This window comes from Sphaerodactylus townsendi, linkage group LG05, assembly GCF_021028975.2.
Source record: "Sphaerodactylus townsendi isolate TG3544 linkage group LG05, MPM_Stown_v2.3, whole genome shotgun sequence".
In the NCBI taxonomy this organism is placed as follows: Eukaryota; Metazoa; Chordata; class Lepidosauria; order Squamata; family Sphaerodactylidae; genus Sphaerodactylus; species Sphaerodactylus townsendi.
In genome coordinates this window covers 114,922,176-115,066,354 of record NC_059429.1, presented here as the reverse complement: position 1 = coordinate 115,066,354, position 144,179 = coordinate 114,922,176, and the positions used below count along the sequence as shown (strand labels likewise).

The 144,179-nt window shown below is 44.6% G+C and overlaps 1 non-coding gene across 1 annotated transcript; it reads left to right on the top strand.

Moving 5' to 3' along the window:
- The first annotated feature begins 126,647 nt into the window (after positions 1-126,647).
- On the top strand, positions 126,648-126,832 carry LOC125434052. Its single transcript, XR_007244703.1, has one exon. It is a non-coding gene; the product is annotated as a U2 spliceosomal RNA (small nuclear RNA).
- Positions 126,833-144,179: the final 17,347 nt, after the last annotated feature.

Genomic DNA, 144,179 nt, shown 5'->3' with positions numbered 1-144,179 from the left:
GTGCGAGAATCGCTCCATGAGCTATTCATCTGTTTATAGCAGCTGACAGCCACGGCTGTTCGCTCAGCCACGGCTGTGCTCCACTGTAAAACAAAAGAATCGCTCATTGAGCGATTCTTGTATAACCTGCTCTGAGGCCACTGGGGTGGGTTAGGGGCGTGCGGAGAAATTGCCTTTATCGCTTTAATTCTATTCTGTTTGAGCTAAAAGTTACACCCCAGCTGAAAGTATTTTCTTATTATTAGGACTTTAACAACCTTCCTTAAACATTACACCTGGTGGTAACAATGTTTTTACACTATGCTATCTTTGCAAATTGGTGTGAGAGTTTGATGGGTTCGTTTATGCTAACTCAGCAATAATTTTGTATAATTGCTCTCAATGCTCTCACTCTAGATCTACCTTTCTTTTCATTCTGTTTCTATTGCCTGTTACTCTGTACTGCCTGGGCGTATCTTTGTTTTTTTGTATGTTATCATAGTTGTTTTGAATAACTTAAACTCTGCCAGACCAGCTTGGTTCGCAATATTTTCTGTTTTGATCTCTGCTTACAGTTTCATGCCATGCTACCGTTGTTTTACTGTGTTATTTTAACCTTTGAGTATTCCTTCCTATTATTTTGTTTATTGAGAAGGTGCGGCTCTCAATAAACCCCAAAAATATTTTATTTAAAATTTCTGCCACTGAGTTTTTGTTGTGCATTTCAAAATCCTGACCCACGTTTTGAGAAGTGGTAGGTCGCCACTTTCTCTACAGGGTGGTTTAGAGTCATTTGCAGGGCGGGAACTATGCAAAGTTCCCACCCAAAACAGTGTTTATACTACCCCCACCCCGGCTTTATTGACCAGTGCAGAGTGGGCCATGGAGCCATGGGGAATCAAGCCTGGTTCTCCAGATTAGAATCTATGAGTCTTAACCACTACACCATACTACTCTTAACCACTACACCATACTGGCTCTGTATATATAGCCACAAATTTGCTTACTCCCACAATTGCTAAAACCACACATTTGCTTGCTCCCTAAGCTGGACACTTTAAAAGAATCTGGACTTTTGGAGTTTGGTCCCTGATTCTTTAGCAGTACAGAGCCAAGTATAAGAAATGCAGGATTAGGATCTGAGCAGCTTGTGATATTCCGATCCAGGCTTCTGTCCAGTGATGTCAAGGACAACAGCACAAGAACTGGATTTAAGTCCGCAAGCTCTTTGAAGACCATCAAATATCTAATGAAGGGAGCTCTGACTCTCAAAAGCTTATATCCTGGAAATTCTATTGGTCTTCTAGATGCTACTGGACTCAGATCTTGTTTTTCTACTGTCGACCAATATAGCTATCCACCTGACCCCATAAAGCATAAGAAGTGAAGGGTATTTCACGTTAGTAAGGAGCTGGAATTCACAGGCAAGTCCCCGAGCAAATGCAAAATTCCACTGATTCAGCTCTTTAGCCAAACCTTAGGGAGCCCCTTGCCAGAGTCCTCAGTGCAGATGTCTTCAGCAATAAATTGTTAGCACTTCTCAGGGACAAAGAAATACATCTTTGATGAAAAAGAGCAAAACTACCCAGCTGATTTTAAGTGAGGAAGTGAAGGCATTTGCAGCTCTGTCAAAAACCACACAGGGAATTTTAGACAAGAAGAGTGGAATTACCCCAAGCAAAACATCGTTTTTGAAACAGGCTTTTTTGGATAAAAAATGAGCCATCCAAATCACTTTTATTGTGCCCTCTCATCTGATGAACATTGTTCTTGATCTGGGTGCCAGGGTACATTCATGGCTGGTGACAGGAGTATTAGCATGTCATAAGCTGAGATGCTCAGAAGTTTGGGCAGATCTTTGAAGTCAACGCCATTGCCAGCCAGATTTAATGCATAATTTTATAAACATCTATCATGTCTCCCTTTAGCTGTCTCTTTTCTAAGCTGAAAAGTCCCAGACTCTCCAGCCGTTCATTGCAGGGAAAGTGCTCCAACCCGCCCCCCCTCATCTTGCTGGTTCTCTTCTGTTCTTGTTCTAACTCTGTGATATTCTTTTTGAGATACGGTGACTAGAACGACACACAGTATTCTAAATGAGGCCACACCATGGATCTTTACAGTGGCATTTTAACATCAGCTGTGTTATTTTCAAATCCTTTCCTCATAATCCCCAACACAGTGTTTGCCTTTTTCAACCTTGCAATACACTAAGTTGACACTTTCACTGAGCTATCTACTATGACCCCAATTTTTCTCCCCTTTCAGTCTAAGCAAGTTCACACCCCATTAGCCTATACTTGAACTTGGGACTTTTTGTCCCAGTGTGCATTCCTTTAGACTTACCAACACTGAACTTCATCTGCCACATTGTGATCTGCTCACTAGGTTTGTGGAGATCCTCCTGGAGACCTATACAGTCATCCTTGGTTTTCTCCATCCTGAATATTTTCTGTCATCTGAAAACCTGATTACTACACCATTGATTACTGAAAACCTGATTACTACACCTAGATCAAGATAATACATAAACAAATTAAATAGTACACATCCCAATAATGATCCTTGTGGGATGCCACTGCTTACTATCCATTTATTCTTACTTTTCACGTCATAAGATGAGAACTTGGCAGATCTTTGAAGCCAACACCATTGCCAGTCAAGTTTAATTCATAATTTTGTAAATCTCTTTCATTTCTCCCCTTAGTTGTCTCTTTTCTAAGCTGAAAACCAAAACCATCACCAAAGCAAAAGCGAACACCAAAGCAAGAAAAAACAACAACAATTGAAGCTTCTCCATCGTCCTCCCATCTTTCTTTAGCAATCTCTTAATTCTTTGGTCATCCAAACGAACAACTGTTTCTCTGGCTAGTTTCCTGCTCCAGATACATTTAAAGACATTCATTGTCTGGAAGCTTCTAGGAAACTGCTTCTCAAATTTACATGACTAATTATTGACTTACATTTCTTTAATAAGAGCTTGTTGTCCTCTCTGTTCAATTCACTGGGACGCACCTTCCACTTTTTAAAAGAAGTCTCTTTACTTTTTGTTGCTTCCTTGACTTGTGTTGTTAACATGCAGACTCTCTTTTAGACTTGGCAGTTCCTTTCCTAACTTGGGAAATGCATTGCATCTGGGCTTAATGTGATTTGAAATATCTTCCAAGCATCCTCTAGGGCTGATGTTCTTTATCTGTGAGGTGTGCTCCCCCACCCCCTCAGGAAGATATAGACAGACTCCAGGGAAAGTGTGAATTGCCTCTCAACTATAAAATGTTTTATCCATATTTTACGTACACAAAATTCACAAAATTTATTTCCATAAAGCTGCTTCATTGCTTGATTTGCATTCAGTATGCATTTTTAGTCTACTTCAGAGCCTAAATTTTAAATTCTGAATGAAAAAAAGTTTGCATTTTGAGGCCCTAAAAATGCAAACTCATCCTGTCTAAAGTTTAGGCCAGATTTGTGGGAGGTGTGGGTCATAAGATATCTCCCAGGGAAGGTGTGACAGCCACTGATCTAGGGATTTAACTCCCTTGTGTTTTCCTTTCAGTTTCCTTTTAACTACCCTTCTTATTTTTGTAAAGCCCCTCCTTTTGAAACTACAGTTTTGGACTTTAGGGGTAACTTTCCTCTGACATGCATGTGGAATATAATAGCACTGTCATCACTGTTTCCAACTGGGCTGGCACCAGATCTTGAGCCCTGATTAGAATTAAGTCCAAGATCACTACCTCTCTTGTTGTCTCTGTGGCCAACTGCTCAGTGTGCAGTCATTTATGATGTCTAGGACTCGCATTTCTACAGAATGCCTTGAGCATGTTTATCCAGTCAATGTGAGGGTAGCTGAAGTCTGCCAGTATCATAACATTTTCTGCTTTAGCCATCTTCCTAATTTCCTTCTATGTATTTTTAAATCACATTTTTTACTCACCCCAATTGACCCTCTGTCTCTCCCTACCTTGAAAAATTACTCTCTGCCCTTTCTGGAGTATAACACACTTCTCCACATTTATCTCAGCTGAACTGCTTGCTTGCATGGGAGTCAAGCTTCCATGCCAGATCTTCCCAATGGTGGTGTTTGATGTGTGACTCAACAGCCACTAATAGATACTGGGTTCTGTTGTCATAAAACACATGCCAAAGGAGTAAGAAGAAGAAGAAGAAGAAGAAGAAGAAGAAGAGTTTGGATTTATATCCCCCCTTTCTGTCCTGTAGGAGACTCAAAGGGGCTTACAATCTCCTTGCCCTTCCCCCCTCACAACAAACACCCTGTGAGGTGGGTGGGGCTGAGAGAGCTCAGAAGAGCTGTGACTAGCCCAAGGTCGCCCAACTGGCGTGTGTGGGAGTGTACAGGCTAATCTGAATTCCCCAGATAAGCCTCCACAGCTCAGGTGGCAGAGCTGGGAATCAAACCCGGTTCCTCCAGATTAGATACATGAGCTCTTAACCTTCTACGCCACTGCTGCTCCTCAATCATGGTGAAAAGAGCCATCGTTATGATGACACTGTAGGGTTTTCAAGGCAAGAGACGAACAGAGGTGGTTTGCCATTTCCTGCCTCTCTGTAGCAACCCTGGACTTCCTTGGTGGTCCTCCATCCAAGTTCTAACTATGGCCCATTATACTTAACTTCTGAGATCTGATGAGATCACATCAGGATAACCTGGGCCATCCAAATCAGGACAAGCACATAACATTATTTTTCCCTCTCTTTTATTTAAGTTTATGATGTTTTTAATGCAAGTTTATGACTGTTTATCAGTGTGCTTTCTGATCTGCCTGTAGAAGTTGGAGGTAATAGCTAGGGATGAGGGAGCAGATGCAAGAAAGCAGTCTGTAATTGCGTGCCTGCCACTGACTTTGCCTGCTTAACCATTGACTCTCACGATCGCTACTCACAAACCTAATATGAGCTGAACTGATGGGTAAGTGAGCGTCCCTGGTTGCAAGGAATCAATTAATAATTAAAGGGCTTCTATAAACCCAACATATCCACCCATGGAGGAGGCCTCCCACTGCATCTCTGCATGACTCTGTGGTGTTTTTGCACGGTTATCTGATCATCCTAGCTATGCGCACACTATGTTATCCTGCTTAACTAACTGTCCATACATGGTTCTGCAGAAATTAATTAAATTAGCATTCCATTCGCCGCACTTCTTATGTGAGGGAAACAACGGGCCTTCAGACTGCTGTGCCAGAAACGGCTGGATATTGAGATCTGCATTATTTTTCTCCTATTTGAAATGGTAGAGTGTTAGTTTATGGGGCTCCTGCTTGCTATTCTTACCATTTTAAATCTCCACGAATCTGCAGTGTTTTTATGCTTGCCAGGTTCGACATCAGTCGTTAATGGAAGAGATAGTATGTGACAGTAGTTAAGGGCTGCAGACTCTAATCTGGAGAACCGGGTTTGATTCCCCACTCCTCCACAGGAAGTCTTCTGGGAGACACAGTTCTCATAGGTGATTTTTAGCCCTAACAGAGGCTGACAGCAAACCTCCCAATGCAGCTCCACTGGCATGAATTGTGCTGGTGGAGGCTCGGGGACCATTCGCATGCTATCGTGTGAGCGACCCTGACTTTCCCCCCAGCCAGAGAGGAAGCCACCTCTTGGTCGACCCCCTCCACTGATCTTCCTGTCCAGCGTTGCTCTGGAGGGCTGCAGGGACCCGCCCACGCTGCCCTCCAATCTCGGGCTGCATGGGCAGGGCTGCGAAGGTCAGTGGAGGCGACGGGAAAAGCGGCGGTGTCTCGCCAGTGTGGTTTGCACTGCACCGGTGGGAAGCCACCGCTTTGCAAAAACCTCACTCAACGAGTGAGGTTTAAAGCGGCTGCTTCATGACACTCCGGGGCGGCCAGGACAGTGCTGCTGCAATGCGATGTGGGAACAGCACACCAGGGACGGCATTTTTGCTGTCCCTGGGGCACTGTATTCCGCTGGTGCGGAAAGGGCCTTGCTCTGAAAATGCTACAGAGTCTGCATAAATCAGCTGTAACTTGAATGCTTAATGCACACACCCACACACACAATTCTTTCTGGTAGATTTCTAAGAACTTCTCGTCAGAAGAGACATTGTGTAGGGCTGGGGTGCCTGATGTTTTACCTCACGTCTTGTTATATTGTAGCTTTTACACTGAGTTGAGGAATTCCACAATTAGCCCCCTCTTATGCAAATTTCATGGTTATTTTTAATTTTTATTTATTTATATTTATATCCCGCCCTCCCCTGAGGGGCTCAGGGAAGCAAACGACAGTATTTAAAACAATATAAAACCACATAATCGATTGAACAATACAGAGATGAATGGTTGATTTTATACCTTTCATCTGATTGGCATCTTTACATTATGATCGTAAATAATTTTATTTAAGTTTACGACTGTTTAGCAGTCTGCTTTCTGATCTGTATTGATGTGCTAATTGGCTTTGCAGTATTTTAGATTGTTCGGTGTTTGCAGAAGTCGGGCTTCAGGCAGCCTGGGAGGGCAGAGCCCCACCCGCTGCGTCCCTGGAAGCCGGCTCCTGCTCTTCCCAGGTAGGCCGGGAGGGGGCGTGGTGCTGCAGCAGGTGGTTCAGGTGCACGCCATTTTGTCACATAGGGGGTATCTGGTGCCCCCCATGTGACCGAAAGGCATGCGCCTGGGGACATGGGTGTCCCCATGTCCCTAGGGTGGTATGCCCCTGGTTGTCTCTGTAGCCATTGCATTGATGGCTATGTCTCCGTCAAATGAAACAAGAGAACCGGATCCGTGACTTCTGCAGGAACACAGTGGGTGGACATTTGAAGCTCGACAACTAGAATCTGAAGACACATGGAGGGAAAGGCAGGAACAGTTCCTGTTGGGGATGTTCATTTCCCATCACACTGCAATCAGGTGCCTAAGGTTTGGCAGACAACTACCAAGTTGTCTCTTCCACTTGCCAAGGTTAGACTGTAAGCTCCTAATAACACTAAATTACCACCCAATCAACTCTCCTGCTTTCTAAAATGGCACATAGCCTTAAGCAGCAACAGAAACAGGGATGGAGAGTACAGGCACCAGCTAGCTGAAGTTACCTTGAAGCACTGACATGTGCATGCTAATGAATTTCCAGTTATGCTCAGTTAAAATTGCCATTGGAGGGAGGCACAACTCCAAGAGGAAAGGAGCCACGGGGCAGTTGCATGGCAGGAAGGAAATAGAAGGAAAAGAAAATAATGGGATTTTATTTTTGGCATGAGAATGAGTGGTTGTGTTCAGGCACAATCATTCAGGTTAGGCAGGAACTAGAAAATCTTTCCTCAACTGTGTTCTTGAGTCCCGACTTGCAACTCAAGTCTCATTAATTGCCAGGGTTTTCCTGGCAGAGATTCCAGAGCGCTCCAAGTATATACTGTGCTCATATCCAAGGAGTATCTGGGAAGCCACCAGTGCTTAATCAAGCAAGGAGTATCTGGGAAGCCACCAGTGCTTAATCAAGCAAGGCTGAAAATCTTGAGCTCTGATTGGTCTACACATGAACACACAAATCTGCACATGGCCACATAAAACTGTCTTGTAGTGAATCAGACCATGGGTCGGTATTGCATTGGTATCAACTCTCCAGGGCCTCAGGGACAGGTCTGTCCCATTACCTAAGATGTGTTTCATTTATGACTGGAAATGCCACGAACTACATTTAAAGCAGAAGCTCTACCACTGAGATACAGCCCCACCATGAGAGCGCTAAGGACTGTTTCACAATAAATGTCTGCTTTTATCTGCATGGGCTATTTCACTATCATTATGCTACTGCAATAATTCACAACTGAATTGTCTTGGCCACTCAGGAATACCCAGTTAAGAACGACTGCTACTGTGCAATGCAAAATCCAATGGTGTAATGATACCACCACCTTCAATAGAGCCACACACTGGTTGATTGGCAAAAGAAAGTGATAAGTGAGGGTTAAAATTGCACTAGCTCAGATCCAAACTTGCCCTTCTGCAGGCCCTTCAATTGATTTCCCCTTCCAGCTTTAGCTACATTCAGGGCTCACTGGATCCAAGCCATTGTGTTTGAGGTGGATGTAAGAGTTCTGTGTGATGCCGTGTGTGGGATGGCCAAGTCATATCCAAATCATCAATAGCAGAGATGGGATCCAGCCGGTTCTCACAGGTTCCCAAGAGTAGGTTACTAATTATTTGTGTGTGCCGAGAGGGGGTTACTAATTGGAGATTTTGCCATGTGATTTTTGCCTTAGTTACGCCCCTCCTCCACTCCTCAGCAGTAGCGCGCAGAACTTGAAGCAGTCTGGCAGGAAGTGCACCGGTGTGCGTGGCAGCCTGCACCTGCGTGCATTCGTTTCCCGCCCAAGGACCGGCACAGTGGCTGCATCCTTGCCACAGCCCAGCCCAGCAATGCTCCGCCCCCGGAATGCCCGGCCATGCCCCCATCGTGCTCCGCCCAGCCCCATTGGCTCTACACCACTGTTTGAATCCCTCCACCATGGGAACCTGTTACTAAAATTTTTGGATTCCACCACTGATCAATAGATATCACAGTAATTAGACAGTGAAAATACATAGGTCTAAGTTTTTGGCAAGAAAAACATGAAGCCAAGTGGAACTGGATTTTGTCCAAGCTTGAATGAGACACCTCCTGGGAGGAGTTTCACAGAAGAAAGTGGTATGCAAAAATCAGCCCTAAAATGGGTTCAAACAGATTAACTAACGTTGATGTTTTAGTATTACAACCTTGCCTATCAGTCATTAATCTAACACTAACTTGAAGCAAAATTCAAGAGCAGCTGAGTACACCTGTGTACTTTTCTGGTTGGAAAAGGTACCCAGGATTGGAGTCTGCAGAGCCAACGTCCTCGGCCAACCTTCAGCTAATGGAGGCAGGGAGAATCCATTCACCAGCACACAACACGTTGGGTGCAAACAGAAGGTGAAACTGACCAGAGAGCAAAACGGTTGGGCTTGAAAAATAAGATTCCTCCTGAGCTCTGCATTCCGCACAGCCAGGCAGGGAAAGTTTTGCAGGTGCCTTAAGGAAAAAAGGTGCACTTCTAAGGATTTTCAAAAAAGGATGCCTTGGACTGAAATAAGGTGTCCTGAGGACATCCTGAGAAAAAAGTTGCGCAGTTTAACTTCATTGAAATTGTTATTCCAGCAGTCTTGTGCTCTCTCTGTCTCTTTTGTTTCCCCCCCTACTCTTATGACTCATGCACCCACAAAATATAAACAGGACACTGTTGCTTGGATGACTTCTGCATTTTCTTTGTTTAGCAAAGGCAAATCATCCCATGGCCTTCACTTTCTGGAGGGGTGGTTTCTTCTCTTCCTTCCCTCCGTAAGAATGTGAAATGTGGCTAGAAGCTCTACACTTTGGGTTGGATCAAACCAGGTTATCTGCCAGTGGGAAAGGGTGGCAGAGAGTCCCCTCTGACAGCACAAAAAGGCTATTCTTGGGATCTGGGAACTGTATGGTAAAATATATGTTGGACAGGGGATGTAGTAATGGGAGAAATGGAGTGAGATGGAGCAAAAGAAGCTGGCTGGATCCAACTCATTGTGTGACAGCCCAGGTCCCCAAGTATTCTACTGGTGATTGTCATGGTAAACCAATGCAGAGTGAAGGGTAGGCTTGTGGTCTCAACATTCTGGGACCTGTAATGGTTGTATGCTGAGATGGTGTGATTGGCTGCAAATTCCCTAGTTGTATTTCTACCTTGGAGCAGGCTTGCCACGTCCCCCCTTTTAGCCTCTGACCTCTGGTGCTGCTCTATGGGTAACTTGGAGAAAAGAATAGCAAAAATTGGCATTCTGTCATGATGTCACAAACCTGGAAAAGATATCATTTTGTCAGCATGATGCTCTAGGATTATTGGGAAACTCTGTGGTAAAATCATAGAGTTTCTGATGAATCCTAGAACATCATGCTGACTTGATGTTGCCACCTCCAGGTTAAGCTCAGAAGTGACATCATGTCATTGTTGTAATGCCACCCCCTGCGCTCCCTCCCTCCCTCCAGTCTGCTGTCGGGCGCAAGGAATCAGCTGGCAAGTCTATTATAATGATACACATCTCCTTTCAAAGTTGTGCTGTTATATAGGCTAGAAGTGCCTGACCTCAGAGATCTTTTAAATTTGGGGCCTAGGCAGCTGCCTTTGTCAGAACAGAAAGGTAGCATGCTGTCAAACAATAAACTGTTGAACTGTTACTTTTAGAAGGAAAGTCTATCTTTGTTTATTGCTTATTACATTGAAACTAGGGCTGTGTGCAATTGTTTCCGGTATTTTTTGCATTCAGCTTTAAAAGACCTGGACATTTTCTTTAAAAAGCCAAGAAAAGACAACCCCCCATGTTGGCTTTTCTGGCTTTTTTTGAATTTTGGGGGGTCTTCTAAAGCTAAACTTGAAAAATTTCAAGCTGCAGATCTGAATGCAGGGATCCCCTGAGTGAACCCCCCTGCATTCAGCAATGGTGCTTTTCCTACTGCCTCCAAAGCCCAAGCAGACTTCAGAGGTGGCAGGGAAGAGCTGAGGGCAGGGATTGACTGAGCCAACCCCTGCATTCAGCTTTTTTGGCTTTCCTGCCACCTTTGAAACTCTCTTGGGCTTCAGAGGCAGCAAGGGAGAGCTGGGCAACCTCTGCACCCAGCTCTCTGTGTTGCCCCACCCCCTTTGAAGCCTGCTTGGCATTTAGAGGTGGCTAAGGGATCACCTGAGCCAACACGTGTACTCAGCTCTGCTGGCTGGGCTGTGGGAAAGGCTGAAAGCCGAAAAAGCCGAAATACTTTTCTGGTTTTTTTCTGCCCAGCTTGGCTATTTCACTCTATCCAGATAGCTGGTTTTTTAATGGCTTTTTCTGTTGTTGTTTTTTCAATTAGGCTATATCTAGACGCACAGCCCTAATTAAAACTACAGAAGCAAAATTGTCTGAAAAGCCTTGTAAACATGCTTGAGCTGATTAACCACCACTGAATCAAATACAGCTTTCACTGAATTAAGCTTTAGTGGACTGATTCACAGACAAGTGAAGCCCGGTGGTCAAGTGGTTTGGCCTCAAGCACACTGTACTGCAGTGTCTTTTGCAATTTCTCATGGTCCCAGGTTCTCCCTCACATGAAATGGGTGTGAGAAGTCAGAAATTTCACTATCCTTCTGGATGCCAAGCTCTGTGTTTGATGTCAAATTTTGTTATTTATTTTTAAGGGTTTTAAAAAACATTATTACAAAAACATTCCTGAGGAGGCTTTACAACAAAAACAAAAAGCATATTATTATGTTGCAATAAAATCAATACATGTATCCTCAATAAAATCAATATATTACAGTAGTATAAACCCACATGAAAACATTATGGGTGTGGTAAGATTGCAGATGTGAATAACTACCATAGCCCCTGTCTTTAGGAACATAGGGAACCATGCTTTGTTAGGTTTACTCATAACTCAGTCCGATGTTGTTCTCTAGGGCTTACTTCCAGTAATATTTGCTTAAAATTGCAGCCACAGTAAACTTACCATTGAGGGAAGTATAGGTTCTGCTCTGCTCCCCATGTATCAGATTATAAGGACAATTGAAGAAGACAATTTATACCCCTTGGGTGCTGTGTGGTTTCCGGGCTGTATGGCCGTGTTCTAGCAGCATTCTCTCCTGACGTTTCGCCTGCATCTGTGGCTGGCATCTTCAATTTATACCCCGTCTTTGTCTCCTGTAAGGAGAGTCAAGGTGGCTTACAAGCTCCTTTCCCTTCCTCTCCCAAAACAGCCACCTTGTGAGGTTGATGGGGCTGAGAGAGTTCTGAACGAATTGTGACTAGCCCAAGGTCACTCAGCAGGCTTCATGTGTAGGAGCTGGAAAACAAACTAGGTTCTCCAGTTTAGAGTCTGCCAGGGCCGGAGCGAGGGGGAGCTGCGCCCAGGGTATGCGTGCACCCTACGCCCCCACCATGCCCCCACCCTGGAATGCCCCTGGAATGCCCCCGCATGCCCCCCGCCCCCTTGGCACTTCGCCACTGGAGTCCACTGCTCTTAACCACTACACCATACTGACTCTCTTTACATACTGAAAGTAAATGCTGACCCCCCACCCCTGCAGTCTATTAGGAGCCCCACGACACAGATTGATAATCTGTAGTACTGCAGTCCACGCTCTGGTCATGTCCACCATGTGAAGAACTAGGTTATCAGGCCTAGTTCTCCAGATTAGAATCTACCACTCTTAACCACTACTGGCTGGCTAGACTCCCCATCAATGAGTTCAACCAATCACATTTGGCTCCCATCCACAGACAGACATTGAGAAATTGTAAGATCGAGGTCTAACGGCAATAAGAAGTGGAGCACCGTGTTTTTGTATACAGATAATCCCTCACTTCAAATCAGTGTACATTTTCCTCTCATAGGTCGATTCTGCACGGTAGAAATATAACGGGTTGAAGAAGGAAAATATTCGGGGAAGAACTTTGCATGGGTCCCTTCCCCAAAGCGGGATTGACCCGTTACATTTTCCTCAACTAGGTTTTGCAGGAAAAATGCCAAAATTGTGATCTTTTCGAAAAATCCTCGGTTGAACACGCTTCCATGGGAACGGCATGGGATGGGGATCCTCTCCCTTCACCTGGAGACAGGTAACTCTGCACGAAACCGTGGCTTATTTTAGATACGGTTAGTTTGTGGAACCTGAGTCACAGTTGATCACTCAAATCCTAGTTTGTTTCAACAAATGTTGGTGTCATTGCCTTCTTTCAGTAGAAGAAGGAGAAGAGAAGAGTTTCTCTACTGTAAGAAGTCTCAACATGGATTATAAACTCCTTCCCTTTCTCTCCCCACAACAGATACCTTGTAAGGTAGATGATGCTGAGGGAATTGTGACTAGTCCACTCAGTAGGCTACACATGTAGGAGTGGGGAAACAAACCTGGCTCATCAGATTAGAGTCTGCTGATCATGTGGGAAAGTGGAGAATCAGTTCTCCAGATTACAGTCTACTGTTCTCAACCACTATACCACCTGGAATCTGGGAAGACATCACGGGAAGACAAGCAAGGATGCTCGCTTTCATTATCATCGCACTTATGGCTGAGGTTAATAAATCAACTTTGCATCCTAGTGTGACAGACCCTATTAACCATAGTTAGCATAATGGGGCGTATTCAGACAATCACAATAAACAGTTAATTGAATTGAACCATACCTCTATTCAAGACCTGAATAGAGCCAGAGGCTCTTGGGGAAAATATTCAGTATAATAGGCTTCAAATTTTTATTACAAGATTAAATAAATCGGAGGGTCAGCCTTAGGATGTGATTTTTAATTGTATTATCATATCTCTGCATTTATTTGCATTCTATTTATTTTTATCTGCATTCTATTTATTTTTAAAACCACTTTCATTATGGAAATGGTTGGTTTTGGAAATCTTATTGTTATTGTAAGTTTTGGAGATTTTAGGGTGGAAAAGATGCAATTTAATTTAGCAAGTTGATGTCTTAAAATTGCAATGTCCATCACAAAGATGGGTCTGCCTTGTGAACTGTAAGGAAGACAGTCCTGGAAATACTGGAGGAGAAGAAAAGAGAAGAGGTGAGTTAAGATGCAATCCCAAGAACACTTCCCTGAGAGTAAGCTGCATCAAATAAAACGGGAAGCAGAACTGTTTGTATTGCTCCCTTGGGCACCATTTTACTGCCATCTGTATTGGAAGTCATTCCTGGCTTCTGGTTACACTTTGCAGAGGAGAAGCAGCAGCTATGCTTTGAAGACATGCTATCAGAGGTGTAGCTCCAAGGGGACGGGGTGGGGGGTGGGTGACGCACCGGATGCACGCTCCTGTGGAGGCGTGGTGAGGGCATTCCGGGGGCGTGGCAGGGACATTCTGGGGCTGGATGGGGCGTTCCAGGGTGGGACGGGGTAGAGGACGCACCAGTGCACTGGGCGCTTTCCCCCCTTGCTACACCTCTGCATGCTATGGATGAGGAATCTTGAAACACCAACAGAACATATGCAAAACATGTGCCTGACCCATGACCACTGCTTTCTTGAAACCTGAAGATGCCCTTTCATGCAGGGACTCCAAAAACATCAAGTATTACTGATTTCAGAGGAATTTTAGAAATACTGAGTCAGTCTCCCAAGCATTCTTTTAATCCAATTTCTTAAGTGTATCTTAGAAAGAATGCACTGGGGGGGGGGCGGGGGGGACAGGGCAGGGAGCTGGAAGAATGGCAGGCTGCAGCCTATGCTCGTCTTTACACAGAGATCCTCTGCCAAAGGGAGATAAGGGGAAATGAATGAGCTGCTCTGGGATTGTCTCCATGTCTTGTCAAGTTCTTTTCGGCCCCTTGCCTAGTGAAAGCCCATTGTTTTTCCATTCCAAGTTGATTTTTCCGGGCCAAAACTAATGTGCTGAAACATTGCTAATTCCCCTGCAAGCCCAGTTTCTTTTTCTTATTATGTCTATTTGGAAGCTTGAAATGCAAATGTTTCTCTTAAACATCCCATTCTCCCTTGCTTTTTTCCTCCAAAATATTTTTTCACTACGTTACCTCTCACTTAGCATTTTTACAAGTTGTTTTCTTGAGAATTTAACATCCAAGTTATGCTGATTACGAGTTACGTAGAAAAGTCTTGTCCTAGACATTGGTGTTAACTTCTCACTCCTAGTTAACCTCCTAGTGACTTGATTGCTTTGCCCTTTTAAGACATTTTTCACTGGAAGTCTGTTGTGTGGCATCCTCAAAATAAAATCCATTACCATTTATTGTTTCCTTCACCCCAGAAAGTGGGGTTTATGCTCCAGTTTATGCCATGGGACACAAAAGTATACAGGCTGTTTAACTAGAAATGCAGGTGAAGTTATGTTTTCAGTAGAATTGTTACTTTTATGGAAGAAACACAATGGTCATTGGAGACCGAGTTTGACTATGAGGTACAACTATGGGGGTGGACTCCCAAAAGAGTTTAACATGTAGTGTAGTGCCACAGAGAAATGTTGCCAGCAAGCTAGGCCTGGGCTGGAGAAAGCACAAAAAATTGCCACTTGTCAACGCAACCTTGTTTCTCTGAAGATGCCAGCCACAGATACAGGTGAAACATCAGGAGAAAATGCTACTAGAACACGGCCATACAGCCCGGAAACCACACAGCACCCCAACAACTTTGTTCGCAGACACAAGCTTCATCATTTTTTTCTATTGCATCAAATGGATGCATTCCATGCTAAGAGGTATTATTAGCATCATTCACTCACTAACTAATTCATTCCTTTCAATTATTTATCATTTCAGACATCTACCAAAAGGTGTTCTGGGCTGACAGATGGCCACATAAAAATTTAAAACTACAACGTTAATTGCTGTTATGAGGTGGAAGTAATAAAAGAGCCAAAAGAGGGAGTACAAAAAGATTAAGTGTTTAGCTGGATAATGAACACATCATGCTACCTTACATTGAATCAGATCACTTGTCTATCAAGCTCAGAACATTTTTCAGGGAGATGTCTGCGAAGCTACGGCGACACACTTAAGAGAAGCTGCAATATGTGCGTATTTGTGTCGCTGTACCTTCACAGACATCCCCCTCAAAACAAAAAGAAAACAGGAAAAACAAGACGTGCGTGGGACTGCTAGCCAAAACAAAACAACCACATGCCTTTTAGAAGCCCATTAAAAAGTGGCCATGACTAACTGTGGTTGCCATTGCTGCTGGAGAAGGGACAGGCCCCTTAATGGCTGCAGCCTTCCCGGCGGCCTCATGAGCTCCCTCTGCTCGCGAGGCTTCAGGCTTGCCATGCCACATAGGCACAGCGGGCCTCTAGGGCGTCCAGCAGTGATGCTGGGTGCCCTGACGTCACCGGGGAGGAGGACCGGGGTAGCCTAGATATAGGCTGGGCCCGGCCTAGCCACACACACTCCATTTGCCGGAGCACGCGTATGTTGTACTCAATTTTATTCTGTAAGTCTAGGAGGGTTTTAGCTACTTCCCTCAAGCAGCAAACAGGATCGCAGCAGTATAAACAAGTATGAGTGAGACCATCAGTGGCTCTTGATGCAGATCCCAATTGCCAGGTGAAAATGTGAGATACTAACAATTACAGAATCGTGATACAGCTGAGCCCAGACTCTGGTGTACAAGATGCACTGATGACTATTAGTTGTCTTTCCAATTCCACTGCATTTGAAGGAGTGAGCTCTGATGGATGAACACTCATGCTGGGATAAATGTTGTTAATCTTTAATGTTCCATTGGACTTGTGCTATATTCTGCCACTATTAACTAACATGGCTGCCCCTCTGGAGTTCTCTCTGTGGATACCTGAGCTTCCTTTCCTACCCTTGCACAGACTGCCTATCGATCTTGAACGAAGAAGGGATGGAGCTAAGGTCCCCAGGTTCAATCCCTGGCATCTGAAGTTAAAAGGACAATAGGTGGTGTGAAAGTCCTCTACCTGAGATCCTGGAGAGCTACTGGCAGTCTGAGTAGACAACGTTGATTTGGATGGACTGATTGTCCAGTTCAGAATAAGGCAATTTCATGTGTTCATGTGTGTTCAAGATAGGTCACTACTGAAGGCCTCTTATGCAAGCACCAGCTCACCTTCTCCCATCACTATGGCTCTAGCCTAGGCCAGGCCTGAAGAAGCCAACCCCATGACCTTGAATGTCTTTTGCTTTGTATTCATTGCCAGGATAACTAAAGCAGATGGTATCATAGCTCTGCAGAGGCTTCAGCCAGCTGCTACAACTCTGAGCCCCAACGTGGATGGCATGTGACTGCTTGGGTCTCCCCCCAGGGTTGCCAGTTCTAGCTTGGGACATTCCTGGAGTTTTGGTGGCAGCACATGAGGAGGGACTTCTGTTTCACTAGACTCTGTGGTAGACCATAGGGTTAGACTCCATGATAGACTACAGAATCTGCCCTTTTAAGTTGCCAATTTCCCCAAGGGAAACTGGTCTCAGTCATCTGGAGATCAGTTGTAATTCCTGAAGAACTCCAGACCCACCAGGAAGTTAGCCATACCCTCAGGTCCAGGAACATGTTCAATAGCCAAACACTCTCAAATGAAGAGTATTATAGTAAGCTGCCTTGAATCAAAAGGAAAGATGGGATATAAATGTTTCAATCAGTCAATCAAATAGAATTGCTAGTCTGGAGCAGTAGAGCACCATTCAGAAGGACTGCATTCTGGTAGTCTTTCAAGATGAAAGCTGACTTTGTATTTGGGGAGTGATGGATTTGCAGATATGGTTAAATATGGACAGGAGTTACCCATACCTGGATGACTTTGTGAAAAGATGTTGCGAAGCACCCAAAATTGCAACTTATCTGATGAAGGAAGCTCTGACTCTGGAAAGCTCACACCCCCATAAATCCAGTGGTGAGATTCAGCCTAGTCGCACCTACTTGGTAGAACCGGTAGCTAATTTTTTGTCTAGTTCAGATAACTGGTTGTAATCCACCACTGAGTCCATTCAGAACTGGTTGTTAAATGATTTGAATCCTACCACTGCATAAATCTTGTTGCTCTCTAAGGTGCTGCTGGACTAAAACTAAATACATGTCCTTCATTACATGTGACGCTTGCATTTATACCACACAAAGTTTATTATCCGTTGGAACAAAGACTCATTGTCCCTTTCAATTCATTAAGCTTGCTTTCAAAAGCGGAATGCTTTGAATCTCCCAAGGAAACATCTGTTTTGGGAAAATGAACCAGAAACCAAGGCAACAACTAATGATGGCTTCCCGGAAACAACAGATAGGTAAAGCTCTGGCATCTTCATAGACTGGTTCTCAACTGAAACCTTGTAATGCTGCCAATGGGCAGAGCTGTGGTAAGCACCTAGAATTTGTCTTTAGGATTTACAAAGCATTGCGTGCTAAGCCTCTCTTATTCACCTACTACATTTGTGTCCTGTCCTTCCTCCAAGGGACAGAACAGTGTTGTAGCCTCACAACAATCCTGGGAAACAGGTTAAACTGAGAAACAGTGTTTTTCCTTGAGGCAAATTATTTTGCCTCATCGGATATGGATTTGAACATGGGTTGACTTGAATTTGTGAGACAATCAGTGGAAAATTGTTAACTCACCAGTTACGTATACAGCTAGGATCTCTCTAGGTCTATTTGCATCTCCAGCTGTGAGACCTTTGTAACAAATAGTCCTGTCTTCATCAGAATGGGCTCTTGAGTGGGAAGAAATTCTGGCCCCTCAGCTAAGGATGTGAGAACTTCAGGCACATCTTTCTGTCTGAACTTTGCTCACTTTCTCATGTCAGCCAAGCCTCTGCTAGAGGAACTAATACAGTTTTCTTGTCTGCTAATCTGCCATGGAGGTTGGGTTACTTCAAACATCCAAATTGCAATCATTGGTGGAATAAAAGTGCAGGGCTTGGTCATGGCCTCACTACTTGAGTAAGCAGATGGCATCCACTCTTCTTGGTTCCAGCTCTCAGGAAGAGTTATTTCTCATTCTCTCTCCCAACTGACCTCTTATAGTTTGACTTCAACCATCAGAAGGACCTGATGACTCACAAATTATTGCTCTGGTGGTCATTTGAGCTCCAGATAATCCCAAGTACCTGGCTTTTTTGTGTATTTTATATCTCTTGGGCAGTGGTGGGATTCAAATAATTTAACAACCAGTTCCAGTGGTGAGATTCAAATACAAGCACCATTTGGCTGTTTACAAGCACCATTTTAACAACTGGTTCTGCTGGTGCGAACCTGCTGAATTCCACCACTGCTCTTGGGTAGCCACTTAATTCCCCAGTTTTACCTTCTGATTTCAACACTTTGGTAAATAGGGCAAAGAATCCAGTTCTCTTATTAGAGTATGTCAGGATGTAGTGGCAGAATTCCTTCCTTCCTTCCTTCCTTCCTTCCTTCCTTCCTTCCTTCCTTCCTTCCTTCCTTCCTTCCTTCCTTCCTTCCTTCCTTCCTTCCTTCCTTCCTTCCTTCCTTCCTTCCTTCCTTCCTTCCTTCCTTCCTTCCTTCCTTCCTTCCTTCCTTCCTTCCAGGTGGATTACAAAATTTAAAAGCAATGAAATAAGGACAGCACAAAACATACAACATATGATGCAATAAAACTGGATTGCAAAATCAGAAAACAATTCAACAAAAACAGTTTAAGGCATGACACACCATAAACAATGCAAAACTGTGCAGTAAGAAAAAGATAGTACATACATTGCACAGTGCAACTAACTACAAGCCTATTCACTTTATAAAATCACCCTTCTGACAAAATCCATTGTATTTGACTTCTAGAGAATGCATTTACTCGAGGTACTTCCCCAGCATTGTGAAGGCACATGAGTGCTGACTGGACAGCACTGTGCCCATGTTAGATTATGCTAATGCCTAGGGTTGCTCTGTGCCAATGTTATCCTTTCAGTAGCCATGCATGGCATGAAATAGTTGCTCCAGTGCTTCTGCTGCCTGCTGTGGAAGAGGACCATATCTCCCTTTGTATTCAGTGGCACTGGCTAAACTTTTAGTTGACCATTGCATGAACCATTGCAATTCTTGACCAGTTCCAAATTCTGTCGTATCTGTAATTGGCAGCTAAGAAAGCCAGTGTGATTCTGGGCTGCATCAATAGGAGTATAGTGTCTAGATCAAGGAAGGTAATCATATTCTGTTGGTCAGACTTCATCTGGAATATTGCGGCCAGTTCTGGGCCCCACAATACAAGAAGGCTATTGACTAGCTGGAGCATGTCCAGAAGAGGGAAACCAAAATAGTAAAAGGTCTGGAATCTATGCCCTCTGAGGAGAGACTTAGGGAGCTGGGTATGTTTAGATTGAAGAAGAGAATGTTAAGGGGTGGCATGATAGTCATGTTTAAATATCTGAAGGGATTTCATGCTGAACTACAAGAGAAGAGATTCCACCTAAACGTTAGGAAGAACTTCCTGATGGTAAGGGCTGTTTGACAGTAGAATACACTGTCTTGGAGGGTGATGTGATCTCTGGAAATTTTTAAACAAAGGCTAGATAGCCATCTGTTGGGAGTGCTTCGATTGTGTGTTCCTGGATGGCATGGGGTTAGACTGAATGGCCTTTGTGGTCTCTTCCAGTTCTATGATTCTATGGTTGCCTTTTTATTATTCCAGAAGTCTTTCCAAAGCTTATATCAAACTGACATCCTTCCGGCTGTTGGCATGCATGTATATTTGTGCATGTCCACTGTGGTGCAAAAACAGTGTTTTGGATATGAGTTCATATGAAACTCTGTGATACATGGGCTCCTTTCACGCATGTTGGATAATGTCCTTTCAGGTCACTTTAGCAATGGTTTGCAACTGTGTGAAACAACAGATCCGGGTTTGATGCTGTTGAGAAGTGGATTTTTCTCTCTGCTTCCCCACTACATCATGCACCTCCCAAGGCAAAGTTTTGGGAAAGATTGCAGTAAACCCTGGCTGGCTGCTGTGTGGGTGGGAAAGTTTGGAGTTTCCTGGTTCTGCCCAACAACTGCTATTTTCCTTGCCTCTGTCCATGTAGTAGCTATTTCCATCATCGACATTTTTTAAAAAAATCAGCAACTAAATAGTGTAACATCAATGTAACATTGTGACAATGCGTCTGTCAGGTTTTCTGAATTCCTAGTATGACTGCCAGGGAGAAAAATGTAAAAATTAAAAATATGCTTCTAGCAATTCCTAGAGCTACCCTACATCTGAGTCTTCTCTAGAAATGATGTAGTGGTGAACAGCATACTATGCTTCCTGTGGCTCCACCCTAAGATTCTACTCTTCATAGGGTTAGCTTTCATTTGAAAATAAAAAGTCTCTAACCTCTTCCGTGGTGGAGACATAAGGGAAAAGTCATATCTATGCAAAGGGCTATAGTTGTACTTTAAAAAACAAAACCTGGGAATTCAGAGAACCTGATACACAGATTATTATATTATTATGAAGCTATAACAGCAAAATTGCCATTTTAAAAAAACCCTGAAAAAAATCTGTTTGCCAGGGTGGTGAAGGGGATGCCACTGCCAGGGGATTGAGGCAGGGTGACTGTGGGGAACCCTGCTTTTTATAAGGCCCGTGGACAGCCACAGTAGAAGAGGAAAACTACATAAAACCATCTCCTTGTGGAATTTACCCGTGACTGATAGAAATTCATTGAAATATTCATTTAAAATTTCAAAGTGTGTTCCATTTTGCAGTTTTGGATTAGTGGGGGCTCATTCTACACATGGAGGTTGCCAGGAAGAAGTATTTAGGGGGTGGAGACTAGGGAAATGATGTCATGGCATCAGTGACATTCTAGGAACCTCCCCTCAATGTATTTGGCCATTTATGCATGCATTGCTTACACCGTGGCTGTTTGCTTCACAGTGGAGCTTTCCTGCAGTTTTTTTTTACTGAGGGATCCTCCTCCTGCAAAGTGTCCCTAGCTGAGCTGATCCGACATTTTGCCTGCCTGCTGCTTACTTGTTGTTTCTGTGCAATCTCCATTTGGGGAGGTTGCCTGCTGCCTTTTTTTTTTGGGGGGGGGGTGTCATTCTGAAACAGTGGCCCCAAAAGTGGGTAGACTGCTGTAGTGTAGGCAGGAAAAGGGAGGGAGGAGAAAGAAAACCCGAGGAAAGCTGAATGCACGGTGATCTCCTCCACTTTCCCTGCAAAGGGGGAGAAAAAGTCGCACTTTCAGAGCTTTCAGAAACCACGGAGATTTTGAAGATGGGGTGACTGCTGAAGTGGGGGAAACATACACATTACAAAGACTCAAACCTGAAAGGAATGCATGCTCAATGCGAAGGAGGTCACAAATGCACAAAAGCCCTATAGTTTTCGTCGAAGTCTTTCACGGCCGGATTCAACTGGTTGTGGTGGGTTTTCCAGGCTGTGTGGCTGCGTTTGCCACCAGACCACAGCCACACAGTCTGGAAAACCCACCACAACCTATAGTTTTTACTTATCCAGAAGTGATATCATGGTGTTGCATTTTAGTTCCACTAGTCCATTATGTGGGGACAGGAAGGTGCCATAGTGACAGGCAACCTAGTAACTCCAAACATCAGTAAACAGACCACTCCCCTGGGAGTGATTGAGCTCCATGTAGGAGATGTGTATATGATACATATCATGGCTGTTGTGTTGGGGATGGGAAAATCTAACTCTTTGCCCTTGAGCCTTGATTACACATTATCTCTGCAGACTGCTTTATATTCTTGGAGTGGGAAAAGACAGGCATTCTTGTCTTCTTCCCCACTGGGATTTAATATTCTACACAAAGTATGACGAACACATATGGTCTATGGCACAGGTGTCAAACTCGCGGCCCTCCAGATGTTCATGAACTACAATCCCCATCAGCCCTTGCCAGTATAGCCAATGCTCATGTTGGGAGGGACTGATGGGAATTGTAGTTCATGAACATCTGGAGGGCTGCGAGTTTGACACCCCTGGTCTAGGGGCATGAGAGGCAGCATAGCCCCGTAGTAGATGTGGTTCATGTTGTTAATCTAGTAAACTGTTAAAATATTCAGTCTTTGTACTAGTAGAAGTTTTGTGTGCAAATGGTTTGTTGCCACTGGGACTTAAAGCAACCAGAATGAACATTTTCAATCAGTAAAATGGAATGTGGGAGGGGTGGGGGACTAATCTTCCTTTCTCCAGCTCCAGAACCTCAATCCAGATTTCCTCTGCCCAATGGCATCTTATTGTAAGTTATAGAAGTTAGATCTAGTGATGGATCTCCAACATCACATGTCATTTGACCCTGAGTTTCTGCTTTGAAAAGGTCAGAGGTTACATACCCAATCTTCCCCACACCCCAAAACCACCGTTGCCTGCTACTTTCCATTTATCAGGCGCCTACAGTTCTGTCTCTCACTAAACCATCCCCCAATTTTCTCCCATCAAATTTAATTGAATTAATTTTCAATCAGACCACTCCTTCAGCTGATGGTGAAAGAGGACTTCGTGTGGGAGGCTGAGAGACATGAAGTGATAACTGAGACTCTTTCCAAAAACCTCAAGGCAACCTGGTGCCCTCATGCCATATTTTTAAAAGGATTGCCTTGGCCCTATTGGCTTACCCATGTCTAAGAAAACATGTAAGAACATTTCTGGTACAAGGAAGCTTGCACGGAATTCCCTGGGAGTTCAGGACTGAAGGAGACAGGATGAATCTTGTGTTCAAAAATCCTTTTTCTGGCTCAAGAAAGAGCTTGGAACTACAAGAATTGTATGATAACCAGTGATATGTGGACACCCTTGTGTTTGTTCCAAGCCTGTTCAAATTTTGTGAGCATCCACACGTAGAAGTGGGTAGCAGGCACCATTTGATGGGACCTTCACAAAATGTGCACTGGGATGAACACACAGGTGTCTGCTCCTGACCTGTCCTCTCTGCCAGTCCATTCTCCCCTTCTTCACCTTCCTCAAGCAACAAAACTTATCTTCCCAAACAGAGAAGTAGTACTATATGTGTTTGGTAGTGACTCTTTGAGCAGAAGATAAGCAGAGAGCCTGACCTCATACCCTGTACCTGCTGTGGTAAAATGGGTAGCGACCATGGGCATTACAGAGACATGGTGGAATGAGGAGAACCAGTGGGATGCTGTTATACCAGGCTACAGGCTCTATAGGAAGGATAGGATAGGGCGCATTGGGGGTGGAGTTGCCCTTTACATCAAAGAGAGCATAGTATCACAAAAAATAGACAATGCAAGGGGAGCTGGTTCCCCTACAGAATCACTGTGGATATCAATACCAGGTGTGAAGGACAGTTTAATATTAGGAATATATTATCGTCCCCCTGACCAAAGTGCACAAGAGGATTCTGAGATGGAAAAAGAAATTAGAGAGGCCAACAAAAACAAAAATGTAGTGGTAATGGGTGATTTTAACTATCCCCATATAAACTGGAAAAATGCATGTTCAGGTCATAGTAAGGAGAGAGCATTCCTGGATATGCTAAATGACTGTGGCTTAGAGCAGATGGTTGTGGAACCAACCAGGGGAGAGGTGATCCTAGATCTAATTCTATGTGGGACCCAGGACCTGGTGCAGGAAGTCAGTGTTGTTGAGCCGATAGGGAACAGCAACCACAATGCTGTCAGATTCAGTATCTCAGCATGCGAACAAGCGGCAACTACTAATGTAGTTACATTCGCCTTCAGAAAGGGAAATTTCTCAAAGATGAGGGGGATAGTGCGCAGGAAGCTGAAAGGGAAATCAAGAGAGTCAAAACTGTCCAAAATGCTTGGAGGTTATTTAAAAACACAGTCATAAAAGCTCAGCTGGAATGTGTTCCACAGGTTAGAAAAGGCAGCACCCAGTCCAAAAGAAAGCCACCATGGTTAACAAGAGAGGTTGAGGAAATTATCAGAAAAAAGAAAATGTTTTTTAGAAAATGGAAGTCCAGTTTGACTGATGAAGAATATAAGAGGGAACACAAATGGTGGCAAAAGAGAAGCAAGTTAGCTGTAATGGAGGCCAAAAAGGATTATGAGAGCATGGCTAGAACATCAAGACCAGCAACAAACAGTTCTTCAAGTACATCAAAAGCAGGAAGCCAGCAAGGGAAGCGGTAGGCCCGTTAGATGACAAAGGAACAAAGGGTGTGCTAAAAGATGGCAGGGAGATTGCAGAGAAGCTGAATGAATTCTTTGCATCTGTCTTCACCCAAGAGGAGGTGAGGAACATTCCTGCACCTGAACCAAGCTTCTTAGGAGGCGAGATCAGGAACTAATGCGAAGATAGTGGTAGACAAAGGGAGAGAAGTTCTGGCAGCCATAGGTGATAAACTAAATGTTACACAAATCCCTATTTGGTGCATTCACCCAAAGAAGGTTCTTAAAGAGAGCTCCAAGCATGAAATTGCTGATCTTCTCACTTTAATATGCAACTTCTCCCTGAAATCAGTCTCCATCCCTGAAGACTGGAAGATGGCCAATGTCACACCAATCTTTAAGAAAGGATCTAGGGGGGACCAGGACCAATTACAAGACCAGTCAGGTTTTGACATCTGTTTCCCTGGTAATTAGAGTAGAATCTATCATTAAAGATAAAATTATACAAAACATGTAGAAAAACAGAGACCTGCTGAAAGTCCAGCATGGCTTTTGCAGGAGGAGCAAATCCTGTCTTACAAACTTACTATAGAGTTCTTTGAGGGGTGTAAAGCAGGCATGTGGACAGGGTAGTGAACCGGTGGACATTGTCTACTTGGATTTCCAAAAGGCTTTTGACAAAGTTCCCTCACCAGAGACTGTTGAGAGAAAGGCCTCAGCAATGAAGAAGGAATAAGAGGGAAGTCCCTCCCTATGGATTAAAACTACTGGATTTGAGAAACAGGAAACAAAAAAAGAGTGAGAGTGTAAATGGGAAGTTCTCACAATGGAGAGATGTAGGGAGTGGTGTCCCCCAAGGGATCCGTTTTGGGACCAGTGCTCTTTAACCTATTCATAAATGACCACCTGGAAGTAGGGGTGGAGTAGCGTGGTGTGCCAAGTTTGCAGATGATACCAGAATTATGTAGCAGGTGGTAAGAACCACAAAAAAAGGATTACAGAAGAGCTCCAAAGCGGACCTTGATAAATTAGGTGAGTGGGCTCCAAGAAACATGGCAAATGCAGTTCAATGTGGCAGCAAAATGTAGAGTGGCGTGCACATAGGGTTGCAAAAAATCCAAACTTCACATACACGCTACAGGGGTCAGTGCTATCAGTCACAGAACCCAGGAAAGGGGATTTAGAAGCGTCTTTAGTTGATAGTTCCATGGGAATGTCAACTCAATGCATGGCAGCTTCTGTAAAAAAGGCAAAACTCTATGCTAGGGGATCATTAGAAAAGGAATTAGAGAATAAAACTGCAAAGATTGTCAAGCCACTATATATAAAACAGTGAAGTAGACGTTCCGCGCAGATTACTGTGTCCAGTTCTGAGTCGCCGCATCTCAAAAGGATATTGAGAGAGATAGAAAAAAAAGTGCAGAGATTGCGAAGGAACAACAAGAGGATGATTTGAGGGACTGGAGCACCTTCCCTATGAGGAGAGGCTGCAGCGTTTGGGACTCCTTTTAGTTTGGAGAGGAGGCTGGCTGAGGGGGGGATATGATTGAAGTCCTACAAAATTATGCATGGGAGATAGAAAATGTTGACAGAGAGAACCATTTTTCTCTCTTCTCTCTAATACTAGAACCAGGGGCATTCATTGAAAATGCTGGGGGGAAGAATTAGGACTAATAAAAGGAAACACTTCTTCATGCTAACGTTGGTGATTAGGTGTTTTGGAATATGCTGCCACAGGAGGTGGTGATGGCCACTAACCTGGATAGCTTTAAAAGGGGCTTGGACAGATTTATGGAGGAGAAGTCGATTTATGGCTACCAATCTTGAACCTCCTTGATCTGAGATTGCAAATGCCTTAACAGACCAGGTGATCGGGAGCAATAGCCGCAGAAGGCCATTGCGTTCACATCCTACATGTGAGCTCCCAAAGGCACCTGGTGGGCCACTGCGAGTAGCAGAGAGCTGGACTAGATGGACTTTGGTCTGATCCAGCTGGCTTGTTCTTATGTTCTTATGTTCTTATGACCAGAGACAGGGCCTTTTTGGTAGTGGCATCTTCTTGCCCTTGCAATGCCCTCTCCTCCTTTTGAGCATCAGTCCAAAATATTTCTCTTCATCCAGGCTTTTAACTTGTTCAAATTATTCTATGGCCTGCTCTCAGCCTTAGGACTATTTTGTCAATATACTTGTAGACTGCTCTGTTTTATGTGCTTTTATGCTTGCTGGTGTGGATTTTTTCATTGGCATGTTTTTATTTAGTTAGTTGTGTTCGTGGCTTGTATCATTTTGTTGATATGTTTTTACAGGCATAATTTTATTTTATTGTCTGCTCCATTTTGTTTTATTGCTGTAAGCAGCCCAGGGGCCAAAAAGGTGGCATGCAAATGTTCTAAATAAATAAAAGTTAACTAAATAAGCTTCTGTAAGGTTTGTTTTTCTGCTAACTTACTTTTCCTAATCTCCCGTCGCGTGACTTCCTGTTGGGAACATAGTTTTTTCTTAGGCTGAGAGGCTTTCTGAACCAAATCAGAAGATTAAGGAAACAGCAACTTCTATCTGACTGGTGGACCAGTCAGTTCTGATCACACCAGCCGTCGCTACTGGTTTGATACCAGTGGTGGGATCCAAAAAATTTAGTAACAGGTTCCCATGGTGGTGGGAATTCAAACTGTGGCGTAGCGCCAATGGGGCTGGGTGGGGCATGACAGGGGCGTGGCTGGGCATTCTGGGGGCGGGGCATTCCTGGGCAGGGCTGTGGCTAGGACGCAGCCGCTGCGCCGGTCCTTGGGCGGGAAACGAATGCAAGCAAGCAAGCGCAGGCTGCCATACACGCCAGTGCACCTCCTGCTAGACTGCTTCAAGTTCTGCGCGCTACTGCTGAGAGGAGGGGCATAACTAAGGCAAAAATCACGTGGGAAAATCACCAATTAGTAACCCCCTTTTGGCACACACAAATAATTAGTAACCTACTATCGGGAACCTGTGAGAACCTGCTGGATTCCACCTCTGTTTGATACCTATACAGTGATTATCATTGCCAAACGGAAAAAGCTCTCAAAATATGGCTTATTGTAAAATGTAGGAAACTCACCAACATGAGGAACGTGGCAGACACTGAAAGCAGGATAATATTGAATTTTTTTTAAAAAAGCATTCCTAATGGAGATCTCAGCATTGCTTCTAGAACTAACTTGGTGCATAGCAACCAAAAACCTGGCCAGGAAAGGAGGTTTGGTGCAGATCTTCCATTCTGGAAAGTGGCAATGCTGAGCAATCAGTATAGAGGAACTGGTTGTGGTGCGTTTTCTGGGCTGTGTGGCAGTGGTCTGGTGCATCTTGTTCCTAACGTTTCACCTGTATCTGTGGCTGGCATCTTCAGAGGGAAGTCTGTTATACACTGTGTCCAGTGAGAAGGGAATGTTTTAGTGAGGTATAAATTGTCATGTCCCCATGTGGGGGACCAATCAGTAAGTGCTCGGGTGAAAGCATTCAACAGTATTATAGAGGAAAGGTACTATTGAGTTCTTTTCCATCTTGCTCCTGTTATCTTGTGCTGCTCTGCTCTGCTGGAGCCAGTAGAGGCCACTGTGGATGCTGCCATGGAGAGGGCGAGGGATGGTTAGAATTGTGTCTTCTGATATTTCATGACAAAAGCCGGAACAATAACTTGGTAACGACTTATGATGACTAAAAAGACCAAGATGGGCATGATGGTGGTTTGTTTCTTAACTCTGCCTTCCAGGTAATCCCTAACATATGATGATGTCACATTGTGGGCTCAGGGTCCAATCCCAATCGCCAATCTGCCCTGGAAGCTGGCTAAATGACTGTAGGGCAATCACTTTCTTTCAACTGAAGCTAACTCACTGGTTTAGTTTTAAGAATAAAATAAAGGATAGCGATGTTTGTAAGGCACTTTGGTGGGGAGAAAAGCAGAGTCTAAATATCTATGCAAAAAGCAATGTTTTTTTTCCCCACATAGCAGAAATAAAACATCCTGCAGACATTTTTAAAAGGTCCATTTTGGCTTTTTGTGTTCCCATAGCAAAAAAAGCAAGTGTTGCCAGCCAAAATGGTTCTTTTCCCCCCACCTGCTGGCTGACAGAACGCTGGTCAATTTCAGCTTGCTGTTTTGTGCGCTGCTGCACAGATTCTCCGTGCCTCTGCCGTCTGGTGAAGGTTTCTCACGGGTTTTCCCTGCTTGCAGCTCATCCTCATATGATTGCCATGTAAAAAGTCGATGAATACAGTTTGTTTTGCCTAGCGATCGCTCGCACATGTTGTTTTTCCTTTTTTTTGTTTTCAGGGTGATGTCCGCAAAGCTACAACCACACAGATATGCACATATTGCAGCTTCTGTAATCATGACGTCGTAGCTTCGCAGACATATCCCTGAAATCAAAGGGGGGGGGGAGGAAACCTGTCAAGTGCACAGAATTGCTAAATGAAACAAACTTTATTCATCTATTTTTTACACAGAAATCACGCACAGATGAGCTGCAAACGGAGGAAACCTCCGTGAAGAAACTTCAGAGAATCTCTGCTGCAGCACGCAAAAGGGAAGGCACAAAATGGTGAAAATGTAAGGAAGGGGTTTGGGCGGGAGACATAAAGTGTTTCCTGCTTGCTTTTGTTCACTGACTCAGCAGTGGTGGGATCCAAAAATTTTAGTAACAGGTTCCCATGGTGGTGGGATTCAAACTGTGGCGTAGAGCCAATGGGGCTGGGCGGGGCACAACGGGGGCGTGGCCGGGCATTCTGGGGTGGGGAGCATTCCCTGGGCAAAAGGGACTGCTGACAAGGGCAGCAGCCGCTCGTGGTCCTTGAAGTAGCGGGAAAGCAGAATGCGCGCAGAAGCAGAGCTGCCGCGCCGCGCCCTCGGTGTACCTCCTGCTAGACTGCTTCAAGTTCTGCGCGCTACTGCTGAGAGGAGGGGCGTAACTAAGGCAATAATCACGTGGCAAAATCACCAATTAGTAACCCCCTCTCGGCACACACAAATAATTAGTAACCTACTCTCGGGAACCTGTGAGAACCTGCTGGATCCCACCTCTGTGACTCAGCAGCAGAAAATGTCTTCAACCTGGGTCGGAGGGAAAAGATTACACTGGCTTAGTGATTTTTGAAAAATCCAGGTTGAGGGAAATAAAGTGCTTTGAAGGCATTGTGGGGGTTGGGGAGAGAGCTGTGTGAACTTCTTCCCCAAAATGGTTTTTTTAAAACATCCTCAAAATGTTTTCTTTCTGTTGTGCAGAAATCACCAACAAGAAGAAGAGTTCGGCTTTTCTTACTTTTCTCAACCATAAGGAATCTCAAAGCAGTTTACAAATTCCTTCTCTTCCTCTCCATCGATGGAAAACTAAAACAATGTTAAACAACAATTAAAAGGGCAAAAATAGCCATGGATCACCGTGTCAACCAGGGGTGACATCCCAGAAGAAGAGATGAGGAAAAATGGTGGCCTGTTTCAGAGCAAGAAGTAGGGTTTCCTTGCATGTTGTCAGAAAACTGCAAAGCAAGCAGCTGCGGGGCAGCTGCGGGGCAGACAAGCTGAAGGCAATGTATGCACCATGGGCCTTCATGTGAAGGAGCAGGGAAACAAATCTAGTTCACCAGATTAGAGTCCACTGCTCTTAACTACAGCACACCAAGCAGCAGAAGGCCATTGCTTTCACAACCTGCATGTGAGCTCCCAAAAGCACCTGGTGGGCCACTGTGAGTAGCAGAGTGCTGGACTAGATGGACTCTGGTCTGATCCAGCTGGCTTGTTCTTATGTTCTTATGGTATGATCTGTGTCACCCCATCCCACAAGTGATGGTAGATAGCAAAAAGGAGTTGAACGTTGCAATGCCATTGGTAGTGAAAGAAAAGGAGGAGAGGCATGAACTAGTGTCTGTTTTGACCTTTCTTGCTCTTGCCCCTGGGCACGGCTGCAGCATGAGGACTAAGAGCATGGGCTGTGATCCAGAAGGCCGCCAGTCCTAATGACATCTCCCTCAACCACAAACTCATGAAGCAGCCTTAGGCAAACCATGTTCTCTCTCCACCTCAAAACCCCCACCCCCATCAGCAGTATGAGGAAAACATATTTTCCAGGGTGGCTTTAGGGACTGTGACAATGTACGGCAAAATGCTTTGAACCCTGACAGTGCAGCGCAGATGCTAAATATTGTATTATTATCAGGCATGAACTCCTACTGCGACCTGTGTGTTTGTCTAGGAAAGAAAACTGCTGCCTAAGCTCGTCTCCAGATGTGACCTGGGGCACCAATGCATGATAAGAATTTGCAAATGTGCACTGTGGACAGAGATCTCAGCTATCACACAGTAAGGGGGGAGGGGTGGGATTTACTGGCCTCAGGATCACAGATTAGATCGGGTACTTTAAAACATCAATGACCAACAACAGGTCACATTCTAAGACCTGCTGAAGAGGAGAGTTTGAGGCTAATATTTTACAGCCGTTTTGTACCCTGTTTATGCCTGAGGCAGGGCTAGTTCTATAATAAGGCATAATGACGTGGTGACCTCAGATAACAAGTTTGGGTAGACATCAGCCTCTGCTGCCTTTGTGGCCACTATACTCTCAGACTCTGTCTCTGTCCCCTTTTTCTTGCTGTGAAGTCACAGCTGACTGATGAGGACCCCATAGGGCAGTGATGGCAAACCTTTTTGAGACTGAGTGCCCAAATTGCAACCCAAAACCCACTTATTTATCGCAAAGTGCCAACACAGCAATTTAACCTGAATACTGAGGTTTTAGTTTAGAAAAAACAGTTGGCTCCGAGGCTCGCGTTACTCGGGAGTAAGCTGGGTGAAGCAACCGTGCAACACTTTGAATGGGTGAATCACGACCCTAGGAGGGTTTACTCAGAAGCAAGCCCCATTGCCAGCAATCGAGCTTACTCCCAGGTAAAGGATCGTGCCCAGGCCAGTCTAGATGTGTGTGTGTGCCCACAGAAAGGGCTCTGAGTGCCACCTCTGGCACCCGTGCCATAGGTTCGCCACCACTGCCATAGGGTTTTCAAGAAAACAGACATTCAGAGGTGGTTTGCCATTGTCTGCATAGTAACTCTGGACTTCCTTGGTAATCTCCCATCCAAATACTGACCAGAGTCAGCATGGGATAGTGGTTAAGAGCAGTGGACTCTAATCTGGAGAACTAGGTTGATTCCCCAACTCCTCCACATGAATTGTGGACTCTAACCTGGTGAACTGGATTTATTTTCCTGCTCCTGAACATGAAGCCTGCTGGATGACCTTGGGCTAGTCACAGTTCGTTCATAACTCTCTCAGCCCCACCTACCCCACGAGGTGTCTGTTATGAGGAGAGGAAAGGTATGAGTTTGTAAATCGCTTTGAGACTCCTTACTGGTGGGAAAGGTGGGGTACAAATCTGAACACCACCACCACCACCACCACCACCACCACCACCACCACCACCACCACCACCTCCTCCTGCTCTTCTTCTTCTTCTTCTTCTTCTTCTTCTTCTTCTTCTTCTTCTTCTTCTTCTTCTTCTTCTTCTTCTTCTTCTTCTTCTTCTTCTTCTTCTTCTTCTTCTTCTTCTTCTTCTTCTTCTTCTTCTTCTTCTTCTTCTTCTTCTTCTTCTTCTTCTTCTTCTTCTTCTTCTTCTTCTTCTTCTTCTTCTTCTTCTTCTTCGCTGGACCAGGGTGGGTTAGCTCTGCTGTTATTACTCAGTCTTACAGCAGCATTTGGCCCGGTCAGTCACAATCATTTGACCTTGCTAGGACAGTCTTATAAATAAATAAACCTCTTTCGTGTGCCACCTCAGTTGTATTTTTTCTAGACTGAAAACTCTGGGATACTTAGCCTTTCCTTATAGGAAAGGGGTTCAGACCACTTAATCATCTTGATTGTTCTATTCTGTAATTTTTCCTGCTCAGAGGTCCTTTTTTGAGATAGGGGCAGCTCAAACTGCATACAAAATGCAATGAACCCCTTGCATTTTAGTTTGATGTCCATTTAGAGTTACCAACCTCCAGGTGGGCCCTGGAGTTCTCCTGGATTGGCAGTTGATATTCAGACTACAGAGTTTAGCTTCTCCTAGATGAAATGGCAGCTGCTGTGGTTGGACTCTATGGCATTATATGTCCACTGACCTACATCCCAAATCCTGCCCTTCCTGGGTATCACCCCAGTTCCATGCACAATTTTGCCTTTGGACCAAGCTCAGAGAAAACTGTTCTTCCAATTTGTCAAAGAATCTGGGGCTACCGAGTGCCAATTTTCCGGAAATCAATTTTCTGGAAATTATCAGCACATTTCCCCAAAACAACTTTTTTAAAAAATTGATTCAATATGTTTCTTAACTCAAGGCTTTCAAGACAACTTCCAGTACGTAAACACAACCCAATAAAACTTTAAAACCAGAGAGGGGCTGTGGCTCAGAGACACGACATCTGCTTTGCTTACAGAAGACCTCAGGTTAATTATCCGGCATCTCCTGTTGAAAGAGTTGGTGATATGAAAGACCCCTGCCCATAAACCATCTGGCTGGTTTTACAGCTTTTACGGCCCTGGCCCCCATTTGGTGGAACAGGCTTCCTAAGGAAGTTAGGGCCCCTCGAGATTTGCAACGCAAGGCCAGCAAAACAGCCCTGTTCACCCAAGCTTTTCCACCTGGCCAGTTGAGGTGATGCTGTGTTTCCATCTATTGCCTTGGGCTCTCATGGGTGCAGTAGGAGGGGGTGGGTTTGTTGCCATCTTTTTATTACTGTTTTAAAATCTGTTTGCTGAGTTACTAAATTGTTTTATTCGAAGTTGTGATTGTTAGTTATGATACGTTGGTTTGTAAACTGCCCTGAGCCCTTCGGGGGAAGGTGGGCTATACATGTGAAGTAATAAAAATGAATAAATATCCTTGAGAACTGCTGCTAGTCAGAGCAGACAGCACTGACCTTGAAAGATCAGCGGTCTGACTCAGTAGAAGGCAGCTTCCAGTGTGCATTAAAAAGTATATTTTAATATCATCACCAAAAGCCAGCAACATCAAAACCAGAGTGAAAAAAATTAGCTCTAGGTAAACCAGAGGCGTAGCTCCAAGGAGACTGGGGGGTGCGCAATGCATCGGGTGCATACCCCTGTGGGGGTGTGGCGAGAGTGTTCCGGGGGCGTGGCGGGGTGTGGCAGGGGCGTTCCGGGGCGGGGGCATTCCAAGGCAGATGTTGGCATGGCAGGACGTATCAGTGCACCGGGTGCTTTCCCTCCTTGCTACGCCTCTGAGGTAAACAAAAAGATCTTAGCATGACACCTGAAAATAAAAACCCTATGTGTGAGGTATTCAGCAAAAGAGATGGCATTCCACAAAACAGGGTACCAAAACAGAAAGACCCTGTTTGGTTAGCCACCCACCTCCCTCCAAATGGCAGGAGCATCTGGAGCAGGGCTTCTGATAAAGATATTTGTTTGAAGGCAGGTTCATTAAATAGCCAGTGCTTTTTCCAGTACCATGCTCCAAAACCACTTATGGCTTGAAAGACCAAAACCTTACCAGCACTTTGAATTTTGTCCAGAAGCAACCAGGAAAACAGGGAAGTTCTCTTCCAAAAGATAACTAGCTCCCATGGAGTAATTCTGCATAGGATTGCACTGTTACTTATGTAAGTATACCTAGGTCTGGAGGTTTAAAAGAAACCTCAGGCAAATTACATGCACATTTGGACATGTAATGCCAACTGATGGTGGTGAAAAATGACATCAAGTCGCATCCAACTTACAGTGACCTCATAGGATTTTCAAGGCAAGAGAGGACAAAGGTGGTTTGCTATTGCTAGCTTCTGCATAGCAGCTCTGGAATTCCTTGGTAATCTGTCATCTAAGTACTAACCAGGGCCAGCCTTACTTAGCTCCTGAGATCTGACACGACTGGGTTAGCCTGAGCTATAGGTCAGGCTGGTATCATCAACTAGAACCTTCTGAACATTAAGATATGTGACTGAATGTGATAGTGGCGATTTCCTCACTGGCGATTAATCCCAGAATAGTCACCTGAAATATCAAGATTTCATTGCAACCTCCGCACTGCCGAACCTTGGAACACAGATTAATCCTGGCTCTGTCGCCCCCCCACCCCCAAATCCCACGTTTCCCCGGTCCCTGGTTGCTTGTTTGTACAACTTTTTTGCAGAATACGTTACCAATCTGGATTGGTGGGGAGGTTTGGGCATCTGATTTGGTTTTCAATTTCCTGCCGTACACAGTGATGCAAATGCTTCCAGCCAATCAGAGTACTGTGGCCAATGCATGATGCGTACGCAGGTTTTTTTTTGGGGGGGGGGGTTGTTTTTGTTCCACTCGGCCCAAGGTCTTCCATGTACAGCTTGAATTTGAATTTATGTCTTCAGTTCCTAGCACTACTGTGCTGTTTTAAGTCATTCTCCCAACCAACTCTCAACTTCAATCCCCCTCTTGACAAGAGAGGGTTGTTGTCACTATTCCAGTTTTAATGTAGGTGGAATATTAAAACATTTTTTTTTAAAAATGGCATACATAAAACTACTATGTATTATCAGTTTTGACTAAGTTAATTTCTAGGTAATGGCCCGTATCCAACTGGCTTCCTGAAGCGTGCCTAAGAATTTGGGTGTGTCCACTGTTGTTTTTAAAAGTCTTCTCTTTTTTTTTGAACAACAATGCCTCAGAAACGACTTTGGGGAAGTTTCTTCTGTTTCAAGCCGTGCAGCTTGGAGAGGTGATGCTCAAAAAAAGTGCAAGCCGAAAAGCCTTCTTGGGTGTGAAAAGCAATACAGTTCGTGGAGTCTTGGCCAGCAGCTTCCAGGAGTCTTCTAGCACTACGGATCCGTAATTGGCTTCATGCTTGATCTGGGATGCCAGCCTGCAGGTGGAACCTGGGGATCCCCAGAATGACAGCTCATCTCTAGACTGCAGAGATCAGTTCCCAGGGTTGCCAGTCTCAAGGTGGTAGCTGACTATTGGGATTCAGTTTTCTTTGTGGTTTCTAAGTGTAACCTCTATCTGTGGGTTCTGTGGGGCAGAACTTGGAAGGAGTTGCAAAGAACTAAATTTAAAACAAAATGGTTTACTTTCTTAACAAATAACACTTTTAACATTAACATTTAACATTAACAATTTACAGTCCGTTTAGGTTGCATTTCGCGTCCTTATATTTACAGTCTACTGATAATGCCAAGTCAAATTCTTCTGGTGGTTGGCTTATGAAGACTTCAGAGGCTTGGTGAACGGGATTCAAGATGCCGAAGGTCCCCAAAAGAACTCCCATCAACTACATACATAGCAAGCCCTGAAACAAGGTGTTAAGAGCTTATAAAGAAATAAATCAAGGTCCCAGCCTGGTAGCCTTGTTTCCTCCAACTTCACCAGTTTTTGCAGCCTTCTGCTTCTTTGAATCCCCACCCCTTTCTGGGTCAATCCATTCTGAACACAGGGGTTACATAAGCAGTTGCAGATGCCTTTTTCTTGGACAAAATAAAGTCCAAAAGTGAATCTGGCATTAAAATGAAGGCTTGTTTTCCCAGACAGGTGTACAAAAGCAGGTATAAAACAAAACATGGAAACTAGCAAAGGAAACCAGAATGACAACTATATAGGGAAACGAAAAGGAATGAGAAATGGCATATTCATATCTCCCTAACACAGAGTACATACAGTGTTGAGCTCAGCAGAAGAAGCAACAGAAGAGGCACAACCTTCCATTGGCACCCCTAGACCATGCATGTGGCATGGGTGTGGACACAGAGAGCTGTGGTTTGGACACCAAAATAGAAAAAAATTATCTGAGTGGAAACTGCCCTTGAGTGACCAGTTTAGAAGATCCAAAAGATGATATGCAGAACATGCAAGATGTGCTGATTGGCACTTTGCTTTTGGTCTACATGCATGGGAGGGTCAAGAGAACATCACCCTACATGCCAACACAGTTGACCCTGGTGGTGAGTAATCAACTAATGAGCACCTTTGCAAATCCAGACAAAGAACGTGACTGATCTCAGTGCTCAAACATCAACGCTGCATTCCCGATCAAATCAATGCTCTTCTTCTTCGCACACATTTTCCCTTCCTTGTGAGCTCACAGACAGCCTGGTGGTAACATACAAGGTCAAACATTAGGGAAATCCACATGTATCACTGGCCTCAACAGGCCAAACGGCATTTTCCCCGGGGTATTTCAGGTTGGAAAAATGGCAAGGGCAGGAGGTTGAAGTGCTCTGAAGATGTGGTCCCAAGCCAAATCAGGCATTGTACAGACATGAATTGAGGAGAACCAGCAACTTGTACCTGACTGTTATGTAGAATGGAGACTCTACACACAACATTTGTATTGATGCCAACATAGTATACTGGACTTGCATTTCTCATTGCCCTTTGATGCACACTCTCCTAGGATGGCAAATGCCATTAATGCAAGAAGCTCTTCTGGACAAACTGCATGGGCACATTTGTTGTGCATTTTATTTATTAATTAAAACATTTATACCCCCCGCCCCTTTCCTTCTTCCTGTACTTCCAACATGATGCTACACTGCCAGCTGGGAATATAGACAGCTGCTCTGCAGATACACTTAGTGAATGACTAACAAGGAGAACCACATCAGACCCTTTTCCAGAAAAAGACAAACTTCTTCACCCTCCTTGGTCAGGCTTTGGTTATTTGCGATGCTCCTTGAAGACTAGTAACCACATTAATTCCGGCATAAACTTCCATGAGTCAGAGCAGACAAAAGCTTATGCTGGAATACATTCTCTTAGCCTTTAAGAAGTCCAGCCACGGGACTACTGTTCAATTTTGCTGCAACAGACTAACACAGCTACCTCTCCAAAATTATCATAATAAACAGGCCTTTAAAAAAAAAAGAAGAACTTGCCACGCCCCTACTTCTATGCTGAGGTACTATCATAAATAATTTATTCCCTTTAAAAAGTTTTAAAATTATTTTAAGAGCCTTTCCTGGGGTCCACGTCTTTGATTTTTCCTTTCAAGACAGAAATAAAATGTTTGACCGTGATAACAATGAGATACAAACACTTCACGTCATTGCTGTATGCTAGATGAACACATGAAGCTGTCTTACATGGAACTAGACCCTTGGCTCATCAAAATCAGTATTGTTTATTTTGGAGGTGTCAAACTCATAGGTCAGTGATGGTGAAACCCCTTTGCTTAGGTGCTCCAAAACTGATGAGATGCACCCAAACTTCGCAAACCCCAAAACCCCCCCTTATTTATGCTCGCCAAGTTGCCAATACATGGCAATTTAACCCTGAATACTGAGGGTTTTAGGCCCTATAGAAAAGCGGTTGGCTCCAAGGCGCACATTACTGCTCCAGGAGTAAGCTTGAGGTAATAAGTCCCGGTGGCTTTGCTTTGGAAGCAGCTTTGGGCAGCAGCGCTCTGTGAACAGGTGAATCCGCGACCTCTAGGAGGGTTTTACTTCAAGGAAGCTAAACCCCAGCAACCAAGCTTACTTCCAGGCAAAGGATCACGCTTTCGTTCTTCCCATGAAAATCAGTAGGGTTTAACAGCGCTTAACAGGGTTACCTACACTGCTTCCTCAAAACTAGGTCTTAAGTTTAATGCTAATAATCTCCCTGAAATAATTACACTATTAGCACATGATGAACTCTGTGCACGTGTGCCCACAGAGAGGGCTCTGAGTGCCACCTCTGGCACCCGTGTCATAGATTCGCCACCACTGTCATAGGTTGACTGGGTTGAGCCTGCGTGTGTGGCTGCCTCAGCTGACCCCAGAACAGCACTGGGGCGGGGGGGGGGGTGTTTGCCTAGACTGGTGAGCCGACAGCGGGGTTGAATGGGCTGTCTTGAAAGGACTTACCAGGCCCTTGAGCCAGCCAAGGCAACCCCACCCCCCCAATGCAATTGCCCTTTGATGCACAGATAGAGAGCAGGTGAAAGGGTTGCATCAGCTGACTTGTGGCCCTGATAAAACCCCCTCAAGGGACTGGATTGGCTCCTAGACCACAGGTTTGACACCCCTTGTCTAAGACTGGCAGCAGCTCTCCAGAATCTCAGATAAAGGACTTTCACATCACCAGCTACCTGATACTTCAAGTAGAAAGGCTTGGGATCGACCTTAGAACTTCTGCATGCCAAGCAGATACTTTAGCACTGAGCCATGGCGCCTCCCCAGTTGACGGGAAAGGTTAGATTCAATGTGGAATTTAGTTGGAAGGGAAGGAGTTGGTTTGCAGTGTTATGCTCTGTAGACTTCCTTGTCTCCTCAATGCCTCATCGGATTAGTTACACTCCTTTAAAAAAATATTTGTAAAATTTCATCCGTATCATACCTGTTCTACCTGACTGACACATTTCAAGCACTGAAACTCCCTAATATAATTCTTGGTTAGTGGCGAGACGATCCAGTTAGCGATTGATTACGAAAGCCGCAAATCCTCACAGGCATCAAACTCTGATATTTATTCAGCTCAACTGCCTTGCCAGCTCTGCCGTTGCACAACCCAATCTCCATGCCAAGCAACCGGTGACAATGGCGTAAGTCACTTGGAATCCTCCCCTTCAGCTTATGTTCCATCAGTTTCCATGTACAAAGTGCAGACAAATATTGTTGAAGACTTTCACGGCCGGATTCAATTGGTTGTTGTGGGTTTTACAGGCTGTGTGGCCATGGTCTGGTGGATCTTGTTCCTAACGTTTCACCTGCATCTGTGGCTGGCATCTTCAGAGGTGTATCACAGAGAGAAGTCTGTTATGAGAGAAGTCTGGACACTGTGTATAACAGACTTCTCTCTATGATACACCCCTGAAGATGACAACCACAGATGCAGGCGAAACGTTAGGAACAAGATCTACCGGACCGCGGCCACACAGCCCAGAAAACCCTCCACAACCTGCAGACAAATAATTTAAAGGGGGGAAAAACCCTGCTCAGTTCATGCTCCTATGACACTCCGTACTGGCCTGATCACAAAATGTCTGTTGTCTTGGCAAGGAACAGAGAGACTGCAAGAGAATAAAGGTGATGATTCAAGTGATAATAGTACTGCAAACTTTACAAATCAGGTAGCATTTAGTATTACCAAGACTTATTCTTTATGACAGTGTGGTATAGTGGTGAGGAGCAATGGACTCTAATCTGAGAAACTGGGTTTGATTCTCCATTCATTCACATGAGTGGTAGACTCTAATTTGGTTTGTTTCCCCACTCTTCCATAAGAACAACTCTAATCTGGGTTTGTTTTCCCACTCCTATAAATGAGGCCTTGCACTTGTCACAGTTCTCTCAGAACTCTCTCAGCCCCACCTGCCTCACAAGGTGTCTATGGGGGGAGGAAGAGAAGGTGATGTTATGACTGTGCAAAAACTTAGGGAGATTCTGCACTCACTAACTCGACCTAGGTTCCACTTAGGTTCAACCTAGGTACTCCCCACATTCAGTGAGTTTCACTCGGGTCCATTCCTGATCTGCTCCATCCTGCCGTTAAATTTCCGAATCCACCAGGGAGGTACAGTTTTTTCGGCAAATCCAGGTTGAATCTGGTAAAGTGAGGAATCTCCGTCGCCTTGATTTGCCTGTTCAGCCAATCACAGACAAATGTCTTGGGCATGTGCGGAACGGGAGACTCACGCCAGCGAAAAGCGTGCCTCCCCTCCCCGCTTCTGTATAGAAGCGACAGCCATGCACATAAATAGAGGGCAGATTACACGCTGCTCATAGCAACGCAGCAGCCTATCAGGAACAAGGAGCAAATGACGCACCGAGGTGATCTCGCCCTCTGAGCTCGGCTCCGGCAGGATGACCTCAGCTGCTGTGTGGAGTAATGGAGGAATTGACCTAGGTCGGCAATTTCAGCACGACGGGACGAACCTAGGTTGAGTTAGTGAGTGTGGAATCTCCCTTTAGAGAGCCATCTGTATAACATTGTATCCCACTGAGGTCCCTCCCCTCCCCAGGCTCCATCCCCAAATCTCCAGGAGTTCCCCAACTTGGATCTGGCATTCCTGCCTCCCCATTTCTTGCTGGTGGCCAGGAGGGACCTGATGGCGCCATAAGTGGGTCTTCGGGGTTCTACCCATGCATCTGTGAGTCAGGTTTACATCCAGTGCATAGTGATATGCAAGCCATCTCATATGATCTGCACAGTTCAACAAAATAATTATACACGAGGTATTCATCCTTATGCCACTTGGGTGTTAAGGAATCAATGGGATCACAATGGCAACGTCTCTGTGGAATCAGAAGTGATGTTCATACAAGATGCCTTCATGGCACACTATTCTGCATTTGACATAGATCTTTGTCGCCTCGCCATGCAGACATGTTTCGATGACCATTGACACCAAATTTGGCACCTTCCTTTCGCAGGATGCCATGAGAACCAGATAAAGAGTATGTTCCTCCTTTCCCGATCTTGATAAATGGGTTCTTTCAGTTTTAATTTAGAGGAATTATGAGTGGATTGATTCCAGCTCTTGTATTACCCAGGGAAGTTCTTACCCAATACTGTGGTCTGTTTGAGGAAGCAGAGATGTGATAGAGATTGGAAGATGCTGCATTTAGACACTGCCCAACAGCAGCAGCTCCCGTAAATGACCCTCTCACCAGTGAGGCAGGATGTGCTGGATCCCTTCCCCTCTCTGGAGTCCCCCCGCCTTTCCAGGCCTCTGCTCGTGTGATTCAATTTTGGTTTCATGTTGTGCAACTGTAGGATACCAAAGAGGAAGGAAGAGAACAGGCCAAGGAGAAGAGATAGGGGAGCTAGATTAAGGTAGAGGAGTGAGAGGAGAACCTCTTCAGACCTTGTGCAAGCCTTGAGTGCGAGCATGTGTCAACAGTTCAATGTCTGGGGTTTGAGTGGAAACGGCCTTCCTGTTAGCTGAATGATAGCAGGCCGAAAGGAGAAGTGAAGCCCCTGGGTTCCAGGAAAAAGGAGATGACACCACGTCCCTGCCACCCCAGCCCATCCTGTTCCTCTCGATGGGTGCACCTTCTGAGCTGCATGTATTCCACCCCCATGAGATAGTTCAAGGCATTATTCACGGTGGGTCAATGACTGGGATCTATGACACACGGCATTTTTGTAACTATGCAACAGCCCGAGGGACACGTTGGAAAGACCAGTTTTTCATCCTTGGTGGAGCTTTTTTTTTTTTTAAAGTTCCCTCTTTCTCTTTTTCGCTTTGAGCATCAACAAGAGATAATATGCTTTATCAACCATAAGTGCTGCTTCACACACAATGTTTTGAGGTATATGCCTGAATATTCTACCCGAAATAGCACTCCCAATGTCACATTTTTGCAGCAAATGTCAAATCACGAAGACTTGAGGCAAACCTCCTCACAGAGGTTTCCTCCTGCATCCCTGGCCCTGAGCATGGAAGAGGAGAGGTTTCTCTTGACACCTAATCTCATCTAATTGCTGTAGTCTGTTGTGTGGCTGGATAGACAGAAACAAGAGGAATTATCTGGGGTGTATGTGATTTGTTTCACACATGGGAACAAGCAGCTATAAGCTCCATTCACCTTTCTGGGACAAGCAACAGGGGCCCTTTCCCCACTTACCTTTGGCCATCCTTTGCTGCATGCTGCTCTCAGCGCGCGTCATCTCTGGTGCACGCTCGGGCTTTCCCAGCAGAGCGTGGAGTCATCAAAAGGCGCCGTTTCGAGGAGCGCCAGGGATGCCGCGCGCTGAGGGGGCGCAAGAGCGGCAGCATCGGGGCGGCTGTGCTGTCACCGCTCCTGTAGTGGGGAGTGCCCCGGGACCCCGCGCTACTTGAGGAGAGTAGCGCGGGTCTTAAGGTAAGTGGGGAATGGGCCAGGTACAAACTCTGGTTTCCAGACTGTTTCCTGTAGCTAAATAATGGCGAGAGGCTCTGGTGTGATAGTCTTCTTGCCAAAAGTTCAGTTTTGGTGGTGTTTTGACATATTGCTTAGTTTTGCCATGATTTTGACTTGTGTTGGGATTGACCATAAGCCCATGCAGACAACAATAATGTGGGCTGTATGAATACATAGAGGGCAAAGGTGTCTTCTTGCCTTGCCCCAAGCCCTATGCATTTGTCTGACCTTTGACACAGAGGCTATATCAAGGATCCCCAGTCTTTTTGAGCCTGTGGACAAATTCAGAATTCTGACATGGCATGGCGGCTGCCACAAAATGCTAGTCACAAAATGATTGCCACGTCTTCAGTAACACAGTGTAGATCCTTGTGCTGTGGTGGCAGCTGCTGCCAAAACAACATTTTTTTTAAAAAAAAAATCTGCACAGTCAACCGAATTTTCAATAGTCAATCAAAAAAGTTACTGCCCAAAAGCCCCACCTGGCTGCATCCATTTCCTACAAACATTTGGTGGGCACCAGAAAAAGACATTGGCTGGTGCCGTAGTGTCCATGAAGTTGGGGACCCTGTCCTATACGCCTGACTTATATCTTTGTAAGTCAGATGACCATTCAAAAGTTAGGGAACAGGGCAGGCTGACAGGTATTGTGATTCTCCCCTCCCCTCTAGCTCCGTGTGAGCTTAAGAGTGATTATTCTGTAATGAGTGACTATTTTGTAGTATTCTGTGGTCTGTATGTGTGTGTGTGTGTGAAGTGCCCCAAGTCACAGCCGACCTACGGTAGCCCCACAGGGTTTTCAAGGTAAGCAACTCACATAGGTGGCCTGCCATTACCTTCCTCTGCATAGTAACCCTGGTACTATTCCTTGGTGGTCTCCATCCAAGTACTAACCAGGGTTGACCTGCTTAGCTTCTGAGATCTGATGAGATCGGGCTAGCCCGGGCCATCCAGGTAAGGGCAGTGGTCAACAAAAGAGCAGATTCCTTGTGTTGTCCCTTAGCTTGAGATCTGTGGTGCTGTAAGCTGGACACAAGTACTCAGAATCACACTGCTTCTGAACTGCAGTGCACTGGGATTTTATAAAGTGTAGTTCAACCCTGTGTTTTACTAATTTGGAAAGGAAGAACTGGTAGGGCCAAGAAAGACAAAGAGTTTGGATTAATACCCTGTAAGAAGTATCAAAGTGGCTTACAAATCCCTTGCCTTTCTCTCCTCACACAGACATCTTGTGAGAAAGATGGGGCTGAGAAAGCTCTTAGAGAACTGTGACTAGCTTAGGCCCTTTCCGCACTGTGGAAAGGGCACCCCTGCACCGGCAGGAATTCTGCCGGTGGAGGGGTGGGGGCCGTTCGCACAGGAGCGTGCGAGCAGCCCCTGCAGAGGCCGGCACGGGAGAGGCGGCTCCGCATGTTTTCCAAAAACTTCCCTCCAGGAGGGAGGTTTTTGGAGGCAGCCTGACGCCGCCCTGGGGGTGGTAGAGGGGAGTCAGGTCGGCGCTGCTGCGTTTTTGCCATCCCCAGGGCGCCGTATATGGCCCATGCGGAAAGGGCCTTAGAGTCTGCCACAGGAATCATATGTAGGAGAAGGGAAACAAATCTGATTCTCCAGATTAGAGTCCACCTGCTCTTAACCACTACACCATGCTGGTATACACGTTGAGGCTATAGCAGAACTTGATCTCTCCCCTTTGCCATACTTTAATTAATTAATTAATTAATTAATTAATTAATCGATCGATTGATTGATTGATTAATTAATTAAACTTAATATACCGCCCTATCCCCGAAGGGCTCAGAACCCTTTTCAGAAAGCCTCTTGCTCAGGTGTGTTCCCATTCCCTTTCTTTCTAAGGTTTTACAAAAGCTTGCTGGCATTTAAGATTGAAGACCCTTTCCTTTAAGAGCAAGTGCAGGTTTCTCTGCTGCGAGGCAAGCCCTGCTTCTCCCCACCCTGATTCTTCAACTGACACTTTCTTGGCTCAGATTCCAGCATAGATTTTCACAATGCGGCCATATTTCAGGCAGGCATTTGGCTTTTCTTTCACATTCCCCTGTCCCATAGCCTACTTGAACAATAATAAAAACACTCTGAGATATATATTTTTTGTTTACATTTGAAGGATGCTTGGCTCTGGGCAGGGTGGAGAGGCGGAGGAGCTTCGTAGGTGCTACATGAGCTGGCCAATCAGCGTTCTGTGCAGCCAGCTTCTCCTGGAAAGAGAGAGAACTACCAGTAGTTGCTCCTGGGCTTCATTCACATCAGCCATTTTCTACCCCGGCATTGCTTTCCAGGATGCCAGAGCCCGTTGAGCCCAATGCAGGGCTTTTCGGCAGCGAGGAGACTTTTTTGGGAGGTGGGGGGCCTTCCACACCATCGAAAAGTTCTCTGGAGGTGGCAGGGCACCATTTCAGCAACACCCTTCCTGGGTGCCCTTTATTTTCATGTCCTTTATTTTCATGCATTTAATTTATACACTGCTTTTCTCCCTAATGGGGTCCTATTTTTCTCCTCCATTTCATCCTTATAATCACATGAGCTAGGTTATGGTGACAGTGTGTGATTGGCCCAAGAACACAAGACAAGTTTCCATAGCTGAGTAAGGATATGGACCTAGTGGATATGGACCTAGTCCAATACGTCACCAAGACAGCAGTGATCAAACTACACAATGAGCAATATTATTTGATAGAGTCAGTGATGACCCTTTCTTTCCGCTTTCGTGAAATGTTGCACAATTCTGGGGATATGTTCTAGAGGGAATGGTTGGTTCCCTTTGAAACCCCGGGCACTGGCGTGCTACAAGAAACAACGTATTGGACCAGGAAAGGGTGTGCTTTGATCTTTGCCGGTTATCTGGCATGTGTCACTCTTACTTTACGAAATCAGTTCTTTGTACTTCAGGAGGACAGCTAGCAGAAGGAGGAAGTGCTCTCTGGAGGATATAGTCGAGTGCCTGGAATCATAGTTCCACCTTTAGTTTCAACAGTGATAAAATGAGGATAAAATGAAGATAACGATACTGTTCTTGCTGAACATGAATGAAGTATAATGAGTGCTTGAGAAACATATTCTGATCTTTGGATGAAATGAGCTGAACTGAAAGAGGTGCAGAGAAAATATTATCTGTTTCGGGAGATGATTTGCTGCACCAACCATAGGCTGATCAGGTTGAGCGGGAGGCGATTTCCCTATCTTAGTTTCACACCTTGTGTTATTCAAAATGTGGTCATCACTTGATAAGCTCATCTTGTGAAATAGCAGGAATCAGTCATCAAGTGTACCTAAGAGGGCAACCAAGATGATTATGGGATTGGAGCATCTTCCCTATGAAGAAAGGCTGAAGAGTCAATGTCCTTCAGTTTAGAAAAGAAACAATTAAGGGAGGGCAAAATAGAGGTTTGGGACTCTTTAGTTTGGAGAGGTCTGGGGAGGGGGATATGATTGAAGTCTATAAAATTATGCATGGGGTAGAAAATGTCAACAGAGAGAATGCTGGGGGGGATTAGGACTAATAAAGGGAAACATTTATTCATGCAACATATGATTGGTGTTTGGAATATGCTGCCACAGGAGGTGATGATGGCCACTAACCTGGATAGCTTTAAAGGGGGCTTGGACAGAGTTATGGAGAAGTCAGTCTATGGCAGGGGTAGGGAACCTGCGGCTCTCCAGATGTTCAGGAACTACAATTCCCATCAGCCTCTGTCAGCATGGCCAATTTGCCATGCTGGTAGAAACTGATAGAGTGGACCCTAGGCTATCTAGGCTCCTGGAATTCTAGTCTATAACCTGTGTGGATCCCTGATCCTCCTTGATCTGAGATTGCAAATGCTTTAGCAGACCAGGTGCTTGGGAGCAACAGCAGCAGAAGGCCATTGCTTTCACATCCTGCATGTGAGCTCCCAAATGCATCTGGTGGGCCACTGCTAGTAACAGAGAGCTGAACTAGTTGGACTCTAGTCTGATCCAGCAGGCTCTTTCTTATGTTCTTAGATTCATAAAATTGAACACAAGAGTAGAGAGAGAATGTTTTCTCCCTCTACCAAAATAATAGAACTTGAGGACATCCAATGAAGTTGATGGACAGTAAATTCAGGATGGAAAAAGGAAATGCTTTTTAATACAGTGATTAAAATGCAAAATTTGATGCCAGAGGATATAGTAATGGCCACAGGCATGGACAGCTTTAAAAAGGAATTGGACAGATTCACAGAGGATAGGTCTATCAGTGGCTACTAGCTATGGTGACTAAATGAAACCTCCATATTCAGAGGCAGTAAATCCCTGAATACCATTCCTGAGGAAGACCCTGTTGTTGGCCCCTCCATAGTAACTGGTTGGCCATTGTGTGAAGCAAAAGGCTGAATTAGACCAGTGGTCTGATCCAGCATGGTGGTTCTTATGTTTTTAAGTATGATGAGTCACCAAAGATTGTACCTGAATTTCACCATAGGTTATAAGCAAATGAGGAAAGCCACGGCCTAGTCTTTACATTTTTATATATAATGCTACGAAAGTTATGGCTAAGTAGCCTGTCTCCTTTATTAGCGTGGTGTAGTAGTTAAGAGCAGGTGAATTCTAATCTGGAGAACCAGGTTTGATTCCCCACTCCTCCACCTGAGTGGCAGAGGCTTATCCAGTGAACCAGATGAGTTTCCGCACTTTTACATTCCTGCTGGGTGACCTTGGGCTAGTCACAGTTCTTTGGAACACTCTCAGCCCCATGTAGCTCACAAGATGTCTGTTGTGGGGAGAGGAAGGGATAGGTGCTTGTAAGCTACTTTGAGTCTTCTTACAGGAAAGAAAAGTGGGGTATAAATCCAAACTCTTGTTCTTTTATGTTCTTTTGACTGGGAACAGAGTTTATCACTGAAGTGACACTTAGGTGTTTCTCTCTATGTGTCTATCCCAGAATGTTGTCTGAAAACTCTATAATTACCAATGCTTACCACAGGACAATGCTCTCAGAAGGAAAACCAAAACTTTGAACTATGAAAACCAAACCAAAACCTATGTTTCTAAAAAAAATTATCACATTTGCTTCAAGTTCTGATCATTTGCTGAAACTGAACATGCTGAGATTGTTAATTGCACTGATCTGCGTGCTGGATGATTATGTATTTGCTTCACCATTGGGTTGCATGTAATTCAGGCATCCTTCATTAAGCCACTCTAATGTGGTTCCCAGAACTGCCTTGGCAAATGCCAGTAGATTTTGGGTTTGGTGCCAGGAGGAAGTAGTTTGGGGGGTGGGATGTGATGCCATTTCCAGTTAATGCTTTGGGAATTTCCTCAGTCTGAATGGTAGACTATAGGGACTAGGTGAAATTTCTACAGTGTCCACTATTTTTCCTTGTCCTGAATTTCAGAAGATTGGGGCTGAGAGGAGGAAAGTCCCACTGGCTCATGAATTTGGGAAGCCTACAACATGAAGACTGCTAGGACATATTGGTAAGTGCCGCCTGAAAGATGGCCTGTTTTATTTAAAACTGTGCTAAAGAAGTGACTTTAAAACTAATGCCACAGAATAGTGAGTTGAGTGTCCAGACTTTAGATGGTGCTGAAGACTTCCCACAGTTATAACTGATCTCCAGGAGACAGTGATCAGTTCACCTTTCAGAAAGTGGCCTCTCTGTAAAGTGGACTCTATGGCATTATAACCTATTGAAGTCCTTCCCTTCCCCAAACCCCTCCCTCCTCATGCTCCACCCACCAAATCTCCAGGAATTTCCCAACCCTAATGGCGGGGCTCCTCCAAAATTTATGCAGAGCTCCTTAGAGAGAAGTTCAGTAATGACAGTTGGACGTCAACGAAACATCACTTGCCACACTGTCCAACTTTCCCTGCAATGTGTAGCCACAAGAAAATGGGGGTGTGCATGTTCATTTCCTCTGTGGCAACAGTAAAGCCCCAATGGTTTCACCAGTGTCCTTCACGGATTCACTATTCATTTAGGACATGTGCTACAATCCTTGGCATGACTCTGTTATTATACACACTCTAGATTTCGTCACCAGACAAGTTGATGAGAAGAGCAATCTTATGCAAGAGTTATTCCACTGATTTCAGTGGTCTTAGATTGGAGTAACTCTGTGTAGGATCACACTGTTGGAAGAGGCTTCATTAGGGTGAAAACCTTAGAAACCACCATAGGACCAGTCTAGTTAAAGGCATTTCAACCTGCTCTGTGGCCTTCAACAACCAGATTTGACAAATGAGGTTTGATAGTCAAATAACTTATGCAGTGGTGAGGTTATGCTGTTGCTGAGGATTAGATTACAACTGGCTGGCTCAGAGGAGGTGGGAAGGATTCTGCCTTAGTAAAGATGGAATAGCAGACTTTGCACAGCACCAGTTGTTGAAGAGAAACACCAGCACAACGGAAAGTGTATGTAGGCAGTTTTAAGTTGAGGAATTTTTTGGATCCCATCACTATTATCTAAAGACCACACATAATGCTGCCTTATACTGATTCGGCTGATTGGTCCAACACAGTCAGTGGTTGTCTATTCAGATTGGCCAAGGCTCTCTGGGATATCAGGCAGAGATTTTTCACATCACCTACTACTTCATCCTTTAACCTGGAGATGGTAGGGATTGAACCTGAGACTTTCTGCAGGCAAAGTAGAGCCTCTTCCACAAAGCCATTTCTCCTCCCTATGGTTGTGCTCAGCTGATGGATCCAACCCCATGGACCTGTCTAATCCCTATTTGAAGCTCATTAGACTAGTAAACATCTCCATATCTTGTGGTTGTGGGTTGCACAATTTAATGAGAAATGAAAGAAGAAATATACACCTACTCACTGATTCTACTTTGCAAATATCTCCATTCCTTATGGTCAAAGGGGTATCTATGAAAAATAGTGCCTATGGAAAGCACCCGTGTGCCCCTTGGGTAACCAGACCAGAGGTTGGTCCTCCTGCTGGCTGGCCATGGACCTTGTTTCTGGCTCAGGATGGCAGGATCCTCTCCCCGAAGTTCAGTGTGGGGCAGGCACAGAGGGCAGAGCAAGGTAAGGCACTCAAATGGCATAGTTGCAGTGGATGGGCAGGCAGGTAGAGATGGCACCCTCCTTCAAATGATGCCCAGGGCATGTGCCTTACATGCTGTACCTTAGATACACCACTGCATGCGAGAAATATAGGTAAGGTGAAACCTTTACATGTTAGTCTGTCCTGAATGCTGGCCTCTCTGATCACAATGATAATGAAGTATAGCACAGCTTCCTCCCCAACATTAGAATGAGATATTACTTGCATTAGAATATTACAACTCCTTCTGATGGATACCTTTATGTCAGATGGTTAAAGATCTCCAAAACTCCACAGAACCCCAAAGTATCTTTTATTCTAGAAAACAGTAATAGAATATTGTTGAAGGCTTTAATGGCCAGATTCAACTGGTTGTGGTGGGTTTTCTAGGCTGTGTGGCCGTGGTCTGGTAGATCTTGTTCCTAACGTTTCGCCTGCATTTGTGGCTGGCATCTTCAGAGGTGTATCTGTTAGAATAAAATACACCTGTGATACACCTTTGAAGATGCCAGCCACAGATGCAGGTGAAACGTTAGGAACAAGATCTATCAAACCACGGCCACACAGCCCGGAAAACCCACCAGAATCAGTAATAGAATACTTAGCATACTTACTCAGAAGTAAGCCCCACTGAAGCAGCATGGGAGCAACTTCCCTATGGTGCCGTCCCATGTTGCTAAACATTGCTCATCTATCTTTCCCTTCTGATTGGTATTCTCTGTCCCAGCGGGATGCCAGTCAGATAGAATGGAGCTATGCTATTGGCTCTCCTCATGTGATGCTTGTCAAGTAGGAAAGATTAGCATGATTAGCTCCACCTACTTGGAATTTTTTTTTTATCATGGTGGCCATGACAGCAGGGACAAAAGTGAATTCTATACAATCTCTTAGGAACGGACTGTTGACAAATATTATAATAATCTTGCTTAGATTTATGGTGCACCTGCATTTGGCATAGGGGGTGCAGTTCAGGTTGCCCCACCTTGAAAAGGATATCATAGAGCTGGACAAGGTACAGAAAAGAGCCACCAAAACGTTTAAGAGATCGGAGCACCTTGTCTAGACAGAAAGCCTGAGGGGGTCTGAATGTAAACCCCAGAGCTCCAAATCTAAACCCCAAAGCCTTTCTTCCTTGATAAGACAACCTTTTGAATACTGATGGAAGATAGGGCAGAGTTGTATAAAATCATACATGATAGGCAATTGAATTGGAGACACAAAAGAAAGCCCTTTTGTTTATACATACTTAACTGCCATCAAGTTGCACTTGACTTGTGGTGACCCCAGGGAAGGACTTTCAAGGCAAGGGAGAAGCAGAGGTGGTTGACCATTGCCTTCTTCTGCAGAGTAGTGGATTCCTTTCCACATACTGATCCTGCTTAGTTTCTGAGATTTGATAAAGATCAGGCTTACCATACCGCCTTCCCTCCTCCTTTTACTTTACTATTCATAATTAACCTATAGCATTCCCTACCACAATATCTAATGATCCCCTACAGCTTGCATTATATTTGTTTCATGTTTCCCTTGTTGATAAATTATATACATTTTATACTTTTGTAAGCTGCCCTGAGCCCATCTCATGCTAAGAAAGGGCGGGGTAGGCATCAAATCAAAACATGAAAAGGGACTAGTCAGATTGATCAAGGAGAATTTGAGCCATCTCTGGAAATTAGGCAGCACACAGCCAAGTAAAACTCCAGCTGCAGAGGCAGTATAACCCTAAATGCTAGGTATAGGTGCAAACAGTGGCAGGAGATTGTTGCCTTCACACCCTTTTTTGTGCACTTTTCAAAGTTATCTGACTAGCCACTGATGGAAACCGGACACTGGTCTCACAAGCCCCGTTGACCGATCCATCAGTCAGTGGTGGGATCCAAAAATTTTAGTAACAGGTTCCCATGGTGGTCGGATTCAAACTGTGGCGTAGCACCAATGGGGCTGGGCGTGGCACGACGGGGGCGTGGCCGGGCATTCCAGGGCGGGGCATTCCTGTCCAGGCCACAGCCACTGCGCCGGTGCACCTCCTGCTAGACTGTTTCAAGTTCTGCGTGCTACTGCTGAGAGAAGGGGCGTAACTAAGGCAAAAATCATGTGGCAAAATCACCAATTAGTAACCCCCTCTCAGCACACACCAATAATTAGTAACCTACTCTCGGGAACCTGTGAGAACTGCTGGATCCCACCTCTGATCAGGGTTCTTTGGATCCATGACAGCACCCTGCAACGTTTTATTGTCATCTCCAGCTTGCTGTTTTAGACTCCACCTCCCACACTGCAGGTGCAATTTAAAACAGATCACTCTCTGGGGACAATGCTGTATAAATCCCAAGTGCCAGACCTTCTAGGGAGGGAAGGGAATGTAGGGTGTCTGGCTTACAGGGAGTTGCTGGCTTTAATTATGGGATGCTGTTTTAGTTACCACCAGGCTTAATTGCAGTAACAGTAAAAGGCTCCAATGCTCAGAGTCATGTGTGGCCACTTACAAGAATCAGGGTAATGTCCTCTGGCAAAGGGAAATCCCCAGAAAAGGCTGAAGCCCGGCTGTACATGCTGCAGCGGAGCCAGGCTTTTCCTGTGAGCGAGAGAACTGTGTCCCTCACACAGAGAACACAGTGTGCTGACAAACTGCCCGGGGTGGGGTTCATAGCCAGACACATGCACACACACAAACATAGCAGTAAAGCTGGTTTGGCAATCATCTCTTGTGGGTCTGGCCAAGTGACTTTTGACACAGATGTGGGGTCCCTTTAACTCTTCTGATGCTCTGGCACATTTCCTTGATCTTATTTGTTTCTTTAGTTCCCACCAGGGTTTGGAATGAGTAATAGTTATTCAGAGTTTATTATATAATTTGCAGTCTCAAACAGCCCTGAGCTAGATAGCTTGGGATACCCACCAAGAAATATCAAGATCTTTATGCAGAAGCCAGCAATGGCAAACCATTTGAATCTCTTTCCTTGAAAAACTACCGGAAACTTCCTGAGTTGCCATAAATTGATTGTGGCTTGATGGAAAACAAAAATCCAGGACAAGCATAGTATTGCTGGAACTATTTACTGTCTGTTTATTTTTTTTTATCCTACTCTTCCTTGAAGGACCTTAGGGAGGTCTCCTCATCTGATTCTCACAACATCCTTGCAAAGCAGACTCTGCTACAGGTGGGTGGCTGAAGGTCACTCAATCAACAGAGTGGAAGATTTTACCCAGATATCCCCCAGGTGATTTTCTCACCCCTACACTAGACAAGCATCCTGAAAAATACTACACTTCTGAAAATAAACTTTTATTTTGTCCTAAAAATTTCAAGTTTTTTGTCCTTAAGGCTCTCAAAAAGGTGGAATTGAAAGTGGCAGACTCAGAAGTTGGGAGTAGAAGGGTTCCATCAGAAGCCCAAGGAATTAAGGGGTGGGGCTTGACTACCCTGCCCAGAGCTTCCTTCTCATGATGAGCAGGTGGAATATTCGGTTGGATCCAGTGAAAGGGACTTCCATCAGCTAGAGTTGCCAACCTCCAGGTGAAAGCTGGAGATTGCCCTCCATTACAGCTGATCTCCAGGCAACAGAGATCACTTCACCTGAAAAGAGATGACTGCCTTAGAAGGTGGACTGTATAGCATTATACCCCTCCCCAAATCCTGCCCTCCTCATTCTCCCCCCCTCCCCAAATCTCCAGGTATTTCCCAACCCTACCATCATCAGATGGGACTTCTCACCTCCCCTTCTTGCTGCTTTGCAAAGAATGCACAGGAACAGCATGAGGGGTGTACCAGCAGTAAAAGGAGGATAGTCCCCCCATTCTTATCCTTAGAAATCTACTGCTGGATCCAACCCTAGTGCAAGAAATAATCAAACAGATGTAAATCTTGCTTCTCTTTGGATAGATTATTTTCATAATGAATTCTGATTTTTTAAACCATGGAATATTCACAACCTAGATAACAGCTGCCACATTTTGTACAGATTAAGAAGCAGTGGGTTTTAAAGGTGCAATGTATGTAATAAGAACAAGCACCCAGAGATACAGCATGCAATTTTGGTCTGTTTACTAAATATGTTCCCAAATTGAAACAAACAAACAAAAAGAAAAGATTCCCCCCAAGTACAAATGATAAAAGCTTTGAAGTGTTTTTGTAAGATGCTCAGAGTAGGACACTGAGGGGGGGCGGGGCGGGAATTGCATTCCAAAAATATAAAATTGCAATCTGAATCAGAGTTACAGCCTTTGAACTCTGTTGAAATCAATGAAGTCATTGGGCTGAGAAGTCTGCCTAAGATAGCCCTGTAAGGCCATAAGGCTTAGAGTCTGTGCTGGGTGGGAAAACAAGGGATAAATAAACAAACAAATAGAAATACTTGCACAAATGCACACTTTCCCCTTTTTAACTGAAAGGAATACTGGAGGGCTATGGAAAATACACTGACAAGAAAATGGTTGAGTATCCTTAGCTGTCCTTCCTCTGCCTTCCATTGTAGCATACATTGACATCTTTAAAAAAAATTGGGGAAAATACTTTGCTTAGCCCTCACAAGTGATGATATTATTATGGAATGAAATCACAGCTGCCACATTTTTAGCTAGTGTTGGCCTTCATGCATATCAGGTTGTTCCCAAACACCTAGGACAGTGGTGGCGAACCTCTGGCACTCCAGATGTTATGGACTACAATTCCCATCAGCCCCTGCCAGCATGGCCAATTGTCCATTCAGGCAGGGGCTGATGGGAATTGTAGTCCATAACATCTGGAGTGCCAAAGGTTCGTCACCACGGACCTAGGATGTCAAAATGTATTTGCATAGTGTATGTACAGATCCCAAGCAATGTGGCCTTTTGTAATTGATAAATGGAGATTTAATCATATGTATTTCATTTTATATTTTGAAATTTATTTTTATTATTGTTGTTGCTAGAACTGTGACTGGCCCAAGATCACCCAGCTGGCTTCATGTGAGGGAGCAGGGGAACAAACTGAAGGGCAACTGGTATATTTACAATATATATATATCCTGTCAAGCAGAGTAATGAGCAGAAATGTGGATTCTGCGGCACGTTAAATTAGAATAGTTCTCTCTCAAAAGACCAGCCGGTTTTACTTCAGAAGTTCATAAATGTGAATAGAACTTTACTTTAACTGAGAGAGAAAACATATACAGTATATACATATCGACAAAGTATCACATATATTTGGTTACATTCACGGCTCATCATTTGTTACAGTTTTGGTTGTGCTAGTAATCAGTGTCTTTTAGTCAGAGCACTTTTACATAACATTGGTTAGGGAGTATACAGAGCAACCTCTCTTTTTCATTCATTCATTCATTCATTCATTCATTCAGTCAGTCAGTCAGTCAGTCAGTCAGTGAACAACAGAACACTACCAACAGATTTTAACTGTCACCTTTAGAATGTTCGTGCAGCTTCCCAGAATTCTCTGCTGCTTGTGCTGCTACTGCATGCAAACAAGGCTGGAAATTCCAACACAAACCTGGTTAGAGTCCACCAAATCTCTAGGAGCTTCCCAACCCAGAGTTGGGAACTCTATCATGCAAAAAGCCTCCTGCTTTTTTCCAAGTAAGCCACAAATTCCCACTGGCTGTGTTACTTGACATCTGTCTACCAGTCCTGTATACTAGCTGGTGTCTAAAATGGGGACTGTCTCTTTCAACAGCTTGTGTTTTGTAGGTGAGCAGCATTCTGATTCAAGATTGAGTTGCCTGCAAAGTACCACTTGCAAGTTGCAAGAGCTGTGGCTGGCATGGGTCGTCATGGTGAAGGACTGGTTCTTGCAGCAGTAGAGATGCAAACACAGGACCACTTGTTAAACCTTGGTGTATTGGATTCTAGCACAGCATATGCAACATATGAGAGAAGAGACATCCCCTAACCAAGTGCAATGCACCATTCCCTTAGCAGAGGTCGGCCTTGCATATCTGGGATTAGGTGGGGTGGGGAGCGATAGAGGGGCGGGGAAGCTTCCAGGCAGGTTAGAGGCACTGTACTTCTCAATTTACAAAGGAAACATTGATTCAAATCGCCCACATCATGTTCCTGGGGCTGTAGGCTGAAGCCAGTGGAGCAGGCTCTGCTTCATTCCATTGGAGCTGCCAAGAGGGACCAGTTGGCAGGAGGAAAGATTCCCCCCTCCCCCCATGACATCCTTTGTTTGGAAACACTTAAAGTGGTCACCTAAAAGCAACTGTTGTGTCCTAAAAATGGAAACAAAAACAGCCATGTGGAAAACAAAAACTCCCCTGAGTTTAAATCAATCAGATAGTCTATAAGAAAATGGGAGTAATATGGAGCATTTGATGACTCCATTTCAGCAGGAGTGTCCCTGCACCCCAGCTTAGGGATGCCATGTAGGGCTGGCATCCTCCAGGTGGAGGCCGGAGATCTCCCAAGATAACAGATGGTCTCTGAGCAACAGAGATCAGTTCATGTGGAGATAATGGTTGATTTGGAAGGTGGTATTTGGCATTACACTCTATTGCAGCCCCACCCCTCCCTAAATCCCACCCTTCTCAAGCTTCCAGCTTTGCAAGGGGAGCGGAGTTAGCAGGGTGGCTGTGTAGATGGGGACGGTTCTCCCTATTTCCACAGGCACCCCATCCCCCCTGGTTTGCAAAGCTACATTCTGGCTTCGCAAAGGGAGAGAGCCCAGAAGGGGATTGGGGGTGGGGAGAAGACCCAGGAGGGTGCCCCTTTTCTGGCCTTGTCCCTGCCCCGTCTCCTCCTGACTACTCGCCTGGAACAAAGTTAAACATAATTAAACTTAAGTCAAACTCTTCAGGCTTCTTATTTGGGGGGCGGGGCGGGCGGAGGAGGTGTACTGGCCCCACCCCCAGTCTTTTCCTGGCTGCTCAGCTGGAACTAAATTAAAGACAATTCTAAGCTTTGCAGCAGACTTCAGCTGCAGCGGCAGGGGGCAGCAGCCTGTGAGCCCTCGGGCAGCTGGTGCTCAGAGCAAGAGGCCTGGCTTGCCCTACCCACTTTACACCCTGGACTCCACCCTCAAAGTATCCAGGTATTTTTCAGTCCAGAGTTGGCAACCCTAACCATGTATTTTCCAAAGAGAAAGACCACCCAGGCATTCATTCTTTGCCTGCTAGCAGGAGAAACAAATTAAAAATTAAGGGCACACCAGTGTCAAGCTGGCACCGGGCTCCATTTTCCCTAGCCACGCCTCTGCCCAGAGGGGAGGTCGGAAGGGGCTGCTGGCTGGGAGCCCAGCTGGTGGGGGGGGGGCGGGGGAGGGCGTGGCAGGGGAGTCTGTTCCCAGCCTCAAAGAGCTGCTTTAATAAGCACTGAGGACGGGGGCGGGCTTGTGGAGGTGTGGCCATGCCCCCAGGGGTGGGGGGGTGGGGCCCTGCCCCCTGAACCCCCCTATTTTAACCCCACCCTTCCTCTAAGGCAGGGTGTCCAACCCTGGTTCTCCAGATGTTAGTGGACTATGAAGCATAGTCCTCAGATATCTGGAGGACCAAGGTAGGACACCCCTGCTCTGGGGGAAGCATACCGGATTTTCTCTGTATCTTCACAACAATCATGTGAGGGAGGTTAGGTTGAGAGAGAATGACTGGTCCAAGGCCACCCAGTAAACTACATAACTGAGTGGGGAGTTGATCCCCATTCTTTCTCCCCAGAGGCGTTCCTCCCATTGGGCAAAGTGGGCAGTTGCCCTGGGCGCAGCCCTGTGGGGGGCGCAGGTTTGTTTGTGGGATTTTTTAAATTTTCAGTGTTTTTCCATTTTTGGCCTGCAGAGGGCGCAGTTTTTAGACTAGCAGCACCAAAATTTCAGGGATGTTTTGGGAGACTCTCCTGATGCTATCACCCAGGTTTGGTGAGGTTTGGTTCAGGGAGTCCAAAGTTATGGACTCCCAAAGGGGGTGCCCCATCCCCCATTGTTTCCAATGGGAGCTAATAGGAGATGAAGCTACTCCTTTGAGGGTCGGTAACTTTGGACCCCCTGAACCAAACTTCACCAAATCTGGCAGGTATCATCGGGAGAATCTTTTACTGATACCACCCAGGTTTTGTGAAGTTTGGTCCAGGGGGTCCAAAGCTATGGACTCCCAAAGGGGATGCCCCATCACCCATTGTTTCTAATGGGAGCTAACAGAAGATGGCGGCTACACTTTAAGGGTCCATAACTTTGGGCCCCCTGAACCAAACTTCACCAAACCTGGGTGGTATCATTAGTGGAGTCTCCTAAAGATACCCTGAAAGTTTGGTGCTGCTAGCTTAACAATTGCACCCCTGCCAGCAGGCACCTCCCAAATTTCCCCAGATTTTCCTTTTAAATCCCCCCGCCTTTGACATGGATTTAAAGGGAGAATCTGAGGTCCCCAGTTTAAACATTGCAAGTGATGCTGTTTCAGGGTGGGGGAGAATCAACCCCAAAATAGCATCACTTCCAATGTTGTTTAAACTGGGAATCCCAGATTCTCCCTTTAAGGTGGATTTAAAAGGAGAATCTGGGCTAGTTTAAACACCATTGAAAATAATGCTGTTTGGGGGTGGATTCCAGCATCTCTTGTTTAAACTAGGGAGCCCAGATTCTCCTTTGAAACATTGAAAGTGATGCTGTTTCCCCCAATTGGGAGGACTGGATATAACACCATAAAATGTTTTCATAGCAGTAATAAAACATTTTGAAAGCATTTTGAAAATGTTTTCAAAAAATTATTTCTGCTGTGTGGCATGGCTTATTGCTGTGCTCAGATCTGTGAATTGGGGCATGTTCTATAATGTGATGGTGACTTTGAAACAACCTGGTGTAAAAAATCATTGCTTGGTCACAGTGGGGGAGGGTGGCTGCCCATGGGGGGCGCCAAACTCCAGTTTGCCTGGATACGCCACTGGGTGGATACGCCACTGGGTGTAGCTACAAGGGGGGGTGCGCGTTGCATTGGGCCTGGGGGGCATCAAACTCAGGTTTTGCCCAGGGCTCCAGTTTGCCTAGTTACGCCACAGTTTCTCCCCCTTTGTTGCCATGGCAGTGTGAAATCACTTGAAACTGTACTAAGACACTTCTCTTTAGATCTTCTTTGTTCTAGGGCCATGTTGCCATGGAAGCAGAATAATCTCTCCTCATTGGTTGTTTTTGGGGCCATGGCCACACAACTGACTGTGAAATGCTTTTGGCTTCTACAGTAGCAGAAGGATGTTCTTCATTTTCTCTCAGCCTGACAATATGGTACCACTGCCAGCCATTGCTAACCATCAAAGCAACTAAAGGAGAATCAACAAGCACGTGGAGTTCAGTGTTCATTGGCCGATGACAGATGGGGGAGCTGACCTCCTCTCTGCCCCACTGCAGCATCAGACATGCACCTGCTCTTGGTTTCTGTGGGGAAAGCTGAGAGGAGTAGTAGGTGCATGGCAACTTCCTTGTACATTGGTACAAGGAAGTTTGCCGCATGCCACTTCTGCTCCCCACGTGCGGCAACTTCCTTGTAGATTGTTACAAGGAAGTTTGCGATGATGGGGTTCAGTTGCCAGCACACCACGGGGGCCTCCTACATATCTGGCCTCTATGACCACATCCAGATGTTGCTGAACTGCTCAGAAATGTTGCAATGTGAGTCGGAATAGTGAAGGCCTCAAAAAAACCCTGTCAGCTTACAACAAATATCGATCAGTTAATTGACGCGATTAATCATCTGCAAATCACAGGTTAAACCTTGCCTGTCTTGAAGGCAAGGATGGTTCAAGATATCTTGTTGCCCCAAATAAAGTTATCTATTGCTTCCTTTGATGCCATCACCAGCTGGCTTGGATTTAGCTGGGAGCAATCCAGGTCTAGAAAATCATGCCTGGTACGCCTGGTTGTAAATCAGCCCAGCCCCTGTGGCATTCTGGAACCTTCCTTCTTGAGCTGCCCCAAGCCAGTACTTGGGTGTTTCAGACAGAAAATCAGTCTGGCTTAAAGGCTTGCTTGGAGGAATGTTACACCCCTTCAACCACAGCAAGGGAAAGCCAAAACATTACATGTTTGGCCCTTTTCGAATTATGCATCTTTTTAACCTGAAGGGGCAACATATTCTGATTGTCCCTCTGCATGCCAGAGAGATTTGGGAAATTTGGTGTGTTTCAAAAATATTAATTAAAAACAGGAATTGTTTTAAAAAGCTGAGCCAAAAAAGGCCATCACTTCCCCCGCCTAACTGCTTTTTTGCTTTCTTTATTTTTAAAAGCTCAGCATAAAAATCATGACCTCCAAGTCAGGTCACAGAGCAGCAGCCTCAATCAAGAATTCTTACTAAGCATGCCCAGAGAATATTAGCATGGTCAGAACGAAAACATTAGAAAATACATGAGGGATGTTTTTGCTGGAGCTATTCCAGCTCTCTCCTGTCTTCACCATACCCCAGATATGATGAGCATGCAACTTTGAACTTACTTTCTCTTCCAGTTTCAATTCAGCATGCATGATTTGCATTTCAGAGTGAAACTACTAACGGTCTTCTTACAGTACTAAAGGCAGGAAATATGCCACCTATATCAGGATCAGCAAAGACTGAAATTGAATCTGGGAAACTTCACATGCAAAATATGCTTGGTTACCTTTGACTTGATCCCTGGAAATGAAGAATATTTTGTCATTGTTGCTTTCAACTTTTAATAGACCACCAAAAAATTACATATACTTCATAAGAGGTATATTTCTACCCCAAACCTTGTGGCATTCCCAGAAAACAAAAATCTTTGTGGTGGCATATACCTGTCTGTTTGCACACAGTGCTAAAGTATCCAGAGCTTGAAAACACACTTTGACATGAGGCAGAATATTTCTTTTACATAGATTTACCCCTCCCCTTTTTCATACTGAACATTCACTTAAATATGATTCCTTTACAGAGGTTTTTTTTTAATTTAAAAGAACAAAAACTGTTTGGAACCAAAGAGTTTTAAAGGAAAATATCTAAAACTATTAAAATTAAATATATATATGTTTCGTACCTTTGGATATTTTTCTATCCCATTTACCCCAAATTTGGGGTACAAAACTATCCCACTAGAAAAATACATAGAATTCTTGGTTATTTTCTTCTCTGCGTGGATCGAGAGCCAGCATAGTGTAGTGGTTAAGAGCAGATGGATTCTAATCTGGAGAAGCGGGTTTGATTCCCCACTCCTCCACCTGAGTGGCAGAGGCTTATCTGATTAACCAGATGTGTTTCCGTACTCCTACATTCCTGCTGGGTGACCTTGGTCCAATCACAGTTCTTCGGAACTCTTTCAGCCCAACCTACCTCACAAGGGGTCTGTTGTTGGGAGAGAAAAGGAAAGGAGCTTGTTAGACACCTTGATTGAGTCTCCTTACAGGAGAGAAAGGTGGGGTATAAATCCAAACTCTTCTTCTTCTTTTTGTCCACAGAAAGTAAACTGTAAGGGGTTACTGGCTGCTTTTGGGGGACATTGTGACACTACAGGTCACATGTCCATAAGAGGGACAAAGTTGCCTAGGCACTTTGTGAATTCTGCAAAAAGACTGTACTACTGGGGTAACTAATTCATCTTGAGGGTATTATTAAGAGAGGATGATGTCTAAGAATCTGCAACTTTAGATGTTCTAAACCGGGACGATTTTCAGATGAGGAATGCAAAAAGGGAAGAATAGCCTGTGAGGAAAGAGCAATTCCAATAATGAGATAACAGGGATGGTGTCCCTTTTGTCTCTAATAGGATGCCTTTTCTTTAAACCTCTTGCCCTGTTCAATACTGACCCACATGGTGAATGGACCCTTCTGAAGTTTCTAGTAAATGCCATTGCCAGGCAAAGCGGTAGTGAAGGCGAGCTGATCCTGAACAGATGCCATCTTGACACTGGTACTATTTGGCTGCCCTCATATGATGCAAACATATAAGATAAGGATAAGAAAAATGGGTGGCTTGAAAAAGACTACCAAAAAAAAGCAAAACAATTGAAATAGTGAAAAAAAATAACAACCAAACCATAAATTGCAGAGCTGGGCAGAGAGGGGAAAGAGGAAGATGAATCAAATGTCAATTCCCGTAGCAGTCTTTTCGTTGGCAAGGGGCTTGCTCTAGACTTCGTGGTGCCTGAAGCGGCAAATCCAAATGGCACTTTGTCCTGTTAAATAACAAGGGCCACAATCCCCTAGGAAGTTTTTCCCCCTGCATATGCTTTCTCCAGATGAATAGGAAAGAACGCATTAGTGATGACTGTGGATGTAGGTCTTGTATTGCTGCTTGTTTCAGTGTTGGAGAATGTCTTAGATGGAGAACACACAAAGTTGTCTTATGCTAGGGATGATATCTCATTCTGTCTTATTCAGTCCAATAGCCTCACTATGATTTCGTCGGTCTTGTGAGAAAATGAACCAATTTTTGTCCTTGATTCTCCGTTTTTATATCAATCCCCCCCAACCTTATTATTCTTAAACATTATTTTGTGGCATTGGTGTAAAATTACCTATACATGGCATATAAGAAACAAGAGGATAATTGATGATGATGTGGAGGAAGAGGAGGAGAAGGAAAATAGGGTGAACGTGTGAAATCAGCCTAGTACACAAACACTTGCCTTGCACAGTGTCCATAGCTCTGGGGTAGAGCATCTGCTTTGCAACTCAGGTTCAATCCCCAACATCTCCCATTAAAAGGCGATGTCAAAAACCTCTGCCTGAAACTCATAAGAGCAGCTGCCAGTAGTGTAGACAATTCTGACCTTGATAGACTCGAGTTCCAACCCAGTTTTAAAGAAGTTTCACGTATGTGAACTTGTAGACCACTGACCTATTTAGCTCAGTATTGTCTACTCTGCCTGGTAGCAGTTCTCTAAGTTCACAGGCAGGAAAGAGTCTTTCTCAGTTGATAACCCCTGAAATCCTATAACTGAAACTATGCAGGATTTCATTGGGGAACTTTTGTTTGCAAAGCTGGTTAGAGAGCACGTAAGTAAGATCTCTATCCCCTCTGATGTTCTGGCTGAATACCCACTGGGAAATTCAATCTAGGTCAAACTAAGTTTGAAAATAAACTGCACCTTTTCATCGAGGTTTCAACCTCCCCACTGCAGCATGTTTCCAGTGAAGACATCTAGGCCTATCTCGGATTCATGAAATGTAACAATCCCCACTACCACACGATCGGCTTGGCGGGTGTCTCCTAATTGGCTGTCATGCCATGTTGGGGCGGGACCTTTTTTCTTCCCGCAAAAATGTGCTCACGTTATGACATCAGCACATCAGCACATCTCCCCCGCCCAAGTTTCTGGTTGGTTATCGTTCTCTCATGCTCTCACAAGAACATCATCACACGCACTGATTGGTTGTAAGGCATTTGCGTCACGCTCCATGGTGGGAAATTTGAACCAAGATTAGACCCCCGATCCTCCCCTCCAAACTGAATCGAAGACGTGTTTTTTTGAAAAAGTAGTACTTTCAAGCAGGTTCGGCAAAGATGTGGGATAAAGGGGAGAATGAGCGACTGAACCGGGATGAATCCTTGTTTGTCTATCAGGTAGTGGGGAGTTCTTCCTGAATCCTTGACATTTGATTAATTGACCGTGGGGAATCGGCCTCTTTAGGATTCTGAAAATCTGCCATTTCAGTAAATCACTTCTGCTTGCCTGGTGGGGAGACCATTTCTGGATTTGACTGATGACAACATATTGAGTCCAGAAGTTGCGATAAGAGTTCTAGAACTTAAATGTCAGTTAGAAGCCTGTTCGTTATTATGGTCTGAATTGCCCTTGCTTATTTGCATTCATCCTGTTTCCCAAAATAACCTGGGGTCTCTGAACTTCGATGGGAGGGAAAATCTTGCTTTGCCCTGTGGATCTCTGTTGACAGTGTTTAGTGTCTCAAAACTTGTCTGGAATCATGTCTTGCATGGGCAGTGCAGACAATGAGAGTCCAGACTCAGCCTGAACTAAATGCAGCAACTTGGGAGAAGATACATTCCTCACACATGTCCACCTGTGAATGCCCAGGTTTGGGGTGGGGGTGGGGGGCAAGACTGAAGGGAGCGTGTGCTGTCCCTGTTTTACCAGGGAGCAACCCCTGCAGTGATGTTAAATCCCTCAAGTCACCTTACAGGAATCCTGTATCTGGGGAATGCAGAGCTATAAAGAATCATCAATATTTATTGCACTGCAGTAAATGCCAAAGCTATTTTATCTCCATTTCTAGCACCAGAGAGATATCTCAGGCTGAACCTTTTCTTTCTCTAGTTCTATGGAACGCAGATGGACCTGATGCTAGAAGCCAGACTGGGAAATGGTTTGCCGGTGACTGCAGAGCTGTGGCTTTCTTCAGAAATCAGCTTGGCAGAGCTTCCTCCGGTCACATGCTCATTTTAAGGACTTGTTTATGTGTAAGAAGGCTATCATCAAAGCATGGTAGGTATGTGTCCAGTTCATGATGGGCCTGTGACCTCCAGAGCGCCACAAGAAGAAGAAGAAGAAGAAGAAGAAGAAGAAGAAGAAGAAGAAGAAGAAGAAGAAGAAGAAGAAGAAGAAGAAGAAGAAGAAGAAGATAATAATAATAATAATATTAATAATATTAATAATAATAATAATAAGGAGAAGGAGAAGGAGAAGGAGAAGAAGAAGAAGAAGAAGAAGAAAATAATAATAATAATAATAATAATAATAATAATAATAATAATAAGGAGAAGGAGAAGAAGAAGAAGAAGAAGAAGAAGAAGAAGAAGAAGAAGAAGAAGAAGAAAGAAGAAGAAGAGGAGGAGGAGGAGGAGGAGGAGGAGGAGTTTGGATTTATATCCCCCCTTTCTCTCCTGCAGGAGACTCAAAGGGGCTTACAATCTCCTTGCCCTTCCCCCCTCACAACAAACACCCTGTGAGGTGGGTGGGGTTGAGAGAGCTCAGAAGAACTGTGACTAGCCCAAGGTCACCCAGCTGGCATGCGTGGGAGTGTACAGGCTAATCTGAATTCCCCAGATAAGCCTCCACAGCTCAGGTGGCAGAGTGGAGAATCAAACCCGGTTCCTCCAGATTAGATACACGAGCTCTTAACCTCCTACAATGGTGGTATTCAAATAATTTAACAACCGGTTCCAGTGGTGGGATTCAAATAATTTAACAACTGGTTGTTTACAAGCACCATTTTAACAACCGGTTCTGCTGAAGTGGTACGAACCTGCTGAATCCCACAACTGCTTGAAGAATGAATCACCACAACAGCAAATCAAGTAGTAATGGTAGCAGCCCCCAGATCTGGGACAGCTGCACATACAATGTGTTTCTTGTTCGCATTATTTGAGAAGCTTGCAGATCCGTATATGCAATTACTCAGATCATGAATGTGTCTGTGGGCAAAAATTTACAAACATACACAAATGGTAGTTAAGTGACTCATTCCCACTAGAACCGTCATTTCTGAAATTTTCCCCTGGGCGCCCAAAATCCACCTCACAGAGTGGCCAACGGGAAGCCAGAAAGAGGCCCTGGAACCTAGGAATTGTCCTTTTTTCAGATGTATTTGCTGATGATGCTCAGGGTTCAGTGTGGTAATTCCAGAAATCATGGATTCAGATGGGGGAGTTCCATTTTGAACTGCTTGCTTAGCTCATCAAGAGTATGCTCATATACCAAAGTAAGGCTTCTGTGCCTTTGATGGTTGTGTAGCAGGAGGAATGTTGGCAGGTACTGCTTGTTAAAACTGTAAGGGATTTTCTATATGGTAAAAACTGTCACAATGATACAGAACACACATACTGACTTTTAATGTATTTGGATCTATCTGCATGCACGTGTGTAAATATACATTTGATTCATACTTGGTTGAATGTCATGTTCCGTGCATATGAAAATAAATGAGTTCTGGCTTATAAAAGTCTATGCTACATATAGGCAGGCAGGCAGGCAGGCAGGCAGGCAGGCAGGCAGGCAGGCAGAGATATAAAGTTGCAAGACTCTGATTTCCTGGTTGCAATAGGCTAACATGAATACACTTCTGGAATAAATAGTGATATCAGGGTCCTCATGAGGCGTGGATTGGCCATTTACCATACTGGGAAATTTCCTGGCAGATTGGTGTCCTGAAAACCCATTGGTGGTTGAGAACAAGATAGCCAAACCCTGATAACACTTTCAACCGTTCATGAGGACCGTTCAACTTGGACCCAGTCAGGGGTGAGGGTGGAGAGGCTGATGGGTTGGTTGGATCCAGTGATGAGACAAAAGAAAGAAAACTGTACAGTACTAGGCACATTTCTACCTGCACAAGCAGTAGTGCACCAGCGGCAGGCATCACACAGCGGATTAATGGAATTAGTAACAAAAACAATGTGTGCATGGAGTACTGGAATGTGCATTAGGCAGTTTATATGATATCATTTCATTTAGTTTCTAAATCGCCTGGTTTCTATTAGTGGGGCACCTAATGTTGGAGAAGGAGGGAAGGCGACATGATATCGCCTGCTCTCATCAGACCATGGAAGCTAAACCCTTATCACATCAGCCAGGATGTGATGTCATAGAATCCAGCCTTCGAAGCTGCCATTTTCTCCAGGGGAACGGATCTCTGTAGTCTGGAGATCAACTTTATTTATTTATTTAAATATTTCTACATCACTTTTCCTGTCAGCCCAAATTGTAATTCTAAGCGAACTCCAGAGCCTGGCTTGTAATCCTACTGCAGGCAAGCCTTGGCAACCCAACCAAATTTGAAGTGTGGTAAAAAGGTTAATTTCAAGGGGCATACAGATTTCATAACTCAAGGAAAGAACCCACCATTTATATATATTTTTATAAAATCCCGTGGGCCTCTCCAGCAGTCACCATTGGCACTTTTCAATAGTTTTTGTTTGCAGGGTTCGCTAAGAAGGTTGCATTGAATGACTTTTCCTTGTTCCGTTTCTCAAACTGTTTAACTTAAAAATATGTTGTTGTCATCTGTATGAGGCATGACCAAGCCGGGGGCCCTTTCACTTCTTTGTTTTCTCCTGGACTGATGCCACGAGTTCTCCTTTAAAGCATTGCTCTTCTTTTTCAAGCTGGGCTCCTTCCTCCTCCCCCTCCACTAGTGGAAACAAGATCACTGGCTGGGTTTGGTTATGTCGCTAAGCTTCTTTCTTTTTTTGTTGATTTTTTCAGGCACTAACACCTCTTCTCCTCCCCTAAGGCCCCATTGGTCACCTTCTGCTATGAACTTTAATTCTATTGGCCATTGCAGGGCCCATCAACACAAAGAGCAGCACAACATTCTGGTATGTTGCTTTTCAAGTAGACTAGCCCCCTCAAACCTGGACAGATTTTAGAATCTGATTTGTTTGACAAAATCACAAGAAGGGGAGGAAATTACAGACCTTATATAAAATAATTTAAGTTATACGCAGAATTTTCATATGTGGTTTTCTGCATAGAAGTGATGCAGGATAGGTATTATTATTGTTGTTGTTATTTAGATTTGTTCCTTGCCCTTTAAAACAGCCTCAGGTATCTCTAAAAAGCACATTAGTTTAGTAACAGGGATTCCACGCTACTTTTTTTTTTTGCATTATTGGCATTATTTCCTTGTTGATTAATTATTGACAAGCTAAACACAGTCCCTCCCAATATTATATTTCTAAGTTTTGCATCTTGCACTCATTTTTTGGGGAAAAAAGCAAGCATGTTTATGGCATTTTTAAAAATGCACAGCATTTTTTCTGCATAGCAGCATACTTTCTGGTAAGAACTGATAAGCACATTTGTCTTACCTGGATATTGGTTGGTAACATGGTAAGCTGATACAGCTGGTGACATGTGGATCCACTTTTCCAGAATACTTTCATTTCTTCTCATTATCTATGTGGTCCCTCCTCTCTGTACTCTGATGAAGACTGGGAAAGTCTAGTAACACTTTACAGGATTTACATTCCTGATGCTCCAGTTCTACATACTAGTCAGGGTTGCCCTCTCCAGGTTGGGAAATTCCTAGAGCTTGGGGGGTAGAGCCTGAAGACAGTGAGATTTGGGAAGAGATCTCAGAAAGATATAGTGACATAGACACTATTCTCCAAAACAGCCATATTCTCTTAGGGCAGGGGTCTGCAACCTGTGGCTCTCCAGATGTTCATAAACTACAATTTCTATCAGCCCCAATTCCCAATGCTGGCAGGGGCTGATGGGAATTGTAGTTCATGAACATCTGGAGCCACAGGTTGCAGACCCCTGGGGCAAGACAACCAGTGTGGTGTAATGGTTAAGAGCAGGTGGATTCTAATCTGGAGAACTGGGTTTGATTCCCCCCCTCCTCCACCTGAGTGGCTGAGGCTTATCTGGTGAACCAGATGTGTTTCTGTACTCCTACATTCCTGCTGGGTGACCTTGGGCTAGTCACAGTTCTTCGGAACTCTTTCAGCCCAACCTACCTCACAAGGTGTCTGTTGTGCGGAGAGGAAGAGAAAAGGAGCTTGTAAGCCACCTCAGTTCTCCTTACAGGAGAGAAAGATGGGGTATAAATCCAAGCTCTTCTTCTTCAATGATTGCAAACTTGTGACATGCATGTCAAAAGTGATATGCCACAACATTTTGGGTGACATGCCAGCATTCACCAATAACTATTCTGCATGTTTGAGTTTGAGCCATTTTTGTAATATATTTGATGTTTCTTGCTATAATACATAGCACCACACATGATTGCACTGTATTTTTTAAATGAATGAATGAATGAATGAATGAATGAATATGCAAAGAATTGTTTCTCTTTGGTTGTGGGGGCTGGGGGGGTGACACTCCAGCAGAATTTTTGACACGCTGAACCCAAAAAATTTAGCAACCCAAATTTACTGGTAATGTGCATGATGCATTATCATCTCAGCACGTGATCACCATTTTGCTTTGAAAGGACTACAAAGCATGCATCTGGCAATTCCAGTAGGCTCTACCCAAAAACTGGATAGAGGGTAGGTATGCATTTGCTTATTTGAAGAAAACTCAATCCTCTTTTGAGAATAGCAGCAGCAGCTATTGCAATGACTTTGTCTGCAAGCCAATTTATGCCAACCCAGTAGGGTTTTCAAGGCAAGATACTAACAGACATAGTTTGCCATTGCCTTTCTCTGCCCTCTGCTTAGCTTCTGAGATCTGACAAGATATAGAGATAAGTATTGTCGAAGGCTTTCATGGCCGGAATCACTTGGGTGCTGTGTGGTTTCCGGGCTGTATGGCCGTGTTCATACAGGAGAGAATGCTGCTAGAACACGGCCATACAGCCCGGAAACCACACAGCACCCAAATATAGAGATAAGACTTGGACCATCTAGGTCAGGGCTATTACAACCATGGCAGAAGAAAAGAATGAGCTGGTTCTTCTAGGACAGTGGGAATTGTAGTCCAGTGGCAATTGGCCATGCTGGCAGGGGCTGATGGGAATTGTAGTCCATAACATCTGGAGTGCCAAAGGTTCGCCACTGCAGTTCTAGGAAGTGGAGGGGAGAGAGAACATTAGAGCGTGACTAAAAAACTGTGAAAATTGTGGGGGGAGACAGAGAAGAGTGGAGAACTGAACAAAGCCAAATTCTATCTATGTCAGGGGTAGGGAACCTGCGGCTCTCCAGATGTTCAGGAACTACAATTCCCATCAGCCCCTACCAGCTGACAGCCCCTTTCCAGCTGACAGAGGCTGATGGGAATTGTAGTTCCTGAACATCTGGAGAGCCGTAGGTTCCCTACCCCTGATCTATGTGTTCCCCCATGTAACAGAATACATGACCAGGACTAGCAAAGCTGTAGTTCTTGTTGGACTGTGTGTCTCTCTTCCCCAATAATTCTCTTCATTCTTCTTCCCTCTCTCTTGTTTTCTTCCTCTGTCTGTGGTATCATAGAACAGGGGTGGATAACAATGGGTTTGCTACCACATTCTTGGTCTGTTTGCCTTGTGCAGTGATGGTGAACCTTTTCGAGACTGAGTGCCCAAACTGCAACCCCAAACCCACTTATTTATCTCAAAGTGCCAACATGGCAATTTAACCTGAATACTGAGGTTTTAGTATAGAAAAAACGGTTGGCTCCAAGGCGCGCATTACTCAGGAGTAAGCTTGGTAATAGTCGGTGGCTTTTCTTTGAAGCAACTGTGCAATGCTTCGAACAGGTGAATCACAACCCTAGGAGGGTTTACTCAGAAGCAAACCCCAGCAACCAAGCTTACTTCCAGGTAAAGGATCACGTTTTCGTTCTTCCCATGAAAATCAGTAGGGTTTAACAGCGCTTAACAGGGTTACCTACACTGCTTCCTCAAAACTAGGTCTTATGTTTAATGCTAATAATCTCCCTGAAATAATTACACTATTAGCACATGACGAACTCTGTGCACGTGTGCCCACAGAGAGGGCTCTGAGTGCCACCTCTGGCACCTGTGCCATAGGTTTGCCACCACTGGCCTAGTGTGTGTGTTTGTGGGGAAAGGGGGCTCCCTTCTCCAAACAGCAGAGAAGATGGTCAAAAGAGAGACACAATAGGGTAATCTTCCTCTATCCTTTTTCTCTCTTGCAAAAATGACAAAGGGAGTGAATCTGGGTTGATGAGAACAAAAGAAAAAACAACCCCTCCCTACCCAGTTCTGAGGAAAAAGGGAGGGAAGGGGTGGGAAAAAAACCCCTTACATAACCACTGGGCTGGAGGCACGCGGGGGGGGGGGGGGGTGCTGGCAGATAACAACCACAAACGTTATCTGTTTAAAATGTATGGAAATGAGACAATACATATTACCGCTGAATGCGGAGGGGTGCAAAGCACAGCTTTTAAACAGTGTAGACTTTTTTTGTTGTCATTCAGAAGTACCTCAGCTATTCTCTCCTCATACCTCTTTATCAGAAACAGAGTCCCCAATCTTACTGAAACCTGAAGACAGAGGGGCTTTCCCCACTCACCTTCTGCTGTGTGCCGCTCTCGCGCCCCCTCAGCGCGCATCATTCCCGGTCATCAAAAGGTGCCGTTTCTTCAGCGCCAGGAATGACACGCGCTGAGGTGGTGCAAGAGCAGCAGCGTCGGGGCGGCTGCGTGGTTGCCGCCCTTGCAAGTGGGGAGCGCCGCTGGACCCCGCGCTACTTTCCTGGAGTAGCGCGCAGCAGAAGGTAAGTGGGGAAAGCCCCAGAGTGAGGAAGTCTGAGAAAAGTTAATGGGCGCTATCACACTATGGTGATTTCCGCACAGCAGTAATAAGACATTCTGGGGACATTTTAAAAGGTGTTTTGTGGATGAAGTTGGCGCAGATCTCTCTCCTAAAACGTCTTCAAAATGTTTTATTTCTCTCAACCTGGTTTTTTCAAAAATCATGAAATGGGCAATCTTTCCCCCCCAACCTGGACTGAAGATGTTTTTTGCCTGCTGAGCAAACAAAAGCAGGCAGGAAACACCCAAACGTTTGGGTTTTTTTGCCACTGACGCCCGTCATTTTGTGTACTGCAGCAGAGATTTCCTGAAGGTTCCCATGGAGGTTTCCTCCTGCTTGCAGCTTATCAGCACTTTTTTGTGTGTAAAAAGTAGAGGAATAAAGTTTGTTTTGCCTAGTGGTCCTACATACATGTCATTTTTCCTTTTTTTGTTTTGAGGGGGATGTCTGCAAAGCTATGACGTCACGATTAGAGAAGCTGCAATATGCATATATTTGTGTTGCCGTAGTTTTGCAGACATCCCCCTCATGGAAATTGCACAAGGATGCAAATGGTGGAGGCACGGAGAATCTCTGCAGCAGCACACAAAATGGTGGGCACAACTGTGAAACTGACAAGAGCTGTACGCAGCAGGCAGGAAAAAAGATCCGTTTGGCAATGCTTTTGGTGGGCTGTGTGTGAACTAAAAAAGCCAAAATGGATCTTTTTAAAAAGCCTGCAGGATGATTTATTTCTACTGTGCGGAAATCACCACTATCGGCAGGGGAACAGAGTATTGGAAGGTTCTAAGCTAGGCATCATCCTAGGAGGGTAGCAGTTATTTCCAAATCAGTGTTCTTTGAAGATACGGAGGTTCTTCGGAAGCACTTCCTTGTCCAAGATAAAGTGCAATCAAGTCACAACCAAATTATGACAACCCCATAAAGTTTTGAAGGCAAGAGGCAAACAAAGGTGGTTTGCTATGGCCTGGCCTGAGATCACTGATGTGTGGCTTGGGAAGGTAAATGTGGTGATTTACCCTACCTCAGAGTGTGATGGAGTCTCCTCCTTTGGAGGTTTTTAAAGAGAGGCTGGATGGCCATCTGTCAGGACTGGAGTGCTTCGATTGTATGTTCCTGCATTGCAAAGGATTGTACTTGATGGGGTCCCTTTCAACTCTATGATTCTACTGAGAACAGCATTCTGCTACATGGAGTTGGTCATCCTTAAAAACTGTTTACTGGACTGGATTAACAGATCTGATGGAAAATTCTGTGTTCCAGCGTGAGTAATGGGTCCACACGGAGCATGACGGCATGACTCACTACAGTCATGATGGTCTGCCCATTGATATTGCTGGGTTCACTTCTGTCTTGTGGCTATTTAAAGTTGGCCCTGCCCAGTATCTCATGGTTTTTTTTCTCCCACCCAGTCAGATCACACTGGGTGCCGCTCTTCAGATTGACCAACAGCAGCCAGGAAGAAGCGAACCCTAAACTTCTGTTTAGAATGTTGACCTTCTTTGAGCTGTGCAAATGATGGACTCTCCAGTCAATCACCCGATCAGCAGGGCAGAACAACAAGGGGATGATTGTACCTAGAGTGGTTCTGGTGGGTTTTCCGGGCTGCGTGGCCATGGTCTGGTGGATCTTGTTCCTAACGTTTCACCTGCATCTGTGGCTGGCATCTTCAGAGGTGTATCATAGAGGGAAGTCTCTTACACACTGTGTTAGGAACAAGATCCACCAGACCATGGCCACACAGCCCAGAAAACCCACCAGAACCAGTTGAATCTGGCCGTGAAAGCTTTCGACAATACATTGTACCTAGAGTATTTAGTCTCATCATTCCAATGACTATCTGAACAGCAGAAATAACAAACACAGTGGCATTGAGTTTAACATTTCTACAAAACAAGTTTCCCATACTGAATCCTTTAAAACACATACACACACACCCTCTGCCATCTGCAAAAGACTTGTCAAGTCTCAAAATTCATATTTTTCAAACTGAAGTCAGGGGAAGAATGAAGTTTGCTCAGACATATGCCCAAAAAGAAGGTTGTTTGGGTCCTCACATACATATACACACATCATAGACCAGCTCTGTGCAGAATAAATATACCTGTACTATTTGTTATGGCTGGATCTCCTGAAATATGAATTATTCTTGTAAATCATGAATAAGTGCAACTCTTGATCAGATGAACCACAGGAAAGGAGGAGATAGAGGAGGAAGACAAAGAAGAATGTACTGTTGAGTCTCAGATTCTAGGAGGTGTGGCTTGGACTTCTCCAGCTGATCTTCAGATTACTGAGATCTGATCCTCAGAGAAAATGGCAACTTCAGAGGGTGGACTTTAATGTCACCATATCCTTGCTGAACTCCCTCCCCTCCCCAAATTCCTCCTTCCTCAAGCTCCACTTTCAAACTGTCAAATTTTCCTAATCCAGAGTTGGCATCCCTTACTACTTGCTCCTCCAACTGCAGTCCACTGAGTACCTCCAGAGGTGGGATCCAACCAGTTCTCACCACTTCTCTAGAAGTGGTTACTAATTTGTTCTGAGTGCCGAGAAGGGGTTACTAAAGCAACCTCCCTGCCCAATAGGGACTGGAGGTGCGTGTGTGCGGCGGCACCACTGTTTGAATCCCACCACCATCAGAACCTGTTATTAAAATTTTTGGATCCCACCACTGAGTACCTCTAAAATTTTATTCCAGGGGAGCAGTGGACCCTCATGAATAATATACAGAGAAAGCTGGTGGGGGGGGGGGCGGGGAGAGAGAAGATTGTTGCCTCCTGCTCCAAAGATGGAAGTGTTCAACCATCATCATAAACTAAAGTTAGGATACAAGCCACAACAATATTCTATGTGTCTAATAGCAATGTGTGTGTATGGCCTGCAGATATCTAAATCTGGACTACACTGACACAAACAGATTTTCTTGAAAACCTGGAGGATTGCCCCCCTTCCCAGGTTTGCAACCCTCCCCCCCCCAAATCTTTACATATATATAGTTTAACACCCCCCCCCCAATACCTTGATTCTACAGAGCTGGAAGTAACAGACTCCCAGAGCCACTTGGGCCCTGGTCATGGTGGACACTGAGAGCATCTCCAGATCTGAGTGCAGAAAGAAGTGTAGGAGTCATTTTGAGTAGGGCTGTCAACCTCCAAGTGATGGCTGGAGCTCTCCTGCTATTACAACTGATAACCAGGTGACAAAGATCAGTTCATCTGGCAATCATGGCTGCTTTGGAAGGTGGATTCTATGGCACTGTTCCTGATTGAAGCCCTGCCCCAAACCACACCTCGCTCCACCCCCAAAATCTTCAGGTGTTTCCCAGCTTGCAGCTGGCAACTTTAGTTCCAGCTGCTGCAGCAGATGTCAGGAGCCGCTCTGGGTCTAGCCACAGTGGTGGACTTGTGGTTCTGGCCAGACTGCAGGAGTCACTCCAGGGAGAGTGGCTCCCAGACCCACTGATGCTGAAGTTGGGCTCAAAGGTGAGTGGTGGGGCTTGAAGCCTCATCAGGAGCTGTGATAGGGAAGATGGGATTCCCCCTTGCAAGTCTCACAGGTTCTCCACTTGTCATCTATATTTTAAAATCTATGATTGCAACATCTTTGGCTCATGGTCCTGCTTCTCCCGTGATGCTATCCAGTAACAGGCATGAACAGTTTTCATATTGTAAAGACAATACGTTCCATTCCAAAGCCCAGATCAAAACCATTTAAAACAAATCAACCTATGCAAGCTGTACAGTGCAAATAAATCAAATTTAAATCACCTTTAATGGCATTCATTCAATTTTACACGAATAAATGTGAGTAAAAAAAAGGATGTATGTTAAGAAAAAGAGCGATAAGGCCACCATGGTCCAGTTACAATTAATGGCATTCATTCAATTTTAGATAGAAAAGTTTGGATGAATGGGACCAGTGTTAAGGAAAAGTAGCAATAAAACAAGCATATTCAAGTTTCAGTTGATCCTCAGTTTAAAATTTTAGTCAAGAAAGTTGCTACTGCTGTAGTAAGATGAGGTCTTGGTCTCTTAGAAGAAGTTGAGTCAGCATGGAATTACTCAAATGATTCTTCCCCTTGATGTTTAATAAGCGAAGAAGAGGTTTACACAGATGATTGAATAGAGAGCATTCCAAAATAATATGAGAAACTGAGTCAGGGATGTTTGCTCCACAAGGATAAAGCCGCTCATGCATGGGAATGCCTGCAAATGTTCCTAATAAAACATTGGAGGGGAAAACATTTGATCCTACCAGTATAAATGCTCTTCTAAATGATGGGGAGTAATATATAAAGATAAGTGAGAGGTGGTTTATAAAGTGTACAGATGCCAAACGTTCATGGCAAGCAGACTCCAGTTCTAGATGGTAAAAGGCTTGTCTCTTGATATCTTCCAGCCTGATGTTAATTACCTGGAAGATGTTCTCCTCACTGCACATCAAGAGAGATTCAGGATTTAGGCCTAGTCGGCTGGGTTGATGAGAGGTTTCTTGCAGTCAAGTAGAGTTGTAGGTACCCCTCAGCAGATGTGGCATTAGGCTATCATCTCCAGCTTTGAAATGAATTTTCAAAGGCCCCTTCTGCACACTCAAAATAATGTGCTTTCAAACCACTTTCACAACTGTTTGCAAGTGGATTTTGCCATTCTGCACAGCTTCAAAGAGCACTGAAAGCAGTTTGAAAGTGCATTATTCTGCATGTGCGGAATGAGCCAAAGTGTTTGAGAGTTGAGAGCCATGCTTTGGTTTCTAGGCTTTGGAGGCCAAGTGCTAATAAATCAATATGCTCAGCACCTTAAGGACAATTCCATTGATTTCTAGTTTGAAACAAGATAGTCTTATCTGCCTGTCTGAAGGCTTGTGATGAAGGAACCCGACAGATCTCCCTCAGAAATACCTTCCGAAGGGATAATCATGAATTCCAGTGTGAAGAATACAACTGGAGCATGGATCATGCATAAATGCTTTGTGGAAATGAGGTCAAGGTCTTAATGGTTCAAAGTAGCACCATCAGTGATATGAATTAAATGGTTTGCTCCAGTTGACACTTTGAGTAGATGCATTTTAAGCTAGTGGGAGCTTCCAGATTGTCTTTAAGGGCAACCTTATGTAGAGTATATCATGTAGAGTGTATCACAATAGTCCAGCCCTTATGTAGAGTGTATCACAATAGTCCAGTCTATCTGTGTGAATGGGTCTGTGTCTAGGAGAAGCTACACATTCTGGAATCTATGTGGCTCTGACCAACTTTGCAAATTGTTTTTCCAACAACGACAAAGTAGGACCTACGCCAGGCCTCTCAATAACATGTCCTGTGTCTTCCATAATCCACATGGGAGTGGATTATCAGAGCTGTTCACCAGCCCTCATTCACATGCTTGCCTGCCTGTGGTGAGCAGGTCATGTGACTCACTTGCCACAAAGGCTGGCATTTTACATACTGCCGTCATGTGGATTTTGCTGTGGGTGCAAAACTGCAGCTTCTATTTGTGACAGTGATAAGCAGATAGCTGCCGTGACTGGGATTTTGTTTTCAAAATTCAGGGAAACCCTGGCTAAAAGTTTGTAACCATGGGTAGAATCAAGGTTGTAACCTCCAGGTGGAACCAGGAGATCACTAAAACTTATGACAGAGATCAGTTCCCCTGGAGAAAATGGCGGCTGTGGAAGGTGGGCACTATAGGTTTACAATCTGTTGAGGTCCCTCCTCAGGATCCACCCCCAAAATCTTCAGGAATTTCCCAATCTAGAGCTGGCAACCCTATACAGAAAACCTTCTGCACAAGGGGGGAAAGTTCTATTTTTCAGAAATGCTGCCCATGTGCAGAATGCTTTTCTATAATAAAGAAAAGCATAACAGAGTTTGGTTCACACTTTGGTACACATCAACAGTGTGATGTAGCAGCTAAGAAAGCCAATGCAATTCTGGGCTGCATCAATAGTATAGTGTTTAGTTCAAGGGAAGTAATAGTGCCACTCTATTCTGCATTGGTCAGATCTCACCTGGAAAACTGTGTCCAGTACTAAGTACCACAACTCAAGAAGGATATTGATAAGCTAGTGCGTGCCCAGAGGAGGGAGACCAAAATGGCAAAAGGTCTGGAATCAATGCCCTGTGAAGAGAGACTTAGGGAACTGGATATGTTTAGTCTGAAGAACAGTAGGTTAAGGGGTGCAGAGGCATAGCAAGCGCCTGGTGCACTACTGTGTCCTCCACACCTGTCTGGCCCCGGAACGCCCCCATCCCACCCCGGAACGCCCTTGCCATGTCCCCAGAACGACCCCAGAATACCCTCGCCACACCCCCAAAGGGGCACGCGCCTGGTGCGTTGCACACACCCTGGCCCCCTCGGAGCTATGCCTCTGAAGGGGTGACATGATAGCCATGTTTAAATATTTGAAGGGATATCATGTTGAAGGAGCAAGCTTGTTTTCTGCAGCTTCAGAGACTAGGTCACAGAGTCATGGGTTCAAAGTGAAGGAAAAGAGATTCCACCTAAACATTAGGAAGAATGTCAGTCAGGGCTGTTCGACAATGTTCGACAATGGTCTCCTTTGGAGATTTTTAAATAGAGCCTGGATAACCATCTGTTAGGAGTGCTTTGATTGTGTGTTTCTGCATAGCAGGGAGTTGGACAGAATGACCCTTGTGGTCTCTTCCAACTTTATGATTTCAAAAATCTGCTTCTGTTTAGGTTCAGAGTTCACTTATGTTTGAACTACGGTATATATGCATACACACACACACACACACACACAGTTGAACTGGGTTGTGTCTATAATAGCAACTTGGGTATACACAGACATTGCTCTGACCAGGATAACCCAGACTAACCCGATCTTGTCAGAGCTTGGAAGCCAGGCAGGGACAGCCCCGGTTAATAGTTGGATGGGAGACCACCAAGCAAGTTCAGGCAATGGTAAGAAAAATACAGACATTAGCAAGCAATAGTTGTCACCTCAAAGCCCTGAAAAGCTGTACCAGTTGATTGTTTAAAAACACAAGAGCGGTTTAGGACACATGAAAAATCCAGAATCTCTTGACCTGTATGGGGTTTCCCCTCAGTTTTATTTATTTATTGGGAAATAAAAAAGGGTCCATCATACTCTGAGGGAATCTTTCTGGGGCTTTGCAGGGGCTATTTTTAAAGGTAGAGGCACCACATTGTCTGCATGGCTGCTGATGACTCTCCCTAGAACATTGGTGGCAAACCTTTGGCACTCCAGATGTTATGGACTACAATTCCCATCAGCCCCTGCAAGCATGGCCAATTGGCAGGGGCTGATGGGAATTGTAGTCCATAACATCTGGAGTGCCAAAGGTTCGCCACCACGGCCCTAGAAGGTCTCCCAAGTTTGCTAATGAATTAGTCAGAAGGTCCAATTTTATTGGCCAGCAAAGAGGGTGCTCCCATCCATCCTCCACTGTTTCTAATGGAGGGAAAACAGGGGCCCATAAAATTTGATCCCCTAACCCAATCTTTAGCTAACTTGGGGATTCTTCTAAGGAGAGTCACCAGCAATTACACTGAAAATGTGGTGCCTCTGTCTTGAAAAATAGCACACACACACACACACCCGAGACCCAGAAAGATTCCCCATAGACTGCTAAGCAGCTGCGGTATTCAAACTTTAAAAAGCTAGCTGATGTGTGAAACTCACTGTCCACAAGAAGTGGCAACCCTGAAGAAGAGTTAACTTTTATATCCTACCTTTTTCTACCTTTTTAGGAGTCTCAAAGCAGTTTACAATCACCCTCCCTTCCCCTCTCCACAACAGGCATCATGTGGAGGAGTGGGGAAACAAAACCGGTTCTCCAGATTAGAGCCCACCGCTCCTAACTACTCCACCATGCTATCTTTGTCAAGGGGCAGTGGTTAATCATGAGCAGGGACCAGAAAATAGGGAATGGCTCTGACCAATAGTGACACGGGAGCAATTGGAGCAGCCCCTTTTCAGCCTAACAAACTAAAGCGTGCCCAAAACCTAAATTCTTTTGGAAGTGGTTGAGAAAATCAAAGGCTGATTCCGCATGGGCCAAAAACAGCAGTGTGAAAATGGTGTGAAAACAGTATAAACCCTTTTACACCGTTTTAAACCCTTTTACACCGTTTTCACACCGTTTTCACACTGCTGTTTTTGGCCCTTGTGGAATCAGCCAGAGAGATTCTCATAGGGCAGGAGAACAGCTTCTGAGCACGGAGAACTTTATATTTCAGCAGCAGACTGAATGGTCTTCAGCTATTCTTAGCTTGCCAGAGTGCCAGCTGTTGGAGGGCGGGGACAGAATGGCACTAGCACATTCAGCACACCGTTGGAATAACCAAAGTCCTCCAAGTGAGTTACATGCAGACTACAAACATGGTTATGAAACCACAAGCAGCCATTGTAAAAGACTCCATCGCCAAACGCATGTGGTTTAGAGTTGCCAACCTCCAGGATGTAGCCGGAGATTACAACTGAGTTCTTTATTTTGATTTTCATCCTGTTCTACCCCAGCCAGATGTCGGGCGCAGGGTGGCTCACAACGTAGATACAAAATTCACGGTTCAATATACCGACATTAATGTAATACAATAAAATGATTAAAATATAAATCCCAATTAAAATGCAATTTATCTTACAAGATATACAGGAGTTTGGCACCCCATCATGTCCAGGTGTCAGAGATCAGTTCACCCAGAGAAGGACTGCACGGCATTATACCACACTGAGGTCTCTCCCCTCCCCAAAATCTGACCTCCTCAAGCTGCATCCCCCGCATCTCGAGGTATTTCCCAACCCAGATCTGGCAACCCGACAGCTTGGCAGCAAACCTGTGTTGACTTCCAAGGGGGTATCTAGGAGTGGGCTGTAATTTTTAAAGAGCCAGTTTGAAACACAGGCTTGGAAAGCTGGAGATCTTCCAAAAACCGCTGCTGGGAATGTTATTTGTAGTGGCAGAACCATAGCAGAAGTGGTGTCCCGTCACTTCCCCCTGCAACTTCTTTTATAGTTTGATACAGGCTAAGGCAGGAATTAAAAGGCAATAAATGCAGCTTCTTCGACTAACCTACCTACAGCCCATCCTCTTTTTTTTTTCTTCCCTCCCTTCCTCTTGACTCCTTCCCCCTATTCTTTCCCTGGCAAATATTATGCCGCTGAAACTTTGCTGCAAGAAAAGTATCTGGGGGCAGGAGATTGCAGGTAGAACAGCAAAAGACAGACAGACCATTTGGCCAGCCGAGGTGATGTTGTGTTTCCATCTATTGCCTTGGCCTCTCATGGGCGCAGTGGGTGGGGGTGGGATGTTGCCATCTTTTATTACGTTTTTAATCTGTTGCTGAGTTACTAAACTGTTTATTTGATGCTGTGATTTTAGTTATCTGTTGGTTGTAAGCAGAGGTGGGATCCAGCAGGTTCTCACCAGTTCCTGAGAGTGGGTTACTAATTATTTGTGTGTGCCAAGAGGGGGTTACTAATTGGGTCTGCTTTTCTGTTAGAAATTCCATTAGGTCCAAAAATCATAAAGTCCTGTTGTTTCCTATGTGGCTGGTTAGCGAAGGTAGAAAACGGGATAATTCTCCCTGTTGGGCTGTTTTAAAAACATGTTTTAGAAATATGGTAAAGTTCCTTGTTTAAGGAAAGTATCCTTCTTTTGATTTCTAGAAACAAAATTAAGTATTTGAAAGTATTAAGTATTTGACAGGCAGTCAATTAGAGGAGAAGTAGTTGTTTCTGCTGGCAGTAGACAATAGGACTTGCTATAATGAGTTTAAATTATGGACGGAAAGATACCAGCTGGAAATTAGGAACTTTTTTTTTACAGTAACAGAGAAATTATTAATGCCCTGCCCCCGGAATACCTGGCCACGCCCCTGTCGTGCCCTGCCCAACCCCATTGGTGCTACGCCACTGTTTGAATCCCACCACCATGGGAACCTGTTACTAAAATTTTGGGATCCCACCACTGGTTGTAAGCCGCCCTGAGCCCTTGGGGGAGGGAGGGCTATAAATGTGAAATAATAAATAATAAATAAAGGATTCAGCAGTCGTCTCCATTTGCTAATTCTCCTGTCTCATTACATGCTTCTTCCTGTTCTTCAACTGTCTGGCAAGCAACAACCCCCTTCCTCAGACCAGAGTCTTCAGAAGAACTTTCCACCAGATATGCCTTGTGGATTCCCAGGAATTAGGAGTTCAATGGGACCTGGGGGTAGGGGATGTCCTGCCCCCCAACCAAGGCTTACTCATCCTATTCTTGGGTGATGGTGTGACATCACTTCCTGGCTATGCTAAGGTAAACAGAATGGGGGATTAAATGAAAGAATATTATGTCACATGATTATTATTATTATTATTATTTATTAGGTTTATAAACCGCCCTCCCTTCAGACAGTTGTACTACCTTGTTGAGGATTAACTTGGTTGTAAACTGAGGCTGTGGTTCTCAGGTAATGAAAGGAATTCTCAGATGGCTGCCTTTACTACGGTTCTATTGAAGGTTTAATACTCGGGAAGCGATAAGGATATCTAGCCCTGAACTGGAGGGATTTCCCCATCTCTTCCCCTGTCAATGAATGACTAGCTGCAGCAGTGTGAGCAGTGGGTGTGTTATTGGGAATGACGCTCCTCTGGCCTAATTCCCCATCCGCCTGATTTGCATTAATGTGTTCCTCATGCCCAGGGCGTTTCTCAGCCGTGGCGAAACTGCCTGTCAATTGTTCCCATTTGTGTCGGGTTGGCTTTAAGAAAGCCGATTCAACGGGAAGAGGCTTCATTCATGGCCTCTCTTGCATGGATCAAGTCACTGGGAAAGGTGTTCATGCATGTTATCTGGTAAACATCTCCGCACGTGGTGACTTATCTTCTCCACACACACCCCCACCCCCAAATCCATTCTGTGGCTTCATTCTTGGAGAAGGTCCAAGGGAGTGAATTCAGTGTTGACTAAGATATAGTGAACAGTGTGGATTATCCGGGGGTTGGATGAAGGAGGTGGAAGGGGAAGATTCTCCCTCCCTCCCTCCCTCCATTGATTGATTGATTTCCTGTATATTTATTTCTTGCCCATCACCAAAGTCCCTCGGTGGGGTACAATCATAACAGCACCATAAAAATACAAACATATAAAACCATCCTAAAATCACCTTGATAGACCATCACCACCCCCTGTCTCCCATCCTAAGCCTCCACATAGAGACCACCCCAACAAATTTCAGTGTTTGGGCTGGGACTAAAACCAGGAGAGAGCTGGTACAGGTACCACAAATAAAAGGGAAGGAGTGGGAGGCACCTTCCAAAAGGGGTCACCTGTATGCCCAGGTGTAGAGGGTGGTCTTGGCCAGGTCTTGGCCTAAACTCCTGCAGAGTCGGCCCCTGGTGGACCTCTGATGGGGGTGGGGAGAGTGTTCCAGAGTGAATCTTGAAAGGCTATGGGGCTGCCAATATAAGGATATCTAGCTCGTCACATGCACACCTCTGAGTGGTAGGTACCTGACAGCATCATCCTAAACAGAATTATACCTTTGAAAGTCCAAATGGGCTGAGAAGAGCGTAACACTGTTTAGGATGGCCTCATAAGGCTGTAATCCCATGCACGCTTATCTGAAAGTAAATCCTGTTGGACTCTGTGGGACTTACTTCTGTTTAGGATTTCATTGCAATTTCCCCCTACAGATCACAGGCCAGAAGAAATCTAACTCGTTACTCCTATTAGATTCCCTGGAAAAACACACACCTATATTCTGTGCATTGACTCCCCTACTCTCCCCATCATCAAAAATAGGCTGGATTTCCCTCCTGCGGATGGAGAATAAACAAGGTAGTTTTCAACTGCAATTAACTTGCAAATTTTTCGCATTATATTTGCTATGGCTGAATCCAAATTCCTCCTGAATTCCTTTAGGGTCAGAATATCAAAGCTGAGTTTCCCAAGACATCATGTGCTGAGAAATCTTCTTTTAAAAATAAATAAATATCAAGAATGGTGTGTGTGTGTGTGTGTGTGTGTGTATGTGTGTGTATCAGGACAGACAAATGCTTACAAAGGAATATTCAAATCCTTGAGCTATACGAAAACTCACGAAACAAGCTGTGAAAATAGGATTTTTAAAAAATAAAGATGTTATTTGTAGCTGTTGAGTGAATGGATCTCTGCATTCATGATTTCACAAGGACTGTTATCAACTTATGTATATTGCCTCCCCAAAGTATTATTATATATTCAGATCTACCAGTTGGCACACACATATTGAATGTTTCATAGCATGAACAAAAATTACTTCTGCCCTGCGGAGTCTAAAGTATTAAAGTACTATTATAAAAATAGTGATGCTAGGCATTTTCCGCATGGCATGATTACACCGGGGTATAACCAGGGTTGTAAATTCCGGGTCAATGTTATCCCGGCTCCTCCCTTAGCACGGCTGTGAGTTTCCAAGTAGGAATCAAGTGATGACCGGGATGAAATACTCACATTTCTTTCGCATTAATATGATTCCCAAGCACAGCTTCTCGAGCACACAGTGTGCACAGAGAGGGGAATGGGGAAATTTCAGACCTGTACTCTCCATTAACCAAGAAGGAATGTTAGCGGGCCGCTGCCATGAGCAGGAAATGTGCTCAGAGGGGACATGTCAGGAAGGACTGCAACGGTTAGCAGGAGAGAAGAACATGACATCCAAAGAGGCCAGTCCAGGAACCAAGCAAAAATCTTGCACAAACTGGAATAAGTCACTGCCCCATCCCAGGATATTTGGACCGTGCAAAAAACGCCCTAGTATTACATTTTTACCCCGCATTTCTTCTAAAGATGGTGCAAATGCCCCTCCACCCCAATTTTATCCTCACAACAATCCTGTGAGGCAGGTAGAAGGTCTTCTAGTGAGTTTCACAGCAAACATGGAGCTGAACCAGGATTTGCCCAGACCTGCTCTAGTGCGCTGGACACCACACCACATTGGCCCTCTTTGATACCAGGAAACGTCTTGTGTCAGTTCAGGCTAAACAGTTTTATGGTTATATAAAGTTATGCCACGGAAAATCTGTTAGCCTTTAAGATGGGACACAGAACTTCTGTAAATAATAACTCTCTGCAATAAAGTCTGAGAGTACTGAAAGAACCGAGGGAAGATGTATGGGGCATAAGGCATAGGGTTGCCATTTGCCTACCACTGGCAAGCAAACTCCTGCCAATGCCCCCACCCCGTGCTCAATTTAACAGCATGGGGATAATGGAAGGGGGAATGTTGGTAATGCATTTATGAAACTTGTGGCTGGTACCTCGAAGTGATATTGGTAACAATCTAGGAATCTTCCTAATCTCTGTGGTTTTTACCATAAAGATAGGGTGAAAACTTAGAGCACTGGTTTAGTGTCATCACTTTCAGTTTTTAGATGGAAATGGAAATGACCTGTTACCAATGCCTTTTTTCCCATGTCCTACATATGCAAGTCACCCATGGGTCAAAGCAAGCACTTGGCAGTGCATATTAACACATTTTAATGGCCAGGGATGAAGACCAATGGGTCAGCTTCGATGAAGATGGTTTTTTCCCCCTAAAATCTGAAAGAACAAAAAGAAAAGCTTCTTCTGCGAATTAAAAGTGGCTTGTAGAAACAGTAGGCATAACTTCTATGGTAGAAATCTGCAATATATATGTACACCTCTCAGTTCTTTTTCAAATTTAGTTTCAGCGATAATTACAGCGACACAAGACTCTGAACTCTGTTGCATTTTGGTGTGTTCTTTGAATTTCCCGTCTCTCCCTTCTGTTTGCATACAAATGATCCATTTCTCTGCTCGTCAGAGATTGCTCTCCTTCTCCAAACAGAAATGAGTGGCTGAATAAACATGGCCCATTGTCTGCCAGTAGGGCTTCAAGGTTTGTGTATGCCTTTCTTTTCTTTTTTCTTGTGAAACTTCATACTTTCATTGGGAAAGTTTTTTAGTAACTTTATACCGGGGGCTCAGAAATGAAACCTTCTTTGTGAGGCAGTGGCCATAAAGGAAATAAAGGCATTGGTCGTGTGTTCCCTTCCCCTCCTTTTAACTCAGTGCTTAGTTTAGTTTTCTGGTTACTCCAATGCTTAGTCATATGCTGCGATCATAAAACAACGCTTGGTGCCAGATTGCTGTTGTATGCTTGTCTGAAACAAAGCAAACTAGCCCATAAGCAGATATACATTACTGATGCCTTGAAACAGAGCAAACAGGCTGGATCATCCGTTGCACGTAGACAGTTTTTCCGCATCTGAGATCATCTGTGGCTCAGCACAATACTGGCCGTCACAGTGCTTAGTCACTTAAATAAAGAGCAATACTACATATGCTTTCACTGAGCAGCCTCTTACGGTGGACTACCAGTTTGGGAATTTCCCCAGTGTTCCCAGCTAAGTTTCTAAGGACCAGAAAAACAACAGCCACTGGCCACCTTTGGTCTTTACAGTAATTTTTATTATTTACAAAATTTATACCCCTACTTTTCTGCCAACAGTAGCAGCATCAAGGCAGCTGGCAGACTAAAAACATGTAATAACAACATGTCTTTAAAACCATTAAAACCTTAAAAAGTGCGTCATTTATACAATTAAAAGCAGGCTAAAATGCGCATAAAAGCAATCAAAAGATTGGGAAGGAAGGAAGGAAGGAAGGAAGGAAGGAAGGAAGGAAGGAAGGAAGGAAGGAAGGAAGGAAGGAAGGAAGGATCACTGAGGGAATACTGAAGGATCATTGACGGAAAAACTTCACCTGTTGGTAGGAAACATCCGAAGAGGGCAGGTGAGTCTCCCTAGGGAAAGAGTTCCAGAGTTATGGTGCCAGTAATGGCAGATTCTATGCAAGGAACATACCAATAGTTTAATAGGTCATGCAGATGGAACTGCCTGGAAATATCTGCCTGGAAATATCTGCCATCTTTGTAAATAACTGACAGTGCAATCCTAAGGGGAACTCTATCTTCTTGTAAATCCATTAAAGTCAATGAGATAAGAAGGATATGCCTTGGGGAACCAACTCTCCCACTTTAGCAGGAGACCTCGCCCCTGCCAGATGTGACATCACATCTTGCCACAATGTTTTACCTTCGAGAACTGGGATATTGTTAGACCACTACAGTAATGTGTGGTGTCACTTCTGGCAACTTTAGACGTAACTCTGCACTTTCAGTTTCTGTGGAGAACTTGTGTGATCGCTTTACAGTGAAACAATCCACCAAGTAGTCTCCTGTTCAACCCTCACTTCATGAAAAACACTAGCTGGCTTTAGGCAAGACTTTCTCAAAACCCCTCCTTCCCAACTAAATAATACCAACCTATCTTAAAGGTTGTTGCTGTACGGATTAATTTATATTGGGACATCTTAAATTCACAAGCAAGTTACAGTGACATACAGGAAATTGTTTTTTACACACACAACCTTTTTTTAAGGGATCATCTCACATTCAGGGCCATTTTCCCTTCAGGTAGTTAATAAATGTGAACTACTTTGTCCCAAAGTATTAAATACTTGAAGAACGCTCATACAATTTCAGAGCCAGTTTGGACCAGTAGAGACTGTTAAGATGGTGAAGGCAGAGATTCAGATCTATGAAGTTCACCAATGATCTCATCCCCCCACCCCACCCCCTGCTAGTTTGATAAAAGGATAATAAGGAAGTCCTTAGATCCCTGAAGGAAGGATGAGATACAAATCACTGTAGAGAGCACCGATATGAGAACTTGGGTGGGGACTATCACTGATATTTTGTTGAATCTTCAGCCGTTTGTTTCAAGATTTGTCTTTGGATGATACTTTCAGAACATTTGTAGGTGCTGACGTTTTCTTAAACAATTGCTTAATTCTCCCAAACTGAAAAAGAAACATAAAAATAAGGTATTAAAAATAAATCATGCGTGCAATATCTGCTTAAGATAACCTAGACAAAAAAGAACAACCACCAGTAATCTGCGATGTCCAAAAATACGTGCTGGAAGCATGTTTGAATATGTCTGAATGCTTTAAACGTAGAGAACTCAGTTGCCCGATTGAACACCTTGGACCCCATTTTCCCCAAGGACCTAAATTCAAAAACAAACCTGCAAATGTTTTTTTAAGGAAGAAAACTTGTTTGAGATTTCCTCCGGATTTCTTTCTGCTCCCCCCCTCACCCCCATTTTTTCCACGCCTCTGAGCAGCTTACAATTCTCTATAAATAGAGCTTCTGCGTCCTGTACCATCATGCTCTTTGCTATAAATAAAGGGACATTTAGAATTGTGCTTTGTTCTCCTGTAAGCACTGCAAATGTAAGATTATAATCTACCATAAGCCATTTTAAAGACGGCCAAGGTTACAAAACAAAAAGGTAGATTCTTTTGTGCCTATTTGTTTGGCAGCAAGGAGGTTTTCCAACCTGCCTTCAACTTGCAGAAAGGGTTAGGTCTGGCAGATTGATTTTGTGATTGCCAGAGACTCATGCTCTTCACCTTTGTAACATATATGGACTAGAGACTTAGTTGCATATGCCCCAGGCAGAAGGCAGAGTGGCTACTGATCAGGTAAGAACTCAGAACATGACTTAGGATTTTTTTTTTCTCACCAGTTTTCCTTAGATGGAATTCGGCAGATAAAGAGCTGGTCAGCAGGTCTAACATAAGGCTGCAAAAGACTGTGTTTTCCAAAGAAAGCAACGGGATGGACGGCTTGGGGAACAAGGGGGATGATCATTTCGTTTCGATGTGGTCAGAGCCCATGAAGGTGATGCTGGTACAGAACTGCCCCAGTCATGCAAAAATAGGAGGAAGGAGTCTACCTTTAACAGCAAAATAAGCAAGCAGACGAGAGCCAATTTCCGCATTAAGGAGCACAAAGCAGGGGAGTGCATAAGCCCACACATGGAGGCCAAATCCTTCAGCTGCTGTCACAGGTATGCTGCTCCTGAACATGGAGGTTCCATTTAACTATCATGGTTAATAGCAGTGGATGGACCTACTCTCCATGAATTTTCCTAATCTCACTTTAAAGTTATCCATGCCAGGCACTGACACATTTTTTCTTTGAATCTAGGGCTCCTTCCGCACATGCAGAATAATGCACTTTCAAACTGCTTTCAATGCTCTTTGAAGCTGTGTGGAATAGCAAAATCAACTTGCAAACAGTTGTGAAAGTGGTTTGAAAATGCGTTATTCTGCGTGTGCGGAAGGGGCCCAAGAGCCAAACTCATTTTTCAGCCTTAGGGTTTATGCAGCGTGATGGCCATTTTTTTCTAATTATTGTTTTCACAAAACCTAATTCTAACCTTTTCACAGTTTCTCTGGCTGCACAGTTGTTTCAGAGGAGGAACTATCTTACCAGAGGCATTCCCTCCTGTGGAAGAAAGAATATGCTTCTTCTTCTGCAATTGCACCTACGCTGATCTGGATGGCTCAGGCAAGTTGAATCTTGTCAGATCTCAAAAGCTAAGAAGGGTCAGCCCCGTGGTTAGTACTTGCATGGGAGACCACCAAGGAATGGCAGGTTTTGGTGTGCAGGGGAAGGCAATGGGAAACCAGCTCTCTTAGTCGCTTGTCTTGAAAACCTTATGGGGTTGCCATAAGTTGGCTATGATAAGAACATAAGAACATAAGAAAGAGCCTGCTGGATCAGACCAGAGTCCATCTAGTCCAGCACTCTGCTACTCGCAGTGGCCCACCAGGTGCCTTTGGGAGTTCACCAATTATCTGGTGGTAGTGGTGGGATTTCCGGGATTTGGTGGTACTTTACACACACACAATAGTGCTTACTGCCAGTAGATTTTATAAGCATGTGTATATGTAAACACACACAATTTCGAAACCTGCTAGCAAATAACTCATTGGCAACTTTTAATTAACCGAATAGCTTTTCATTAATTTTAATTAATCAAAATCCATTAAACGTTGCCACTCTACTAAGAAATAAATTCTGTGGCTTTACTTCCCAGAGCATGTGTTTATGACTGCAGTGTTCATATTTGATAGAACTGCCATGTGCAAAAGTGCATAGTGGATTAAAGGTTGTTGCTTCTGAAACAATTCACGTTGTGGTAAGGGCTTTCATCGTCACTCCTAACTACACACACACACACAAAGGAATGTTGGCATCTGAAATACAGACAAATGTATTGAAAAATATTCTTGTGAGGCCTAAATTCCATTTGTAAGATGAAGTGAGCCCTGATCTTGTCAGATCTTAGAAGCTAAGCAAGGTCAGTACTGGCTAGTATTTGGATGGGAAGTTACCAAGGAATACCAGGCTCGCTGTGCAGAAGAAGGCAATGGCAAATCACCTCTGAATGGCCCTTTCCCCACTTTCCTTAAGCCCCGCGCTACTCTCCTAAAGTAGCGCGGGGTTCAGCTGCCCTCCCCACTTCAGGGGCGGCGAGAACGCAGCCACCCCGACGCTGCTTCTCTCGCGCCCCCTCGACGCTCGGAATTTCTGAAGCCAGCACTTTTCAAATGAAGCCTTTTCGACTTGACCCAGCATGACCGCAGGAAGTGCGATGGGAAAGCCGGGGCCAGCGAGCCAGAATTCGCGTGCGCCAGGAATTGCCCGCAGCAACCCTCGGGCAAAGGTGAGTGGGGAAAGGGCCTTAGTCTCTTGCCTTGAAAACCCATAAGTTGCCAGAAGTTGGCTGTGATTGTCAGCACTTTGTATACACATCATGACGTGAAATTTCACTAGTCCTTACAGGGGAGGTGCAAAAGAACAGAATGGGGATCTCTCCATGCAGATGTTCCATGCTGCTTGAATTTTTTTTTGCACTCGCAGTGGCAATAAGAACAAAATGGGCAACCATTTGTGGAAGCAACCTTTACCTCATTCAACTGTGGACACATTTTGATGGTCTCCGTCTTTATCTGGGGTGAGGGGAAACAGAACCATGGTGATCCACCTTCCAAATGGAGACGAACACACGATAGGAAGGTGTGTTGCATCTTTAAAACACTGAACTTGCTGTGAATCAATGACTAATAGCATCATTAACTATCTCTGTCATGACTCACTGGACCTGGTGGCAGGAGTCTGCACTGTCATTGTTCAGATGGTGACATTTGTGTAATTGGGATCACACACACCCATAGCCCATCCCACCCCGACAATGATCACATTGCTGTGCCTGTCTCCAGCCCTGCTTCTGCCTCCCCCTCAGCTGCTGAGATTATTAGAGTTATCTGATAGAACACATCAGCACCCTTCAGCATCACTCACTGTTGAAAATAACAATGCGAGTTCCCGTCATGCCGTGTTTTCATTAATTCATTGAACGTGCACCTTCACTGGACCAGAAGGTGTGCATTTTCTAAGATCACACTCACCGCTGCACTACTTACCTTCCACCAGCCCCTTGCATCTGCCATTTCCCCCTCTCTACCACTGAAGTGTTTTTCAGGGTTCTAAAAAGTCAGTAACTGATAAAGCCAGCATGGTGAAAAGTGGCAGGCCAGGTTTGATTCCCCACTCCTTCCCATGAGTGTCAATCTGGTGGAGCAGGTTTGTTTCTCCACTCCTGCACATGAAGCCTGCTGGGAGACTTAGTCACAGTTCTCTAGAACTGTCCCAGCCCCTCCTACCTCACAAGGTGTCTATTGTGGGCAAAGGAAGGGAAGGCAATTGCAGACTGCTTTGAGACTTGTTAAAGGTAGAGAAAACAGTGTATAAAAGCCAACTTTTCTTCTACTACTACTACTACAGGTCGTGCCCTGGGCACCGTTTCCTCTCCCTCTGTCCCTGCCCACCCCTCCTCCTGCTGATTTCTATGTGCTGGGATAAATGAGGCACAGATCAGTTTGCAAATAACAGAGCTTGGGGAAGTGACAACAAGGAATCAGGAGAGAATTCCAAAAGGCAGATCCGAGGCCACTACCCACTTACCTCACTAAACTGCAACGCCGCTGCGACCCCGCAATGAAAAGCCTCCGTGGCTTCTGACCACGGAGACATTTGTTCCCCACACGTTTGCAATTCTTGAAATAACGCGGGCAGCAAAGAGCGGGAGTTCCGTTGCAATGAGGGGAATGGAGCGCTCCGATTGGCCGTTGAACATGTGCATCATGAGTTACGAGAAAGTGGCGGCCAGCCGAGGGCGGGTCTCCAGTGTGATTGGCTGGGAAGAAGTTGTTTATGATAGGTTCGCACGAGCGAGAGTGCGAACGTCATCAAAGAGGCGCTAACAGCCCTCTATTAGAGCGAGAGTGCGAACGTCATCAAAGAGGCGCTAACAGCCCTCTATTAAGACGTCGGCACATGCTGACGTCAGCAGTAAATCGTTGGCTGCGCTTTCTGTGGAGACACGTCATCAGCAGTGTTTGGAAGTGAAAGCAGAAGCCAGCTCGCACGCACGCCTCTTGTACTTCCTCATTCGCTCGGCGCCGACATTTTCCATTTGCTCGGCACGGGCTTTGAACAAGTTGAGACGTGAAGACGTGACTTCGACTGGATGTCGACACGTGTCTACGTCATCACTACGCGCACTTTTAGACGGGGACACCCCCACTTAACAAGATGGCGCTCCCTGTTCCCTGATTGGCCGTGAGCTGCGCGTCACAGCGAATCAGCCGCGCGCAAACAGCCGAGGTTCCCCACAACCCCGCGGCACCCGCGGGGTTTTTTAAAAAGTTGCTCTTTTTAGCGGAGCTAATTTGCCGCGCAGCCAGGAGGCGGGAGAGAGGTAAATCCCTGGCAGCCGCGCAGTGAGCGCCGGAGATGTGGGGAGTGTCCAGGACCCCCGTGGCTTTTAAAGAGGTGACCCCGCGGCTTATGGTGAGTGGATAGTGACCCCATGTTGTTCCAGGTGGTCTGATCTCCACCATTACTGCCCCATTCCTTCCCACCAAAAAATGGAAACAGTGGGCAGGAAGCAGGCAAAGATTTATGTGGTGTAGTGGCGTTGTGGCTAAGAGCAGGTGTACTCTAATCTGGAGGATCCGGGTTTGATTTCCCGCTCTGTCGCTTGAGCTGTGGAGGCTTATCTGGGGAATTCAGATTAGCCTGTACGCTCCCACACATGTCAACTGGGTGACCTTGGGCTAGTCACAGTTCTTCTGACTCTCTCAGCCTCCACCTACCTCACAGGGTGTTTGTTGTGAGGGGGGAAGGGTTTGTAAGTTTGTAAGCCCCTTTGAGTCTCCTATAGGAGAGAAAGGGGGGATATAAATCCAACTCTTCTTATTTCAATGTTATTATGTCATGATATCGATATAAAAAGATAATCATTGTAAAAATGATGCTTTTTGTGCATTTTCAAACTAGATTGATTGCAAGGGGATTGCAAGGGGATTTCTCCATGATTACGAGGGGATTTCTCCGACCATGGTTGGATAAGCACTTGAATTGCAGCCCCCCTTCCTTTGGTGAAAAGAGCCCTCGTCCCTGAAATCTCCAAGTGATATGAATTGCGATATACACTGCATAAGATATTTCAATTATTATAGCCATGGATACCATTTTTTAGATTTTAAGGAGACAGAATATCTCCAGCACCTAACCAGGCTGTAACTTCAGTATATGACTATGGGCCAGTAGCCATCATTCAGTCGAACCTCAGTCTCACAGGAATGTCAAGAGATTAAATGAAATGAAGCCCCCCCCCCAACCCCCGGCCCAGTGCTACCCTGAACCTGTAGTAGAATACATCAAAAAATGAAACCCAATTAGGGAAGCTACAGTAAGTAATACTTGACCTTTATGTGTGAATTTGAAAATGTAAGTTTTGTTTGTTTCGGTTTCACATAATAACAACCCTGAGGCTATTTTTAAGAATGCTTATGGGAATAAGCAGACGCAGCAAAAACACAAACCAACTGCCTTCACCTCAGTGACTGCACTTGAGAATTTTCTAATGTGTGACTGAAGCTATTTGGCTCGGCTGTTTAGTTCTGAACACCCTTCCCTTCCTGTGGGTGTTAGTGGTTTACCCATCTTTGTCCTTTAGCTCCGCAGAACACACCTTCATAGCACTTGAAGAATCACTGGAAAGGTCATTTTTTGCTCTGTCGCTGACAATATTTAGAATGCTTTATTTATTCATTCTCAGTAATATTCAGCTCCAGAGAAGGCTTCAAGGTTCCATATAAGAGGTGCCCTGCTTGATCGTATCAGTGGCTCATCTAGTGCAGTAACCTGCTCCTCATGGGGACCAAAAGGGATGCCCAACCCCAGCTCCAATTTCTTGCAGTGGGAAAACAACAATTTCCCAGTTGATGGTGTGATTTCGCTTCTGGGGGGAGGGGGGACCAGAACTGACACTGGTCACCTCTAGGAATTGCCAGAAACTCTATGGTTTGGCCCACGTGTTCACTAACCTCTAGGGGGAGCCTGGAATTATGACTCATCTCCAGACTACAGAGATGAGTTCCCCTGGAGCAGGGGTCTGCAACCTGCAGCTCTCCAGATGTTCATGGACTACAATTCCCATAAGCCCCTGCCAGCATGGCCAATTGGTCATGCTGGCAGAGGCTGATGGGAATTGTAGTCTGTGAACATCTGGAGAGCCACAGGTTGCAGACCCCTGCCCTGGAGAAATGGCTGCTTTGGAAGGTGGACTCTGTAACATTGTACCCCACTTGACTCCTCAAATCCCTTCTTTGTTGGGTTCCATCCCCAAATCTCCAGGAATTTTCCAATCCAGAGTTGGCAACTCTAGATCTGGGAGATAGATTCTCACTGTGCCATGGAAACCTGCTGGCCCAGTCACTGTCAGTCTAGCCTACTTCACAGGGTTGTTCTTATGATGGTAAAATCTCCTGTCCCACAGTAGGAAGTAATGTTCAGTAGTCTGTTTTATGTTTTTTTATTCATCCCAGAATATTAGAACCTGGCTAAGTTGCAGTCCAAGTTTTATTCAAAGGTGTGGCTAGAGGGACCTCCATGAAGGACTCTGGTAGGTGTTTGGTTTCTTCATTCCTTGCTCCTGAACAAAATTTCTTTATGTATATTAAAATGATTATAAGCATCTTCCTGGATGATCACAGCATCTTACAGGCAAAATGAAGCTCTAATACATTTTGGACCTCATTAGGGAGAAAAGTGTGGTATAAATATCTAAACAAGTAAAAAAGGACCAAATCTGGCGTACTAAAGGAACTATGTTATACAGTCCTTCCCATGTTGGTCCAGGCTTCCCTTGTGATCCAGTAGAATGAGAAGGAGCTACGTTAAAAATGTTCCCATATTACAAAACATAATGTCACAAGAGGCTCGATGTATTTTTCCTAGAAGGCTAAGGATAGCCCGGCCTCCAAGAAGCTCAAAGCAGTGTTTCTGCCTTACAAGAATCTTGTAAGGTAGTTTAGGTTTAACTGTATCTTTAACTATGCCCAAGGCCACCCAGCAAGATTTATAACTGAGTAAGCATTTGTAGTGGTGTTTCTGAGGCCCAAATGTGTTTTTTAAACCTACCCTCCACCCCAACAGCTCAGGGCAGCTTACCAAAAACACTAAAATCAAGTTTGCATAATAAACAATCCAACATACCAGTCCAATCTCCAGACCGAAAGGAAACTAAAAAACACAGAGCGTCAGCCTCTAAATTTGAGTACAAATATAGTACCCAAAAGGATCAAGATTAACCATCATTGTCTCTCTAATGATGCCACTTTCCAAAGGCTGAAAGGGATGAAACCTTGTCCTTGCCCTCTGGAAGTCACTTCCACAACCTGCTGCTACAATAAGGGCACTGCCAGGAGGCAGCGCTGGGCTGAGCCAGCAAATTCGACACTCCAGGCACTGGGAGTTGCTCTGGAGCATTTTGATGACCTTTGAATTGTCTTCATTCATTCCATGTCTTTGAGGGCCACTTTTCACTTTCATGTCTAAAATATGCAGATGTGCTTTTGGGAAGCCTGGGTGTGACGGAAGAAGCAGGAAAGCATAATGTCCCCAGCTAGAGTTCATGTATCTGTCTCTTCCAGAGCTCACGCCTTATCTCCTCCTGCTGTACTTGGAACCAGGTACACTACAACTTGCCAAGTCTCTCACGTCTTTCAGGTAATAACAGGCCCCACACACGGTGCAGGTCACTCTCTTGATCTGGTGTTCTTTTCTGGGCAGGAACAAGATGATCTGAAGGTGGAGTGGGGAGGGCATTGAAGATCTTGTCATTGACCAATTGCTACCTGCTGAGGCCTAGACTTACAGGCATACCAAGACTCAGCAGGGGTTGGGAAGCAAATAAGGTGATCCCTCTTACAGCCTGATCGATCTGACTGTTTTTCAGGTGGCATTAGAGGTTTTTCTTGCTGGAATGGTTGGTGCCCCTGTTAATGCTTTGGCTGATTTTTGGAATTACAAACTACTTTGAAAAAGAAGAAGAGTTTGGACTTATATCCCACCTTTCTCTCCTGTAAGGAGGCTCAAGGTGGCTTACAAGCTCCTTTCCCTTCCTCTCCCCACAACAGACACCTTGTCAGGTAGATGGGGCTGAGAGAGTTCTCAAGAACTGACAAGCCCAAGGTCACACACCAGTTGATACAATCATTCTTAGGCCGTTTCTGCACAGCACAATTACACCAGGGTAGACCCAGGATCATATATACCCAGGCCATTTTATCCCGGTTTCTCCCTCCACATGGCTCCCCGCTTCTTTCCAGGAGGCGAGGCAGGACCAGGAGGTAATACTCCAGTTTATTGTCGAAGGCTTTCACGGCCAGAATCACTTGGGTGCTGTGTGGTTTCCGGGCTGTATGGCCATGTCCTAGCAGTATATATACTCCACTTGCTTTCCCAACATCAGATCCTCTGAAGATGCCAGCCACAGATGCAGGCGAAACGTCAGGAGAGAATGCTGCTAGAACACGGCCATACAGCCCGGAAACCACACAGCACCCAAATACTCCAGTTTTGTTTTGCACGACCCTGATCTTTTGTATTTACCCCATTGACAAAAGACAGAGCAAAATGGCTCTCCCCCCTGCTGTTCCCTACATGATCCAAGCCTCGCCAGCTCCAAAGGCAAGAGGGAACAGCTCCCCCCCCCCCACAGCCCACTTTCCCCTGCACAATCCATGCATCACTGGCTTCAAAGGCAAGATGGAACAGCTCCCCCCCACCACCACCACCCCACTTTTTCCTGCATGATCCATGCATCGCCGGGTCCAAAGGCAAGAGGGAATGGGGAAAATATACCGGGTCTGCTCCTGTAGTGTTTGCATGGCAGCGGGGTCACTCCAGGATCTTTTAAAAGAACTGCCAATCCCTTCCCCTCCCCACAATGTGACATAGATGGGTTGAGAGGGTGGAGAGAGCTCTGGGCCTAGCCCAAGGTCACCCAAGGCTTCATGTGATGGAGTGGGGAAGCAAGCCTGATTCTTCAGACTGGAGTCTGCCGTCCATATGCAGGAGTTGGGAATCAGTCCTGGTTCTCCAGATTAGAGTCCACCTTTCTTAACGGGGAAGCATGATGCTGGCTAAAATACTGAAGCATGATGGTAGACCTGCTGCTTGGCCCTATCAACTGTTTGCTGCCATGATGGCAGAACTACAGGCTATGCCCCTATGAGGCTTCATTCACACTTTCTGGCATTATGTAGTGCCTTTTCATGTATGAATACAGAAAAGACCAAACTTGCACAGCAGGTCCAGAGAGAAGAGGAATGACAGGACAGATCTGTGTATGTCCCTCTCAGTCTTTATGGGGAAAGAGACTGTCACCATGAAGGGCAGAGTTTACTCCACCTGCTCTTCTTCTGCTTTAGTTTGTGGATGGCAAATTTATTGTCAGTTTATGTTTAAATGTTATAGGTCTTCTACTGTGTCTCTGGCCGTTTCTGCACGGAGGCGGAAGGGGTCGGGTCGGCGTAATCCACGCCGACTCGACCCCTCTGGGACCGTTCGCATGGACCCAGAATCCAGGGTCGCAGGGCAAAGGGGGTGTGTCCCCAGGCCTCGGCGATGCGACGGAGGGCCACAGGTCAGGTGAGTCGCCCGGGGGTGGGGGAGGGAAGGCGCCTGGAAGCCGCTGCCAGCCTTGAAAGCAGCTGGCTCCAAGCAGCCGTTCCCAACAACCTAAACTTGCCAAGCCCGAGGTTGGAAGGAAAGCAACTGACTTCTGCCTTGATCCAGTCGTAGCAGTAACAGCGGCTGCAAAGCAGCTGCACCCCCTGTGCGAATGGCTCCCTGGGGACGGCGTTTTTGCCGTCCCCAGGCCGCCATAAACCGCCTGTGCGGAAAGGGCCTCTGTGTTGGGGGAAATGTTGCAGGCTGCTTTGAATCCGCAACTGAGCGGGAAAAAGCAGGTTAAGAGAACCCTAAAAATAAATCACAGCCATTTTTGTGGGGCCTTTCCCTCACTATTCTCACATCATCCAAAGCGCTCCAAAGCTTAATGAGACTGAAGAACGGTGCTCTGGTTCGTTGGTATCCACATCCAATAGAAAGCCAGGAACACAAGGGAAGGAAGATCCCACTGAATTCTATGCTGATCCCTTCTCATACCTGAAAGCAGTGTGTGCGCATGCCTGTGTGTGTGTGTGACAGAAAGAGACAGAGAGAGAGGGGTGGTAGTGGTGGTGGTAATGGTCAGATTATACCTCTTGATGTTTGAGAATAAAATTGAGACTATTAAATACAAGTCCCTCACCCATACTTTTTAGATACTGTCGCCATCACATGTATGGTTGCTAAGCAATTACAACATAGGCTGGCTTTAAAATGTTACCGCTGTTGGACAGCAATCAGTTCGTTGTATGTAAACTGGAACATGGCTGTTTTATCTGAGAGTGATGTTTACAAAAAGTTAGTACAAGGTGAGGCTGTGGATGTTATATCAGTCTTACCAAGTCTAGACAAAGTTGCAAAAGTCAGCACTATTATGTTTCTGGAACATTTTGGAACATTTTCCCACAAGTCTTGGTCAAATTTACCTGCATGTTCTCTGAGGTAACTGTGTCCTTACCTTCCTTAGATTCACGCTCCTCCAGCTTTCAGAGTACAGGGCTTGGTAACTCACCCATAAATACCTTGAAAGTTTCCGAGTCAAGACTGGACAGGCATCCATTAGTCTTCTTTTATAAGAGGAGATTCTATCTTAAGTCATCTTCAGACGTATCTCACAAGGCTAGATAAGAGTAGATAGGGACATTATTGCCATACCATTTGTAGCATTTTGAGGGTGTAAATGTAAAGACAGCCCAATCCCAAGGGGGGGGGGAGTAGATAGGTGGTTGAGGACAGCACTGCAGCACTGCCAGAGAAGGAGATGTCTCCCTAGGTAGCCCATTCTCCTAAATGACTTATGCAATTCTTTTTTTCATGTGTCTATGCCACTGGAAGGGGTCATCCCTGGGCTAAAAGTGCATTAGGATGTGCATTAGGGCCTCTAGAAATGCCCCCGGAATGTCCTTGGAACACAGGGAACGCAGGGACCAGCTTCTGGGTTTATGTGAAATTGATTGGCAGCTACTTCAGGCAAACAGTTATCTTTCAGAACTCATGGCTATATGATGGGGTGCTAGACATTAGGTTTTGTGTGTGTATTTGTGTGTGTGTGTTATGGGCCATGAAGTCCCTTCTGACTTATGGTAAACCTATGAACTAATGACCTCCCAAGTACCCTATTGTTAACATGTTTTCTCAAGTATTGCAGACTGAGGGTCATGGCTCCCTTGACTGAGGTAATTCCTCTCATGTTGGGTCTTCCACTTTTCCTGCTACCTTCAGCTTTATTCAGCTTTATTGCTATTCCAGTGAGTCTCGTCTCCTCATGATGTGACCAAAGTACAAGTGTGAGCATGGTGTAGTGGTTAAGAGTGGTGGACTCTAATCTGGTGAACCAGGTTTGATTCCCCACTCCTCCAAATGAAGCCCGCTGGGTGACCTTGGGCTAGATCCGATTCTCTCAGAACTCTATCAGCCCCATTTACCTTACAAGGTGTGTCTGTTGTGGGGAGAAGAAGGGAAGGAATTTATAAAGCACTTTGACTCTCCTTACAGTTGAGGAAAGCAGGGTATAAATCCAAACTCTTCTTATTTTAGTCATCCATGGTATTTTTTTTCCAACACCATATTTCAAATGAATCAATTTTCTTCCTTTCAGCTTTCTTAGAAATACCAGCTTAGAGGGGTTTAAAATAGGATTAAACCCATCTAATGAAATAGACCAGAAGCCACTACAAAATGCACAAAAGAAAGAATGGCTTCACGTGGAGCGCAATTGCCTTACCACTTGATGTGGTGATGGACACTTACTTAGAAAGTCTTAGAAGAGGATTAAACACATTTATGTAGCAGAGATCCATCAACACCTTTTAGAAATGACTGCCAAATGAAACATCCCTTTTTCAGAAGTTGTATACCTCTGACTAGCAGACACTAAGGATAAACCACAACAGAATTGTCTGAGGATCTGCTCCTGCTTACCAGACTAGGCAGGTTATATCTGTTCAAATTCTCCTTGAAGAACAAACCCTTTGAAGCACAGACCACGTCTCCCAAATGTTGTATTCTTTGGTTATGCATTTGAGACTGAGAAGGCTAAACATAATTCATCTTAACAGCATTTCAGTTGGGAGAAATTGCAGCAGAATGCCAGTCTAGGAAGCTGTATGGTAGGATCAACTTTGTGGCTCTAATTAAACATCTCTTGATCAGCAACAGGTGTGTGTTTGTGTGTGTAAGAGAGAGAGAGGCAAAGACAGAAGCTTTATACGTCAAAGAGTGCAATTAATATAGAGGTGCATTCCTGTAGAGACAAGCCCGATGGGTCTGACTGCCTGTGATCAAAGTCTAACATTTTTCTGGTGACTCCTGTTTTATCACACAAACCCAGTGACATGTGGGGGCAGCCAAGGTGAGAAGATGGGCCAAAAGAAAGGCAGGTATTTGCACTGAGCGCTCCTGTTTTAATTACCTCATGGAACAATTATATGTGTCTTGAGCAATAATCATGAAAATGACAGCATTTAAAAAAAATTATTTTTTAATTTCAATATTTTAATAGTTTTAATTAAATGTAATTGTAATTAAATTATTATTATAACATTTAGAAACAACCAGTAAAGTTTATATACACACACACATAGTACTTTTACTATGTACTATGTGTATGTGTATACACACGAAATGGTTAGTTTCTATGCTAGGTTTCATTACAGTGCATTCATAATAACTCTTATAGTCCAATCCAGAAGGTGGGAAACCTCCCTCCATATATGTGTAAAAAGCATATTTTGCCCTTTCCAACAATCCCCACTTATTTGCTATTGGTTTCAGCTATATCCTTGGGCAAAATATACCATCTATAAAACATTTTATATCAATTCTCTCTAAAAGCGTTTGACATTCTGTAAACTTGATTTCTTTAGTCCATAAATCTTCTCATTGCTTCATATATATGTTTTCTGCAAAGTTGAAATAAGAAAGTTCGCTTTAGTAGTATATTCATTTTAATTGCAGAAATTCTTCCAAACCATGAAATTCTTAACTTTTTCCATCTTTGCAAATGATACTTGTTCATTCTAAGTATTTTATTGTTTTTCTGGTTATATCACATTCTGTTATTTTTCTATTTTCTCTTCTGTTTTTGTTGCTGATGTCAACAACCCTTTGGTCTTCTTTCTGTTCAGTTTATATTCAGAGAAGTTTCCAAATCTGTATATGTGTTCCATTATGAAATCAAAAAAGGTTTTGGTTTTGTCACTGATATTATGACATCATATAATCTATGTAGCTTTTAATTTTATACTGTTCTTTGTCAATTTTCATTCCACAAATCCTCTTGTCTTGCCTAATTTTGTAGCTAATATTCCCATGCCTAGGATAAATAAAATAAGTACTATTTCACAGTCTTCTTGTGTTCATTTAGCTATCTCAGTCTTCTCTGTCAAGGTCCCATTTATTAGAATTCTTGCTTCATGTTTAATATAAATACTTTAGATCCAATTCCAAAATTCTGTTCCTCAATTCATATTTTGGAGCATGGTGATTTTTTCCCACCCAGATGTAATGTTCTCTGGGCATCTTTCAGTTCTATCATTTCCATATACTGAAATATATTTTGGGGTACTTTCCTTCTTTCAAAGTTTTTACATCTGCCCTTTTGGGGGGTCTGAAGCTCCATTCATATCTCTAAAAACCAGAATGTCTTCTTTCTGGAAATCTAGTAATACTTGAAAAAAATTCTTTGAAAAAAATCCCTTTAGTGTCATTGGGAGTATACACTGATCCCTATTTGACCGTCTGGTAATCTGATCTTCAGTATCAAATATCTTCACTTCTGGACTTTTAATTCTTCAAGTACTTCCAAGCTCAGATTACTGATATACATTGCAACTTCTTTTTTTTTTAAAAAAATGTGCTGAAGCCATATATATTTATCTAGTTTTTTTACATGTCATGTTCTTGTTCTTTTAAATAGGAATTTCTTATACACGTAATATATGTATTTATTTCTTCTTTAAATGATTAAAATTGTGTGTTTAGGGGGAATTTAGACCATTCAAATTTACAGAAATTATTTTCAGTTTATTCATTTTTTATGAAAATTATCTCCTTGTCTTATCTTCTTTTTGTTATTTCCTTTGAGGTTTCATTAATTTTTGTTTCTTGGCAGAAATACGTCCATGTTTTTTGGTTTCAATTTTTGGCGGATTCTGCACGAGTCATATACAGCAGTGTGGGGCCAGTAAAAATGCCATTGTGGGAGAGGACTTACACCGCGGCGTATTTTCTCCACAATGGTGTTTTTCTGACTCAGTAATTTAGTGAGTCTTTTGAAAAACGCCAGCGTCCACTTGGTGTTGAGCGAACGGCACTGGGTGGAATGTGGCATTTTCCCCATGCCACTGTGGTTCCCTCTTACCTCCTTTCAGCTGCCATCACTCTGCAGAGGCCAGGGGACATGCCTTCTGGTCTGCAACCCCGGAGGCGTCACCATGGCCATAAGGGTGTGTCCCCACAGTTCTGCAAAGTGACGGCAGTGAGAGGAGTTAAGAGGGGAACTACAGCAGTGAGCCCCGTGCGAAGGCAGCCCTGCACCCCGCTGGGGCATTGGGGTCGTTTGCAGAACAGTGTACGAACAGCCCCAGGGGGTGTACTGGCATCAAGTATGCTGATGCACCACCGCTGCCACCGCCCATGCAGAATCTGCCTTTCTGGTCAACCTGCAGCTGTCAATTCTCGTATCAGTTGCTCTGCTCTGCTGCTATTATTGTTGTTATATCTTTGGTCAGGAATATTTCCAAAGTGAAAGGTATTTTCCAACAATATATGATTTTTTTAATCTTTTAACACTCACTTCAGTGTGTCAAACTCTTTCCTTTCCTTTCCCATTCCAGGAAGTAAATAATGGAATATTTATATTTCATAGAATCATAGAGTTGGAAGTGGTTATTCTGACCATCTAGTCCAATCCCCGTTCAATGTAAGATCAGCCTAGGGCATCCCTGACAAGTGTTTGTCAAGCCGGTGTTTAAAGAGGGAACTCACTACCTCCCTAGGCAACCGATTCCACTGTTAAACAACACTTGCTTCAACCTCCTCCCCCCCCCCCCCAAAAGGCCTCCAAAACTATACACAATACTCCAGGTGCAACCTGACCAATGAATTATACAGTCTTGTGATTTGGATGCTTTGCCTCTGCTGATACACCTCAAGTTCTCATTAGCCTCTTTTGTTGCTGCATTACACTGGTTGCTCATATTTGACTGGTTGCTCATATTTGAATTATGACTCAAGATCATGTTCGTACACTCTGTTATTTATTTTCCTTTCATTGTTGTCTTTGTCGATTCAAGATTGCATCTCTTGATTTCTTGTGGACAAAGCAAACTAAAATATCTTGTGGTAAATTGTTTTGTGTTGTGTATCTTGAGTTGCTTCTAAATATTTAATCAATTTCAGGAAAATCTTTTTTCACTTCATGAAACCTTGGATTAGTTCTCAAAATCTTTTTTCTGGATTTAAGTCTCCAAATTCTTTTGGGATCCCCGGAAAACATAAATTTTTACTTCTGAAATTTGCTTCCAGAACTTCATTTTTTTGTTTGTTTGTTATGTGCTTTCAGTTGGTCACCATCTTGGCATTGTAATCAAAAGACTGTACCTGAGAAAGAGGAGTGAGGCTTATCAAAGCATGTGGGGTTCTGACAGGGAGATCTGAGAAGGGGAATTGCTTGGCTTGAACTATTCCAGCTCTGTCACCTACTAAGTACACCAGGCTGGTCTCTTTTCCTCATTTTCTAACAAAACAGAACCCTTTAAAGAACGTTTGGCTGCCTTGGAATATTTGGCTGCCTTGGAATATTACTGAAAAGAAATATGTGATATGATCTCATTGTGTATGATGTGATGTCACTGTATGATATATGATGTCATAATGTACACCTTTTCCTTAACCACTGCAGTCAGTGGCCAATGAACTCCTCAAAGGCAGGGAAAATGATGAGGCCAAGGATGTTATCTTTAGGTGAATCGGTGAATTGCGCGGTATAGAAATTGAATAAATAATAATAATAATAATAATCTTTAGAGTTTACTAGCCGTTATTGAAAGATGAATATGGGCCTCATAGCCCTGCTGCTTAAAAGTGAACCCATGGCTCAATCATATATTAAGTTTAATTAATAAGTTATATTATATATATAATATATATAATAAGTTATATATATTATATATTAAGTTTAATTAATAAGTTTAATTAATAAGGTATATTAAGTTTAATAAATAAATAAATAAATAAATCAACTACTTTCCTCTACTGGTTAAGACAACTAAAGCTTTCAGTGCATTTCTTTTTCTTGGTAATAACTATAGAAGGGGCAAAAAAAAATCCTCTCCAAGGTGAAATATTTCACACAATCACACCGGCTTTGAATGTATCACTTACAGACATTCACTGAAACAACAAACCGGAGGGTGTCAAAGTCTGCCAAGAAGTTGTCACTGTTGAACCAAAGAAGTAAATCTGGTGTGTCTGCAAAGAGAGTGTTAAAAATACATCATCTAGGAAAAAAACAGGTTGACCCAAACAATCTTGTGTCAACGAGGATTAGAGCATAAGAACGAGCTGAAAGCAGGCTATACAGTGCAGCTGATGTGACACGTGTGAGTCCTTTTAGTGAAATGCAGTGTAAAAATTTCATAAAATAGATAAATACATGCATGGCAATTGTGTCTACTGGGGCATTTATTTATTTATTATTAAAACATTTATATCCAGTGAAGATAAACAGCCAGGTTTTATCCCACCAACCCAGGAACTGCGTGAGCAAGAAGGAGAGGGAAGCCTGCACCGTATTTCTCCACAGCTGGCTCTTCATCCCTCCATCATTGAGGAGGGTGTGGCAGTGGGAGGGAATGGGCCCTTTTCCAGGGCTGTTTTGGCCTCATAGTCTGCACCTGGTGTCAGGCACAGTTCCAACACTCAAAATGGCCGACCCTGGTCCATTTTCCACAGCACAAATAAGACATCCCGAGGACAGAAAAAAGATGTGTCAGAGAAGAGTTCCACACAGCTTTTTCCTCAAGACGTCCTCAGGATACATTATTTCAGCTTGAATTGTCTTTTTTTGAAGTCGCTAAAATGTGGACTTTTTAAAAGTCATCTGTAAGTCATCTCCTGCTGGCTGTTCGGAGCTCAAAAACTGAGTACACATCTTATTTTTCCTGCCCAACTGTTAGACCCTCTTGTCAGTTTCCTGACATTTTGTGCTGCAGGGATTCTTTGTGCATGCAGTTATTTGGTGATGGTTACTCCAGACTTTTGCTCTGCAGGCTCCGATTCTGGACAACTTTTCAGCTTGAGAGGTACATGGTTGTACTCTACTCGCCCTGCCAATTCCACCAATATATAGTGTTTCCTTTTTTTAAAAAAAAACTGATGAGCTGCCTTTGAAGCTACACAGACATGATATGAAGATCAGCTGTGATTCTGAAATCACATCTGCCTAGCTTTGAAGTCAGCTCCCAAAAATTTTAAAAAGGAAGACACTATATATTGCCAGAATTGGCGGGACAAGCAGCGTACAACCATGTGCTTTTCAGACTGAAAAGGCACCCAGGATCAGAGCCTGCAGAGCAAACGTCGGGGGTAACCTTCATCAAATAACTGCATACACAGAGAATCCTCACAGCACAAAATGTTGAGTGCCAGTGGCAGAGGAAACTGACAAGAGGCTTTAATGGTCAGGCATGGAGGGAAAGCCTCTTTCTCCTCTGATGCCTTTTTTTTGTCCGTGCTGTCCAAACAAAAAATTAGGAGGCAGCTTTTTTTTAAAAAAAAAGACATCCTCAGGACGTCTTATTTGTGCTACTTGTAATGGATCCTTGTTTCTTTATATTGGGACTCAGGGCTGTTTAATAAGCATGCCAAGGGTAAAGGTAGGGTGAACCTTTCTCCTTGCCATTCTAATTTCACAAAGGTGTTTTTCATCGGAGTATTGAAACATGCAGTCCTTTGCCTTAATCCAGAAAGCTTACCATCCGAGGTATTTCTTAATTCTCAGAGAAGTATAAACTGTTCTTCAGTGGTATCAAGAAAATGGCCAAACTCTACAGTTGAAGCAACTACTTTATTATTCCATGTTTAAGACTAGGTTAGCCTTTCTTGATCTCTCGATATATTTTTTCTAGCAATTTTTTAAAAGCTTCACTTTGCTTCCAGTCTATCCCCCCCCTTTCCTGATAGACACCAGAAAATATTTTGCCGCTTTGTGGCATTAACCAGCCAAACGCAAAACCTGGACATTCAGTTCCTTAGGTGAAGATATCCACTAGCAAGGAGAAATTATTCTGATGTTTGGGGCAAGGTTTGTGCGCAGAGCCTGAGAAAGAACATGGAGAGAAAAATGCTAAAGGAATGTGTCTTGCTTTCAAATTTGCTTTGGAATACATCAGCGTCTGACCAGTCTGCTTCCTGAGAGGAGCTAGCCCTCTTCCTAGAATTGGGGCAGGGAGGAGGAATCAGGAGGGGCAAGGTTTGGTGCTGGTCAGTGTAAACTTAACAGTTCAAGGGCACTGCCATGAAATATTAACACAAAACCCAGGACTGTGATAACTGTGATTTCCTATGGGGAAAGAGCAAAGCACGCTGCCCTTCTGCCATGACTCTGATCAGTTGCCATTTCCCCCCCTTGAAGTGATGTCACCCTGTCACCTGACTGGGGGACCACCAGTAAGTTTGCCTCTGAAGAATGCAGAGGCCGGAACTGGGCACATAGGGTAAGGCAGTCTCAAAGGTCTGGCTGCAAATAGAGTTGCCAACTCTGGGATGGGATATTCACAGGGCCTAAGGAAGCAAAGGTTGGAAAGGAGAGGAAGCTCAGCTGGGATGTGATGTCACAAAGTCCACTTTCCATAGCTGTCATTTCCTCCAGAGATCAACTGCAGTACTGGGAGAACTCCAGGCCTCACTTGGAGGTTGGCATTGGCAACACTGCAAGAACCTTGCTCACTTTTACACAGAGACTGCTCCAAGAATTGTATCAGTGGATATGACATTTTTGTATTTTTGCTTTGCTGGAGACAAACATCATCACAATTTCAATGGTATAGATATTTGCATGGAAAATTCACAGGTTCCTAGCTTATAGAAAACATTGGAGCACTGTCAGACCAGCTGACCTGTAGCATTCTGATAGCTGCATGATATTGTATACTTGTATGCACATGTCTCAACTCATCCCTAGTAATATAAGGAATTGCATCATTACTGTGCCCTAGATTTTCCCTTTAACCTCCTCCTCCCCAGTAACTCTTTCCCCACCATGTTTCACTTCAAGTTGCCTTATACCAAATTAGTTTTTCAGGGTCAGTATTGTCTGCTCTGACTGGCAGAGGCTCTCTTTGTTGGAATAAGCGACTTCTGCATGCCTGGACACTGGGGGGTGCTGTGTATATCATTCTGTGATGTTGCCTCTCTTGTTTGCCCTCCTTGTCTGGGCCAGGAGACCGCCCACTAACTTCCTTTCTTCCCCATGCTGGTTTCACTTCTGTTCTAGCCTTTGACCTGAGCTCATGGTCAATGGCAGCCTGCTCAGTGGGGCTTTCCCACTCTTAGCATCCTACTCACCTACACACCTACTATTGATGGCGTTAGTTGTGCCCTTACTTGTGCCAAGTAGGAAGTAATCTCTCTCTTGAAGGCTGGGGTTTCTTTCTATCTACCTTTTTTCCTGGAACAAAGCTGTGAACTGGAGATGCTTGAATAAATGTAAGTTTTACCTTTTACATTTATCTCTTGGGAAGTTTCTATAAACTGCACTCACACACACTACTGGGCAGATCTATTACTCTAAACTAAATCTAACACTCTTGAGTCTCAGAAAGAGGCAGTAGTCTTCCATCCCAGCTTCTAACTGCTCCTTTTAACGGGAGACACCAGGGAATGAGACCTCCTACATTCAGAGTTGTTATTCTACCACTGAGCTCTGTTTCTTGTTAGTTTGCTTGGTTTCAGTATCAATATCCAAGCTAATGCCCAGTATTTTTTTAAAAAAAGATAATGGATGCAATCCAAAGTGAAGTGGCATAACAAATAAATGAAATATAAGCAACCATGAAAGAATGCATTAATGAGATAAAGCAAAAAGTACTTATAAAAATATGCATTAAAACAGTTAAAAATCAAATCTGGCACCAAAAATAATACAGCGGAACCTCGGTTTTCGTTGGTAATCCGTCCGAAAAGAATCGATGAAAACCGAAATGGTGAAAACCGAGGCAAACTTTTCCATAGGAATCAATGTAAATCCAATTAATCCATTCTAGGCACTCCAAAAAACATACCAAAAACAGATTTTTTGGTGAATAAACATAGTGTTTAATGCTAAAAACAGTAACAAACAATTACACTAGGACCAACTTCAGAGCCAGTGGACCAATGTCGTACCAGAAAGCTGTCCCAAGAGGTCTGTTTCTGACGCCTCTTTAAGATTTGTCTGAAATGGGGCAAGACATTGTCATTAAACAAGTTGCAGACATGGCCTGCTACAGCTTTGTCCGGGTGATTTTTCTCCACAAACCCCTGCACCTTACTGCAAATCGATGAAAACCGAGACAAATCAATGAAAACCAAGACAAATTTTTCACTGAAAAAATCGATGAAAACCGAAACCGATGAAAACCAAAGGCAATGAAAACTGAGGTTCCACTGTACAATGTAGGTGCCTTCTAAATCTTCCTGAATAGGGGCTCCTCCAGTGGTGGGATTCAAATGATTTAACAACCGGTTCTGGTGGTGGGATTCAAATAACAACTGGTTGTTTACAAGCAACATTTTAACAACCGGTTCTGCTGTAGTGGTGCGAACCTGCTGAATACCACCACTGGTACTGTCACAAATATTACACCCATGCGTACTCCAACTCACTAGGTGAGTAATATTTCAACATTATCTTACAATCATAAATATACAAGAAAGATTTTTGTAAGTCAGTACACCGTCAGGTATGGCTATAAAACCTCTAGATTAGGTTTTTATTTCAACAGTCCTTTGTCAAGCCAATCTGAAATGTACAAATACAAATGTCAATAAATAAAAGTCTATCTAATCCTTTCATTTTCATATAATTAAACAAAAACCCAAAGAACCCTCCCAATACACTTACAATTGTTGTAAAAAGTATTCTTTTTCCTTACTCCTCTAGGAGCACAACTGTTTTTTCTTACACTATATAAAAAAATAAAACATTCATATTATTCAACATTAAACCTAAATTTTCATATAAATAATAATACAATTATCCTCATGGGGTATGTTGGTGTAAAGAGATGTTATGTCTAATGAAATAAAACATGCATTCTTAGGTATTTCCAACCCCTCCACCAAAGTGATGAAATCAGAAGAATCCCTAACATAAGAGGGCAAATGTTTAACAAAAGGTAACAAAAAATGATGAGGATATGAGAGCTGCAGCAGAACATTTTCTATATTTGAGGGAGAATCCTAGTCCATCTACAGAATTTTTGTTACAACTTTTGGACATTGTATTGGAGCACAGTTATTTTCGCTTTGGCTCACAATTATATAAACAAATCTCAGGGGTCAGCATGGGATCAAATATGGGTCCCAGTTTAGCCAATCTTTTTTGTAGCTAGGTTGGAACAACTTTACATTTACAATCAACAAGAAAATCAATTTTTACAGGAAATATTGGTTTATAGGCGCTTCATAGATGACCTATTTTTTATTTTTACAGATCACACCAAAGCACAGGCCTTTGTGAGTTGGTTAAATACCATACATCCCAATATAAAATTTGTTGGCAATATAGATATGAATGAAATTACTTTTTTGGATTTGAAGGTCAGCCTTGACAGGAGGAGGCAGGTTAAAGTATCTCTATTTAGGAAACCCACGGATAGAAACTCCTATCTCAACTGGAATTCTTTTCGCCCTCACTACTTAAGAACAAATTTACCGTATGGTATTATTCTCAGGGCCAAGAGGAACTCCACAAGAGCCCAAGACTACAAACAAGCAGCTAGAAAGATTGAGGTCAATTTACTCAATAGGGAGTTTCCATGGCAAATCATTAAAAGGGCCAGAGAAAGAGCAGATTATATACATAGGGACGCTCTATTCACCCCTAGAGTGAAACAGAATTCACAGAGGATTCATATGTCACTTGAATATACTGAGCTGAGTGGAAAGATAAAATCTATTGTAGCCAAATATTGGCCATTGGTACAGGAATTACCTGGATGTACATTAGCCCCAAGGATAGGGCTAAGAAAGACACGTTCTTTGGGCAATCATTTAATAAAAGCAGATATTGGTGGGAGGACCAAGAAAATACCAGTCGCCACAGGTCATTTCAAATGTCACCATTGCATAGTGTGTAAATATGCATGGGAATGTAAGGAGATTAGCTTCCCAGAGAAAGAGTGGTTCAAAACATTGAAGCATTTTTCCACGTGCAGAACAAAGAATGTGATATATATGATCAAGTGTGAATGCAACTTGTTCTATACAGGGGAAACATCTAGGGAAATACGTGTCAGAATTTTGGAACATCTATCAAGAATACGCAACAAAGTACAAGGAGCTCCTTTGGTGGACCACTTTTTGGCAAATAACCACTCACCTGAATCCCTGAAATTTACAGTAATAGAAACAGTGGCTACGTGGGATTGTTCAATGGACATAAGAAGAAAATTAAAACAAAGAGAGACAAGGTTGATCTTTGAATTAGGAACAACAGCCCCACAAGGACTCAATTCTGCAATTGACTACTCAGCATTTTTGTAATTACAGCTGATACCACAGCTGGGAACAATTAACCAGTATATACTGTGGAAACTCCCTTGTATTGTGCTCTCACATGAGATCCTGATATCCTGAGAGAAGGACTATTTAGTAAGTGTGTTTATGTATTTGGAAAGGCATTTGATTACTTTTTAAACAGCTTGGAACAATATATTTTGAATGTATTCCTCATCTTCTTCTTTTTCTTTCTTCTCCCCTTTTGTTTGCTCTAATAGAAGAAGAGCCATTCAAGGGAAATTTGAATTCAGTTTGGAAACTATCTAGGTGAATTTTTACAATGAAAAATGTTGTATTATTATTTATATGAAAATTTAGGTTTAATGTTGAATAATATGAATGTTTTATTTTTTATATAGTGTAAGAAAAAACAGTTGTGCTCCTAGAGGAGTAAGGAAAAAGAATACTTTGTACAACAATTGTAAGTGTATTGGGAGGGTTTTTTTAGGGTTTTGTTTAATTATATGAAAATGAAAGGATTAGATAGACTTTTATTTATTGACATTTGTATTTGTACATTTCAGATTGGCTTGACAAAGGACTGCCGAAATAAAAACCTAATCTAGAGGTTTTATAGCCATACCTGACAGTGTACTGACTTACAAAAATCTTTCTTGTATATTTATGATTGTAAGATAATGTTGAAATATTACTCACCTAGTGAGTTGGAGTACGCATGGGTGTAATATTTGTGACAGTACCTGTTGTACACCTGCCTTGATTATTATGGTGAATACCACCACTGGGCACCTCCCTTGGAAAGCCCTCTCCTTCCTCACCAGTTGTGGAATTTCTGGGAAAATCCAAAGAAAGCAATCTGAAGCAGATGTTGAGATCACAGGTGGGATCATGCTGTGGAATGTGGTCCTTTGGGCTCCCCAATGCTCTTGAGCCACGCAGGGCTGTAAAAACAGTAGAATTCTATGCAGTTACTCCAGGCCTAAGTTTATTGCAACTAAGTCCAGTCTAACTGTGCATAGGACTAGACTGCGTTGTAATGTCCCATCTCATGAAACTAATTCTTTATAAACTTTTTGTTCTGGTTTTGAAGGGGTAGTTTTTAAATAATAATAAAAAAACCTAAAAGCAAAAATATCTTTATGTGACAAGACTGGGCATTTGGTCTGAACATCAATAAGCATCTCATAAAAAGTTAAGCACATGTTTTGGGTTCCTTAAAGAAAGGGAAGGCAAGTGATTATGGGTATGGTAGATATGTGATTTCAGGAGGTATTCAGGTTGTGCATTCGTAATGAGTTTCATAGCCAACTCAATAGTTTCAGACTTAGCTTTGATCTTATAAAGCCAGATTTATACAACTATTTTTAATGTATCTAGATTCGGCTTATTTCATGTCTGCAAAATCACTGATATATGAAAGATTTTGCAGTGGTTTAATTTAGAAAGGAATTTTATCTGTCACTACATCTTTATGATGCAATCTCTGGGTTAAGTCATTCATGGCATAATATTTATATTTTATTAGATTTGTACCCCACCCAAGTCCCATCCGAGGCATTATGGGGCAAGTGGGGCGGGGGGAATCGTTTGCAAGTACTGTTGGTCTAGACCAGTGGTGGCGAACCTATGGCACTCCAGATGTTCATGGACTGATGGGAATTGTAGTCCATGAACGTCTGGAGTGCCATAGGTTCGCCACCAGGGGTCTGCAACCTGCGGCTCTCCAGATGTTCATGAACTACAATTCCCATCAGTCCCTTCCAGCATGGCCAATTGCTTTTTTTGTTTTTACAACACAGATGCAGCACACATGCTCAAACATCCTTAGTGTGCTGCATTCTGATTGGCTCTTTCCCCGCCCCTGCCCAAAGGCAGTGCTTCTGATTGACGGAACCACAGCAACTGCAGGAAAACCAAGCAGGACATACACACCCCTTTTCTCTAGCATTGGAAAGGAGCCGGTGCAGTGAGCAACATAGCAAGCATGTTGTGCTATACAAAGGAAAAAGTTTGACCAAAACTACGCAGAGCACTATGTCCCATCCATATTTGAAGGTGTGCCACACACACACACACACACACACACACACACACACACACACACACACACACACACACACACACACACACACACACACACACACACACACACACACACACACACACACACACACACACACACACACACACACACACACACACACACATTTGGCTGGTCTTTGAGGCTGTCATGGAATGAGAGCATCCAGCCAGGCAGACACTTCCCCACCCCTCCCCTCCCAGGATCCCGTTGGGAACGTGCACCAGGAACTGCAGGACTGGGCAGGCTGCAGCTCGGTTAATGAGTGGCTCTTATGAGAGTGAGCTGGAACAGGGTGAGCATGGTGGAAGGTTGGGATCAGGCAGTGGGGTGGGAAAAATAAATCAGTTTTGCCCCCGTGGCCTTCACACGGGAGCGATTCAACACGGGATTCTTGAAAAGGATCGCCATTTTGGCAATTTTTGAAAATCCTGGGATGAGGGAAATATTGCGGGACAAACCCACTTTACGATTGGGTAACCATGCGGACTTCTTGGCCAAACTGGGATATTTCTCTTGCTCAACCCAGGATATTTGGACCGTGCAGAAACGGCCTCATCAGACTCAAGGTGGATTACATAACACAAAATGAGGCAGACACCAGAAAGCATTCAACGATTGATTTATTAGTACTCAAATTACAGAATTAGAAAACAATGGGAATGACAGACTGTCTAAGGCCAGGTATGCTATAAACAATTCAAACAGTGAAGTTACAAAGGTAGACAACACAGTAGCAGCAGACTATAATCCCATTCTCTCTTCTAACTATTCCATTCTACTATAGTTCTAATCTGTTCATTCAAAATGTCCTCCTCAACACTGTATTTAAAGATAGAGGGGTCCCAAAGATGACAGAGTGTTTTAAATGTAAATCTTTCTTACTTATCCCCTTTAAGAGCCAAAACATTTTGGTGACATTGTTATAAACAGCACGTGAATAGTCCTTTGGTTCTTGTCTGGGTTTCACCTCTAGTCTACTGAGCGTTCAGGCAGACAGTGAAACTGGGCAGGAGAGAGAGGTGGGCAGTGCAGTCTATAACCAGGTTAATCAGGAACACCATTAACTTTTGCTTCTTGGGTCACCTTTGTTATCCGGGACGGCACGCGCGCACGCAGCTGCATCAGCGCACTGGCTTCTGGGGCTCGCGGTTTGCCGCTCTGTCACAGGGCGGCAAACGGTGAGCCCCAGAAGCCTGTGCGCTCCTGCAGCCGCGTGCACAGCCGCAGGAGTGCACAGGCTTCTGGGGCTTGCCGTTTGCTGCCCTGTGACAGAGCAGCAAACCGCCTGAGCTTAAACCCGTCTGCTGACTTTTCTTTCTTGCCCGCGGCTTCTGGGGCTCGCCCGTTTGCGCTCTGTCACAGAGGCTGCAAACGGCGAAGCTAAGCCTAACGGCGCCGCGGGCGCTGCCGCTGCCTTAGCCCCAAAGGCAGTGCAGCAGCCTCCCCAATCAACAATTTGTAGAACCAGCGGGGACGGGAACAAATTAATCAAAGTGACTTGATCCCGTAACAGGAACCCGGCTGGTCAGCCTATGCTTGGGTCACTTGCGGCAACCCCAAAATGACCAACCGTCAAGACGACAATAAGCCCAAACATACGAACCTGTCTTGTTGCTACATTTGCACACACATCTCACTTGTATTTCAGTGTATCTGCAGAAGCTCCTGCTGACGGGCGCCGCGGGGAGGCTGCGCTGCGCTAAGCCCCAAGGCAGTGCAGCAGCACTAATCGGAACAATTGTAGAACCGGGGCAGAACAAATTAATCCAAAAGCGGGCAGTCCGCCAAAAGCAGGACGGCTGGTCAGCCTATGCTTGGGTCACTTGCGGCAACCCCAAAATGACCAACCGTCAAGACGACAATAAGCCCAAACATACGAACCTGTCTTGTTGCTACATTTGCACACACATCTCACTTGTATTTCAGTGTATCTGCAGAAGCATGTATGCACATGAAAGCTTATACCAAGAATAAAACTTCATTGGTCTTCAAGGTGCCACTGGACTCAAACATTTTTCTACCTCTCATTTGGGCTTTCTTCCCATGCTCTTCTTGTGCACAGTACAGTGAAGGAATTCTGGCTAGAAACTAACAGTGCAGTTAAATTCTCCAAGGTCAATGAGCTTCGAAGAGTGTAATTTTGCTTAGGAATGCACTATAACTCTGGTTATCTGCAGTGTATAAACACAATCACAGGACTTTAAAAGAGTTAGTTTCCCTGATCAACAGGGATCCTAAGTCTAGATTAGATTTTGATGTGGAATCATGATTTGTGGGGATAACAAACTCCCAACTTGTGTTCATTTGTACATCAGCATGGGTAACTGGAATTCGTTTTAAGTCCAGCTGAAACAAAAAGAGGAGCAAAGTGCATGTGAAACCGTGGCCCAGAAGCCAAGGACATGCTGATTCAAGTTTAATATCAGTTTGATGTCATGTCTGCATGTAAGTTTACCCATGCATCTGTTCTGTTACCCCATGCACTGATGTTAGTTGCTAGATCAATTGGCAGACTAAAGAAATTTGGGGGACATGGAGTGAAGAAATTCTACCCACAGGGAGTGCAAAATCTAATACTTCCTGGGATCCATTAGCTATGTCAGATTAATGCTAAAGCACCTAACTGATACCCTGGAACATTCTGAGGCCCCTTCCGCACATGCAGAATAATACACTTTCAATCCACTTTCACAATTGTTTGCAAGTGGATTTTGCTATTCTGCACAGTAAAATCCAGCTGCAAAGTGGATTGAAAGTGGATTGAACGTGCATTATCCTGCATATGTGGAAGGGGTCTGAGGTGAGCAGGCCTACACTGAAGAATGGAAGTGTAGACATTTTAGTCCACAGCTTTACATATCCTTTCCTTATTTAATCACACTGCACAGTCAAAATGTCATGTAGAACAAAAAGAAAGATCTCCTTTCATTTTGTACCCAGACAGGAATTCCCCCCACCCTTTACATTTCCTTGGGTAATGAAGCAATACGATAAAATTAATATTTAAATTAGCTGGTTGCAGAGGAGTGTGTTGTAATTGCTGTTAATGATTAATTGACACTAGATCTTGTGAGTGTGTATTAGTCCAGTTTCAGGTCTAGCCTACTACGTTGAATGTGGAATAGCACAAATTGAACTTAATAACAGGGTTTTGATACAAGGCCCCTCATTTGTCTGGGGTAATTAGATAATAGCTTGTTCATCGTTTTCCTGACTCTCTGGGAAGACAAGATCTGGTTTAATTTGATCAGTTCAACAAGAAACTAGGTATTTGTATGAATGGTGAAGTAACCTTATACTAAGTCAGATGATTTCTCTAGCCCGGGACAAAGTGCAGATTTTCTAGACTTGCTTTCTGGGATTATTTTTCCAGCACAAGATGTCGGAAAATTGAAGCTGAAACTTAGAATGATTCCAGATTTCTTGTCTCTGTTTTTTTGGAACCCCCCAATTTGCTCCCTCGGACAAACTGAACTTTTGAATCTTTAATTTCATGACTTTTTCTGTTACCTGGAACAAACATTTCTTCAGAAATTGTATGCATTTTCATCACTGTGGTGGTGGAAATTGCTGTCAAGTCACGATTGACTTATGGTGACACCCCCACCCCCACGCCGGTAAAGTTTTCAAGGCAAGAGATATTTGGAGGTGATTTGCCATTGCCTGTCTTCAAGTGCGCTAAGAGAGTCCTGAAAAAACTGTGGCTGGCTTAAAGTCACCTAGCTGGCTTCATGTGGGGGAGTGGGGAATCAATTACATTACACATGTCAATTAATCTGAATGTAATTTATAGTTAAGTTAAATCAGTGATTTACATTGTAAATACAGTGATTTACATTGTAAATAGGGAATTCAGTTTTTCCAGGCTCCCTGACTGTATGTACAGAAGAGGTTCAAGTGCAAAGAATGGATACTAACCAGATTTATTGATCAGCAGGTGTGGAGGCTTTACATTTAATCCCATTTCCTCCCACAACTGTTAGATTGAAAGTACATTAAGGGCAGTTGCATCCAGTGGTGGGATCCAAAAATTTTAGTAACAGGTTCCCATGGTGGTGGGATTCAAACTGTGGCGTAGCGCCAATGGGGCTGGGCAGGACACGATGGGGGCGTGGCCGGGCATTCCAGGGGCGGGGCATTCCTGGGCGGGGCTGTGGCAAGGACGCAGCTGCTGCGCTGGTCCTTGGGCAGGAAATGAATGCATGCAGGCGCAGGCTGCCACGCACGCTGGTGCACCTCCTGCTAGACTGCTTCCAGTTCTGCGCACTACTGCTAAAAGGAGGGGCGTAACTAAGGCAAAAATCATGTGGCAAAATCACCAATTAGTAACCCCCTCTTGGCACACACAAATCATTAGTAACCTACTCTCGGGAACCTGTGAGAACCTGCTGGATCCCATCTCTGGTTGAATCTCTTCACAGACCCTTTTGCAATCTCCTTTTTAGGGAAAAAATGTAGTCTTCACTCTTATGGAATCTGGAAATCTATGTCCCCTGATGAACTTTACGTTCAGCACATGAGAAATTGCTCGTGGTCCCTGGCCTAAAGAAGGTTTGGCTTGCCTCAACCAGGGCCAGGGCTTTCTTGGCCCTGACCCCGACCTGGTGCAATGCTCTGTTGAGTGAGACCAGGGCCCTACAGGGTCTATCGCAGTTCCACAAGACCCTCAAGGCAGAGCTGTTCCACCAGGCCGATGGTTGAGGCAGCAACATTCTTACCATCTTGGGCATCCCCTTCTTCTGAGCTCCACTGTTAAAATCTTATCTTGGGAATTTTCTGGATTTCATTGCAGATGGAACTGTTGGAGCAAATGGATTGAATCCTACTTGAACCAAGCTCGTTGTATGGGAATTTTTAACTGAAATTGTGTTGCCACATTCATTTTTATTAGTGAAACTTAGGATTGGATCATTTTGGTTATTGTACTGGTTTTATGTTACATGTTTGTGCCATATGATTACCATGTTGTTAACTACCCTGAGCCCAAAAGGGGAGGGGCTGTTTAGAAATTTAATAAATAATAACATCTGAGTATCTATGCGCCACCATTGCATCAGCTAGCTCTTGTCCAGCTCAATTATTTAAGGTAATTTGGTCTTTAACATCCTACCAATAGGATCTAAAAATATTAGCTGTGAGGCCTTCGTGAGCTCTTCTGCAAGCTACCATGTTTCCCCGAAAATAAGACCTATCCCAAAAATAAGCCCTATCATGATTTTTCAGGCTTTTTGGAGGTTGCTTGAAATATAAGCCCTACTCCAAAAATAAGCCCTACTGGTAGTTACAGATCAGGATGGTGTTATCCAGCAGGATGCTCCCTGCCAATGAGGATGTGGCTTGCATCACACATGACGGTGAAGCAAAGGGACTGCCAAGAGCCCGCCTTAATGAATTGTGAAGGTACCGTATTTCCCTGAATATAAGACATCCTCTGAAAATAAGCCCTAATGCATCTTTTGGTGCAAAAATTTATATAAGACCTTGTCTTATTTTCGGGGAAACATGGTAGCTGTGGGGTCTTTGTGAGCTGTTTTGCAGACAAAGTCTTGGCACTCTTTCATGACTTCCCACCAACCTTTGATACAGTGAATGAACTGGAAGCCCCTTTGCCATCTTCAGGTCCAGTATTGGACCAATTCAGCCAGCTCTCTGAGGCTGATGTAGACAAAATGTTGACAGCTATGAAGCCAACTACCTGCCCCCTCAATCTGTGCCGATCACGGCCAATGAAAGCCTATGGTGACAAAGTACGAGGTCTCCTGACGGAAATAATCAATCTCTCCCTCCACCAGGGGGTTTTCCCAGGAGGCTAAAGGAAGCAGCGGTGTGCCCTCTCTTAAAGAAACCATCTTTGGATCCTTTGACTGGGAAGGACAGGATATTACATTTTAAAAAAAAACAAAATAAAAAAACAATACTGCTGTACTTCATTCTGCAGAAACAGGGGATTTACATGCCCCTTCGTACAAAATATTCACTCCACTTAGAAGGCTAGATTTTAGAAAGAAGAGTTCTAGGATAGTTACCAAGGCTATGCGTGGAAGAGGATTTAGCCTGCTACCTGTAGTGTGTGTTTAGCCTGAACACAGTTCAAACTTTGGCACATTAGATTCACAGCAGTGCTGGAATTCCACCATCCCAGTTCAAAGGGGGCAGAGTGAACTGTGTGAGGCCCAGGCTCAGCAAGCAGCTGAGGTGCGGCCTAATTGGAAGGTGAAACACATCTTGTCCTAAGGGAAGGGACAGCCGTTTGTCACGTCACTCTGTCATGACAGGTGAATCATGGTATTGTGCTGTGTGTGACGATTGTGAAAGATGTAGGGGGACCATGGGGGAAAGAACAGAAGAGTACGTTCTGAAGACAAGCAGACGAGTTCCTCTTCAGCAGAAGTCATTTGTGGCTGGAAGGAAGTGCAAAGTAGAAGCAACATTTTAGAACACTGATTTCCTCGTGATGATCGTTGCTGTCCTCTTTGACTGAGAGCTGACACACATGACCCTGTGCCAGTGTCCACATTTGGAATGACAACATTGCACATGGTTTTAAGCGTACAGGGAACCCACACTGAGCATCTTCACCCATGGCCAGCCCAACAGCACAAGGCAGTCATGGGTTCACTTGGGATAACAAGAAGTACTAAACTAATGTGTGATCAAAATGTGCAGCCCAGAATCTTTTGCCATGTTGTAAAGAATTCTAGGGCACAACTGATTGGCAAATTGAGTGTTGTACCACCACTATGCTCTGCTACATTGCAAAGGCATATGGCATTTTTCATCTCTTACTTAGATCATGCAGAATCCCCAAAGAAGAAAAAAAAGAAGAGGAGGAGGAGGAGTTTGGATTTATTCCCCACCTTTCTCTCCTGTAAGGAGACTCAAGGTGGCTTACAAGCTCCTTTCCCTTCCTCTCCCCACAACAGATACCTTGTGAGGTAGGTGGGGCTGAGAGAGTTCCGAAGACTAGCCCAAGGACACCCAGCAGGAATGTAGGAGTACGGAAACACATCTGATTCACCAGACAGACCTCTGCCACTCAGGTGGAGGAGTGGGGAATCAAACCCGGTTCTCCAGATTAGAATCCACCTTGCTCTTAACCACTATACCATGCTGGCTCTGATGTGGCAGAAGTTTCTGTCTTTGATGTACATCTGGGTCCAGATAACTTCAGAGTTTCAGGAACTGCATTGTGTTTTCGGGAGTTCTTGGCAATTTCCAGCACTTGGAATGAACATTTTAAAACATTATCCCAAGTCTTACAGACTCAAGGGAAAGTAAGATCCAGCATGCAGAAGTTAAGTATCACATTGTGGTTCATCTCCATCTGCCATAGTGTTCCTTACATAGGCAGTGGTTTTCTTAAACTTAACTAGTGATGCAAGGGACTGAACCTTCATTAACCACCTGCACCAGTGCGGACATCTCATCTCTCCCCCCTGGCACGGGTTTTTATAACTTGTATGTTAGATCTAAAAACTCTGATTGCCATGAAGAAAAAAGATAAGATCCTATCGTTACATTTGCACCTACAGTACAATCCTAAACAGAGTTATACCCGTCTAAGTTCTATGGACGTCTGTGGACTTAGAAGAGTATAAACTATCTAGGATAGTGCTGTCAACCTTTTGTACTAGATATTTAAGTCTAGATGATGATGATGATGATGATGATGATGATGATGATGATGATGATGATGATGATGATTAATTTGACTTTTATACCGCCCACCCCCAGAGATGCTGTAACTTTGGAATTCTTTGCTGTCCCTCCCCATGTTCAGTTATTATATGCTTATATTCTTAATATACTTTCAGGCAACTTCTTTTTGGCTAAATTTTATGTCACTCACAGCAGTCATAGAAGCAATCATTCTATGTATTTTCCATGATTAATGCTAATTCAGAATTTTGAGTCTCCTTCCCCCCCCCCCCCCCCCCCCAGATTGGTATAGTGGCTAAGAGTGGTGGACCCTAATCTGGAAAACCAGGTTTCATTTTTCACACTTCCACCTGAGCAGCGGACTCTTATCTGGTGAACCAGGTTTGTTTTACCAGCTCCTTCACAAAAAGCCTGGTGACCTTGGGCTAGTTACAGTTCTCTCCAAACTCTCTCAGCCCCGCCTATCTCACAAGGTGCCTGTTGTAGGGGGGAAGGGCAAATGTTTGTTAGCCACTTTAAGACTTCTTTTGGTAAAGAAAAGTGGGGTATAAAAAGCAACTCTTCTTTTCAAAAGTTTGGTGTGGTCTATAATTCATGATCAAGCAACAATGATTAGCATCTAAATTGGTTATATACATGGCTTTCTTTACCTATATGAGTAAATTGGATGGATCTGTGTTTCAGCAGATATCCAGACATATAAGATTCCCACTCATGGGGTACCTCCTTGTATGTTTGGTACTTTATTGTCAAGGATAATCAGAGATGTTGACCATGGCTTCTTGCATGAGTATCTGTTGTCAATGGTATAATATCAGCAATGTTTGCTCTTGTGCAGAATGTGGAGAGTAGCATGTAGTGAATAGGCAGGTATCCAAGTTCAATTTTTGTGCAAACCTCCTCACTCATTCTGTACAGTTGCTTAATTTGCTAGCCTGCTTGGCCTCAATAGTTCAACCTTGCACTTATTAAAAGCATTAGCCTACCTGAATATATGTATAGTCCTAACAGCACTTCAGAGTTCTGGCACTGTGGCTACAGTCAGAGGTGATCATGAACAAAATCTCAGACATCTGACGTATTTCCTCCACCATCTCATCGAAACAGGCACTTTAAAATTGCTTGTGGCATGCACACACACAAACAGGCTGTAATCCTTTCTGTCAGTCTTCCTAGTAAATAAACAATGGCGATCTTTGTACCTGACTGTAGGCGTTTTGTCAAGGTGAACAAGTTCTGGCAAAGGGCCCTATTGTCGTCTTTCCCATAACTCATTAAGACTTAGTTCAGTTATCATGCGGGGAGCGTAATAAGCACTGTTCTGATTATACCACAAGGACATCCCAGTGACTCATGAGAGCAAGATTAGATTCGTCATCCACAGTGCCTTCTGATCCTTGGCTGGTGGGTCTTTTGTTGCAGTAGAAAGCAAAAGCAATTGCCTTAAAACAGAACTTCTCAGGATACAATGGGAAAACCAATCATGCTTAGAAAGTCCCTGTCGGCCTCTCTTGTTCAGCCTTTTGCTTCATCTGCTGACACCACGTCAAATGCAAAACTTCTGAAAACCACCCAAAGAGATGAGTTGCGATGGGATTGAACATTTCAAAGCTCTTGCCAACAACTATTTCAGCACGATCATGAGTCAGGTAGGCTGAATTGTATTTACCTGCACCAGATCTCCTGAAACAATAGCCAGGCTCCCTACCCACCCAGGTGCACACATGCATCAACACTGCAGTAGACCTTGGACATGTATGCTTTGCTGCATATACAGCAGATGCGCTATGGAAGCAAGTGTGAGCCAAGATTACTCTGGTTTAAGACCTTTCTATGAACAGCCTAGTTAGATTCTGGTGGGTTTTCCGGGCTGTGTGGCCGTGGTCTGGTGGATCTTGTTCCTGCAACTGTGGCTGGCATCTTCAGAGGTGTATCACAGAGGGAAGTCTGTTACACACTTAACAAACTTCCCTCTGTGATACACCTCTGAAGATGCCAGCCACAGATGCAGGCGAAACGTTAGGAACAAGATCTACCAGACCACGGCCACATAGCCTGGAAAGCCCACCAGAACCAGTTGAATCCGGCTGGGAAAGCCCTCGACAAGCCTAGTTGGGTTTAGGGAAAGTATAGTGTCTTGTAGGGTTGCCAGCTTCCACTTGGGGCCTTGCTACCTCCCAGAATTAGAACTTATGTTCAAGTGACAGAGATTAGTTCCGCTGGAGAAAACAGCTGCTTTGGAGAGTGGACTCCATGGCGTTATATGCCAAGATCCTCTCTCTACAGACGCCACCTTCAAAATCTCTCAAGTATTTCCCAGAGTTGACAATCCTAACCAGGAGTTTTGTGCTCTGCAGGTAAACATAATATATATATGAAACTATTGGAATGAATTTAAGGCCTTTATGTTCATTAGGAAGCTGAGCCATCAAGCAAATTCAGGGTTGGTAAAGCTAACCAATTAGAGATGACGGAGGGAAAACCAAGCTATCGCACCGATCCGTCAGCCTGGTTAGAGAAGAAACAATCAGACAGCCAAGACTACATAGCTATCCTATTGCCCCCTTTAGCAAACATTGATAAGAGCCAATCACTTGTTAGAAATTTCAATCCCCCTTCAATCTCTAAATAGGATTAGCTTAGTCAGTCAAGGCGACACAAAGGAAGTATTCTGAAGGACTTAGAAAGCAGGGACAGAGCTGAAGTGCAGATACCTGCAGTAAAGCATTCCCTCTGGAAGTGGAAGCAGTGGTGGGATCTCAAAATTTTAGTAACAGGTTCCCATGGTGGTGGGATTCAAACTGTGGCATAGCGCCAATGGGGCTGGGCGGGGCACGACGGGGGCGTGGCTGGGCATTCCGGGGTGGGGCATTCCTGGGCGGGGCTGTGGCAAGGACGCAGCCGTTGCGCCGGTCCTTTGGTGGGAAACGAATGCATGCAGGCGCAGGCTGCCACGCACACCGATGCACCTCCTGCTAGACTGCTTCAAGTTCTGCGCGCTACTGCTGAGAGGAGGGCGTAACTAAGGCAAAAATCATGTGGCAAAATTACCAATTAGTAACCCCCTCTCGGCACACACAAATAATTAGTAACCTACTCTCGGGAACTTGTGAGAACCTGCTGGATCCCACCTCTGAGTGGAAGGTGCCTGATCGCTGAGGAATCTAGATCAGGGGTGGCTGAATAGCCATGGAGAGAAGTAGGCCCCAGAAGCCTGAGACAGCCAGTCTCAGGGGAGTCCTGACAGGGTAGAAGACCTTCCCCTTTCCATGGGAAAGCTGGCAGGAAAGGCCTCAGAAGACTGTAACTCAAAATTAATATCAAAGAAGAATGAAGATAATTCTCCTGTATCCAGTTCTGCATCTTCCTATTGTTATCAAGTTGATGTCAAACATCAATGAATATAATTTGGATTCGAAGAGAAATGAGTTATTCGTTTATTTGGGAAGCAAGCGCCTAAAGCCTAACTGTGTTGACCAACCTCGAGTATCCCAACAGTAGCATATGGGAGGAGGGCCTCAGCAAATGTCTCCCTTTACGGGAGATAAATTCTCCACTTACCGGAGCCACCAGGGAGGGAGGGCGGGGCTCAGGGCAGTGCAGATGGCGAACTGGTGGTGACAGGCTGGCTCCTGGCCTGGCCTGCCGCCGCAGTGCCCACCTGGGCCGCCCGACGCTGAGCCCTGCCCTCCTAGCTTCCCTGCAGGCCAGCTCCTGCCCTCCCCAGGGCCTCAGGAGAGCAGGAGCCAGCCTGCATGGAGGCCAGGGGGCAGGGCTCAGTGGCAGGCAGGTGCCATGGCGGTAGGCCGGCTCCTGCCCTCCCCGGCCTCTGGGGGCGGGAGCCAGATGCAGCCATGGCGAACAGCTCAGCCAGCGAATGGCACCTCGGCACAGGAAGAGCCGCCAGGTGCCGGCTGGGTCACCACATCATGGAAGAGGCCGGGTGCGAGGACCTGGCCAGCACCTGGTGCCCCTTTACGTGACAAAAGGTTGTGCACCTGGGGACATGGGATACCCCATGTCCCGATTAGCAGTATGCCACTGTCCTGGCCCAAAAGGTATTTGACTGTCCTCAATCAGGGCCAGAGTATTTTTGGCTGTGGCCTCAGCCTAGTGGAATGCTCTGTTGATTGAAATCCGGGCCCTGCAGGACCTGTCTAAGTTCTGCAGAGCCTGTAAAACAGAGCGATTCTATCAGGCCTATGGTTGAGGGCAGCAAAGGAATAGGTTCCGTAATTCTTCTTGTCTTTCCCTTTCTCCATTTTCTTTCCCTTACCCCATTCGATTAGATTTATTTTATGGCACCAATGGAGTTTTAACAGTACTGAATTTTAAACTGTTTTTTTGTAAGCTGCCCTGAATCCATTGTTGGGGAAGGGTGGCATGGAAATCAAATAATAAACAAACAAACAAATATTGTGACAATGGAGGCTGAACTCGTCTGAAGGTCTTCCCCTCCTCCCCCTGCTGAGGATCTTCCTCCACAGGCTCCACCCACAAAATCTTTGGTATTTTCCAGCCCGGGGCTGGTAATCCTAGCACCAAGGGATGGAGGAAGAAACTTGCTGTGTAGCCAAGTTGCTCTAAAGCCTTGCTCTAGTCTAGGTCAAAATGACTTGGAGCTCTCATGAGCACTCTGATGATGCTTTGTTTTGGAAAAGCCACATCACAAATGAAACAGAGTTGAGGAGACTCCTCAGATAGACTCCAGTGTCTGCATTTCCACTGTTACATAAATGAGGTGAGGAACTACATGGTGGCCAATATTTTATTGCATTGAAAAAGCCATGCATATGAGCCTGGGCACAGGTGCAGCCACACACAAAGATGCCGGGCTTCTTAAAAAAAAAAAAACCAGATAGTTGAATAGAGTACAATTTCCCCAGCAGGCTATGTACTTTTTCTACCAAATGTATATTTCCGCACTCATTTATGCAAGGCTATTATTACAAATTCCAGCCCACGTGTAATGTTAATAGCTTCCAAGGCTCTGAGTACTACTGGAAAAAAGCAAAGCCACAATCCATACCTTGTACACACGAATGTCTCACCATCACTTTTGATGTGCATAATTTCTAAAATAGAGAGGTTCATAAAGTCATACTTATTTAAATAATACACCTCATTTTCCTGTCTCGTATGTGTGAAGCTACCTTTGGTAGCTAGAAGCAAGAAAATACACATGCTGCCATCACAAAATCTTGATTTAGGCAGCTACAAAATCTTGATTTAGGAGCAGCGGGATGGTGAAACAAAGTCTAGAAAAGCCACTCAGGCCTTTCCACACAAACCTTTCAAAACATTTTCAGGCACGGAATAAAAAGTTTCCTCCACGGAGTTCTGCATTGTTTTATTTGTTTGTTTGTTTGTTCGACTTCTATATCGCCCACCCCCGGAGGGCTCTGGGCGGTGTACAACTGATATAATCTAAAATAACAAGAAGAGCACATTCAATAAATACATACAATATAATAAAATTAGGGCTCTACATTTCACATTAAAACCATTTAAAACAGCGCACAAAACATTGTGTCCGGCAATCTAAAAGTACCTCTGAGGAGGGAACGGAAAGGCCCAAGATGTAAAAGGCCGCAGATGATAAAAAGGGAAGGAGGGGGCGCCATCAGCGGCCGGCTTCTCCAAAGGCCCAGTGGAACAGCTCGGTCTTACAAGCCCTGCAGAACTATCCAAGGTCCCACATGACCTGGACAGTTGGAGGAAGAGCGTTCCACCAGTCAGGGGCCAGGGCTGTAAAGGCCCTGGCCCTAGTTGAGGCCAGCCACACTTACAGTACATTGAGACTCTCCATGAAATATAAACTCAGAAAATTTCACAGTGCTTCCATTGGTCAAATTCCCTAAAACTCACATCCAAATAACATAAAAAACCCTAATCAACTGTAACAACATCTACTAGACCTTCTTCCACATTTCACCCTGGAAATACTTCTCCCCTTTTGGTTCAGAAAACATACTGTCATTGAGAAAGTTAAAGGAAGCGGCACGTCTGGAAGGACTGAAGATCCTGATCTAGGGGACAATAATGGGCATGAAATGGTGGTGGAAATTGCTGTCCAGCAGCAGCGAACTTAGACAACCGGGTTTTCAGGGCAAGAGATGTTTAAGGTGGTTTGCCATTGCCTGCTTTTGCATAGCAACCCTGGACTTCCCTTGGTGGTCATCTCAATGCTAGCCAGGAACAATCTTGCTTAGCTTCCGAGATCCAATGAGATCAGGCTAGCCTTTGCCATACTGGTCAGGGTGGGCAGGAAATAGCTGAAGTCAAGCCTGGCTTTTATGGGATCAACAGAAACAAAGTGAAGAAATCAGGACATGGCAAGGTGTGAGGAGAAATCTATGCCAGCCCCTTGGTCCACCGTGGTCAGTCTGGTCTACTGAGACTTGTCACGCCTCTCCAGGATCTCATTTAGAGGGATCTCAGCTAGCCCACCACCTGATCCTTTTAACTAGAGATGTTATGTAAGGGAGGGGAGTGAGTGAGGGGTGGCATGCAAGGGAGGGGAGGGGGCCTGGCATCTGGACCTGGCCCACCCACCCTAGTGAAGGGAGGGAGAGGGGAGGGAGGGGTGACATGCAAGGGAAGGGGAGGGAGGGGTGGCATGCAAGGGAGGGGAGGGAGGGGTGGCATGCAAGGGAGGGAAGGGGGCCCGGCATCTGGACCTGGCCCACCCACCCTAGTGAAGGGAGGGAGAGGGGAGGGAGGGGTGACATGCAAGGGAAGGGGAGGGTGGGGTGGCATGCAAGGGAGGGGAGGGAGGGGTGGCATGAAAGGGAGGGAAGGGGCCCGGCATCTGGACCTGGCCCACCCACCCTAGTGGAGGGAGGGAGAGGGGAGTGAGGGGTGGCATGCAAGGGAGGGAAGGGGGCAAAACATTAGGAGCAAAAACTATCAGACCGTGGCCACACAGCGATGTGAGCAGAAATCTTTGCAGCAGAGAGAGCAACCCAAGGCTCTTTGTTGCTAGGGCATAAGGGCTGTATTTTACTGCATTTTTAAAGGACTGTGCGTTTAGCAACCCGATGATTGAGCAAGGCACACTCTGCTTTAAAAAGCTACCAGTTGTTGGCAGGCCCAAAGTTCAAGCAAGAATAAGATAAATATCTTGTTGCTGGTTGCACCAGATTGCAATTTGCACTGCATCTTCCAGATAAAATTGTGTACATCGATAGATTCATGTTAACCATCAAGGTATTTCAGGTTATGCTGCTGTTCAGGCACAGAATAGCAATTTAATTTACAGGCGAAATTCACAGAGGAGTTAAGAACCAAGAAGGTTACAGTTTGATAAATGCATGGGCTTGGAATGTACAAGCTAAACACATAAATTCTTGGCCTATCGGTGAAGATCAACTGTAGCATCGGTTCTTACCAGTTGAATATCTGATACGTCACCTATTTAAAGACTACATCTTAAATGGACTTTTAGAAGCGGAAATTCACAGAGGGCCGCTGCCCTGGAGGTTGCTGGCTGCCTGGAGCAAGCAGAAATTAGGGTTGCAAGTTTAGGGAGGGAACGGACTTCAATGGGGTACAATGCCATAGGGTCCATCTTCCAAAGTGGCCATTTTCTCCAGGTGGGCTGATCTCCATCACCTGGAGATAAGTTGGAATAGTGGCAGATGTCCAGTCCCTACCTGCAGGAGTGTCAAACTCGCGGCCCTCCAGATGTTCATGAACTACAATTCCCATCAGTCCCTCCCAACATGAGCATTGGCTATACTGGCAAGGGCTGATGGGAATTGTAGTTTGTGAACATCTGGAGGGCCGTTAGTTTGACACCTGTGACCGAGAGGCTGGCAACCCTACTCTTCATTCCTCCATTTTACTCTCATAACAATCCTGTGATCTAGTAATCTAGCACACTAACCACTATACCACCCTAGCTCTCATATGTCCCTTGTGCAAAGAATTCAAATTTTATCCTGTTACCTGCTCGAGTCTGCTGCTGTACTGCATGATTGGGGGTGTGGGGTGGGGGTTGATGATCAAGGTGGCATCCTCTAATTCCTTCCCAAATTCTCACTGGATATCCTTCAGAGCACTGGTGTAGAACCTACATATCAGCAGTAACACTGTTATGTATCATGCAGTCTACACAGCAGGAGTCTTATGCTCACTGCACCCAGGAGAGAGTGCATCTTGAAACGCTTTCTGAAATCTGAAGAGCTGCCATTGATATCTACAGGGCTGGTTCTGGGGGGCTTTTTGGTGGAAGGGAGCTGGGAAAAAATGTCAAGGCGGGGGAAGGGGCAAAAGTCAGGTTGCCAACCTCCAGGTGGGCCCTAGAGATCTCCCACTACTAAAAATTAATGTCAGATGACTGAGATCAATTCCCCTTATGGCTGCCAGCTCCAAAATCCTGAAGATTTTGGGAGCGGAGCCTGAAAAGCATAGAGGTTGGGGAATGGCGGGGAAGGGAGGACTCCAGTGTGAGATATTCTCGTAGAGTCACCTTCCATAGAGTCCACCTTCCAAAGAGGCCATCTTCTCCAGATGAGCTGACCTCAATTGTAATCCCAGCCACCACTTGGAGGCTTCAAACCAAGTTCCCCTGGAGAAAATGGCTGCCTTAGAGGGAGGACTCTATGACGCTATACCCTGCTAGGATCCCTCCCCAGGGACTCTATGACGCTATACCCTGCTAGGATCCCTCCCCAGGTATTTTCCTACTCAGAACTGGAGAACCCTAGGCAGAATGAGACCTCTGTCCACCACTAGCTCTTCCATTTATGCTTCCCTTTCAGCTCAACCACCAGCATGCCCCTGCCCACTTATAAGTCCTCCCACCACCTACATTTACAGCTGGGCGTGTGGCTGTTATGGATGCCAGGAATGCTGTCACAATCCACCACCTGCACGCCCTTTCCCAGTGATGTTGGGAAGTATGTGCAGCCAGGAACACAGGTGGTGCAGTGCTCAAAGGTTAGTGAGTAGGAGGGGGAATGGCTATGGCCCCATACCCTGAATTTAGTAGCAAAGCTGGCTGAACCAGTGCTTAAAGGTTAGCTTTTCTCCTACCCCCAAATCCTCATAATAAAGAAGAAGCTAATATTTCTACATTTTAAATGTTTAAAATTTAAAATTTGGAAACCCAGTCATGAAGAACTGCTTTCAAAACTTCCAAATCCTAACTTTTAGCGGTGCATTTACAGGCAAACTGAACTTTACATTTTATTTAAACCTTGTGTTTTTCCACTGGAAAATATCCAAGCAAATATTGCTGCAGGGGGTGGGGGGAGGGATCAAGTTGGGATACAAACAAATTTAGATTAAGAAAGGTGCCCGGCAAATTTCTTTCCCAATATTCATGACAGCTCCAGTTGTGACATCCAGTTGGAAATAGTGACGACAATCTTTTCGCCAGAACAACCCTGAACAGACAGCAGCCAACGAGACATGATTGCTCAGCTGATCTTACAATTATCTCCATATAGGTAAATTTCGGCTTTGGGTAAGTCAAACCTGGAAATTTTCGGTAAAGCTGAATAAAGCTGATATCTATCAGCTTTATTCGGCTATTACAGAAAATATTCGGGTGACAAAACATGAACCCGAACTTTTTCAGCCACCCCCATTCATTTCCCAAGCTCTCAGAAAACTTGGAAAGCACCAGTGGGGGATAGATCCTGCATAAACTACAACAGTCCGGTATGCAGGATCTGGAAGGCTCTTCCTGCACCAGTGCTTTTCAAGAAGAAGAAGAGTTTGGATTTATACTCCACCTTTCTCTCCTATAAGGAGACTCAAGGTGGTTTACAAGCTCCTTTCCCTTCCTCTCCCCACAACAGACAACTTGTGAGAAGAGTGTAGAAGAACTGTGACTAGCCCGTCACCCAGCAGGAATGCAGGAGTGCAGAAACACATCTGGTTCACCAGGTAAGCCTCTACCACTCAGGTGGAGGAGTGGGGAATCAAACCCAGTTCTCCAGATTAGAATCCACCTGCTCTTAACCACTACACCACGCTGGCTCTCAAGCCCAGTACAACAAGAAAAATCAGCAGGGGACAGATCCTTTATAAGGTGCTGAGCTTCCCTGGGCTTGGGAAATGGCAAGTGAGGGGAGTGAGATTTAAATAGCAAAAAAAGCTGAATGTTACTGAGCTTTAGCAAGCTTGCTGAATCAGTTGTTATCAATGTTATTCAGCTTTTTAGCCCCAGGTTGAAAAGTTGAATACACCTGGCTGCTAAGATTGAAAGTGAGGGCAGCAGGTACATGTCCCTACAGAGATGGTTCCGTAATTGTGGGGCTGCCACTGAGAAGGCCCTTGTGAGACAGGTCAGAATGATCATCCCCACATTGTGGATAGGGTGGCAGTGTGTGCCTGAAGTGAGTACTCACATGGTGGCAGAGATGAAATTCAAGCCAGGAACCCTGTTGTTTTTTTCTCCCAACTCAGTCTCAGTCTGTGCTTTAGTAGCTTTCTATAATGCACTCCCCCACACCCCTATGCAAATCCTTTTGTGATATCCAGACAGCTCATGAAACAATATTGGGAAAGCCCATTTGAAAATCTATTAGAATGGAGCCATCTGATAATCTGTTTAGACTGTTAGTCTCTCTCCGAACTCATTGGCAGTTCTTCTGAAGCTTCACATCTGACTTTTTGCAGACAGCATAATAAATTATGGGTGTGTAGGTACCAAGCACACTCCCCTTATTCAGCATCTAATGAAAGGGCAGTCTGATGTTTTGGATGCCTGGTTATGTCAAGCCCTGGATCTGAGAACAAACAAGACTCTGAAACTGTCAGTTTACAATACTTTATTGGAAAGCATCAGTGGCCAGCAAATGAAAAGCCAATTCTAAATTGTCTTTTCCCAAACCCCAATATATCAAACCCAAAGCTCTTCCCTGTGCAGCGGGGCTGTAATGGGGTCTCCTCACCTTTCTCTGTTTACACATGAGGAGGCACTCTACTGTCTGTTGCACAGCTTGTCTGCTGACCTTTCCCAGGTCTGTTTTGCCTGGCTCTTTTAACTCCACCCATCAAGTCTCTCTTAAAGGCACAGATCTCATCACACCTGGTAGTCTCAAGATTGCTGGCATAGTTAAAGCCCTTTAAATGACTGTTTAATCAATATTGCTGTTATTGCATTAAATTGATACTGTACTGTAGTCACTTTCCAAAAATAACCCGCTCCAGATGAGAGGCAAAGCAATTCCCTGGGCCACACTCTGCTTAAGAACGGGACCTTGTTCTAGAATTGATTTTTCCCCACCACCACCACTCACAGACAGACCGATTATGCACAAGGCAACTGCTGCACGATGGGGGCAAATGTTTGTTGAAGCAAGATTTCTTGTATGGACATATTTCCTCAAGCCCCGCTTTCACTTTCTAGTCTCCCTGCCACAAGAGAGACAACTTGTAGCACAAATGTAACTTTGCTTCGTTACCAGAGAGCTCCCAGCGAGCACAGCTTTGCCTTGGACCTATTCCCTCCATGTACAGTCAGCCTGTCTAGCTCCACCCTTCCCATTCCTTGCACTGCTATCCATGACTTCCTTCTTGTCCCATTCCATGTTATCAGCTCCTCCCTGCTTCTCTAATGCTCATTATGATATATCAATGTATGGATATAACAGAGTTGGCTTTTGCAAGGTACAGCACAAGCAGAGTCTGTTTCTGGGTTCAGCCCACCTCCCCCGTTTTGCTTCTGCTCTTTCCAGTGATCAGGAGGACTTTTAAAAACTTTTTCAGATAAACCTCTTTTGAAAAACAAGCCTCTCTCCCAGGTCAGGAATAAGAGAGAGGCTGGGAGAGAAAGGGGGGAAGGGGGAGAGGGGAGAATATCAGCTCTACAGTACTGAGCCTACTGAGTGTTGTGAGATCTGTACCTTTAAGAGGGGCAAGGTTTAGAGAACCAGGAAACAGGCCCCTTGAGACTAACTGTGTGGGCAGGACTGGGCTTCTTCCTCACCTGTAAACAGAGAAACATGAGAAGACCACTTCAGACCCACTGCACAGCTAAAAGACCCAAGGCCAGTGTTTCATGAGTAATGGGCCACATACCCTGTTTCCCCTAATATAAGACATCCCCGAAAAATAAGACATAGTAGAGGTTTTGCTGAAGTGCGACATATAAGGCATCCCCCAAAAGTAAGACATAGCAAAGTTTTTGTTTGGAAGCATGCCCGACGAACAGAACACAGGAAAAATAAGACATCCCCCGAAAATAAGACATAGCACATCTTTGGGAGCAAAAATTAATATAACACATTGTCTTATATTCGGGGAAACACAGTAGTTCCTCCTGCTGCTGCTGCTGCTGCTGCTGCCACCGCCGCCTTGGGAGAAATGAGAGAGGCTTGTTATTTCATCTATCAGTATTTTGATTGATCCAATATGGTACAAAATGCTTGAAGCTGAAATAAAGTTTTTAAAAGCCCTCTTGATCATTGAGGAGGGTGGAAGTAAAACACGGGAGGTGGAGTGGAGCCAAAAGCTTGAAGCAAAGAATAACCAGGACCATTACTTTCATATTTCCTACAAAGCAGGGGAAAAGGTTGCTCATTGCTTGCTCTCACAAGCAGTGAAAATTATGGGATCTGCCAAGCAGTGAATGTGAGAGGAGAGAGAGATGTCCATAACAGAAGCTTTGCCCTGAAGGGAACCACCCTGCAGGGCAGGGCAGAGCATCAGTGTATAATCAGCCTCAAAATCAATGTCCTCCAAAACACCCCCCTATCACTAATAGCCTTGCTCAAGTCTTACAAAAGGATGGCCATGGGTTTCTTTATAGAGTTAATCCATTTTATGTTGGCTCTTCCTCTTTTCCTGCTGCTTTCAACCTTTCCTAGCATTATTGCCTTTTCCAGTGACCCTTGTCTTCTCATACCAACTTAATTTCACCTTTACTTTTGGCTGGCCCAGTCTCAATTGATCTAAGAAGCTAATTGGAGTCTGTCTTGGTTAGTACCTAGATGAGAAACCATCAAGGAAGTCCAGGGTTACTACAAAGAGGCAAGCAATGACAAACCACCTCTGTTCATGTCCTGCCTTATAAATCCTATAGGGTGGTTACACGTTTGTTGCCAGATGATTGCACTTGACATATACACTTAGACCCAAACTACACAATCAAGCAACTCCAAGGGTTATATCCACTGTTCAACTGGCAGGGCAGTTCTGAGTGGAGTTACACTCTCCTAAGGCCATTGACTTTGGCAGACTTAGATTAGTGTAACTCTGCTTAGGACTGAAATTTAGGTCCCTGTGTCACTATACCAAGCTATTTCTAAATCAACAAGTTGTGCAGGGCTTTCAGTTCACTGGGACTCAGTGAGTGGGTGGAAATTAAGATTCTAACCATAAAGCTGATATTCCTTGAGGAAGTGAATGGTGTTCTTGAGAAAGGCTCTAGATGGCCTGCCATGATGACTGTGTAGCCCCAGGTTAAAGGACATCTGGGGTGGTAATCATCTACCATGGCCTCTCCCCTGAAAGATGTCCTTTCTCACACCCCAGATCCTTTGTGAGCCCTGAATATGTCCAAAAGGTGGGTCTAATTCCAGACATACAAGTAATTGGGACCAATAGAATTGTGTGTAGGAGCTGCAGTGTCCCAACAGTGGTGTGGTGGGGGGAGGAGTCAAGGTTGCCAGCATTGACTCACTCTTCATTGGCACATCAAAAAGGTATGAAGCTTGCATGGATTTGAGCAGCTAAACCTGAACGCTGTGTGTGCATAAAGTGCCATCAAATTGCAGCCAATTTATGGCAACCCAGTAGGGTTTTTAAGGCAAGAGACTGACAGAGGTGGTTTGCCATTGCCGGCCTCTGCATAGCGACCCTGCTATTCCAATCCAATTACTAACCAGAGTTGAACCTGCTGAAATTCTGGGTGATCAGGCTAGGCTGGGCCATCCAGATAGGGCCAAAATGTAACATTGCAACCCAGGGAAAAATAAAGAATCAGGATGCCCCACCTTGCCCAGTCTGTTTCTCTGCTGCTTTAACTCCCCAGCCTTTCCTTTTCTGGCAAAACAAGCTCACAGCTGACATATACAGGCATGTCTCCAGCCATACCTCAACAGCTGCACCTGCTTCTTCCACCTCCAAATGCCTCTGTTTTTATGATTGCTCTTTATGGGCTTGCTCTAATTTCTGCTGAAGTCAGGAAGTGTCTCCCAAGCCTGACCTATTCTAAGTGTGTATGCCAAGGCTCATAAAAAAAGTTTTTTTCCTTTTTGCCTATGGTGCTGCTAAGTATTAATTATGATCAAATTAGTGAACTGGTTTCAGACCCAAATGTTGTTTGATTGGCACCCGATGTGAAGAGGCGCAGGATTAAAGAACAGCGTGCACAACAAGAAGCAGGTGTGAATAAGCGCTATTAAACCTGGGTTGTCACAGTCTCTCCTTTTTGCTCTTGGGAATGGTGGTAGAAATAAGCTTGAGGTGACCACAGAATTATAAATCAGGGCCAGCTTCATAGAATGAATGTTTTCCATGGCCCTAAGCCCCACGAAATACCCTGCATCCCAGCTACTTTTCACCCCGAGCCCCAAAGGGAATGTACTGTTTTGCTTGCTCTGCTTCTTCTAAATTAAGGGAATTTACAGAAAGTACCTTAACCAATTGCCCTTTTCTGGATAGTCCAGAGTGGTGTGATCTTGTCAGAGATTGAAGCAGGGTCATCCCTGGTTAGTAACTGGATGGGAGACATCTAAATAAATCCAGGGTTGCTACAGAGAGGCAGGGAATGGTGAACCACTTCTGCTTGTATCTTGCCTTGAAAAACTTCTGGGGTCACCATAAACTGGCTGTGACTTGACAGCCCTTTTCGTCACCACCTTATCCAAGACCCAGACACCCTGGAAATAGCACTGTATGAAAACAACTGACTAAGGACACGGACGTGGATCTTCACAGACATAACATCTATCAGTCAATGACATCATTCTTTGCTCACCCTTGCCATAGAAATGAAGTCATAAAGATAATTGTCTCACTGGCTGTTGTGGACTTTCTGGACTGTGTGGCCACAGTCTGGTAGTTTTTGCTCCTAATATTTCATCCACATCTATAACTGGCATCTTCAGAGGCATGTCATGGTAAGATACATTTCTCTCTACCTCAGAACTAACTCAGCAGCGCCAGTGAGGCTGCATTCATGTCATGAGAGTCTCAGTTTCCCCATCATTGCCACCATTAATGCAGAGATGTTTGACTTGATTATGTGACATGGTCTAGCACATTTTCCTGCATCAGCCTCCATTTTCCCTTCATTTTTCCTCCACTGCCCCACTGAAGGTTTGTGTGTATGTGTGTGTTTTTAATTGGTGATTGCTACTGCACTGTTATGCAACCACGTTGTAACAAACCTTTGCAAAATTATTTTATTCCTTTGAATTCCAAGCTTTCATTTGTTTGTTTTAAAAGTGGAAGTTAAATTACCAATTTTTTGAAGTCTTCAAAAAGCCCTTCAGTGGCACGGTAGGGAAAATGGCGGCTGTGAGGGCTTGATAGAAGGAGAACAGTGCCATTGTGGATGGGAACTACAAAAATGCACACTTTTCTGCCAGATAGTTTGCCAGCATTCTTGGACTGTATTCTTTCCAAAACAGTCGTAGCAAACCAGGTTTGAGAAAAAATGTACAGAAGACAAAGAGAACCTGTAAAGTGGATTATTAGAGAAAGGTTGCCCATCAAATAAACACTGCAGTTTGGAAGCAAAACTGAAGAAAAAATACAGTTTTCTTGGGCACATGGAGCTGGATCAAAAATTACATAAAACATGCAACAAGGTAGAGACTTAAACAAATACAAGACCTTGTTGAAGGGCATATGGATAGAGACAGACAACAGTTTTCAAGGAAATTAAGAAGGTACTGCTGGCCATTTATGCACTAGTGGTCTGCCCCACAGTGAATGAACATTCCTTTCGGGTCTGATTCTTACTTGTGCACAAATTCCCCCCACCCTTAACTCACCATGCCACAGATCAGAGAAGTTCCACGGTTTCTGAAATCCAGGAAAACATGACTCCTCATCCCCTGCTTTTGCAGGAAAAGCAATGGTAATTTGCATGCATTTCACTTTCTTTAGGTTTCCTCACTCCCCTTGGCTTCCCACACCGTCATAATGGCAGTTCCTCCCCATGCCAGAGGTGTAGCAAGGGGGGAAAGTGCCCAGTGCACTGGTGCATCCTCTGCCCCTGTCCCACCCCAGAGCGCCGCTGCCACACCCCCACCACGTCCTCACCACACTCCCACAGGGGCACGCTCCTGGTGCATCGTGTACACCCTGGTCCCCTTGAAGTTACGCCTCTGCCCCATGCAGACAGAAAAAGTAAGTGGAGGTTGAGCAAAAGGGCAGATCAGCCCAGTGGGGGACAGTTTGCAGCAGAATAACATTTATACACACAAACACCAAAAAAGGGGGGGAACCCCACTGTGAAGCACACGGCTGCATGGTAAACGCTGCACGCATAAATGACTATCACGTGTTTAGCTGTGGGTTAGGGGTCAGAGCATCTGCTTAGTAGGCAAAAAGTCCCAGGTTCCACCCCCAACATTTCCAGTTAAAAGGGTGAGGTATGAGGTGAAAGACCTCTGCCTGAGACCTTCGAGAATTGTTGCCAGTCTGCATAGACAGTATTGACTTTGAGGGATCAATGGTTTGAGTCAGTAGAATGAGTATCGCATACTCATGTTTGTGGTAAGCAGATGCTTTTGCCCTGCCACTGTTTCAGATCAAACAGATTTTGTAGGTTTTTGAAGCACTACAATGGATTAGGTGTTACACTAAACATCTCGCTGCTGTCTGAAATGGCAATTGTATGTCTATCCTCCACAAATACTACTATGTGGAGCCTGCCTCAATCCTACCACTCTGCCGAGAGAAGTTAGCAGCCTTCTTGCAGCCTGAGGAGAAAACCTGCAAATTAAGTGACAGTTCCTCCAAGAGAAGAGCTACTCAAGTTGGAGGGAGGCTCCTTTGGCCCGAGGAAAGTAACTTGAAAAATGGTTGGATTCATGCCAGTGCTTAATATATCTTTCCCTCTGCTGGGAAATGCACCAGCACCACAGTTTTCTGCTCTGCTCCATATTACTGCCTGGCACAAGTGGTGAAATAAAGCATATTATTAGATCACAACACACAGGTTTTTTGTTTATTTACATCTTGTAGACCCCTCCCTATTTTGTGCATGAGTGGGTTGGTAAGGTAAATTAGGGTGATTTTAGATTCTTTTGGGGGTTTTAGGATGGGGTTTCACTGTGATTTTACTGTTGTGATGTTATTGTTGTGGGATTTTACTGTTGCAATTTTAATGTCAAATGGTTTTTATTGTAACCTACCCTGTGGTAAAGTATGAGGAATAAATGTAAATGAATAGAATAGAATAGAATAGAATAGAATAGAATAGAATAGAATAGAATAGAATAGAATAGAATAGAATAGCCAAGCTTGCATCTCAGGACCCAAGGTGAGTAACAACAACATAAAAACAAATTGATAAACATTAAAATAGAAGATGTAGGTAGGGTTGCTGGGCCAACTTCTGTGGGTTGATATGGCTACCAAAGGAAATAATTCCCCGCAGGCTAAACCAGCAAACTACTACTGGCCCCAAGAATTTCTTGCAACCCCCCACCCCCACCCTACCCCGAGTACTCTGGCAATGGGAGTTTTGGACCATTGCCTTGCTATTAGAAACTACAACCTTGTCATTGAGCCTAAAAGGGGGTGGGTTCACACATCTGTTTGCAAACCCTCGGAACACTTGGAGGAAACTGTCTTGACTTGGTTTTTCTGATGTCCAAGGAACCAGACAGCTATTTACCATATTATATCTAATAGCGGCACTACATCAGGACAACAAATTACAGACTGTGACTCCCTCTGATGACTAAAGAGGATTTAACATCTCCCTGTTATATTAAAGTGACTAATTGCATCAAAGTGACTCATTACATCAGAGAAGCATATTACAAACAGCTTGATGAAGGGAAACAACAATAAAACAATTGCGATTCCTGGGCAGACTTTGGTGGGCATGGTACTGCTATATTATCTGCATAAGTGTTTTATGTCCACTAGATTAGGGAAGTCTATAGGGCTGATACCCACAACTTTTTAGTCCATTGGTGGATGGCCCAGCTGAAGACTGGGAGTGATTGCCAGACGGCTGGCAGAACACCAGAATCCAGTGGGTTTGGAGATGTATTGTTGAGCTACGTTTGTGGACTTAATTAGTGAATAAGGATTAGTGTAGTTGCAAGGGATTTGTGTATTGTATTTGTATTAAGATTAGTAATTTATAGGTTATTGTTGTAGGAAGGGGGAGACTACTATACCATCTGGGGAGTAAATATGGGGCTTGGACCAGTGATTACTGAGTGAGGTATAGTGGTGGGAAAAGGCCATATGAGGGAAGGCAACTGAGATATAATCAGGCTTGGCCCCCATCTTGAAATACAATAGTTGGGGGTCTGAGAAGAAATACTCCTCTCCAGCACTGGTGCTGTGCTAAGCCAAGCCCATCAATAACAAGACAACAACTCTACCCAGTTATTTTGTAGCACATAATGTGGATATGGTGTGCATGACTGAGACCTGAACTAAGGAGGGCAAAACTGTCATGTTGGAAGAACTGGTCCTGCCAGGTTTATTGGTCCTTCCACAGTCCTGGACAAGGGGCCGAAGGAGGGTTTAGCGATGCTAATCCGGGAGGCTTTCTTCTTCAGGTCAGTCCCCATGGGTCTGGTGTGGAATGCCAAGGAGAGTTTGGACACTCTGCTGGCCCGGCCGAAACTACTTGAGGCTGCGCCAGAGTAGGCCTTGAGGTTTCCCAGGCTTATTGTTTTGGGGGATTTCAGCGTTTATGTGGACTGGGCCTCATCCATTCAAGCAACAGACCTGTTGTCTTTTATGGCAGCACTGGGATCCAGATGTTTTGGCTTGGTGTTTGCAGGCTGTGATGGGATGGTTGCTACAAAGCAGGCTGAAACTGAATCCAATTAAGATGGAGGTCCTGTGGCTGGGGTGAGGTTCTCCGGAGCAGAGGTTTGAACTGCCACACTTGGATGGTGAGGCTACCTCATCTGCCAAAGCCGGCCTAAGTGTGATTCTGGAGTCTTCTTTGTCTAGGAAGGCCCAGTTCAGACATGTAGCCAAATTGACTTTTTTCCATCTTAGCCAGTCCAAGCAGTTGGCCCCATATCTGTCCCATGTGATGGTTACCTCCAGGCAGTGGTGGGATCCAAAAATTTTAATAACAGGTTCCGATGGTGGTGGGATTCAAACAGTGGCGCCGCCGCACACTTGCACCTCCAGTCCCTATTGGGCAGGGAGGCTGCTTTAGTAACCCCTTCTCGGCACTCAGAAAAAATTAGTAACCACTTCTAGAGAAGTGGTGAGAACTGGTTGGATCCCACCTCTGTCTCCAGGCTAGATTACTGTTACTCACTCTATGCTGGCCTGCCCTTGAGACTGATCCGGAAACTACAATTGGTCCAGAATGCAGCTGCAAGAGTGATCACTGGGGACTCCAGTGAGGGAACATACGACGCCTGTCCTTTACCACTTGCACTGGTTACTGGTTGAATTCTGGATCAATTTCAAGATTTTGGTTCTAACCGTTAAGGCCTTGAGCAGTCTGGGACCACTGTACCTTCGAGACTGCATGTCCACATATTCTCTACGGAGGACTTTGCAGTTCTCTGATAGTAATCTCTTAGTGTTCCCTGGTCCCAAGGACATACGGCTGGCATCCACTAGAGCCAGACCTTTCTCTGCTCTGGCTCCTACATGGTGGAACATGCTACCAGCTAGCATCAGAGTCTAATCTGGAAGGAATTATTTTGCCAGGCTTAAAGCTAGAGTCGTAAGATCTACAGTGAGGTCAGTTGGCCCCTGTGATTCTATTCCCCCCTCCTGTGATGTGAATTTAAGTCTACATGGGTACAATATTGACTTGCCACCATCTAAACATTTTCATGCTGGAATGTTTTGATTGTAATTATATAACTTGTTGTGATTTTAATTATGTATATTAGTTGGCCTGAGCCTGACTTAGGCTGGGGAGGGCGGGCTATTAAGTCAAATAAAATAGTAACAACAGCGATCAGGGACCTGAAAACATGGTGAGTGGATTCAACGTTGACAATGTCAGTAGATCAAGTCCAGATACAGCCCTGAAGGGACAAATGATAGTTCTAGGAATAGGGTTGCCAGGTATCCCCTGGCCACCGGGTGGGGAGTAGTGTGCTAGATCCAGGTTGAGAAACTACTGAAGATTTGAAGGTAGAGCCTGGGAGGGCAGGGATCTCAGAGGGGTACAATCCCATACAGCCTACTTTCTTCAGCATCCATTTTCTCCAGTTTTGGGGATTATGCAAGTGATAACTAATGTAGCAAGCTCAGCTGAATCAACAGGAGGTTTTGAATCAGAATCAAACATCGATTTAAAAAGGGTGCTGTGTGGTTTCCTGGCTGTATGGCCGTGTTCTAGCAGCATTCTCTCCCAATGTTTCGCCTGCATCTGTGGCTGGCATCTTCAGAGGATCCAGCCATAGATGGAGGCGAAACATCAGGGCTGATTCCGCATGGGCCGAAAACAGCAGTGTGAAAACGGTGTGAAAACAGTATAAACCCTTTTACACCATTTTAAACCCTTTTACACCATTTTCACCCCAGTTTCACACTGCTTTTTTTGGCCCATGCGTAATCAGCCCCGGAGAGAATGCTGCTAGAACACGGCCATACAGCCAGGAAACCACACAGCATCCCAGTGATTCCGGCCGTGAAAGCCTTCGACAATACATAGATTTAAAGGTTTGTGTAAGGATCTCAGTCGTTCTTGTTTCCCTTACAGCCTAACCTGACCTTGAAGGAGATTCTTTTGGCCGGGCGTCCGGCCAGGACCTGCACCAACCTTGTGAGAATGCTTATCTCGCTGTTGCATAGTAGAATTCCGTTCTCATGAGAACGGGGCAGGGGGGATGGGTTAGTCAGCATTATAACCTGTTGTTTGAGCGGGGATGCTCATTCCTGCCATGTCGTGTGTGTGTGCTTTCCAGGATGTCTGAATAAACGGACTTATAATCAAAAGCCTTTTTATTTCTGCTCTTTGGAATTCCTTACATTATGGCAGGAATCTAACTCATTTTTTTTTCTCTTGACTGTGTTTGGATCTCTGGTGTTCTAACATGCAGAGATTGAGTACTCTTGACCATGTGGAAGGCACGATAGCCCCCATAGAGGGTTTCGAGCCTTCCCTTCCAGACTCCGAGGATCCGGGAGATGATCCGGTTTCACTGGTGCCTCTCTCCACTCCTCGGTCCAGTTCGAAGTCTGCCTCTCTTCCCTTTGGGACGATCGACATGGTTCAGATCGTAGTGGAGATGCATGAGACTTTGGGGGCTTATCTATGGATCGATGCCTGTTGACAGGTCTATTTCCACCTCGCAACGTGTGGATTACAAACCCCAGATGCAGCCAGTCCCTGAGGAGTTTGGATTATCTACCATTCATGCTGACACCCAAGAATCCATTGAAAGGTTCCTGGACAAATACTTCGGCGACATTCCCAGAGATCAGCAGTGGTATAGTACTGGAGCTCATTCCAAAGTTACAGCCGAAGCAGTGGACGATGATTGATTGGATTGATGATCGGAAGAGGGTTCCACACCACCTCGGCAGCACCAAAACCTCGGAGCTTAACGAGCTTAATGGGTGAAATCTTTGGAGCAGCTGGAGGCGTGGAGGAAAAACCATCAGAGGAGGAACTCGGATCCCCGATCCCGAATCATACCCATGCCCTCGAAAGAAAAAATTGGGACAGTGCGGTAGCCATGCCGCGGGACGCCAAATCCTTGTCTGGGGAGACGCTGAAATAACTGTGGGAGGAGGATGCGAGAATCTGCAACGGGACCGCGGAAAGTCTGCAACGGGACCGCGAAAAGCAACGCCAGGAAATCCAAACGGAGCTGGGACCGTGAAAGAGAGAAGCGTTGCTAAGGCCAATAGTATCAACAGAATCTAACGATTCATGACAAAGATGCTGGATCAGTCCAAACTGGATTTACAGCGCCAGCGCGACAACATCGTGCTTTATCCAGCAAACCCAGAATGAACTGACTCTAGCCGCTCAATCCAGACGAAAGAGCCAAATTGGATCGAGAGAGGGCAGCTTTGGCATCGCACTCAAGATGCTCTTAACACTCAGCGGAAGCGGAATTGGCTGAACGGGAGCAAACTTCACGACCGCAACGTGAGACGCTATTAGAGCCCCAGTTGGTGCTCTTCACACCTTTCTCACCCCTGCACCGGGCGGCCCTCCCTCCTGCCGGAGGTGCGGCGCCTCGTGGCCCTGCCCCAGCTTTTCAACCTGGGGCACCTCCTCCTCAACCCCCTGCTCCTCCAGCTCTCTACCCTATCCAGTACAACAACAACCAGGTTAATATGCAGCAGCAACTCTAACACGCACCTAGAGCGACATTGTTAGAGGGTTCTACAGACCCCCCCATCCCAGCTCGTTTTGATGGTACCGCCATTCAAACTTCCTTACTTTATTCTGCAACTCGATGCTCATATGCAAGAATTTCATGATCTATATCGTTCTGAACGCGAAAAAATATGAGACATTGGGTCGGTGTTGGATGGGGTAGCCGCTGAGTGGTTTGTTTCCTTCTTTATGAATTGCAGGGGGACGATAATTCCACGGTAGCTGGCTTCCTCCACGCCGCTATGCGCATTCCTCGACTCCAAGATCCCAATGCTGAAAATGATGCTATCCGTATTGTTAAACCATCCAACAGGGCAACCGCTTCCTTTGCTGATTTTGCCCGTGAATTCGATGCGCAGCGGCCAGTAAACTTCCACCGGATTGGCCCGAAAGCATGAAATGCGAGTATTTTTTTCAACGGATATTAAACTTCGCGAAACAGTGATCCTCATTCGGATCCCGCAAACGGCTTTAGCGGATTGGATGCGAGCTTCGACTTCGCAGGGTTGCTGCCCGTCTCTGCTTTCACGCTCACAGCTGGAGAGCAGCTTCACTTCCGAAACCAGCCAACATGCCGGCGCCGCCGCTTAGAAAGAAACCAAAGCCCGGCTGTAGCGGCCGAGACCACGTCGGAACGCCGTCAGCCGTTTACAGGGATTGTGCCTTCTATTGCTGTAGGTCCTGGCCACCTGGCTGCCAACTGCCCGAAGAAGCAGAGCATCTCCTCCCGGGGGCCCGCGACTCGATCTGCCAAGCCGCCACGCAAATCCAGCCTACGCCAACTCAAGGATCGTCCAAAGCTATTTTTTGATAGAGGATGTCGAAGAGGAAGAAACTAGCTTTAGTCTTTCAGCGGCACCACGTGGATCTTAATCCCCTTCTCCTGATCCGGTGAGTGAAGCTGCAGCGCGCCCATTACTGGCCATTTTGACTTCCTTAGCCAACCCCAGTAAACATATCGCGCATTTTGGCCTCTCTGCACTTGTGGACTCAGGTTTGCTCCCCACCTGTCTCATGAAACCGCAAGTGGGTCGAGGAACTTCGGTTTAGACCGAGTTCCCTTGGTGAAGCCCATTCCTTTTCACCCAAATGGACGGTAGCCCACTGGGTGGTGGTGGAGGGTCCGGCCCGGTTCAAACGCCAACTGGTACTTCTCCGTTGCAACGCATCATTGGGAAAAGATTAGTTTCCATTCTTGCTCCAGTTGCAAAGCACTCCATTGTTTTAGGTATGCCATGGCTACTTTTATTACCACGAACCAACCTTCGTTTGGAAGGAGCGAATCCTTCAATTCTCGGATCCCCCTGTGGAGATCACATGGATGGGGGGGAAGATCCATCGGTAGGGGAGGGAGAAGCAACCATCGCTACAGCTTTCAATGTACTGTCGGCTCCCCTTGCTGTGCAGAAATCCCCTAGTATGACAAGACCTATCTAGAGTTTTCCAGGAACAGGAGTTAGCGATCAGCTTCCTCCCCATAGAGATACCGCATTTCGGGCAAGATCCTGCTACAACCAGGAGCCCATTACCTAAGGGTAAGGATCTATCGTATGAGTCCCCACCGAGGAAAAGTTGAGCTCCGCCGCCTTCTTAGATAAAAATTTAGCCCGCGGTTTCATATGGCGAAACCACAAAACACACCCATGTCACGCCCTGTTTTATTTGTTAAGAAAAAAAAGGGCCGATTCGTTAAAGGAACTGTGTCCTGATTATCGTGGACTAAAATGCTGTTTCCATCTCCAACAAATATCCTTTGCCCTTAATAAAAGGACCTCTTGGATTGCCCCTAGGCAAAGGCCGGATTTTTACCAAATTGGTTCTTGAGGAAGCTTATTATCGTGTTAGCATCGCGGAGGGGTCTGAACATTTAACAGCATTTAATACAAAATTAGGACAATATGAATATTTAATAATGCCCTTCGGGTTAACTGGGGCCCCAGGGGCTTTCATGGCCCTCATAAGCGAAATTGATACATGATTTGTTGTACAAGGGAGTAGTCGTATATTTGGATGATGTTTTGATTTACTCACAGACACTGGAAGAGCATGAGGCTTTAGTCCGGGAAGTTTTACAACGTTTACTTGATAACTCCCTCTTTGCCAAGTTGTCAAAATGCTGTTTTCACCAAACCTCCATAGACTACCTGGGCTATCGAATATCCTCTGACCCGGAAATGGACCCGGCTAAAGTGGCCGCAGTGGTTGACTGGCCTGCCCCCACCAATAGAAGGGAATTGCAATCTTTCTTAGGCTTTGCTAACTTCTATCGTGACTTCATTCCCCATTTTGCCAAACTTGCCTTACCGCTCACTGATCTTTTACGCACTAAAGGAAAGGACGCCCAAGCGGCCAAGCCCGGGGCCCCCCTCCCCTGGTCGCAGGAATGCCAATTAGCG